The 144,179-nt window shown below is 40.6% G+C and overlaps 2 protein-coding genes and 1 pseudogene across 2 annotated transcripts; 1 reads left to right on the forward strand and 2 right to left on the reverse strand.

The window, feature by feature from the left end:
- Positions 1-3,170: 3,170 nt before the first annotated feature.
- Positions 3,171-20,452, forward strand: Csrp2 (cysteine and glycine rich protein 2). The gene is made up of 6 exons (XM_051206405.1): positions 3,171-3,245; positions 14,082-14,194; positions 16,823-16,991; positions 19,081-19,210; positions 19,773-19,866; positions 20,147-20,452. Exons 2-6 carry the CDS (start codon positions 14,083-14,085, stop codon positions 20,221-20,223), a joined length of 582 nt encoding a protein of 193 aa, XP_051062362.1. The 5' UTR covers positions 3,171-3,245; position 14,082; the 3' UTR covers positions 20,224-20,452.
- A 4,147-nt stretch (positions 20,453-24,599) lies between these two features.
- Positions 24,600-76,496, reverse strand: Zdhhc17 (zinc finger DHHC-type palmitoyltransferase 17). The gene is made up of 17 exons (XM_051206433.1): positions 76,357-76,496; positions 59,771-59,874; positions 57,099-57,221; positions 53,769-53,846; positions 53,128-53,272; positions 49,820-49,884; positions 49,046-49,208; positions 42,520-42,645; positions 38,521-38,663; positions 37,212-37,314; positions 32,900-33,022; positions 32,110-32,172; positions 29,501-29,594; positions 28,572-28,655; positions 27,299-27,456; positions 26,636-26,730; positions 24,600-25,751 (listed from the first exon to the last, which is right to left on the reverse strand). Exons 1-17 carry the CDS (start codon positions 76,447-76,449, stop codon positions 25,613-25,615), a joined length of 1,899 nt encoding a protein of 632 aa, XP_051062390.1. The 5' UTR covers positions 76,450-76,496; the 3' UTR covers positions 24,600-25,612.
- A 19,610-nt stretch (positions 76,497-96,106) lies between these two features.
- Positions 96,107-96,820, reverse strand: LOC127237953 (proteasome activator complex subunit 1-like; annotated as a pseudogene).
- Positions 96,821-144,179: the final 47,359 nt, after the last annotated feature.

The raw sequence follows: 144,179 nt of genomic DNA on the forward strand, positions 1-144,179 counted from the left end.
AGAAGGCACAAATAGCATGGTAACAAAAGATAATAGTACGAAAGGAAATTAGTACCCACTGATGAGAGGGGGGCTAGCAAAAGAACCATGTGAGGGAACAGGATAGTCTGTGGGGGATTTAAAAACACACACAACTATGACAAGTACCTAGAATGAGCTGCTCCGATCTCAGAATTTAAATGTACAAAACTTGTTCCCTTCATCAGAAAATGCCTTAGAGAAGAGCATCACTAGCAAACATGAACATAGTAAAACCCCCACCATTGCTAAGGAAGAGAGCAGCTGGTTTTGTTTTGTTTTATTTCTGAGTTGTCCATTAGCAAAACAAAACTTCCCCTCTTTGATGAGAATGCACTAAAAAAATTTCTCTCCACCAAGCCTACCTGGCCTCTAGGAAAGAACAATTGGCCTTAAAATAAAGAGGCCTTGGGTCTCTGTTCACAGCCATCTGACTGACAGTTTTGAGGAAAAGGTGGCAAGCAAGGAAAACAACAGAACTAACTGTGGCAGTAAATGGGGTTCATTCTTGTCCACAGAGGCAAAATTTTTTCATCTATTCCTTCTGAAGGCACACAGATTTCTTTCTACTAAAGTCTCTTACTTGTTTTAGAGAACACTTAATACATTTCTACCGCAAAACCTTCAAGAAGGCAACACGACCAGTTAGCAAAGGCCTTTTCTGTTTCTCAAAAAATGTAGTAGACAATTTTATGGTATCTGTTCCTAATATAAGAATCATTTGGTGAGTTTTTAGCATGGGCCAGGTGATTTGTTCTCCTACAAGATGTACAGTATTATTTTACAGATATGGTGGTTTGAATAAGAATAGTCTCCATGGGCTCATAGATTTGAATGCTTAGGCACCAGCTAGAGGCACTGTTTGAGAAGGCTCAGGAGGTACGGCCGTATTGGAGGAACTGTGTCACTGGGGGCAGGCTTTAAGTTTCAAAGGCCCAAGCCAGGTTGTGTCCCTCTCTGTGTGCTTACAGATCAGGGTGTAGTTCTCAGCTTTTTCACCAGCACCAGCCATGATGATAATGGACTAAACCCCCAATGACATACTTCCATTAACAAGGCCACACCTCCAATAACGCCGCTCCCTATGAACTTGTGTGGCGGGCCATTTTCATTAAAACACCATGACTTTCCTAAATAGCTTTGCTTCATATGTCAGGTTTTGATCTCAGGCTATAGGGAGAGATGTTAAGTTTCAAACCTGTGGCAAATGTCTGAGGTGCCTATTTAAAATGTCTAAGCAGACCTGGCCACCAGGTTCTCCCAGTATCCCTCAGTCCCGTATGTCTAATATATCCCACCCTCTGTCCTGAACTGTCCAGCCCAGGGGCTGGGCTGTCCTAACTAGAGGCTCTTCCCCATATAATCCAGATGTTTTGGTTACCTACCCCTTGTGTGCCTTTGTCCTCCTCCTTTCTGCTGTGCATTGTCCTCCCCATCTCCTCATGTGGCCCAGCTCCATCTGGTCCTGTCTACCCAGGACTCTTCCAGATGTCTCTGCCTCTGACTATGCTCTCCATCCTATCTATAACAAACTTTCTCGTTCACCATACCTAGGAGCAGTCACATCCTTCCCTGTGTGTGTGTGTGTGTGTGTGTGTGTGTGTGTGTGTGTGTGTCTTTCATCAAACAGTTTTGCAGACAGGCAACAGGTCAGGTCCTGAGGTCCCTTCCAAAGAGAGACTCTAGATGATTTCTGGTGTAGTGGGAAAAGGACAATCGTTCGCTGAAAAACAAATGTTCACGTAACTCAAGGAACCCAGCTTCGTTCAGTGAAAACAAAACCTCAAGTTACTCACTGAAGAACAGTAAAGCTACGGAGGTAAAGCAAACATGAACGTTAAGAATTGCTGTATTCAGAAAAGCTCACAGCAGGCACCCACACTTTGATACTCCTGCTGCAATCTCGGGAGATGTCAATCACCGCGTGTAGTGTTTTTGTACAGTACTTGGTGGACACAGAGAGAATCTGGCTGCAGTTATGAATTTATTCTGGATTGGGCCCAGCATGCAGTATAAACCAGTATCATAAACTAGACCTGCACTTTGTCACACAGACCTACACCCCAGAGGGATGTTCCTCAACCTTGCCCTCTCCCAAACAGGGCCTTAGGCAATGTAAGTGCGGGACATTTTTTTTTTTTTTTTTTTTTTTTGGGTAGCAACATGAGGTAAAGGGATCCTCCCATGCCCCCTTAGCCACAACCAAAGAATTAACTAGCCTGTTAATGGCATGATGTGGTGCCTGGATGGAAGGGGTGATTGATTTGTGACAGGAGGGAGTAGTTTTGGTCACTGCCTATTGGAGGTCAACAAACTTCAAATACTAATTCTTGGGCCAAGCCACTATTAATGGTAGAGAAAAAAAAAAAAAAATCACCATGAGTCCTAGAATGCAAACCAGATAGTGATGGCATTGTTTTCCTTTCTGTCTAACCCAATACATCATCCTTAAGACCAGGTTTTGGGTTCTTTCTGCTATCGTCGCTGGTAGCGGCCTCCTGAGGCTTTTCTGACAAGGGCAAAACGAACTCCCCCTCCATCCCCCGAAGCCCTGTGGCGCCAGGGTTTCTGCGTGGGTTGTGGGTTTCTTCCCCCTCCGCCACGAGTGGTGGGGAAAGCAAAACACTTGGGGGATGAGGTGTTTCCATAACGTCATTTGTTTAGTCTACATGAGGGATGCTGCTCTTTCACGGCAGGAAAGCGGTGGATTCCAGAAGCTGGAACTCTGACTTGAGACGGTCCTGCACCGGGGAGTCCTGCACCCCGGGAGTCCATCACGTGGCGATTGCTTCCTGGAGGGTGGCGGGAACCCAGTGGGGCGACACCCGATCTCCGCGGCCCCGGGCCGGTTCTGAGTGCTCAGGAAGCCCGGGACGCGGAGGGTAGGGACGGCTGGGGATGGGGAGGTGATGGGGGGAGACGCCGGTGCGCGGGAAGCCACAGGAAGAGGAGGGATTCCGGTCTTTTGTCTCTCGGCCAGAGCTCGCAACCCGCAGCCGGAGCCTTAGCTCTGCACGCCTGGGCGGGGCCAGCAGAGTCCCTCCGTGAGGCGTGGCCTGAGCGATGGGTGTGGCGAACTAGACCACACCCCTTCGCGAGTCTTTAAAAGCAGGCGCGCGCTCCCGCCGGTTTTCCGATCCGCCCGCCCGCCCGCCCGCCCGCCCGCGGCTTTGCTTTGCCCGGGCCTCGCTAGCTCCGCCTGTCGCGTGCTCCTGCCTCCCACTCGGGTGAGTCCCAGGCAGCCCGCTGCCCAGCGAGCGGTCCTTGTCACCTCCACCCCTGCTTCTGATGGTGCTCCCAGCATCCTCCCACTTCTGCCCCATTGCGGGGCCGTCTAGCACACCTGCTGTCGCCCCTGTGGCCACCCGTTGCCCAGGGACCTCGTGTCCTGGGGGCAGGTAAATCATCCCCCGTGACCTTTAATTTCAGAGCCTGTTTTCTGGGGAAGAGGCGAGTGGGGAGTTTCTCGTGGTTGCCCAACGCTCTTTTTGTAGCCTCTTCCCGGGTCGTTTTTTGTTTGTTTGCTTGTTTAAATCTCACCTTCGGATAGGAGGGGGTTAGAAGCTCGGGTGCTCCCTGTATCCCGAGTATGTGCATAACCAGCCTGGCCGACCTTCTCGGGAACTGGGTGGGTGCTCTGGTGTGATAGGCGCCTCCCCAGATCCGGATCCCCAATTCTTTCCCTGCGGTGGAACGGAGCTCTTGGCCATCGCCTTTGTTAGGAGGTGTCTGCCCACCAGGCACGGAATCGTACATGTAGGAGAAACCATACTGACATTCCAGTTGATCATTCCTCGTACTTTCCCTCGTACTTTCTACCTTCCAGACACAGCATTGCTTGGTTTAGAAATTCTGCAACAGGTCCTAGAGGTCACAACCTAGGTTCAGAGCTGGATTCTTGTGTAGGCATTCCTAGGGTGGAGGAGAATGATCTCAAAGCTTCTGTCCCTTTGGAAGCCAGGACGTTGAACTTTATTTGTTTACATAATTACTCAAAAGTTTGACCTGTTTTGTTTGGACTGCAAGCCGCATACATTTTTTTTTAAACTTTATAAATGGTTTTTAATACAGAAAACAAAACATACTGCATGTGGTTATTTTTTAACTTGGGCAGCGAAAATAGTTTAGTGACTGGCTTTCCTAACCTGTGTTAAATCTTTGCTTACATAAAAAAACCAAGAATCCAAAAAGGACAACCATAAGGTGCACTATACTTGCATACAGATTCTTCAAGAAAATTAAAAAGGTTGATGTCAAAAGAGCCCTACAATCTCAAAACTGCATACAAATGATTTTTGCGTTCCTATTCTCTACTGTTCTCTTGTAGTTGTTACTGATAGCTAATTGCATCACTAATTCTCAAGACTTTTTGTTCCCTGTATTTTCATAGCCAGGTAGCCATGCCAGTATATATCCCATGAGTCTTTGGAACACTGTTTATTTAGTTATCTTTAAATATGGTTGGAGCACACCTCAGCATTAGTTAACGAATAAAGAAGGGACAAACGAGGTGCAGTTGTGGGTAGCAATAGACATTGGTTAACAGATTTTGTCCAGAGTTCTTACCATAAATTGTTGGTAGCTTCCTCCCGGTGTTTTCAAGATTTTGGCTGATGTGGTGTATGCCAAAGACCACACTCAAAGCTGAGTGTGAGGACTAGGACTGTCCCGATGAAACACACAGTTTATCAAAAGATAGCATGGATGTTGATGCAGAGTAGGGAGGCCACAGAGAATGAGATACTAGGTCCAGGCATAACCTTATCAATAAATAGTGATGGAGAGCTCATCTCTTTAATTTTAGTTCTGTTACCAATTAGATGAATCAAATGAGACGGAGAGAAGGAACCCTCCAAGGGACAGGAGACATAGCCTGGGGAGGGTAGAGATAAAGTCAGTATTGTGATTCCCAGGTCAATACCCATTGGTTTGCTGCCCTTAACAAGTTAAATGTCTGGTTGCAGTTACTTCCTCATACTTTCCTAAGGGTGGGGTGTAGGAGTGTGTGTGTGTGTGTGTGTGTGTGTGTGTGTGTGTGTGTGTGTTGTAAATCCAAGGTGCAGTCCCAGGGGGGTGTGCATGAGTGTTTTGGATTCCCCCTGCTTTTAGACAAGATCCTGCACTTTCCTGAAACTTGAAGTGAAAGGGTTCTTGGTGGAAGTCTTCCGAGAGAGTGCTGGCTTCCACTTGTATAGCATCTCCCAGAACGTCCCTCCATCTGCAGACCTTCAGAGAGTTCCTTAAGGATCTGTCACTGCCTGGCCTGGCATTGGCTTGTCACCTCTTAGGTTCTGTTGGCTGGGTGTCACCAGGCAACCTTTCTATGCCTTCCCTTCCCTTCGTAGGAATCCTCTTTGTGTGTCACAGGCCTTTTTACAATCCTGTGAAGTATCTGGACCTCTCCTCCAAATGCCTGCTTTTTTTGTTTTGTGTAGTTTGTAGTATTGGGATTTGAACTCAGGGTCTTGTGAATACTAAGCAAGGACTCTGAATGGAGCTACCGTCAGCCCTTTTATTTTTCATTTTGAGTCAAGATTTTGCAAAGTTTCCAAGGCTGGCCTTGAACTTTAGATTGTCCTGCCATAGTCTTCCAACTAGCTGGGATTACAGATACATGCTACAGTGCCGTGTCCAAGCGTTTTTAAATATATAAGATACCGTGTGTGGGACTGAGTTAACCAGTCCCCAAATTTAGAGAATTGTATTTCTTACATTAAAAATCAGGATTCAGAGGAGTGTTTCTCATTTGAACGCCAGGGAAGCAAGGCACAACTTCTGATTGTTAAATTTTTTTGTTGTAAGTCATAGAGGAAGAACTAACCATAGTGTATTGTGTGTGAATTATTTGCAAAGACTGGTAGGCTTCTTGTGTTTTTATGGTCTTGTGCCAACAGTACTAATTGCTTTTGATTAATAATAGGAGATCAGACAGTTTATGATACATGAAGGTGAAGGGACTTGACAGTTATCCGTAGAAAAAAAATGAAGGGAAAATTGAATCCAGTGTAGCAAATACTAAGAATCTTTGTCAAGGCCATAGATGATGATGCTACCATTTTTTTGTGGCTGGTAGTGAGCTTTGTTGGTATCCTAAGTCAAATTGGTAATTTTGTTTTCATATTTAATTCCTGTCAAGTTTTCCACTCATAAGATGGGAACATGGTAGTGCCTACTTCAGTTGTTAAATTAATAAACCACTTAACAAATGAATATGGTAAATATGGTAATTACTACTGCTATGTAACAGACACTGTGGTAAGGGTTTTACATACATTGTTTAACTTCAGAAAGCTTTATGGTATAAATCAGCATTATTAATATAAGAGAACTAGCAGATAAGATACAATCTTTCTCATTTGCCAAATAAGCAGGAATCTTGGCATCTAAATCTAGGTCTCACTCCATGAAGATGTTGAATTGTGTGAATAGTGAAGTATCTGGTCATATTCACAGACTGCCAATTGCTATGGCATATGTTGGTTCAGAGAGTACCAATCTTTGAGTGTAGCTGCATTTAATCATAGTATGTGCCTGGGCAGGTACTGTTCACATCCATGTAAGAACTGTACCATACTCCTGTTGAAGGCATTGCGGTAACAACATGGACATTACTGAAAATGGAGAGGTCAGGTTTACTCCTTTGAAGGGAGGGTTCTTTGGTGGTGAAATTAAACTTGGGTTAACAGAGAGGAGAAGGAGTTTTTGTGTCCATACTGGGGATCTGAACTCAGGGTGTCCCTTGTGAGGTTGTGCCACACTTTACTGTGCTGTGTCATCAGCTCTGTTTCCATATTTTTAAAAATCATTTTATGTGTATGAATGTTCAGCTTGCATGTATGTGTGTGTACCACAGATGTGCCTGGTACCTGCGGAGTCCGGAAGAAGGTGTGGGACCGCTAGTGGTAGAGTTACAAAAGCTTGTGAGCTGTTGTTTGGGTGTTAGGAACTGAACCCAGGTCCTCTGGAAGAGCAGCACGTGCTCTTAGCCACTGAGTTACCTCTCCAACCTGTTCTCCATCAGCAAAGAACAAGTCCCTAAGAAGCAGACACTCTCCCACGTAATTCTTTTATGTGTGGGAGTGTGTTTGCCCATGGTTGACAGTGCCTTTATTGCTGTCCACTGTCTATTTTTTTTGAGACAAGATCTCGCCAGGCATGGAACTAACTATTTCTTTAGCTGAACATGGCTGGCTAGAAAAGCCCCTGAAATCCTATATCCTTCCACCACCCCTAACTTGGGAATTACAGCGAACACCATTACCTTTTCATGTGGATGCTGGAGATCTGAACTCAGGCCCTTCTTTAAGCTTATGCAGCAGACTCTTATTGAGCACCCTGTTGTTGTTTTGCTTCAGCTTCGGGCGATGAAACACGTGGAGTTTATTGGGGAAAGGGAACAAGGGTGGAGTAGGTGTTGACCAACGGGGAACAGAGATGGAAGGGGGAGAAGGGGCCAACAGGTGGGAGGTGCTTACTTAAAAGGGAAAGCTTGCACACTAGTACAGAGTCCTTATGCAGACACATCACCCATAATACATGATGTAGTCACGAAACACCGAGCTCTCTGAGCTGCCTAAGTATCTGTCTGCATGCCGGTGTGTGCACCCTGCCAGTTGTCGGGGCAGGGTCAGCATAATGCCAGGATACCAACAGTCTCTCTAGCCCCTGACTCTTTTATCTTCAGCCCCTAAACCAATATGTAGTATGTGACTTATAATACCTTTGCTTGGTTTGGTGCACTGCCAGTAGTTGAAGTCCCATGCATGTGACATGGGTGCTCAGTGAAGTACACCTTCAGCCCCCAGGAGGTAGTCGTTGAGTTTTATTTAGAATGAGTATGAGCAGATAATTACACACTTAGAAGCCGCCTCTCCCGCAGAGGAATCTATTTACAGAAATGAATGAATTCAGAAGTTACCTGGATGGATGGATGGATGGATGGATGGATGGATGGATGTCAAGTGCCTTCATAGGCAAGGGTTAGGAGGATAAAGAGAATGGATAGATGAGTATTTATAATGAAGTTTATATATGCCTCTGGGCCTGGTGGCATCATCTGGTAACCCCAGCTACTTGAGATGCTGTGTCAGGAGGATCCCAGTTCATGACCCACCCGAGCTAAGAGCAGGTTCACAGCTAGCTGAAACAACTTTCTGAGATGACTTACTGTCTCAACCTTTTTTTTTTTTTTTAAAGTGAATATTAGACTGGGGGATATACGTCAATGGTAGAGCACTAGCGTTTGCAGGGCCCGGGGTTAAGTTCCTAGTAACACAAAACTTGAAGATGTGAAGTGAGTGTCTGCCATGCAAACATTGTCTTACCAAATTCTCAGAATTCTGTAAAGAAAGTTCTGCTGTCCCCATTTGTCAGGAGGGCAACGAAAGACCCGGCTACAGGGCTCCGGTTCTCACTTCACCGTTACTCAGTCAGGTTTCTGTGTTGGAGGGCCAGGGTGAAGATCTGGCTTTCTTGGAAGGAGCCAGAGAGAGAGAGGGAGGGAGGGAGGGAAGGAGGGAGGGAGGGTGAGTAAGTAGCACGCTACCAAGACACTAAGGGACTGTTTGGGGCGCTATTGTGTTTAGTAGCTGAGAGAATTAGACTGAGCAGCAGCAGAAAAAAAAAAAAAAATTCTTTGTACCAGGATGAGGCGAAGCCTAATTTCTGTGACAGCTTTCAAAATGCAAGGTTTGCTGAAGCCATTGTATTAGGTCAGCACCACTAATTTATATCCTTTAACAAGCCTTTCTTCCCCAAATGGGGCTCAGGAACATTTTACGCTGGTCTGTAAAATGTTCCCCCTCTGAGGGAAGAGACAATAGCCAGGTTTCTAGGGTAACAGTGGAGTGTTTTATGTGGAAACGTTGAAGCTGGAAGCATGTTAAAAATCTGGGTTTATGCACAGAGCCACGCCCAATCGTTAATGTTAGATCCGGTGACTTAAAAACTCTTAAATGGGGGACGTGTACACGTAAACACACAGGTTCAGTCCTTGGGTTCTGAATACAGAGTCAGCAGTGTAAGAATGACTTAACCCTTGGGGCTGGAGAGGGGGGCTCATTGGTTAAGAGCACTTGGGATTTGGTTCCCAGGACCCACAAGATGGCTCCAAACCAGCTGTAATTCCAGTTTCACGAATCTGTTGCCCCCTACTGGCTTTTACAGGCATTGCATCCATGTGCTACATGGCACAACACTCAAATACATGAAGAAAAATTGATCTAAAAATGAAACATTAAGAATGATTTGACCCATGCCGTCACTTTGCAGGTCTCATTGGTTACTTAGAGAAGAGCAGCTTCACACCAGGTGAGTCCGATTTAGCCTGTAGTCACGGCTTGGAAGGGTAAGTCCCTTGGATTTGGATTGGTGCTTTAGACCTAGGAGAAGCAGGAAAGGAAGGTTTCACGTATGTGTTGGCATGTAGACCAAGCATTTTAGTCTAGTGCAGTGGGTAAATTCTAGTTCTGGAAGCTACAGTGAAAACCCAAGAACAAGACTAAAAGCAGAAAAAGCCAGTGTTTGACCTGTGCTGCAAGACGTATGGAAAAGGGGATTTTATTTGTGCTCTTAACATTCTGTAAATGAGCCCATAGGACTGGGGGAAGTCACGCAGCCCAGATTGCTCAGTGCAGACCCAGTCTGCTGTGATTAATAGCAGCTGTTGGAGAGGAGCGCAGCCAAAGGCTTGGAGGAAAAACGAAGCCTTGCATTTCCTAAAATATGTGCAGTGATGCCAAGAGTGACAGAAATGGAAGGTTATCATATGTTCTCCTGCCAAATTCAGGTCCCATCCATAGGGGTTCAGACCAAATGTGTGAAGCTGAACTTCATTTCTTGAGACAGCCAGTGCTGTAAGTGGGACTGTTGTTACACTTACTCATTTTAATGTCCAGGAAGGAGTGACGGTCTCCTTGACTTTGTGGTGGTGCAGCTATGATGTTTGGAGGCTGCTCGGTGGGTTTTCTCACCGATGTAGGATGGTATCTTTACAGTGTGGTGGGAACTACCCTTCCCAGTTTATAAGACAAGCCCAACATTGTAGAAACATCCAAACCAGCAGTCTAAATCCGCTCTTTCCATCATGGAATGGGTGTGCATGCAAGATGGGGTCGCAGGAAGAACAACAGGCTATAGCTACCGTCCGCTGTCCTAAAACAGAGAACAAAACCCCACTGAGGGTCCTGGGGATGTTTTTGCCTCTATAGTAAAGAAAAGTTTCTTCAAAACTACTACTGAGCCGGGCATTGGTGGTGCCTTAATCCCAGCACTTGGGAGGCAGAGGCAGGCGGATCTCTGTGAGTTCGAGGCCAGCCTGGTCTACAGAGTGAGCTCCAGGACAGGCTCCAAAGCCTGTGAACTGGTGGCAAGTGGGAGAAGTGAGAAGTTAGGAGCATATAAGCAGAGTGTTGTAGACGGCCTGGGTGTCTCCTGAAATTAGACATAGTCACACTTGGCTGCAGTGGATGCACAGGGGAGTAAGGGCAGACTTATTGGTGAGTTTAAAGTACCTGCTGCCACATATAGAAAGGACATACTAACTCCTTAAACAAGTAAACAAAAAACCCCAAAAAATTAAATCCAGACTACTTTTCATTGGAGAGAAAGAACGACATAAATGTTCAGTTGGCTTTCTTTTTCTTTTTAATAAATCTGAATGTTATTCAAGGACAACTTAATCTAACCTTGGTCTTGATGGAGTTCTGTTTCCTTATTGAAATTGCTCCAGAGATAGATAACAGAATCAAAGAAAGCTGGCTAGCAGGCTGAGACTAAGTGGTTCCAGTTTAATATGAGGGACACACCTTGGTAATAGGCGTGCCTCAACAGCCAAGATTACCTGTAAACCTGGACAGAACTCTGGTCTCCTTAGGACTCACCAGCAGGGTGCCTCTTGTATCCACGAGCATTGCAGAATAGCAAGTGGGTGACCTTGGGGGCAAGGGCAGTCAGCATTGCTGGTGGTACTTCAAACTCAAGCCGGTGCAGGCTGCTGGAGCTAGCTCATATTTTGTGCCTTGGGTTTATAGTCAAGCTTAAGTTTCAGCGAAACAGTGAAGGGCCTATTGTCACAGAGGGGAATAAAAGGTTGACACAACATCCAAAGAAAGCCAGAGTGGATGGCCTCACAACAAGCAGTTGTAGACCCTTGGAATGCTTTTATTCCTGTCTGGACAGATGTGGAGTTCTTGTTGTTGTTGTTTTGCAAATAGAGATACCTAGGACTTACTGGTAACTAGTGATATCAGCCATGTTTTTGTGTAGAGGAGTGTTGATATTGTTTATTTCAAGGAACAGGCTCTGATGTCACATGGCTTGAAAATCAAATTTAATGGCTCATAAAACTGAGGCATTCAGGAGAAGCTGAAGCACAGCCAAATCAGGGGCTCAAAGGCTAAGCGTGTCTCCCTTCCTCTGTGTTGGCTCCTTAGGCTCTTCGTAGCTCGCACCTCTGCTCCTTATTCGCCCCATTTTAAAGCACGGTTCTGGGTTTACCTTTCACTGAACTGGATTGGCAAGAGGTTTTGTGTTCATACCTGCTTGAAGGTTGCTATGGTGTGAGTGCTTGGTTTGGTCCAGAATGCATGTTGTAACCTAGTCCCCATGCAACATCATTGAGAGGCAGGGAACCAGCAGAAAAATTGAGGACTAACTAAATGGATTAATGCCACTATAACAAGGTTGTGGGAGAGGGTTTCCTTTCTTTCTTGTCTGCCAACTGAGGATAGTCTCTGTATTGTCACAGTCTTGGAAACAGAGAACAGGGTCCCAGAGCAGACACCATGCCTGCCAGTGCCTTGGTCTCGAACCTTCCTGCCTTTGTAACGCTGAGAAATACATTTCTGTGTTTTATAAATCATCCAGACTGACTCTGTTACAGCAGCACAGAACAGGCTGAGAGCAGCAGAGCCAATGCCACGGAAATGAGTGCACTGGAGCTGTGTGTGGGATGCTCTACACCGGAATCCTGCTGACACGGCCTGTTTGACTCAGCAAATGACTCTGGCACGATCCCAAACTCCTATAGGAGACACTAGACCAAACAAAGACACTAAGATGCCCAGATTGTTTCTTAGCAGACACTGAACCTGTCAGTGGTTTTGAGAAAGTCCAGATGCATTCTGGTTGGCCAGAGCCCATGTGTGTCTAAACTCATAATGGAAGCCCCTTCTTTCTGCCTGGGGGTGTGGGTCTCGTCCTTTCTTGCTATTGCAGAAGACATACTTCCGTCAGTAAGTTGTCATTGTACAATGTTGGATCTCTCTGTCTTGCCTCAGTTTCTGGGGCCCCCTTGGTGGCTTGCTATCATATACCAGGAGTAGGTTTTTCTAAAACATTTTCCAGATGAGTGCCCTGAGTGTGCACACTGCTGGTCTTCATGGCGTAGCATTCGTCTTTGCCTCGGTCTGTTTTCTTTTGCTGTAACACACTTGAAGCTGGGTTACATCATAAAGGAATTTACTTTGGCTAACAGTTCTGGTGGCTGTGAAGTCTAGGATTGGTTACCACAGAGCTACATGCTGTCCCATGTGTGGGAGGAAAGTGGAGGGTAAAAGGTGTTTTCGTACAGAGAGGAGCTTTCTAACAACCTCGCATTGTGAGAACATATCCATTCCCTCTGTATGTATGACAGGAGCCCCACAGCTACCACTTGGAACCAACCCCTCAAGCTGCCACACGGAGAACTAAATGCCAGAATGAGTGTGGTGGACACTAATGACACTCAAACCACACAATCAAGTTTCTACATGCATGCCTGAATTTTGCCTTGAACTGGTTATTTCTAACTTATGTCAGCGAAGAGAGATGTTTCTCCCATGCTACTCGGGATGAAAGCCTAGGGCAGTACTACAAGAAGAGGGATGGGGTACCCACTGCAATGATTAGTTGTGTAAATATTTAATAAAGGTCTCATTGGGAAATGGTACAGAGATCTGGACCCACCTCAATGCTTGTCCGGGAATCCATAAGTGTTAAAATTGAAGCCATCCCCTGCCCGCTCATCGGGACTCCCGTGTGTTCTAATTAGGTATATGTTTGTAAGGAAATACCAGCTTTTATAACCAGCCATTTCCTAGAGGCAAGCGGCACACCCAGAAACTTAGCAGGCCTAGGGCTCCAAATACTTCTCACTGAAGGGAAAGGGGATTATTTCACTGCACTGGTAGATGCCAGTCAGGGGACGACAGATACAAGGTCCCTTCCTAGCAGGCTGGCTGAGAATGCTGGCATTCTGGCCATTAGAGCTGTCCCAGGAGGCCACTTTGTTAAGGGGGATTAGAGAATGCTGTCCCTAAATCATACACAGTCTGGGGTTAACCTTGTATTTGCCATTATATCAGACCATGTTTGGAGATTGTCTCCACATTCCATCACAGTCCCTGCTGAGGAGGGGACTTGGTAGCATTTTCTGAACCTGCCAGAGTGGGAAAACCAACTGTTGGACGGACTAGAGGACTTGGGGGTTAGTGAAGCGCACAGGAACTTACTTGGCAGCCATCCCAATGGTTTGTTGTGGTGACAGCCAGGCTGGGTGCTTGCAGTTGTACTAGCCACAGACCCCGCGGATGCGAGCTGTAATGGAATGAACTCTACCTAACAGGCGCATATAAACACACTTATAGCTTATGTACATTAAATGTTAGGAATGTAATGTCTTTACACTGAATTAAACGCATATGTAGCAAATGACTCTACTGAAGTATAAGATTTCCAGCCGAGTTTTTAAAGGGTTCATTAAGAAGGGAGTGTAGGAGGGGCAGTGACCCCCCTCCCCCTCTCCCACCGCGGCTTAATTCCTGTGAATTCTAGTGGCTTATTCTGCGCATTCTACTTTGGTGACCAGATTCTCCCACGGAATGTAAGCCCTTTGTCTCCTACAAAAGAGAGGCTGCCTGAGCCAGCTTCCTAATGAGAGCTATAATTTGGGAGAGATGGGGCTATACTGAAGGGATGCGGACCTTTGAAAATACGTGGCTCCTGAAGCAGCAGGGTCTGCCTGTAGGGAACTTGCAATTCAAGCGAGCGCGGGCGTCCTAACTAACGCATCCTCTGTTCTGCAGAATGCCTGTCTGGGGCGGTGGAAATAAGTGCGGGGTCTGTGCGAGGACCGTGTACCACGCCGAGGAGGTGCAGTGTGATGGGCGGAGCCTTCACCGCTGTTGCTTCCTGTGTAGTGAGTAGTGTCCCCCTCTACCTTTACCCAAACCGTGTGTGAAGAGCCCGGATTGAATGTTTGAAGAAAAATAACGCTAGCTAAGAGTGATACTTTAGTGGTTTCTTTGTATCTTTGGTCTTAAAGAGTGCTTGGCCCTCCGTTCTGGCTATTTGGCCTTTGCAAGTGGTTTACCCGGTGCCCCTGCTTCAGTGAGGGCTTGGTGGCAGCTGGGCAGTGTATTTGGCTTGGTTTTGATAAGAAAGTTGATCTTTGCCGGTTTTGTTTTCTGGTTCAGTTCCTTTCTGACATATTCTTAGCACACACCACAGGTTGAGGTTCATAGTCTACCAGCTTCGTTTCTACAGAAGCTCAAATTTGTTCTTGTTACTCGTGGTTATCGATATTTTTTTCTTCTTTTTTATTTATTTTTTTATGTTTAGTTTTTGGAGATAGGGGTTCTCTGTTTAGCTTTGGAGCCTGTCCTGGAACTTGTTCTGTAGACCAGGCTGGCCTCGAACTCAAAGATCTGCCTGCCCCTGCCTCCCTGGTGCTGGGACTAAAGGCATGTGCTAGTACCATCTGCCAGTTATTGGTATTCCTATTTTGGGAGAAGAATATAGGACACCAAGAGTCCCTATAGACATTATGGGAATTATTATTGTTTACTAGATGTGTGATAGGAGGTATGACATAAAACAACATACTTCTGTATGTTCTGAAGAGTAAACACCCCATAATAAGAAAAAACAAGAAGAGAGGAACCCTTTACAAGACATGGAAGTCTGAAGCTTCAAAGCTGTAGTAGCCTCATGATTTGAGAAAAAGCCTCCTCATCAGGCACCATGAGTCAAATGATGGAATTTTCCTTAATGAACAATCCAAGCATGTGGAGATTTGCTTGACTCAAAGCGCTGTACAGTGACAAGTGCTGTGTTTTCATATAGCTTAAACATAAATAGGCCATGTTTTAAGCACAAATGTACTGGGTCAGTTGTGGTAGGTGGCACAGACCATTAAACCCAGCACCCAGGCAGATCTCCGATATGAGGCCAACAAGTTCCAAGGCAAGGCAGCCAGGTGACATTGTGGAGGCAAACATTGAGACCCTATCTCCAAAAACTGCTTACATGAATTGAGGATTAAACCTGAAGAGAAAGACTTTCAAATGTGGCCTGTCTCCTTTCCGTAGACACCAGCATTCAAATTATCTGTACTTCAGGCTGTATATACAGTATGCCTGCTTCCCAGGAAAAACTAGAAAGCTATGCTTACAAAAAGTAAAATTACTACACAGGCTTTTTTTTTTTTTTTTTAAATGACTTCATAATGCTGATCCTCAGGTTTGGTCCTGCTGTTTCTTTTCCAGGGCCAGGGCTTTTTTCTTTGTGATTTTTTTTAAAAAAGGAAATCCATATTTCACCAGGCATGTAACTAAGCTAAATGTTGGAAATCTGAAATGTAGATATTTTAGAAACTTCTCATTTTCTTCCCGGTTAAGCTCCTACGGTTATACCATAACAAAATCAGTGTTTCTTTGCTGTCTGTCAGGTTTTCACTGGCCAGCCTTTCTCTTTCCTAATCCTTGTCTCAGCTGACTGAATTTTACAAGGTAATTCGGGATTGTCACAGAACTGTGAGAATTCACTGCAGAGGTGAGGGCCGAGGAGGGAAGAGGGTGACAACACAGCAAATTCTGTTTTTCTTGGGGTGGGGGGGAGGTGTGTTTTGTTTTTTGAGACATGTTTTTTTGTGTAGTCCTGGAATTCACTCTGTAGACCAGGCTGGACTCGAACTCAGAGATCCACCCGTCTCTGCCTCTGTCAGCGAATAATATCCCCAGCCCTAATGTACATGTTTTTGAAAATAGGGTTTGTACGGATTTACACTGTATTAAGGCTACTCAGCCTTAAGGGCTGGAGGTTCATATCTTTTAAGCAATTGCCTTTTAACATGGAGCCTGAAGTTGAAGTCCACAGTAGCTGCCATTTATTCTTCTAGAGAACACTTTGGTCTATGTAATCCATCCATCCATCCATTCTTTGTCCACCTCACCTCCCTCTTTTGTAAGGGAGTAAAATTCCTCTCTATCCCACCAAGCGTTGGTTTCCAGCTGCCAGACTGTGCTACTTGTGAGTTCTCTCACAAGGTTTTAAGGTTTTTGTTTTGTTTTTTTCTTTCCCCTTTTTCTCCTCAAGCTGATTTGAAGTTTTAGAAAGTGAACTAATGTCTGCAGAAAGCGTGATGACATTTGGCAGTTTTGTGCAGTGGTGTACGTAGAAATGTCTTGTGGTAAGAAAGCCATCAAGAAAGAATGTGCTCTCCTCTGAGACAGGGAAAACAAATGCTAGCTTCAAACCACTTGATAGACCCACTCATCTCTGCCGGGGAAGCTGGAAGAGTTCTGCTTTTTTCATTCTAGGCTAGAGATGAAAATGAAATTTGGGTTAAAATGTTTTATCTGGAATGTTCTTTTAGGAGGGGGGAAGGGGCTGCAGAGGCCACTCCAAGGCAGTCACTACTCTTTTGTTCTTTATCAGGTTGTAGGGTAAATATTTGGTGTGAGAAGACAGAAAGAATGGGTGTTAGAGGTGGAGAAGAAGGGTTGAACAATGTTTAAAGTCTAATCTCCCCCCCCCCCCCGCCCAGTGGTTTGCAGGAAAAATTTAGATAGCACAACAGTGGCAATTCATGATGAAGAGATCTACTGCAAATCCTGCTATGGAAAGAAGTATGGACCAAAAGGCTATGGTTATGGCCAGGGCGCTGGCACACTCAACATGGACCGTGGCGAGCGGCTGGGCATCAAGCCAGAGAGGTAAGAGAATGCTCCTTACTATCTTAAAATTGGGCAGAACAATTGCTGTTGCTCAGGTGCCAGGAACCTGGGAATTTCTATATGTTTAGCTTAAACAAAGCAAGCAGGATGTAATATAACCTCTACTAAACGCTAGTGACATCCTTTAATATCAAATTATCGACAATTTTGTACTTAAAATCTTAGAAATTATTGCTGGGACTGTTAGCCCTGATTTTATCAGGAAAACTTAAGGTCTCAAGGAAAGTGATTTACATTAACATTCCATAGCTCTTTGGAGATCAAATATCATGAAATAAGTATCTGAATCATGAGATGGTTCTTGAATGCAATTGAGCAGTCTGTGGAAAGTCCTTAGTCATCCTTTCCTCAGGAAATTATTGTCCTTTCACTTAAAAACTGAAACAATTTCCTGTTTCTGATTATTTGAGGGACAAATGTGACCAAAGGACCAGAGTGGTAATCTGTTCAAGTTACTTAGTGCTTCATTTCCTGCTAAATAATTCCATTTGGAACTTCCTCTCCCTGTTTCCTTCCTTCTTTCCTTTCCAGGTTTTGAAAGAGGGTCTTCCTATATGGTACTGGAACTGCCCATTCAGACACTGTTAAAATGTACTGTACTTTTTACACTCGCCTTTTAAGTGTATTTCTGATTCCAAACCCTTAATTTCCAAATTAATTTTTCCAAAGTACAAGTGAGAATTGAACTCACCCGTGACCCCCAAGTCAGTGTTTGTAGCCATAACTGGAAAAGCATGATAACAAGGGAACATCCAGCTGTACCCTCCCTGATTGTTCCTTCTTGGCAGGCCAAATTCTGCCCTTCCTCTGGTCCAGGTTTAAGGACTTCTTTTTCCTTTCTTAGTGACTCAACACTCATGCATGCCTTTTAATACACAGATTGAAGAACTTCACAGGGGTCTCCTCGAGAGGCAGAATTGAGGTAGAGAACTATCGTTAAGGCAGCCAGTGTTTTCACTTAGGGTTTCCATCAGTAAGTTATTTAGCATACAAGCCCCCAGTTTTTTATCTGCATTATTAAGTATTCACACCCTGTGAAGTCAGTAAAAGGCCAGAGGGAGGTGATCTGTGTGAAGGTCTTAATGACATATTTGGAATTTTTTTCTTGGAACTCTGTCAATGTTAGATGCCATTTTTAGCAAGTTTTTAACGATCACTTAAATTGTATCAGTAGGATGTGGAAGTGTGTTGAATATACCGTAGGTACAACTGAACATACTGTGAATTCATACTTTGAATCAGACACCCCCCCACACACAGACATTCAATGACTGTTATATCTAAAACACAGAATGAAGGGAAAAGAAGGGGCGAAGTTTTTGAAAAATAATTTAACGAAAAAGGTCAGCATTTCTATAAAGATTTTATTAGACTTATGTGTGTGCTTTTATAGTGAATTGCACAGTGCAGAGCTGTCCTGCAGTACACCTGTCACCTTCAGGTTCTAACCCTGTAGCCAAGAGGGTGTCTTGCATATTCTAGTGTGCCTGCTTATGAATGGGGGAAAATAACCCCTGCTAAATACGATTTACCCTCATCACCTGCAAATAGTGGCAAAATACCATCCCGCCACAAGAAAATGTAAACAAAGAATGTATGCAAACCAGAAATGTAAAAAGCAAAACAGGGCAGAGAAACAGGAAAATTTCCAGAAGTATTTCCCATGAAGAAAGTAGTTCATTGGCCAAAGATATATTGAGCATATATATAATCTATAAAATGACTTCCTTTTCTAGTTATGAACAACTTAAGCCAGCCAATGTGCTTGCAGGTATTTTTAATTTCAGAATTGTTTAGTGTTGACTTTGCCATCTCCTGAGAAACACAAAGCTAGCCATGATCAAGAAGCATTGGGCAACGCTAGGGACTTTGTACATTTTGTTCTCACTCAGGAAAAGATACTGAAGTCTGGGGTTGGGCTTGCCTTTTTCTAGTTTTGATGACCAGATACAGGTTCAGTGAGCACCTGGGCTATTCCTTTGTTCTGCCTGAGTGGAACCCCTGCAGACTTCGGACACTGCCAAGGGAACAGTGCAGTTAGGCCTCATTCTTTTTCCCTTTCCTCAAGTGCTCAGCCTCACAGACCTACAACAAATCCAAACACTTCGAAATTTGCCCAGAAATATGGAGGTGCTGAGAAGTGTCCCAGGTGTGGGGACTCTGTCTATGCTGCTGAGAAGATAATTGGAGCTGGAAAGGTAAGCTGCTGTTCCTAATGGGTAACTGTAAGGCCCCCCAACCCTCCCCCAGCCCCATCCCACCCCACCCCAGCATCCACAAACCCAGTTCTATTTCCCACTTAGGCAAAGGGTTCTGCTTTAGATTTAAGCTTTTCCAACTGGATTTCCATGGAATCACTAATTTATGGAAGTCATAGCCATACTTAACCACCATGTTTAAAGGGACCCTTTGCATCAGGCGTGTTCTCTAAAAGGGCCAAACTTCGACTAATGCTTTGTACAGATTCTGCAGAGTAATCGATGGTCGTTAGATACCTGGACTTGGAAAGATTGTCTTAATTCCTCTGAGCTGCTACATTTTCAGCCAGGAAAGTGGTAGCTTCAAATGAACAGACTGTCAAAAACTCTTTATGGGTGCCTAGGATGTGGCCAGGGAGGAGGGCCAGGTCTGGCTTTCTAGTTGAGCCTACCGTAGCATGAAGACCTTGCTTGTGGGTTGATTTTCCCCAGCCACTTGCTACATTAGTTAGAACAAAGGAAACAGGCCCCTTGAATGTCCTAACACATCTGTCTCTTCTAGCCCTGGCACAAAAACTGCTTCCGATGTGCCAAGTGTGGGAAGAGTCTTGAATCTACAACTCTGACTGAGAAAGAAGGTGAAATCTATTGTAAAGGTAAATTTATTTGTTCCACCTCCCCATCAGCATCTAGCATCTGATATCGAAGAGACATAGTGTAGTGTCGCTATTTGAAAATTAGTGACTCCCATTCCCACCGGGCTGGGAATTCCACTGATCAGTAAAGTGCTTATGTAGCACATTCACACGGCTGAACCCAGTCCGCAACACCTCCCCAACAGTTTTTTGACTTCCTGTTTTAAGCAAAGCTTATGAGCATAGGGAGGTAACATTTGTGGGAGGCAGTGGGAGCTAATGAACTCTCTCCTCTTTGTAGGGTGCTACGCAAAGAACTTTGGGCCCAAAGGATTTGGCTATGGTCAAGGAGCAGGGGCCCTTGTTCATGCTCAGTGATGGTGTAAACCCAGAACGAAGCACAGCACACAGAACCGTCACTACCAAAGCACAGATGACCTTAGGGCACTCACTGCTGTGAAACTCGACCAGCATCCGGCACTGTGCCTCACTCCTCTACATAGCTGCGCATGCGGGCTGGACAAGACAGAACTCCGCTTGCTCGCTTTTCACTAGCATTTAAGAGCGTTTCTTTTACATTGGGAATAAAGTTATGGCTTGCTTTGGATACTGTGCGCAATTAACTTTTGGAGGAGCTATTGTGATTTTAGGTAGTGGGAAATCATTTGCCTTCTTCCAGCGAAAAACACCGTCCAGATTAAAAAAACGTGTTAAAATGACAATCAACTCCTTTACACACTAGGCTACATTTGCACTGTGGGAGTTGAGAAAGGTTCTAAGAAAATCATTTCATTTCTGAGTTTCATACATCTATTCAGCAAAATGGGATCATAGCACTCCTAATGCAGCACTCTCTGAATGTCATGGCTTTTGTTTTGAGGTTCCCTCAATTAGCACCCCTTGAGGAGCTATTGGCCGGAAGTAGCTGCTTGGGGTGGGCGTGGGCTATCCTCTTTTGAAGGTGTGGCCATTCCCATGCACCCACCCCATACATTCAGGCAGGTCTTGTTAACTGTCACGATGTCTCAACTCATGTTTGCCAGGCATCACCATCGCAGCTTCTCAGAGCGGGCAGTCAGCCCTGCCGCTCCCCTTCCCTTCTAGAAGCCCCGTTAGAGTCTGCGGGCGGTTATTCTTCTTACGGGTCAGTTCCCCAAATTGGAGGTGGACATCCTCTACATCAGTATCACCTGCGTGTTCGCCGAGGACGGGGGAGATGGTTCAGTAAATGTGAAAGCGTAAGTATGTCTGGGTCCCCAGCACCCAGATAGAAGCTATTGCAGTGTACATCTTTATCCCTGGGGCTTGGAGGTCCCTGGAGCTCACTGACCAGCCAGCACAGATGAATTAATGAGCTCTAGGTTCAGAGATCCTGTCTCGAAAACAAAGTGATCAAGCAGTATATCTGACATCAACCTCTGGCCTCAACACACAGGGAGAAAAAATCCCACTGCCCTAGGGCAATGCTACTCAGGGTAGCGAGGGCTCTGTTCCCTGCAGGCGGGTAAAGCTTTGCTGGGGGCTTCTTCAACTGGTGCACTTTACAGAGAAAGGCGGCTATTAAAACTGAGCACTGCTGGACAAAATTGCTAACACATTTTTAAAATCAAGGCACACACACAAAAAAAGATGAACTCCTCCAAGCAACTTAATTGAATTCCATAGCAAAGCTCAAAATGTTTATAATACAAAACTCCAGCAGTAATAAACTACTAGGCATGAAAATAAGAGAGAAAGCCACTAAAAACATGCTATCTGTGGGTGAGGACAGAAAGAACTAGAAGTCACTAAAAACAGCAAAGATGTGAGGAGGCTATGGAAACACCTAGATATTTTCAGAGAGTAGAGAAAAGAACAACTAAGCTTGTAAATCAGATATTACAGTAAGAGAACTACAAAGTACAAGGTGAAAATATTGGTTAACAGTAATGGGAGATGAGGGCCTTGCAGGAAAAGTTATCAGATGGCAATAAACTGCGAAGAGAAAAGGGTATTTCAACAGTGGAAGTCAGGGACCTATAAACAGGACTTGCTACCCCAGGTGAGTGGCGGGCACTGCCTAACTGAAATTTCTTGGGAAGGAAAAACAGAAAAATACTTGAAAAAATGACTGAAAAATTTCCAAATTTTATAAAACTGTAAACTGACAAAAGCAAGCACCTGTGGGTTTGATAAAACCGTAAACCTATAAATCTAAGCCACAATGAAAGGGCTAAAGTGTTGTCACATTAAAACTTCATCAAGCAAGGTGTGGTGATGCCTATTTAAAATTCCTGTTACTTGGGAAGCCAGAGGCAGGTGGATTCCAAGTTCATGGCCAGCCTGGGCAAAAAAGCAAAAGCTCTTCAATTCTAGTAATGTGAAAGGACAAATATAAAGCACTGTGTAAAGTCTACTCAGTGAAACACATGCCCTTGAGTTGGTGACGGAGACCCACAGTAGGGGTTCTACTTGCAACTATAGATTTTCTATTTTAAAAGTCACAGATATATTTAACAAACATGTATGCACTTTGTGAAGCTAAGGGCAATTTTGTGACAAGCCCTGTCCTGGGATGTACCTTTCTCAGGTAACTATAAACTACACACGATACCCACATCACGGAAAAGGCCTACCAATATGGCAAGGGCTGGTAAGGACACAGTGAGTAACGAGGGGTGTGCATGGCATTAAAGTGGGGTGCAAATCACGACTCTTGAAATCTAGTTATCGCCGGAACACTTCTGTTTCATATTATAAAGTAACAGCCCAGCCTGAAATCACTCATCTACAACCAGCCTCTGAGATGAGTCTCATCATAATTTTGCCTTTTAAATTTGCAAAGATGATTTCTTTGCCATGTCTAGTATCTGAAGTGACAGCGTCAAAGTTTTACAGGTATCATTGTACAATATTTTATTGTAAGCCTTTAGACATCAAGATCCAGATTCATATACTTCCTGAAATCCTCAGCTAACTCCACAGAATCCAAGATACAAATGTATCTTCTTCTTGAAAAAGAATCTCTCTCTCTCTGACAGACAGAAATCTTAGAATACCACCAGTGTTACATAAATTCCTATGAAATCCTGTAGCATTTGACTCCAGATGATGAAGGTGGAAATGTCATCTTTTCACATCAGAGTTTTATCGATTTCTTTTAAGTGATTGAGCAAACACCATATTTAAGTCAATATTTATTTTGATTAATATTTTACAAAATTCTGACAGGTTTAATTTATGTAAGGAGGACTAATTTATTAAACACTTTACAAGTTTTTCTTTCCACAGAATAACACAGTAAGTAGCAAAATAATACTTGGCACAGTTATAAATAATGGGAATATAAAATAAAAATGTTCATAGCTTAAGCAGGATGTGTTTTTAAGCCTAGTATTTAAAATAAACTCCTACAAACAACAAAAGTATGGGTGAGGAAACTCCAAAGAATCCTGTTCAGAGCCGAGAATCGGGCTGAGCAGTCAGAAGTGCCCTCAGAGGGCTCCCTCACACAGCCTGAGAGCTGGGTTAAACTGCTCATCCACACAAGACCACAAAGAAACGATGCCTCCAGACCATCTGACAGCTCTGTTACAGATGTCGGAGACTATGAAATGTTAGAACTAAAAGCATCTCCTTGCAAATACTTGCCATGTAACTACACATCTACAGGGGTTGTCTGCTTTACTGAGCAGCACCTTTCACACTGAAAGAATATTGTATCTCGAAGAAAGGACGAGGTAACAACATTCTTATTCAAACAGAGAACCACCATAGTCTTTAACTGTTGGTAAAAATGTATCTGATAAAAATTGCAACTGAGTCTTCCTGTGAAGTGACTCGAAATACAAAATTAAAACAAATCCTAGTGTTTTATAAATAACTTTCAAATTTAAAAATTATCTAAAATTTCCCCCCATTATTAGCCAAAACTAACAGAGACATTTGTACAGTTGACCATTTTTTTTTACATTCTATGACAAAATGTTACATTGCTATTACCACCCCACACCCATCTCTTCCCTTTTCAAAAATAAAGTACATATGCCAATTCTAATATTTAAAACCCTCAAATACAATAAGGGTCATTTGAAGAGGGTGATTTATGGTCAAAGAAATTACTATAAAATGGTAGTACCTGGAAATACTGAACATTAACTATATACACCTTCACTGCTCCTCTTCCTAAGGCAAGGGGCGGGTATACCACTAGATTGCTTTAATACCTGTAACCAGCATTTTACAGGGAATACTAATTTTACCTAGCACTGGACATGCAGTGAACTTGCAGGGTATAGTGCCTATTAACAGCAATATTGAACACCACTAGAAGCTCATTAATCTCTCCCTTTTCTTTTTGGTTGGGCAAAATGAAATGAGCAGCTTTAAAAACACTAACACATAGACACAAAGAGAAAACTATTTGATAAATTATTTATATACACATACACATTCTTTACACTGGTCTAGGGTCTGTCTCAGTCTGCCCCCTCCCCCGACCCCTCCCACAGGGTGCTGGAACCACAGTTTACTACAGCATTGAAGAGAACTAAAGCGAGTCTCACTGTAAACAGAATCGTGGAAGCAGTGACGTCACTCATGAGGGTACGGGAATGCCGCAACAGAACTGGATCAGCACATCACATTGAACAGCAGAGTCTGAGACTTTCACAAAGTGTTACGAACGTCAAAACACATTCAACATTGGAAAACTTAAAGTAACCCTGGGGTTTAGATCCTACTTTCTGAGAGGTCATTAAAAAAAGAAAAGAAAAAAAGAAAAAAAAAGAATAGTCCATTAGCTTTTCATGTATTCACATGTGCTATGTACAGAGATCATGCTCCATCTTTAGCTTAAATTCCATTATTTTGCCTACAATTTATTTTTCAGTTCAGAATTTAAAAAGAATTCACTTATTTCTATTAATAAGAATTTTGCATTACTTATTTGTTTTGCTTCTTGTTGAAAATCCACCTCAACTCTTAAAAAAAAATTGGGCTGTTTTGCACATGAAATTATTCCTAATTTATGCTTCACTGGACAGTATCTGCTAGTATACATTATATGCAGTATGACATGCACTTAGTAGGGCTTTAAATTTCAACAAAATATTATGACTTAGTATACTCATGCAAGTGCTTTATTATCAGACCAGGAGACCTCAGAGCAAGGCTACTAGAAATTATCTCACTGAGCTAGAAGTAACCCAGCATTGCAACAGCTGGTGGCAACACAACAGCGAGCACATTTCCGTGAACATTATTTCCCTGTGCCTTTGAGAACACAGTGCAGTAGATCTCTAATAAAACCACATGATTTTCATCACAGTATTTACATGTACATCTAAAATGTACATAATACTAGACACCGATTTAAGACAATTCTCCTGGAATTAGATGCAATACTCTTAAGTATTGCATAATACAATTTAGCCATATAACACAAATTCAGTTTTAGTTATAACAACATTTATCCTTGGTATACCATCTCTAGTAACAAGTTCATGTTTTCATGACATATGTTATGAGAACAAAACGGAAGAGTATATTATGAATTCCTACATTAAGAAGCATGAAAATTATTTTTATGATCTTTATTCTCCCTGGAAGTGGCAGTGTCCCTTTTATTAATAAAAGTATTGAAAAAAAGGACTGTAAAATTCACTGTTAGCCCTACATATAGCATGCTATTTGTTCCAAGAATGTGGATTCGAGTGAGAGAGAGACACGAACAGACACAATCTTCAGGCACCACTCAGCAATATTGTTTCATAGGATAAAGACGCTGCTACACAAGCTGGTACCCAGATCCTGATATTTGGTCATATTCTATAGTATACTGCCTGGTCCAGTCCACGATAACAGGGCGAAAGAGGCCACAGCATCGAAATTCAAAGAAGTCTATAATATTCCTTACACATCCATGGCTAAAATCAGACCCCAAAAGAAAGGAGAATTCAGTTAGTATGAATGACTTAATATAACTTTTCACGTTAACATTTTTTTAAGCTTAAAAATCAGACTGCCTTCAAGAAAAAAGTGATTGATCACTGCAAAACAGACACATTTTCATGATTCTCCATAGCTCTGTGAGCATTCATTTGCTAATTAAAACACTACACAATTAAACATACCAACTACTTCATTCCAATGTCATACACTCTATTTGCTTCTAACACGCACCAGCAAAAATAATAAAAAACACACTTTCTTGATTACTGCCAATAAACCAAATTATGTCAAAAATAGAGAAAAGTAAAAGTAAAAATAATTATACACATATGAATTTGACAATGGACTAACAATGTATAATGAATGCCAGGGCGAACTCAGGGACTTTAAGTCATCATTAACACTTGGAAAAGCAGTCCATTTCACCTCAAATATAATAACTGTACCTCTAGTAAGAGTCTTCATTTTCATGTAAGAATTGCTTTCTCTTCCAGAAGAATACAATAACTAATCATAGTCCCGAAGTTTGAGGGTCAGTAATAGCTTATACAAAATTCAGCATCAGGGCAGAGGTTAAGTTTACAGTGTTTATTAGGAGTATAAATATATACTTACTGTGACAGATTTTACATCTTGGTGTCATGACTAACACCACTTCATCAAAACCCTGCAATTCAGTAACAGTTAAATCTAGCCTAAGCATGGCTAAAAGAAAAACATTCCTACTCCAGCTTTTCTACAGAAAACACTACACCTACAGAAAACATTTCCCTGTGATGTAGTCACTGAACATTATGGAGTTTGTTTTCTATGAAACATGCAACAAAGGAACACAGCGTGTTTATAAATATATACATACTTGAATGGGCTTTCAATAGATGTTGTTGTGACTTTAAAGTGCTTGTATCTCCTGGCATTCATTCTCTCATTTGTAGTAATTCCTAAACATGTTATCTGAGAAAAAGAAAAAAGCAGCTCATTGTCCTTTCTGAATATTTAATATAAACAAAATCCTCAAGACGATTAGCATAGAATAAAGAAAGATGTGACCTGTGTTTGGTATTCTGTAGGAGAGCATCAAGCTAGTTCACATAGCATCACTCAAGGTGACTGACAACAAATTCTTATAAAATGAATGGTATATGCCTGTAATCCTAGCATTCAAACAGCTGAGGCAGGAAGATGCCAAATTCAGAGTCCAAATTCAGAGTCAACCTAGTCTACAAAGTGATACTGTGCCCAAAAACCCAAAGAAAAAGAGGGGATTTTTGAATAAATACTAGTATTTGTACATAATAAAACAGTATCATTCAAGTGAAAAGAAAATTAATAGTATCACAATGTAAGCTCACACATATCCAACTGTAAGCATCTTAACCAGGAATAAAAATTTCTGCTAAAAGCAGAGTAAGAAGGGATAAAGGAGGCAGAAAGGAAAAGCAAATAAGAAAATCAAACTGATCCTTAAGAAGTTTTATAAATTTTATAGTTAACATACCAAGGAAAAACCACTTGTACATACCTGGTACATCTGACACATGAGTAACACGGCCACCCACATGAAATGAAACACACTGTTCAGAAACATCCAAAACATCCACGGGGAGCATGTGGCAATCTGAGTAATGTATGTCCAAAATCCATCCTTGGTGTAAGTGGTCTCACAGTGAAGTCCCCAGTCTAAACTCGGAAGACAGGTGACACAATTATTCTTCCGCTCACCTTAGGTATTATGGTGACACCACTAAGGAATGGGATCTAACCACCTAGATTTAATTCATGACACACAGTAGCAAACATTTTTATAATCTTAATAATTTCATAACACATCAATAAAAAAATCTACCAGAGCAAACACTAGGAAAACAGCTGCCAAACTTAAAAAGAAGTTCCTGTCTGCTAAGAATAAATAGAGAACTAGATGGCCATGGAGTGTTCTCAGCCCTGGAGAGAGTACTATCTTTTTAAACAAGATACATGAGCGGGTTTTGGTGGGTGGGAGAGCACATGAGTCACAGCAGACACCTCAGTAAGGTGGGGTTTCCTTAACACAGACTCTGCCATAAAGAATTACTAATAGAAATAATGAAAGTATCTTTGTTGGGTATGTTGATCTGGAAATTAGGTGAAATTGGACCAAATCTTTTTCTTCATCTCTATTTGGGGATTTTATTTATTACTATCCTTTCCTTTATCTCTTTCTCTGTAGGTAGCAGGACTAACAGTCTTTCTCAGATTGAGTTTCAAACCAGGACCCAAAGTATCTTTCTACTAAACTGTCCATGCACTGAAGCTCAGAAATTAGCATCTCCACCTAACTCTCAAGGCACTAAGCCCATCAATAAAACGAGTGACAATTCATCTTTCAAAAGTAACTCCTGAGATCTAACACTGCCCGGTAGGCAATAACTTACACCAAACTTTGCCAAGTATTTCAAGTTTATGCAAATTTGACCATTATGTTTACTTTCTCAGTTGTTTGGAGAAAAAGAAAGCGAGCAGTCAGTGGATCATCCTGGCCAGTAGAGCAAGCACATGCATGTGGAATGCTGGTGTGTTTCACCCAGAAGCTTTCAAAGCCTGCTAAACCAACAAGGCATGACAGGCGGCCCACTGACCACTGCTTGCTTTAACTAGACATGGAACATATTTTCCTTTATGTTTCACTCAATGCCCCAAACAATGAAGTTTTTGATAAAAGACTTTTGTTACTACATTAATTTGTTAATAAAGCAAATGTAATCTAAGTATATAAACATTTGTATTTTAAGAAGGCAGAAACTAATTATACTCACAAGAAACACAGCCATAGATCATCCAGCAGATCATGAAAAGCAAGAAGAACAGGTATCCCATAAAGTACCTATGATTGCCTGCACCTAAACACAGAAGCAATTATGTCAGCTGAGAGAAAACGACTAGGAATACACCTTCATCAGGTGTGCTGTGACAGGTAGGACACAACTTGGACAATAATCATGTACATACATTACTTATTCTGTGAAATGCTTTGAGAAAAATGTTTTCATAAATGTTTTAGAATAAGAATGCTCACAGTTACACCCATGATGTGACAAGAGCACTGGCAATCACTCTGAAGGGAGTCCCCAGAACTAACACAAAATGTAACTATGGCTTTCAATCTGTTCTTCTGGTGTGAGGGCCCTGTCAAATCCATTCCATCTTCCTTTTATAACCCTTACAATCAAGATTTCCTCTCCCATGGTCATGCAGTCTTTGCAACCATTTCCTTTCTACCCATCACCCTTTTATCTCCAAGCCACTTTCAGATCATTGACCTAACCCTCTCAGGTTGCACCAGTGATGTGACCTGTGCAATTCCTATCTGTCATTCTTCTCTGCCTCTGCACATAACTTTTCAATTATTATTGCCTTGCTTTCTTCAGTGTAATGCTTAAAATGAGTTTCATTGTTATTCAGTGTGGAAAGAAGACAGAGTAGACACCAGAGAGAATGGACAATTAAACAATTAAAGTCTTCCTGACTCACTCACTCTCTCTCTCTCTCTCTCTCTCTCTCACACACACACACACACACACACACACACACACATACACGTACATGCATCTCAATGAGTTGCTATACAAACAACCAGGAAGCATGTGGTGTGTAAGAATGAGTATCTATTTAAATCCTGCATTTCATTAGTTACCTAAAGTAATTTAAATGAACAACATACTCAGAGATTGATAATACAACTTACCTACACAATTACCCACCCATGGGCAATGATGATCAAATTTTGCTATGCAGCGGTTGCACACACCACAGTGTTTGGACCTCACTGGCTTCCGAATCTGTTAACAGACATATTAAAGTATTATGAAAATCACTGCATAAAAAGAAAAGGCTGCCCAGGAGTGGTAGTGCACTCCTTTAATCCTAGCACTCACGAGGCAGAGGCAGAGACAGGCAGATCTCTGTGAGTTCAAGGCCAGACTGGTTTACAGAGTGGGTTCTAGAACGGCCAGGACTGTTACACAGAGAAACCCTGTCTCACAAACAAAACAAGAAAAGAAAAGCTAAACATTTACACTTTCAAAATACAACTGTGAAAAAATATCAGTGTATTTCTGAGAATTATATCAACATTTCCAAACCAATAAGACCACAATTACGGTTAATTTGTTCAAAACAAAAATAATAGAAGAAGGTAAAAAGTCTCCACAATATGAAATCTTAAAACAATTTCTAAAAGAGAAGTAAAGAATGGAGAACTGACTGACAAGAGATAACAAATAAGCATTGAGCGCTGTTTCTTCTGAGACTGAACACTGTGTACCAGTGCTCTATGGCTGTGCTAACTCTCCAAAAATAAGAATAAAGGTCAATTTGTTACAATAAACGATCATACAAGTTTCTAAATAATACAAACATCAGCCCTTCTAAACCCTTAACATGAAATTTTATTTGATTAATGAACATGATGTTGGTTACTCTTTAATAAATAAGTTTCTTTTGGCATAAAGGAAGATCACGTTACAACTGAGTAAAACAGCTTTTCATATCAGAAATCTTTAATGAAGGTACCTTCCCAAAATTAACAAATCTAGCAAAAACAGTTGTGTTGTCTTTAACTGCCTCCTGTAATCTCCAATTAGGTTCAACATTTCCCCGGCTAGAACTGATAGCCATATCTAAGAAGGAAGATACTAAGGGTTTAGTAGTCATTATTTCTTAACAAAAAGCCACTATTCTGATCTTTACAAGCACTATAATGCTATTTATAGTACTTCTCCCTCTACTGTGTATGCTAAATCAGCCAAGGGGGGATCCAATGTGAAGATTGCCCAAGTCTCCTTCAATAAATGATATTTGAGGGGGAGGGGAAAAATTTTACAAGAGCACCAAATTTCAAACAAAAAGGAAATATTAAAAAAAGAAAATCTAATCAAGAATAAAAAGGTAAAGGGTGAGCTGGTCTCAAGGTTCTTGAACGTAACAACCCTTGGTCTATAACCAATACTAATTCATTTCTAAAATCCCAATCCACAAGTCGTCTTAGGAAGTCATCTATTTATCGATGTAATAAATGAAAAGCACATACCATACAGTGAAAATTATGTCTTTATAATAGGATATGCATATATAATGAGGTAGTATTTACCAAAAAGGACATGGTTTACAATAATATATAATAAAAAGTTTATGCCACAATGATAAACAGGCCACCAGCTATTTAACAAGAAAACATGTCTATAATGACTATAAAATATGCATGTCACATGCAAGCTCATATGGTATATGCATGACTTTGTGGGACATGATTGTCTTCACAGAACATCAGTGTATCTTAAGAAAACAGTAACAGTCATCTACAGTATCTGTGGTAAAGCACAGAAACCAAACTTGTAAAATGCCTGAATGTGCAAAAGAATGCAGATAGTGGCCAAAAATCACTGCCAAAGCACAGCAGTGTGCACTTTGAACACCTGTTCACAAATGGACTGTCTAAAACCTTCCCATAATCCTAAGCTATGACAACTACTTTATTAACGTATTTACTATTATATACTAACAACAAGACACTGGTTTACTTTAGGTATATAACTTAAATGCACTTATGTATGCATACTTTCATGTATGATTTAAGGAACTGTAATCATGTGGCATTGTTTAGAGTATTTTCACAGTTACTATAAAATAACTGAAACAAAAATGTAAATTTAAAACATCTACAATAAAATAATCATAACTGTAACTGATTTCATAAACAATACTTTCAAGTTTTAATGTATGACTTGATTCAAAACAACCACTTTTAAATTTAATGACAATGTAGTACTCTAAGTTGCATAGATACTTCCAGATAAATACTCAAATTCTAATTGTTACAAGGCTATGTTGTCTGAAAAATAATCCATGGGATTTAGACTGTGATTTTTTTTTTTTTTAAGATAGGGTTTCTCTGTGTAGTTTTGGAGCTTGTCTTGTAACTTGCTCTGTAAGACCACACTAGCCTTGAACTCACAGAGATCTGCCTGCCTCTCTCTGCTGGGGTTAAAGTCATGAACCACCAACGCCTGGCTTAGAGTGTGACTTTCAAACTCAAGAACTTTTTAAAACTTGATTTAAAATGATAGTAGGTTTTACATTTTGAAGGGTAAAAGAGTAAGAGCAGATATGACCAGGGCTCTGAGGTGCAGTATGGGTTTGCTACCAGGAACAGGCACACTCTAGACAGACATTCCTTCATCCCTGCCCTCTTCTCCCACAGACTACATGATGATGGGGAGTTGGGGGAGGATACCCTCTGTGCTGAGATACTGTCAGGAGGAAGAGGAGACAAAGAAGAGAAAATATAAATATTACCAAGCAGGTACTGCAGAATATACTGAGGTCCAGACTTCCAGTCTCTGCAAGTTCAACTATTGTCTGTGAATTTAAAAAACAAAAACACTTTTACTCAAAATGCTCACCTACTCTTTTGTCATTATTATGGATCAGTAAACATGCCATCTTTACCAGTCTTTTTAAGCTCAAATAAGGTACCCTGACTGACTCATTCTCAACATCCCACTGCTGTAGGAAATCCACAGGACATCAGCAAGTCCATACAGTTTTGCCAAAAAGGTAGCTAAAGTAGTTAGTTAATTACCGGTAGGAATGAGTCATTAAATTTGTTTCCGTTTTGAACAAGCTGTCTAGTTTTGTTTCCTTGTCTTGATAAAGGCTCTCCTGCAGTTGAGACAGGTGCTGAGATTACAGGTGTACTTCTCCCCACACCAGCTAAAATGCTCTTAAAATAATCTAAAATGTCCCGTCCAACTCTCTACTGACAGAAGACTTGACAAAATCAACTTCAAGACCCGGGCCTGTGGAAAAGGACACCCTACATCAGTCATGCACAGAGAAACTCTGGCTCCTGAAATGGGACATTAGTGCTGGCTTTCTAGTTTAACAGGTAAGGTACCCAGACTACCCTAGGTAAAGGAAATGAAGTTTAGTTAAACCACAACACGTAAACCAGGCTTAACAAGGGCACCAGGGTGAACACAGAAAATATGGACGGGCACAATTAACTCTGCCTAATGAAGGTGTCACTGATTCTAATCTACATCTCTTCTACGAACACTGAAAAACTGGCTGTCAATATCACCACCTTTTTCTTTTGTTCTTCTGTAGCTTTAATAATCCCTGGATCTGATTTCCAAGACTTTCCAAAATTGTAGAAAAGTGCAACACTGTTAGCAAGGAAGGGAAGGTGAATAAATAAAAAGTTGAGATGTATCCAAAGTTAAGGAACCTAAAACAGAAATTTCTATATAGAGATTTATAATCCATATGGTGTTACCACACAACACCACATATCACCCCAAAATGGTGAGTCTTTCTAAATCAAAATTATTTCCCATAATGTTTATAACTAAGTACAAAAAAGTGAAACACGACTCCCCCCACCCCCCCACCCCCCCAGAAACATCTGTTTAGCTTTGGAGCCTGCCCTGGAACTCAATCTGAAGCCCAGGCTGGCCTCAAACTCACAGAGATCCCCCTGCCTCTGCCTCCATTAAAGATACGCACCACTACTGCCCAGTTAAGTCACAAAGTCTTATATGATTGATACTTTAAAAGTCAGTAAATATTAAAAAATTCAGTAGATCAATACTGCTCTTGACAAAAATGAAGGTATTTTCACAAAATTAGACATGTACTTTTCTTCTTGCACCAAAATTTTTATATATTATATAAAGATATATAGATACCAAACTCTTCAGATAGCTATGTTGATTAGCTTCAATTGTATATTTGACAGAACCTGGAGTCACCTGGGTTATGTCCCAGTTAGGGATTATCCACATTCGGTTGGCCTGGGTACATTTCTGTGGTAGATTTTCTTTTAAAAAAAAAAAAAAATTTCCTTTTCACTGACCTACATTTATTTGTATCTCAGGGGAGGGGAAGAGTTAGGTGTGTGTGTGTGTGTGTGTGTGAGAGAGAGAGAGAGAGAGAGAGAGAGAGAGAGAGAGAGAGAGTGAGAGTGTGTAAAGTGCCCACAGGACAGATAAAGGCACTGGATTCCATGGATCTGGAGTGATAGGCAGTCGTGAGCCACCTGACCGGGTCAAACTCTGGCCTTCTGGAAGTACAGCAAGATTAACTGCTAAGTCACCTCTCTAGCTGCTCCAAGTTGCTTTTTACTAAGGGACCACAGAAACAAAACTGATATCCGCATAGTTATATATTTAAAGGGTACATTTAACTACAAGAAAGACAATAAAGATAAATTTTCTCCTTTGCCTTCTTTTGAACATACTCAAGTTGATGTTAATTTTAGAAAACATATTTTTAAACCTTCCTAAAATAGAAAGGTTTTACCTAATAAAAATACAACAAATATACCAGGCATTTATAAATATAAAAGGGGCTAGAGAGAGATATCAGAAGAGCTGGCTGCTCTTCCAGAGCTCCTGAGTTCAATTCCCAGCAACTACATGGTGGCTCACAATCATCTATAATATAAATATAAAAAAATGAAAAACTATATAAAAATATTGCTAAAACAGTAAGGGTCCTGAAACCTAGAATATCTGGTTCACTCAATAGCAAGATGTGATGCAGAAAGAATTAACATACAAGAAGGCTGAAAGATTTCACTTCGCCATGCACATAGACTGCTTATTTTTTTCATGAAGGAAAGTTATAAAAAGAACTTGAATGAAATAATCCTACATGTTTGAACACCAAATAAATACATCAAATACAAGAGAAGCACAGAGGAAAAGATTCACTATTAGCACTACTAAGTGATACCAATTTTTAGCACATTAGTGGCACGTTGCCTGACTTTTTAGCAGCATTAAGAAAAACTGTTGCCATTTTTTCAGGCAAAAAGCATTATTTTCCTCTTTTGACTATGAGCATTTATGTTCTAACACTCCACAGTGAGAGACTGAACTCACTGCCATTAACATTTTCATTTCTGTTCTACAGGGGTGGCTGTGGCAGGTGATCCCAGCTCAGCCCTGTCAGGAAAAAGGGAACCTCAGGCAGAACCTCAACAGGCTCCGGTGCAAGAGTTCACAACTAAGCCTTTTCTCTTGGCAAAGAAAAGGTGAATGCAAACAGCCAGCTCAGATGGTGAAGTGGTGTCACCTTGACAGCAAAGGGGACAGGGAAAAAAAAAAAAAAAAAAACCAAAAAACAAAAAAAAATTTCCACATAGCCTATGACAGAAAACATGAAAGTCTGGGTAAATTCACTTCAGTTAGTCATAAGAAAGATGAAAGACGAGAAATGGCCTAACAATTATGTTAGCAAATGTTCAAGAAAAATCAAAGGAGAAAAAAGGTATATAGCAGCCATAAGCCAAAGAATCCGTCTCAAAGAAAGCACACCCTAAGGACAAAAGCAACTGAGCTGACAATGTTTCAATAATTAAGTTTATCTACAAGGGCCAGTGAGATGACTCAGCAGGTTGAAAGTACTTGCTGTGCAAACATGAACACCTGAGCTCAATACAGATAGCAAACGGTGGAAGAAGACAGCCAGCCCAACAGTGGTCCCTCAGACTCCACCAGAAACCATGGCAGGAACACAGCCCCCCATGCTCATACACAATAATAGGAAAAGGCAAGTTTTAAGTTTAAATGTGAACCCTAGCAAACAATTTAAGGACAAGGCAATAAGACAGATAAAAAGGGGTGCTTCTTTCTAGAAGAAAACAAATTGAGACCAAACAAAAACAATTATATAATCATACACTAGGAAAACTAAGCACACACACACACACACACACAGAAAGGCTAATACACTTAGGCTGTCCTCACTCACTCCCACCTCAGCCTCTGATGATAGGTGTGTGCAACCACACCCAGAACATTCTCAATTGTAATGCCTTCTCTTTGGATAAAGGTGAGTTTCTGTCCGTTTGTTTATCTTTTGCATGCACCCCCAGGTTCAGTAGAAATAGAGAGATACACTAGGCACTAAAGTACAAGTCTAGAGATGAACTGGTCCCAAAAGCTAGTTAGTGTCTATACCGTGGTTACATACGCATGTTTACAAGACTCATTTTTAATGTCAACCCTACACAGGCTAGAAGAAAATGCTCTTTAAAAGTAAATAAATAATGCTGAATTAAAAGATATATATGTATATATAGTTAGTGCTTTTGACCTTTAGGTATTATATATCCATGCTAACAAAGTTCGATGTATAAGAAAGAAACCCAAACCCATATACACATAGCAATGCCTACAAAATGATGAGGAAAAACTGACTTCACACAAAGAGAAATTGATAAACACATCAATATGCTGGAAACGTAACAATTCTCTCCAGTGGTAAATGTAGATGGTGACAGAATGCCTGGCATTTGTGCTGAAAAAGTATATGGGGTATTACTTCCTAACTTGCTGAGTTAAAGGACAAACTGAGAACTTAGAAAGAGCACAGTGGCCCAGGCCAATAGTCCAAGGTGCATGGGGGCAGAGACAGGGCTCCCCTGAGAACAGGAGGTCCAGGCCAGGCTGGGCAACATCACAAAACCTTCCCAAAACCAAACAAGCCACATGATGTGGTAGACTGGTTCATGTATACTCATGACTCCAGATTATACTGGTTTTAAAAGTATTTTATGCTGGGTACGGTGGTGCACACCTATAATTCCCAACACTTGGAAGGCAGAGACAGGCAGATTTCTATGAGTTCAAGGCTGGCTTGGTCTACATAGTGAGTTCCAGGACAGCCAAAATTATTTAGAGAGAGACCCTGTTTCAAAAATAAAAAAATTATGATTTTATGTTGACAATTGATGATGTTAGCACATGGTATATGTTTATACAAAACAGTACTTTTTTTTTTTTAAATGAAGCAAAAGAGATTCAGTATGTGTAAAAAAGAATTAACTGCTACCTGCTAAGTTTAAAAAAAAAAAAAAGTGAGATTAAGAAAATCCTTAGATGCCAGTATGGTAGCTTATGTGTATAATCCTAATACTTGATTGGGAAGCTGAAGTAGGAGGATTGCCATGAGTTCAAGGTAAGTTTGTGCTACATAACAAAATCCCATTGCAAACAGGGGGTGGAGTCTTTAGAAAAAAATAGCTGGGTGATAAAACATGAAAATCACTGTTTGATAAAAAGTAAAATAGCTTTCAATTCCAGCTTTACCAAAGAGAGCTATGTGGCCTTGGGTTCCTAAGACCTAAAATTTCCCACCAATCAAATGAGTTAATACTACAAGATGTACATAAATGTTTGTTTAAAGCTGAGTTAATATTGGCTGATACTGTTTGTGGTTGTTAATAACCAGATTTTAAAATCAACCTACTACATATAAATATTTACAACATTATTCTATTAGTTCACATTTTTCTAGGAATACTGCTTCACTGTAACAGATCATGAGCTCAGTCGACCATTTGCTTGGAGAGAACTATGCTTTAAACACATCCTTTTAGGGCAAAGGATATCATTCCAAAACCAGAAGAACCACGTCACGTACATCCAGAATTTGGTTGCCAAATATATCCCAAGAGGCAATGCACTGTGCATCGAATGATCAAAAAAGGACCTGTAAGACACACGTTTTATAAAATATAAGTGCCATATTTTATTATAAAAACGAATTGAGAATAAAATTATGAAAGCAGCAGACACTTAAATACTGAGATTGTTTTCACAGTAACAATGATTCTTTAAACCTACCAAGAACCAGACAATATCCCACCTACTTTGCAACTTGAGAATTTCAGCGTATTCCAACTTGTACTTCAGCAGTCAGCACCGTCACTATCCAGCACATTACTCGTGGATGCTACAATTCTGGCAAATGATGACAACAATGCTCGTATGTCCTGACCTACCCAGTGCAGTTAAAGTCGGGCACAATGCTCATCTCTCCTGACCTACCCAGTGCAGTTAAGGTTGGGCACATCATGAACTGGCTGATTCAGTGTGCCTCAAGGCTAAAACTTAGGAAGAAGTACTGATAAATCTCAGTACAAACAGGGCCCTTTATCCATGTCGAGTAGATCAAGTAATCTTGATGTTTTCCTATTTAATGATCTGTCAGAGCTCCTAGAATATTACAGAGATGAATTAACCTGCAGTCATCTCCTTCTGAGAACTAACATTAGGGATGACTAGTCATTCTTACTTCTGTTTGAACTATTTCCAAAGTCTTCTCTAAAACTCTAGTGAAAATAAGAAGCTAAAAGAAGGCAAATGAAATAAGGAGATGGAGGTCAAACACACCTTCCTTGGTTTACTCAACAGGGAAACTTTTAGGGCAAGAAGAATTAATACGAAAGGTGGTCAGTGCTTAAAGCCTGAATCTGTCAACATAGTCCACTCTGCTAGGAAAGTTCAAGCTCATTGGGTTTTTTTTTTTAATACTTTATTAATTTATTTTTTACATTCCACCAAGCTCATTGTTTTTAACACTGATAAACAAAGGCAATAAATACTACAGCAAACTAAGTATAATAATTATCTAAAAGTCAATAATACACATTTTTTTTTACAGTTCAAAAAACTCAAATTCACGTTTAATATTTTAACTATCTCTAGGAATGTATTTAGCTTCAAAAGTCATATACTATACTTTGTCATTAATGTCATTAAAGAACTTTTGAATAATTTTAATGATGCTAAAAAACCTAAAGACTCACAAATTATCAAAAAAGACAATATTCTAAACATAGAAAACATTAGTTTGACATAGCAGGGTACAAATTATGTTCTTTCATAAATTTAAAGTAAAAAATAACATACTTACTTGGAAAGAAATTGTACTGTAGCCCAAACACCACCATACATTAGCCCTTTAATGAGCCAAGAATCAATATTTAGGTCTGCTATAAACCCAACCAGCCAAATAACTAGGAATGGAGTTCCTAGCATTACTTTCTGTCGAAATTCCTGTTAAAAAAAACAAAACAAAACAAACAAACAAACAAAAAAAAACCAAAAATCCAAATGTTACAAAGTTTTTGTATGTTTCAAATGATTTCAATGTTAACCACAGTTATCTTTATGAAAGTATGCAACCAAAAGTAAAATTCATTCATTCAAATTTACCTATAGTGTTCAGGTAGTGTACAAAACCTAACACTTTAAAAGGAGTTTTTTAAGACTGTGAAAAATGAGAATAAAAGTTGAAATTATGGGAGTAAGTTCTACACAGACAGACAAAAAAGACAACAAACAGTAGGAGAGGTTAAAAAGGTCTAGTTATAAAACTAGTCCATAACTTGACAACCCATTTTAATAGAGCTTTGCTAACTACAATCAAAATGATCATGTATGGTTTTGTAATTTTTATCACATAAGTAGACAACTGCAGATGCTCAACTTGGAGAAGGCATTCAAAATAATAAAAAGTAACACTATATTAAAGCTGTAAAATAAAATAAAGAATAAAGTCAAGGCCAATATCATGGTTCTATGAATAAAGGTGCTAGAAAAACAAATCTAACCACTCGAGTCTGATCCCTAAAACCCATGATGAAGGTGTGTGTGTGTGTGTGGGGGAATTGACTACCAAAAACTTGCCCTCTGACCTCTACACATGTACCATAAGTTTGGAATAGAATGTATACATACATGCATGTACATTCACACACATACCACAAACAAAAATCACTAAACAATCAGCAGCATTTCTCAGCCCACAAAATGTAAGAATAAATAGGTTGTTGTGGAGTATTACTTTAACTAGTCAAAGATGTATTATATTTGTTTATGCTATATTTATTTAACGCTGAAAAGATGTATTGCTTTGCCTATTTAAGGCACCTAACTGGTCTAATAAAAAGCTGAACTGAACGGCAAATACCTAGGCAGTAGAGGAATAGAAGGGGCCAACAAGCAGAGAGAATCTGCCTGCCAGTAGTAGGAGGAATCTAGGCGCCAGAGAAAAAGGGAGGAGAGAATGAGGGAAAGAGGAGATGCCTGGGGCCAGCCAGGAAGACAGACATACAGAATAAAAGAATGGTAAAAAGCCCCAAGGCAAAACATGTATGAATAGAAACAGGCTAAATTAAGTTATAAGAACTAGCTAGAAATGAGCATAAGATAAGGCTGAGCATTCAGAGCTAATAAGTCTCCATGTCATGATTTGGGAGCTGGTTCAAAAGAATGCTGGTTAAATTTGGCATCCAACAAGGGGCCTATATGTCCACACAGGGCCTGAAAAAGCTGAAAACAAGCCTCCCTCACCCCACTCCCCCCAAACCAAAACAAAACAAAAAAAGCAGATACAGCTCCTTTAAGAGCCTTTGCAGTACAGCAAGAACCTGAGTAGCCAGAAGCTAAGTAAAAATACCTGCCACAGTGCAGGCACCAGTTTCCTAGAGCTGGAGCGGTTGGAATGCAGCTGAATCCAGCTTATGGTTAGACACAGCACCCAGGTGAATAAAAGTCTTGGCCAAGCTCATGGGACATAAAATTCAGCTTTAATGAGCGGGGCAGAGCCAGCCACCAGTGCAAAGCCATTTAACAGTTTGTTTGGTTCGCATAGTCAGAAAAAGCTAAAGACACACTATAAGCACAGGTCCATATGGAAGAAAAAGACTCTGAACAGGTTACAGAATGTTTAAACATGTATTTAGGCTTAAGAAAGAAGAGGAAGTGGGTATAGGCAGTCATTTTCTGTAGAACTGTACTATTTTACAATCTCACAAAGCAACATTTGAGCAATCCAGTCTTTCTGCATCATCAGAAATGTCTTTAGGCTTTTTTTCTTATCTCTATGTATGTGCATACTTAAAATAGCATTTTGCCATGTAGCCCATAATGGTCTGGAACTCTTGATCCCCCTGCCTCAGCCTCCCAAGTGCTAGCTTACATATACCTTTAATCCCAGAACTTGGTAGATCTCTGCGAGTTCAAAGAAAGCCTGATCCTCTATAACAAGTTCCAGGCTACCCACAGATACACAGTAAGACCATGTCTCAAAACCAAAAAGACAAAACCTAACATGTTTAAGGCTACTGAAGGAAAAACAAGAAACCAAACCTCTAAGCTGAAGTCACTGTTAAAACTGCATGGCATAATGAGGCTTGTGTGTGTGTGTGTGTGTGTGTACACGGTGCAGGTGCATGTGTGAGTGTGCACACGTGGAACCCCGAGGCTGACATCAGATGTCTTCCCCTATGGCTTTGTACCTGATGTACTGAATGAGTCAGGGCCTGTTTGCCCTTCTTCTGTTCTGACTAGCCAGCTTACTCCATGGACCCCCTTCTTCTGGTGCATTGGGATCACAGGGTTGTGGGATGTGACCCACCCGCCCAACCTGAATGTGGATTCTAGGGATCTATCCTCCAGTCCTCATGCTTGGGAGACAAGAACTCTACTTGCTGTGCCTCTCTCCAGTCCCTGAAGCTCCATCTCTCAATTTTAGGATTCGTTTTTTATTTTTGATTGTTTTTAAGTGTTGGGTAGGAAGCAGTTCCTCTAGAGATCAGAGGGGCTGGAATTACAGGGTGCTGTGAACTGCACTGTGGGGCTGCTTAGAACTGAACTCAGGTACTCTGTAAGAACACTGTGTGTTCTGAACCACGGAGATCTCTCTCCAGCCCCCAAAGCTTTCTTTTTACAGAGAAACAATATCCAAATACATAACACTATTAGTAAGGAAGTTTATATATTAATATATCATCATCTTTATATTAAAAATAATTTTCACTTAACCCTATAGAAAAAAATAAAAGTTTGGAATATTTACATTCAGCAAAATCAAGAATTATGGAGTTTTTTAGAGTAAGCTAAGATATACTACTAAACTTCCATTGTGTGGCAGACAGAATGAAAGCAAAATAAATAAGTTTCTCTATCACAGCTACTAAATCACTGAAAGCATTGACACTGTATACAAGAATAATTCATTATCTTTATCTGTGAAGTTTGGGAACACCAGTGTAAGTTAACGAACTACAAACACAGCTATTCTGGTATCAAAGTGATGGCCCAGGGACCCTCCACTCACTAGGGACTTATAAGTTAAAGACAGAAATGGGCTGCTGCTTTCAAAGTGTATCGCACTTTATTAAAACTACTATTTCTGTCACACTGGCAGATGGAATAATGGCAACACCTGTGTATTTAGTAAAGCCTAAGTACTCAGTATTGCTAAAAAAAAAATAATAATAACAAAGAACAACTTAGTATCATTCACACAATTACTGTCAAGAGAAAAGATATACGGCTATTGTTTAATTATTTAAGCATATTTTTAAATGCCAGTTAAGTAATATTTTCCTTTTTAGTAGAAATGATGTCTTCTAAGGAACATAGCTAGACTCTTGTTTGGGAAAATGATTTAAGTTTCAAAATCCTATTACAGGCAGACAGGCCAACAGGCATAAATTTTAAAACTGAAGGTTCGTGGAAGAAAATTGACTTTCAATAAAATAGGTCCATGGAAACTTCCTCTCTAAAAGTTACAATACATCACAAAAAGCTAAAAGCTCAATTAATTAGAGCTATAGTACTCAGTTTAGAACTCACATTAAGACTAAGACGCTTCACAATTCATTATCATATTAACAAATGCACATGGAATGCTTTCATCTACAGGACCACTCAAATTTAAACCTGCTTATGAGCACCCCCACCCTCCTTAAGCACAGACAAGAAACTGCTAAATACCCCATTTTATTTCGGCTGAAATAATATTTTAAAAATGACAGTGTGGAATGTGAAAATTAAGGTATGTGAATATTTACACCAAATAAGGTATAGATTGAAGACAGAAAGCTTTTTAGCCACACGTTACCTTATCAGCCTTCAGCTTTCTAAGGAAAGATGGGTTGTCATACCCTTTCGCTTGCCTTGCCTCTTGCAAATGGTTGATCATCCACACGTTTTTCCTTTGCTTTGCCAAATCAAGTGCTGACTCACCCTGTGATGTAAATAGAAGATATTCACATTAAAAATAAAACTAACATTGTCATCAATAACTTTTAAAGAAATTCCATAGGAATAAATTGACTACAATCATACATTCATTGACAATGATTCCTGATATCAGATAAATCAATTTAAAAGTCTAAATCATTACATACCTGTTATCATTCCCCATTCAAAATACAACAAAAATATATTTTTTCATCTTATGCTATAAGATTCTATTTTTTTTTTTTCTTGACAAATTAGAAAGCAAATCAAAAAGTAGGTATTTAGTACCTGCTGGATCACAGGCTATCACTGAGCTTATCAGTTAGGCACATCCTTACAGACCTCACTAACAATACCAAGTACTGTAAAACATCCTAATGCTGTACCAAGTTGTCACAAGTCTGTTTTCCTTCAGTAATGGTGGGAGCCTTAACAAGAGATCAGAGGAGGAAGAAAAGGTCAGCTTCTATATCAACTGCTGTACTGGCATTCAACCTACCAGAAACTTACCCACCCACAGAGAGATTCCCAAAGAGCACAGGAGAGCAACTGAATGGAAATCATTTCATTCCACTTAGAAGCTAGAAGCTACAAGGTCCCTTAAATTCTAAGACGAGAATGCAGGGGCACAGCAACAAGTCAAGAAACAAGAAGTACACAACTTAACCCTAGGAGTTCTTTTTCGTTTTTGTTAATTCAAATCTTCTATTTCTTCCATAAATTAGATACCTACATTTTCAGTCTATTTAATATCCTCTATTTATCTGATTCTTTAATAAAAAGGATAAATTAAAACTGTTTGGCAAGATTTGAAGAAAGATACTCAGATTTTTCTTTTTTTTTAAATAACAATTAAAATTTTACTGCAAAATGCTGGAATAAAAAACAAAACAAACAAACAAAAAAATAAGCAGGGAGTCCTAAGGTACTTTATTTGGGAGAGATAGTAACTTATCAAGTATGGAACATAGTCTTTAAAAAAAAATTAAGCATAACACTACTATATAGCAACAAATAATTATAAACAAACAATAAAAATTTCAAAAGCCCAAGCAGATTTTTAATAATAATAATAAAAAAAACAATGGTATTTAATAAGGAATGGGCTAATCTAGGTGAGCCTTCCACAAAGAGGGATATTTATTTTGGATATTCCTTCCTTACTCCAGAATTCCATCACCTTGGTTTTCAGAAGCAGCTAATTAATCCAAACTATAAATATTACCTGAATAATAGCAATGCCTTGGGTAACAACTCCCAGAATATCCTGCAGTTGCCTCGGTCCAGCTGAGTTCCCCTTCCACTAGAGGGCCATGTGACACCTAAGGATTGCCTAGACAGAAAGATTGAGGGAGCTTTAAAACCTTTCAACTCCGCTAGTCATCTGACCGTGTTCGTATAGTTCTTTTATTCAGCTGGTAAAATAAACAAACAGTTCATGAGGTGTACTGAAACCAGGGTTCAGAATCAAGTCTATATCTGATTACTCCATGTTGCAGCCAAAATAGTAAGTAAATAATAACAAAAGTTAGCATCAGCAAGAATCCACATGGAGTATTTATAGACTATGTCACTGGTAGTAAACAGAAACTCTTCAGAGGTTTTGGTCAAATAACCATGGCTAAGGTGGACGATCACTTGGAAATTATGCCTTAGTGGGACCGAATCTCACTGCCAAAACTGATAAACACTAGTTAGAGACCACTGAGGTCCGGGCATTCAAGAGCTAATGAACAACTGCCCCCTCCGACGAGTCTCACCTCCTTTCCTTCCAAGAAACTACAAGAGACCCTTCTGTCTATTTGCATCCTTTGATAGTTTTAGAAACAAAAGATTGGAAATCCTTGGGGAGCACTCAGGTCTATTTTCCTTCCCAAATTAAAATTTATAACTATAGCTACAGGATAAAAATCTTTAAAAATTAACAAAACCACCATAGTAAAAAAGGATTATGAAATAAGCCATAATTTGTTTCTTTATTCTTAGTACACAAATGACTTTCTAACTCTATGGTTAATATTTACCCATAACATAGGGCTGTGGTTATAAAATTCTTTTGACACTTATCTTATGAAAGCCAATGATCTTCCCCAACTCAAAATGCTGTTACAGCAATATTGTACACAAGTCTAAGGGGTTTATGGGTCTATGTCATCCCAGAACCACTGTGCATCTACTCTAGCGTATTTTGCTTTTAAATATTAACTTTAAAATACTTTATCTATTATTAAAATAGTCCTCAAAATAAGCCATCTTATTTTGGTGGAAGAAATGTTTTATATATTAAAGTAATCTAATTTTTTAAATCAAACAATTTACAGAAGCAAATTCTAATTAACCTAGACACATTTAAAAGAAACTTAACCTTACTTTTAATGCAATTATTTTAGTAAAGGACCAAATAGTTAAACGATTATAGCCCAGAAAATGTTTGTTTTATCTTGCCTGGAAAATATAACTTTTTATAGTTCTTAAAATCAAATCTAGATTTGTAGCTACATCCTACCCTTACAATTCATTTTTATTTTACATTTTAAAGGCATATTTATTATTTATTTATTTATTCTATGTATATTAGTGTTTTGCCTGCCTATGTGTATATGCGCTACATGAATGCCAGGTGCTTGCCAGCACAAATTGGAGTTGTAGGTGGTTGTGAACCACCATGTGGGTGATAGGAAATGAACCCGGGTCCTTTGCAAGAGCAACCAGTGCTCCTAACTGCTGAGCCATCTCTCCAGTCCCTACAATTCATTTTTAGTAAGATGATCTTTCCTAATATTAAAAATGAAAACTGAAGTAAATAAATGAACTCATAATTATGGACAAAGAATTATGTTGGGGGTTTTTAAAACGAATTTTTCCTTTTCAAAGTTTGCGATAACCTAAATAATTAGGTTTATGTGGCACACAGTGAAAAGGCATCATTTCATGCTAAATATTATCAAAGCAGCAAGGAATCCTATCATCTTCAACTGAAAATGGTACTTTGCCTCAGCATTCACAACCTCAACCACATCAAAAGACAACTGAAACAAAAGCTGCCATCACCAATGGTATCTTCTTTCATTCTCAAATATAAGCCACTATGCTGCCCTTACTCTAAGATATTATAGATAGTATTTCATCCTTCCAGTTATCACCATCACTACTCCTTGGCTAAGCTCACATTTGATCCTTATAAATAGAACAACAAAAATACAAGCCTAACTGATCTTCCAATCTTTCTACTGTCTTGATGATTCAATGGCTTCTTCAACCAAAACAGTATCTAAAACAAACAGTACATCCCATGGCAGTCTATACAAACCCTCCTGTATCCCAGGACTTATAGCTTCCATGCAGTCTGGCACCTGCCTCTTAAGGTTCTTCTTGCTCACTGTACTTCTAAGCCAGCCTCAGTTAACACACCTAAAACTCAGCATCTTACCCTTGTTGGCCTTGTAGTACTCATGGAAAATCTGTTTGCGACTTATCTCTGCAACAACCTTCCAATCATAACATTCAAAGAAAATAGTGTCTCAGGAGTCCCCATATCACTATCACCTTCTCACCCTGACACTTAATTGCATCTATTTCTTCAACAGAATGTATGTTCCGAGACAACACAGACCTTAATCTGTCTTGAACAATGAGACAACCTACAATATGTACTGAATGAATGCAAGAATGGTTTCTATTAGAAGTGGTAACTGTCCTTCAAGTATACAGAGAATGCTAGATCCCAACAGCAAGAGCATTTCATTCTTATTTTCTCCTTTCAACCATATGAAAAGAACATTTAGAAACAAAAATCTCTTTTTTTCTCCTCAAAACTATAAATGTTGCATGAACAAATGAATTATTTCCTTAGACTTAATTTCCTTTAGCAAAAGGCATTACAAGAGCATTATACTTGAAATCACATTTTTAGGCTAGAGGATAGTACTCAAGGGTAGAATGCTTGCCTAGCAAGCATGAAGTGCTGGGTATAAGGACTTTTTTCATTTTAAACATTAGTCAACCGTGAATCTGTGCAGGCTAAATTATTAAAAAGGCATGAGTTTAAATAAAATGTCTACAGGCACATTAGTACGCTCAATCACTTGGCATTGTAGATACCAGGTGTTCTGACCTTGATACCATGTAAATGAAAAAAGGTAAAAATCATACAAATACTATCAAATACAACTTATCATTATCCTTCTGTTCAAATTCATTATGGACTTTTCTATCTTACCAACATTAAATGTTTATGCAATGGTTAGAGCAGATCACAAATTTTCATTAATTATTTTAAAAGATGTTAAAATTTTCAAACATGTTACAAATACTTTAAGATCATGACTGAATTGTCCTAAGGTTTTATTCAAATTACAGGCCATCTTGCTTACAGAATTATTTGGCATACTGTAATTCAAATATATTAATATAGCAATTAGGAAAAAGCAAACTAAAATTACTTGCTGTACAACAATTGTTTCTTTTTTTCTTTACAGTGATATAAGCAATATCTTGAAATATATTTCTAGTACATGAACCTCAAGACTGGACATCTAGAAGTCAAAGAGAGTGAGATGGAAAGGAACATAGATGGTAAATTGAGAGAATCTCAGTTAACTTCCCTAAGGGAACACTGGTCCAACAAATTTAGTTGGGAATCTTCCTTATTCTTTTGGCCGGGGCTCAGCATAGTTCACTAAAACCAGTGTTAAAAATTTTTAGTGCATCCCCTTAAAAGTTAATTCTTGCAAAGGCAAATATTTGTGTTATCATTTCTGAAGTGGCAGAACAGTACACTGGCTGTCACAAATGTCAGCTTAGGAAAAACTGAAGACTAAGCAAATCTTTGTTCTTTTAGCCAATAGCTTTGCTAAGGGCCCATCACATGCCAGTCATTCCAGTGTGCCACCTTTCCCTTTTTCTTGTGCTTAGTGGACCATTCTGATCATCCTGGGTAGGAATAAGACTTAGAACTTTAAAAAGTAGAAAGAAAACGCATGCTTTTTATCAAATTTGTAGTTTATAATATTTAAGCTCAAAAATTCTAATTAGACTAGTTTCTAAAAATTCTCTAAACTATGAAATAAAAGTAAATCCAAACCATTTTTAATAGTCTAACCTTCTCTTCTTAAAGTAACCCTGTAAAGGAAGAATTTTCACTAGAACATAAAGAGATGCCTTGATCCAGCAAGAGGTACCTACTTTTTCATTGGCTATTTCAGGTTAGTATTAACTTAAACTCCCCTTATATTTAATTAGCATATCTTCTTTAGCCGTTTATAAAACATGGCCCAGAAAATACAAAAAAAAATTACAGCTAATCCTTAAAAACATTTGTCAAAAGACAGTGATTCCTGACAATAATAATTGTAGTTACTCTGATTACTGCTAAGGACACAGTGGATCATAAGTCTTTAAGAATGCAAATGATTAACCAAAACCTGAGAATACTAACAGAACCAACTTTGACACTTATTTATGTTGTGTTTTCGATTGGACAAACATATGCCACAGCTCATCTGTGGAGGTCAGATAACTTGGAAGTTGTCTCCTTCCACCATGTCCTGAAGGGGGAACTCAGGTCATCAGGCTTGGCAGCCAGTGCCCTTGCCCACCGAATCATCTTGCCAGGCCCTTAGCAGTCTCGTGTTTGTGGACAATTTATGATGTCTACAAATTCTAAAAACTCAAAGTGTACATGTTAAATTGTACATGTACATTAGATTAATTCTGTATATTTATCCCAGGTTAATTCACTACTCTTTAAACATTATAAAGGGTTTTGTCAAACTTAAAAGTCTTGTTCTTTAAAGAAATAAGTTCCTAAAATGACCAAATCAAAGAATGACTAGAATTTTTATGTCTTTGTTACTGCTGTGATTATCATATGTGTGGAAGTATGATGCACACAGGGATGCTTGTGCCATGGCTTGAAGGTAGGTCAGAGCATTCCTTTATGGACGTGGGTGCTCTCCCTCCACATCTTTGTATGCATGGGCTCTGGGAGTCATTCAACTTAGGTTGTCAGCCTTTTACAAACAAGTGATTTTTACCAGCTGTGCCATTTGGCTGATGGGATAACGTGTTTTGTAACTATAAACTCACATGTAATGATATTCTTAAGAAACCAGAAAGCTACTATCCTTCATTTATAGAAGTTAGAAGTATGTAATTTCTAAAATCCAGTGCAATTCTCTAATTAAAAAAAAAAGCCATCCTCAAATAAAAACTATTAAAATATAACATGAAAGTAAACAACCTAAGTTTTGAAAACAAACTATTTTGCAAAAGCAAAGGCTAATAAGTTTCTTCTAATGTTCAGTCTTTAAAAACAAAAAGCAGCAAACAACAAAATAATATGCTTTATGTAGAGACTCATATATTAGTGTCTTCCTTTGCCTTCAACAGCAGTAAATATTTACCTTGACATTCTGGGCATCCACATTCCCTCCAGCTTCCAGAAGAAGACTAATGACTGTGGTGTTCCCTGCTAGAACTGCCCAGTGCAGAGCAGTGTTTTTGTGATACTTGTCACCAAGGTTAACTGAAACATTGAATGTTAAAAGCAATCTAGTTGGATCCACACTGAAAAGGAAAAAAAACAAACAAACAACAACAACAACCCTAATTTCAATTATCGAAATCATTACACAGACTAGACTACACTGACTGTGGCTGCACTCTCATTCCATCTTAGAACACATCTATTCTAGCCTCAACAATATTACAATCAGTAGCAATTAATGTTTTAATAAGAACCATCATCTATATGCAACCTTACATAGAGTAACATGGTGCCAAGAAACGGCATACTTGGTCCTAACTTTCCTACTTTTAATCTAAGAATTCACATTATTAATGCCTACACATTTAAAGAATAAAATATTTCATTTCAATTTGGACTGATACGAAAATGATTTTAGACAACTTAAAAATGAATACATAAAACTTTATAATACAATCGCATGAAAAGGTAATTACTTTAAAAAGGTAAACTGTTCTTCCATTCTCACAATTAAGAGAATAGTGAGCCAAAGTACAGACACCAAAACAGGTCGAGAGTGACTTCTGTTCTAAATTAGTTACTTCTAGAAGCTTTAAACAGTTGCAAGTGTAGCCATGTGCCTGTCTTCCTAATCACTTGTTTCATGCTGTACTATGCTGATGTGATCTGAGTAGTCACAATGATTACATACCTGTGTGTTCTGTACGCTGCCCACATTAAAGGCGTCATTCCATTCTGATCCATCATATCCACATCCTGATAATAAAGTCACAAAGCAGAATTTTAAGATCCTTGCCAAAATCAATTGGAAACATCTATGTAATTTGTATGTTATACAACCTACAACATTACTACTCAATCAAGAATGCTTTATGAAAGTTTCTCTCTTAACTTTAAAATAAGTGCTGCCACTAATTAACCTAACTGGTTTACAAATTATGCTTTCAGGCTTCCCTTTTAATGTTTTACATTTAAAGACCTTAAGCTATTTTAGAGTCCTCAAACACTACTATTACACAATCTTAATTTAGAATAAAAGACAATTCACAAAATGAAAGTTTCCATGTGACACTCTTTTATAGTCTTCATTTTTCAGAAGGTAAAGATATACCACAATTTTATATCCTATTCCCTTGACAATTTTTAGGCATTTGTAGATACTATACCTATTAAGTCACACAATATTATGTCTAAATGTTTTAAATATGTACTGCTGTTTTATGAAAAAAATTACTCAGGAAAAACAACTTTAAAAACTTAGATCATCATATTTTATCTTTTATATTAAACATGCTAGTAGAAGTTCTGTTCGTTGATCCTGTAGATATTTCTTCCTATTAAGGTGCTTTGTCTCATCCCATGGTCCAGGCTGGCCTGGCATTAACCATGCAGCCCCAGCTGGGCTCAAACTTGTAGTGGTGCTCCTGCCTCTCAGGCTCCTAGGCAGTGGGACTGATTACACCCAGGCCCATTTGATTTTGTGTGAATCTGTGTGTGTTTCTCTCTGTGCTGGATGGATGTGTGTGTATAGGCACACTTGGCCACATATGCTGGTGGAGAGGCTAGAAGCAGATATTGGATATCTTTCTCTACAGCTACCCACTTGATTTTCTAAGACAGGGTCAGCTAGACTGATTGGCTAGAGTCAGTCTCAAGATTTTCCACTTAACGGCAGCGGGGGATTTCTTCACCACAGCCCAGCTGTTACCTGAGTGCTAGAGGTGCTGCGTACAGCTGCCTAGCTGGAACTCCAACACTGAGCCACCTCTCCAGCTTCATTCCCTCGATATTGTTATAACCTATCTACATCTCCAGATTTTAAAAAATAATGAAATGAGCCAAGCTTCCCAATCACTTGAATTAACAAAAAGGCAATGAACACTCAAAAATTTATATCATCTGTTTTTTCCCAGCTAATAGGGGAAAGAAAAAGAAAATAAGTAAATATAAATTCTCCAACCCCTGGTATAAGAAGGAAACTAGGATAAGGATAACCTCCTAAGATAATTTCCAAAGATGGTCCCTATAGTACCCACTTCCTTGTGCTGTGCTGACATCTGCCACAGTCAACACAAGCTGGGATGCCCAAGCTTTAGCTGACAGAAAGAAACACTATTTTGTAGGTGAGGTCAGTGGAAGCGCTCCTGTCTGTATGCTTCAGAAGAAATCTACTTCCCTGTTGAACAGTGGTAGTGTAGAGTCTGGACAATGCAAAAAGAGCTGTCCCACCATCCCAGCTAAGAACAGGCTTGGCACTATAGGGCGGTACTGGAGTACCTGCAGAGAGGCCAAGAGACTAATGACTAAGTACAGCCCAGCTGCATCAGAGACTATAGCATTTTAGAGACGGATGGCTGTACAAAGTGGAGAGTGAATCCCAGATGTTCAACACTGACAGAGTTTGATTTTGTTTTGTTCAGGCTGTGACTACACCCTGCTTCTTTCTTCTTGCAGTCAGAAAGTATTTAACTTAGTTATGTTTTTTTTAACAGGCACCCACAAGTTATGAGACCTTGACTATTTTAGAAAGATTTTGAATATTTTAAAGAGACATAACTTTTCAAGTGTGATTTTTTTTTTTTAAAGGAGACTATGGGACTTTGGAAGTTTAGAATGTGTTTTTATATTGTGATAATATTAACATGCTATCTGTTCCCATCAGCCTGCTCTGTAGGCAAACCTGTGGAGTATTTTCTTGACTAATAATTGACGTGGGAGGGCCCAGCTCACTGGGGGCAGCAGCGCCACCCCTGGTCATCTCACAGTACTGGGTGCTATAAGGAAGCAGGCTGAATACTATGAGAAGTAAACATCGTACAGTGAGCCCTCCATGGGCTCTGCACCTGATGCCCTTTGACAATGGATTGTGATGGGGAGTGTAGGTAAAATAAAGATGCTTTTAGTCTTGGTGTTTTACCACAGTAATAGAAATCCTGACAATATTTAAGGGAAACAGTTAAAGTTAAAACACAGATTATAAATGTTCCCTTGAACTTGTCAGATCTACATGACCCCAACTGGATGGCATTCCCCTACATATGGTATTGTGGTGGGGGGTTGGGAGGGGAGGGTGTTTAGAGTGCATGGGAGAGGGTAGAGAGGGCTGGAAGGGAGGGAGGGAGAGGGAACTGGGATCGACATGTAAAATAATAAATTAAAAAAAAAAAAAAAAACACTTTGACTCCAAAATTTAAGTTGAAGAACAAGTTACTGGGGAAAAGTATTTCTATTTTTGTTTCCACAGAAAATGAGAAGATGTGGATTCCTTCCAGACTAATGTGGTTTGATCACACCAGACCGCCTGAAACAGAGTACAAGCTGATCCTACATTCCAAACAGCTGGACAAAACAGCCCTACAGACTACAGCTAGGATATCTGAATCTTCTTCGAATCCCCCAAGACAGCGCCCCTTACCAGCAGGAAGTAGTTTGGAAAGAACGACGCCCAAATTCCCAAATATTGTGTATAAATGTTTGTTTTCATTTAATTGGACTTTGTTATATAAAATTAAATAAAAAAAATAAATGTTCCCTTGATTTTCACTACTTATTTCTATCATACTTAAAAGTTAAAAACCAACTTAATGGAGAATTATCTAATTTGTGACTATATTTGCTTTTTTTGTGTTCTTTTGTTTTTGTTTTTTTAAAGTTTTTTAATTTATTATGCATACAGTGTTCTGCCTGCATGTATGGCTGCACACCAGAAGAGGGCATCAGATCTCATTATAGATGACTGTGAGCCACCACATGGTTGCTAGGAATTGAACTCAGAATCTCTGGAAGAGAGGTCAGTGCTTTTAACCTGTGAGTCATCTCTCCAGCCCCAACTATATTTACTTTTAAGTACACTAAAAACTCAGTATCAAAATAACTACACTTATTTACTCTCTTCACTTAGCAGAAAATAGTACCTAAGCATTTCCAGGGAAAGTCAGGCATTTAAGTCATGGAGAACATCTGATTAACATCAACACACTATTAAGACATTTTCTTTACCTGTCCTTTTGCTATAAGATAAGCAACAATTGAGGTATGTCCAAACTGAGCAGCCAAATGGATACAGCTGCATCCTTCCCCATCAATTAATGAGGGGTCTGCACCGTATTTCATTAGTTGTACAACCATGGATAAATGGCCTTGTCTAAAAAGCAGAAAGACAAACATTTAGACATAAAGTCATTTCAAAGACTGTTTTCTGGAAAAGAGTATACTTGAGGACTGTGATGGTGGGAAGTTAAATCATGTATTTTATGGAATTTCTTTAAAACAAGGCACAGAAGTTTACGGTTCTTGACAGTCTTAAATCTAAACAACAGCCTTGATAACTTAATGAAAACAATCTTAACTTCCTTAAATATCATAATTACTATGCTAGTTCCATTCCAATATGTCCCTAAGGGTCCCATGAACTAATCAGTTTACTTGTAAACACACACACTTCCACAAAGTATTACATTTATTAATCCAAAATGTGATCAAACCTTACAAATGGACTTGCATACTTCCTGAGGACAACTTTGTAACTCTGATTCCAATGATGACAACATTGGGCAGCAATAAATAAAGTCTAGGCATATCATTAAAAACAAAAGATAAAGAAGCCAAAGGAGTGGGGTGAAACAGAAGTCGATGCAAACCTTGTGGCCCAGTGCAATGGAGTTGAGTTCAGGTCTCCTCCAAGTTGATCCACAATAGCACCTTTCGAAATATAGTATCTATAAAATAAAATTTGTAATAATTTAGATAGTTTTCATCTTCAACTTTAGAAAATTATGTGGAAAATAAAATGTTTTCCACTTGAGCTATCAACCTATTTTGTACCTTTGAGAATAAACAGTCTTTTGAAAGCTTAAAAAACATGTTTAGAAAGGTTTCGTATTAAACACATCACTATTTTTGTTCTAGAAGAAAAAGAAATGATTTTTAAAGCTATAAAAATGACGAATAATCATATAAAAAAGGTGATCGGACAATCACAAGGATCTGAGCAGCACATACAACTTTGGAACTGAGAAGCTGTGCATCCAAGAGCCACGAATGGTGTATATAACAGGTAAGGGAAGCTTGCGCCAGCAGTTCTCACTGCTGATGACCCACAGTGAATGAGTTCTGAATACACACACAATAGGTCAAACTGAACTTTTGGGGAGAACCCCCTACTCAACACCTTATGCCTGGTAACTAGATATAAACAGCTAAAATCAAATGCATCAGCGGAAGGGACACAGGCTGGAAGCAAAAGCTTATGGAATCTGAGCATGATAATTATAACTGCATACTGTATGTTCCTTGACAACCAAACTCTTCCTTCTTCTGAACTCCACAAAAGGAAGCCCTAAACAATAACTGGGGCCTATGGAGGTCTGAAGGAAAATGGCCCCCAAAGGGAGAGGCACTATTAGGAGGCATAGCTTTGTTGGAGTAGAGATGGCCTTGTTTGGAGGAAGTGTGTCACTTTGGAGGTAGTTTCTGAGAGCTCATTTATGCTTAAGTCACGCCCAGTGTCTCAGACAAGCAACAGCGAAGGGAATAGCCAGGTGCAAGGAAAAACAGAGAGGACATTTAATTAGGATGAAGAAGAAGTTAGGTAAATACAGAAGGACGGAGAAAAGTTAAATAACAATAAGGACGTCTGAAAAAGTTTTAAGGAATCATATTATATATTCACCAAAAATTACACAATACAAAGTCCTTGTATTCATACATACTTGAAATGAAATTCTCCCATCTGAGTTGCCAATGTGTACCCTAAAGAGCCATAGACCACTTAAGGAATACCCCAACACTAGGCACAAGAAGCTGCCTATGTTGGTTGTCTCACAGAGGTTGAAGGTGACTATCGTTTAAGACACTGTGCATTTGGATGTAGAATCCAGAAGACCTGAAATGGATCTGACCAGAAAGCCTCCTCCCTTGAAGACACAATACTAAAAGGTGCCATATAAGCTTCCAAGAGGGGAAACAAACCATAGTCCTTATCGGGCTATGATACCTTTGAACTACAATAAGCAGCATGGCACAATGTCCCCAAGGGTACGATATTAGCATGCATACCTTGGTGGTAACTATCAGCTCTCTAATTTGACGTAAGACCTACAACAGGATGGGAATCATACACAGAACTAGACTCCTACCCAACTAACCAGGGCTAGCAAAGTTGTCCTTCTTGGACAGACTCAACAACCCTTTACTAAATCAGCATAAGTCCCAACTACATTCTATATGTTTATTCTTCTAAAGAGAGAGTATAGACCTCACCTCTCTTTAAAGAAACATCTTGGAACAGATAGAGGCTATGATAGAAAACCACAACCAATCAAAAAGCAGAAAACAAGTAATCCTGTGGTACCCAGCCCCAGCTGATCTAATTCCTGCACCTAAGGCTCATGGATCATAGCAGAAGGAGTGGGAATGTTGCACAAGCTAAAGGAACAGGAAGTTTGCTTTGAGAATGTGTCTCTTACAAAGTATCAGAGAAGCTGTACCTATGAAGTCTCATCAACATGACTGCTTAAACATGAGCCAAACGAAGACAACACCAGTAGGTACCCTAACTAACATGGAAGAGGGAAAGCTCATGAGGCCTCAACTCTACACCTAAAGAAAACAAAGAGGAGGAGAAACAGTATTCTCCAGAAGAGCCCAAGGGTGCCTGGTTTCCACTACAAAGTGGTCAGCCCTGAAATCACAGACATAACACTACTAACACTATATGAACTGAGCAAGTTTTATTTATTTATTTAGAAATGTATAGAGATCCATACATGATAACAACAGTTAAAAATAGGCTATGAGTTTGAGAAAGAGCAAGGAGGTACATGGGAGGGGCTAGAGGAAGGAAGGGAAGGCAAAAAAAAAAAAAAAAAAAAAAGTATAATTTTAGTTAAAAAAAAAAAAAAAAAAGCAATAGCTAAAAAGCTTTTCCCCCAAAACTGATAAAATATGAAATCAAAATCATCTGAATTTCCATTAAGGTAAATAAAAAAGAAATTCATACTTTGTGAACACATCATGTCAAACTGCAGAAATGAGAAATAGAAAAGCTTAAGAGAAACCACACAACAAAAACTTGACATGCTTAAATGGCTTTTTCTGACAAAAGCCAGGAAACAGTGACCTTTGGGATGGGCAAAACAAGACACAGAAAATCTATCAACCTAGGTTTCTATTCCACGTGAAAGTTTCCTTCCTAGATAGGAGAGAGTGTGCGCTGAAGACTGAGCAATGTCAGGAAACTGGAGGAGGGAAGAAGGGGTAAACAGAGCATGCTGTTCAGGAAGTGGCCCCTTAGGGACTTTGGCACTTTGATGGCTACCACTGTCATCTTTGGCTTTAATACCTGCCTGCTCTTCACTCTCTGCTACATTTACCTTTCCATTTCCAAGCACTTTGTTTTGGATTCATGTCCTCACCTAAAAACAGTATCAAAGATCACCAGTGGACTCCTACCACTCAGCTCTTGCTTACCTCTTTCTTGTCAATGGTAAACAAACAGATTTAGCTAAAAGATGGAAAGTATTTATCACACAGGCCTGGTGTGATTTAGGTAAGAGTATATCACCTATTAGCATATTAATACACCTTTCCTTTGCGGCTTTTCCTATCTAGAATCTATACTCAGAAGGTAGGAGCCAAGTGAAATCACCCAAAGTTAAGTCTAATAATTCTAACCTTTATTAGCTGGGATGATACTGGGTAGCATATTTAAGATTTCTACTTCAGTGTTCTCACTCATAATTGCTACATCTCAAGTGGAGTTATTTCAACAGTTATGGCCAAAGAGAATATACATGGAAAAGTATTCTACATGACTTGACTCATGTAAGCTTTCACTGTACTGGTTTTTAAGCTATGCAGAAAATACACCATGAAAGCTATGGATTTTAGAAATTGTTAACCATCCTCAGTAATTCTACAGTAATGGAGAACACAGGCGCTTATTAATGACAGGTACAGACAGCACATACTTGACTAAATCTGTTCTGTTGTTGATGGCAGCCCAGTGAAGAAGAGTAACATTTTCTTTGTCCGGTTGTCGCACATCATACCCTGCTTCCACCAATTCTCGGCAGCGTTCATATATCCCATACCTAGGAAAGAGCACAAGTAATGCTATCACCACTTAATGCTAAAAGCCTTTTTGGAGACAGGATAGCCCAGGTTGCCTTAAACAAACAGCAACCTCTTACTTCAGGCCCCAAGTTGCTGGAATTACATGTGTGACATCACACTTGGTTGGCTTAAAGCTTCATTTTCATACTTAGAAATTAAAACTATTTTCCAACATACATTTGAAAATATCAGTATGTCAACAGCTTTTACTAACCCTTTTGTTGCAAGTTTAAAATATTTCATTTGTAATAATGCAAAATTTCATGAGGTACAAAACAAAAAGATATCAGAAAAAAATACAAGTCAGCCAATTTCTTTATATCAAAACAGTCCATAAAACTATGTAGATTTTAAAACTAAACAGAAGTTAAAAAATATTAAATATAAGAAAATAAGTAACAGGGGATACATAAAATATTAGAGGACTATCATGAACAAAAACTGTTTTATATGAACGCTAGGATTCTCAATTTGTGAATTTAGCTAATATTCCTGACAGCAAATAAAACTGTGTGTTGGAGTAGGAAGTAAATCCTGTGTGATTTAGTCAATCTACTAAAACCTGAGGGAATGTCAGTTCCAAGATGCTCCCATCTGATAAAGGAGGCAAACACAGAAGCTGGTCCTCACCACTGTGCATCAAAACTTACCTTTTTAAAGATTCATTTTATCAGTGTTTGCCTGCATGTGTGTATGTGTACCATGTGTACACCATGACCCTGGAAGGCAGGGGAGGGCTTTGGATCCCCTGGAAACTGGGGCTACACTTACAAGAACTAAACCCAGTTCCTCTAAGGGTTCCCTCTGCATCCAGAAAGTTTTTATTTGGAAGTATTTTCCAAGTATAAAGTCGATTTAATTAACTGTTAGAAGTTTTGTGAATGAAACCAAAATCATAATAAAATATTAAGTTAAGCTTATAATCCATATGAAAATGGTGCTTTGATCAATTAGGAAGAGGTAGAAATACTGGTTTTAATTGCATAAAGAAAATATTTCAATTTCAGTAACATTGGTTTAGTTGGTTGCTTGCTGCAAAGGTTGACACTGACCAAAATCCACTTCAAAAAAGAAGAATGCACTTCAGCATACAGGCTACAGGGTATATTTCAGCATATATGTTATATACTGTCCATCACTGAAGGAGGTCAGGATGTATTTCAGCGTATAGTTTACATACTGTCCATTACTGAAGGTTAAGGCAGGAACAAAAGGCATGAGCCTGGAGGCAGGAACTGAACACAGACCATGGATACAAGCTCACCAGCTTGCTGAAGAGCATGAGCTTTTAACCCATGAGCCATTTCTCCAGCCAAGTAAACAACTGTAATTAAGTTTTTACTTCTTCTATTTATTGTGTGCAGATGTGTATGTGTGCCATGGTGCAGGCAGGGGAATCAGAGAACAACTCAGGAATAGATTCTCTGCTTCCACAGCTTGAGTCCAAGGACAGAACTTGGGAAGTCAGGCTTGGTGGCAAAGGTGTTAACCCAATGAGTCATCTAGCAGCCCCTTAATGTCTTAGTTTATTATAGACTGTTTACTAATTTTAGTTATGTGTGTGGTGCTGCTCTAGAAGCTTGATACAGTACAAGATGACGTTTGAGACAGGGCATGGTGGTACACATCTTTATTTCCAGTACTGGGGAGGCAAAGGCAGGCAGCCTGGTCTACACAGTAACTTCCAGGCCAGCCAAGGATACACACATTGTGAGACCCTGTCTCAAAAACAAAATAAAAGAAAACAAACCCACTTCTTCCCTCTCTCATTCACAATATCTAGACTTTTAAAAAAGTCTACCAGAAGGGAAACATATTACTAAGAAGATCAGGAGGAAAAGGAAGGGCAGTAAGACAGCCAATACAAGGTACAGGGATGCATGGAAATATCACAATGAATTCATTACCATATATAATTAATATATGCTAATGGAACTTCTTGAAGTAAATATACAAATGAAAAAAAAGATCAAGAAAAACATGACCAAAACTGTGACTATTAACTGTCAGACAATTCTAAAATCTGAAGGACTCAACTCACATTTCTCCTTTGCAGATAAAAAACACCTGCTGTATTTCAACTTGCACATGATTTGAATGACATTATTCTTAGATTCATCATTTTCTTACCCAACCTCAAAGATCAATATAATCTGATATTTGGAAGATTATATTTTGAAGATTTTTATGATATCTCTCTTAGTATAATAAATATATATGCAATACAACATCAACTATGTTGTATTTGTGTACCTGGTTGAGTGGTAGGGAATATAGGGTATACCCTTACCTTTTTAACTCAAAGATACTTTTAAAGTTGGAAATGTTCTCTAGTGTTCATATTGAATACTCTCAGGTACAATAATAAACTTCATAAAATTGCAAGATTCAAATGCAAAAACAGCTGATGGGAATTACAACAATGTAACTGAGATACTGACTTTTTCCCCAAGACAATAGAATACATAATTCATATTCATACTTCACTTAAAACAAATGTCAAGGAAGAAAATAACAAAAACCTTACTGTGTAGCTTTGACTATGTCCCATGTGCTATAGTCATCAATATGAGTTTTTCGCCCAAGAGGTTCACCATATCCATGGTTATAATGGCTTTGTGGTTTGATTTCCTGTTAAAGAGAAAAAACACATAAACTACAGATAATATTTTAATATTTTTGTTTTTGTGCTATTTGACAAATATTCATTGAAATAATTATGTTTAGCTTACTTAAAATCCATATTCTAGAGAAAATCCATGGATGGATAAATAAACCTTCCTCTTGTACACATCCCCAAATTAAAAAGCTCTGAGATTAGAAGTTAATGATAAATTAGCAATTGATGTTTGTACCAGAGTTCTTCATATTTTTTCCTGAGATTCTCATTCTCTTGTTTAACTTTCCTGTTACTCTAAAATCACCTCAACACCAACATTATGTCCCAGATAAAGTGTAATACATTAACAACGGGAAAGTTCTCTTAGAGGACTATAACATGTAAGAACATTCCTCTTCTAATCATGATGGCACACGCCTTTAATCCCAGCACTGTGAGGCAGACTATTTGAGGCCAATCTGATCTACAAATTCAGTGGCAGGACAGCATAAACTACACAGAGAGACTGCCTCAAAACAAAGAAAGAAGAGGGGAGAGGAGACAGAGAAGGAAGGAAGAGGAAGGAAGAGGAAGGAAGAAGAAAAAAAATAAGTATTGGCGTACTTTGGAGTATGAGGACCGTCCGTATTCTACTGGGGTCCTGAGATTCATTTAGCATGTCTGGATTAGTCTTGTATATGCAAGATTAGATATTACCTTTTTTTTTTTTTTTTTTTTTTACTTAAAGATGTCTGTCCCATTTCTAGAATTATTGATTTGCGGCTTCAATGTATTTCTGACATACTAAGATTAATAATCTTTTCCTTGGGCTTCTCTGGTCTTGGTTTTTATATTTGAACGCAACTGCAATCATTAATGCTATTTATCAATAGTCCCACCTGTCTTCTCAGGCACATAGTAAGATTGTACAACTCTGGCCATTTGAAAGAAGTGTGTGCCAGTGATAGGCTTTTATTTTTAAGTGACTATGAACAAAGAATATATGCCTCACTCTCACTTTCTGTGTCATGGATACCAGCAATCCTTTTAAAGAGTAAAAATATTCATTCTAGATTCAAAAGTAGCCACTGTTTACCCCATAATGTATGTGTTGCATGAACCAGTAACATTGAAGCCATTAACACTTTAGGGTTGAAACTGCAGCAAAAACCTAGTTTATCCTAACTAATAGAATCATGAGAGCTCTTTACTTTGTAAAGTACTATACAGATAGATCTGTGTAAGCCTGACTTATATTTTAGAGATAGTTGTAACCATAATGTGTTTTTGCTAATTTATGTTCACAGATTTCTTATATATGATCATATAAATTATTTATTTTAGAATATCTCCTTGAATAGTCTAACGTACAATCTAATTTCCCAAAAATAGGTGGTATTGTTTTCTCATTGTCATGCCCATAGCAATAGCAAAAATGATTAAGTCACCTACATTAAAACATTTTACAAGACCAGCTGATTCTTATCAGTGATGTGTGGAGTTGGAATGCAACAGGTCCAAAGACAAACTGTCTTAGATGAGCTTAGCTCCCTAACTCTCTACATGAACTAACGCCTTTCAACTATTAGGTAAAGTCTTCTGGATTGTACAAATAGAGCCCTAGTTTCTTCCCATCAATCTGCAAACTATAAAAACCTAAGTATTATGAATAATTTCTTAAAAGAATGTCGAACTCACATCTTTGAGAATAAACAAAGGCATTATGTATCCAGTTCATTATGCAGCCGAATTCAATCAGCAAGATTTATGCAAGGAATAACAGGATTCACACAACTAATCCTCTCAAGTAATCCACAAGCATTTCCTGATGATGAGGGCTAGCTTGCGGGAGGGCTAGTCTGTCCTATGGGGAAGGGGACTAGTTATGTTGGGCAAATACTCTTATGAGCTTCATTCCTCGGCTTTCATGTTTGCCAAAAGGTGTTTGTTTCTACCTACTAAACACCCTAGATAGAACATTCATTCAACCTTGACTCTTGATTTCAAAGCTCAAGAATGTTTTTTTCTAAACCAATCCTCACTAGCCCCTTTCTCAGTACCCCTTACAACACCTTCTCTCTCTGTCTATACTACTGTCCCCACATCTCTCTCCAGATTTTTATGATCAGGTTTATCAAGTGAGAACAATTTAGCAATCATACAAACTCCTCCACCAACCTGCCCCAGTCTACTTTTTTAAACTTATATCTACCATTCTCTTTCTCCTATACATTTGCAAGCTACACACTTTCAAACCTTGCTATCTTATATCTTAGCTCATGGTCTTCATCCTACTTAGTAGTACTGGGTGTAGACAAATTTTTAAACCCTTCAATTCACAATTCAAATATCACTTTCCCTTTTCCCTTGTTTCCCTCAGGCTCCTAGATAGCCTATTACCTGAGCTTCCATTACTATGCCTCCCCCCCCCCCAAAAAAAAATCATTAAGCACTGTGTCAAGGAATTATGTTAGTTTGCTATCTCTACTGTAACAAACCTAGTGGCTGAAAGCAACACAAATGTATTATTTTAGGCTTCTGGATCAGAAATCCCAAATCACTGTTCTTGTTTGCTAAAGGCAAAACAACTCCCATCATAGATCCTTTTTCATCTCTGCAATGACTTTCCTTCAGAGGTAGTAGTTATTGAGGAGTTAGGTCCCACTATCTTGGGGGTTGGAGACACCTAACTACCAGAGGATAAACAAGATTAGAAAAGAGACAACGTCCAAATTGCAGAGCTGACACTGTGTAGTTCTCTCAATTACTGACTACCTATGGAGATATTCAAGTACAGGCTTTCTCAACAGGGTCATCTTGAGTTCTGAGGTCTACTCTTTAAGACTGACAGAATACTGAGGCAACATCACACTATTGCAGCCCAGCCTGTCTTCAAACTCTTCAAACATGTGGACCTTCAGATTTGTGTCCCCACATGCTGGTGGGACTACTGGTGTGAGCCCATGTTCAGTTGACCTCGACTCTTATCCTTGTTTGGTCACACAGCCAAATTTTAGCAGGAATGCCATTCGGTCAATCGAGAGAGAATCTCTTTAAATTCGTCAAAGAATCTCTTTTCACACTACATTCTCTCCACACTGGACAGGCTGATGGTATAAAAAGTTGTGGGGTAAATTACAGCTACTTTCAGCAAGTTCAATCTTTCCCTTTCAAATGCAGAAGTCTTTATCAGATCCTGTTCTCAGAGCTGTCCTCCAAAAAGCAAGCTAAGAGGAAAGAAAAGCTGTCCCAAATACTCAATATTCTCCACATGGGTTGCAAGAGCACTTATCTCTCACACCCAGAAGCAAACCCTGGTTTTCTGAGATTTATCAGCCCTGATACAAACAGCTCTCCTTCACTCAGTGGTAAATGACATTTCATTACATCAGTAAACCACACAAAAACACTGCCCTACTGGCCATAGCTGCTTATTCTTTTTGATGCTCTGCTGCTTAGAACGGTTTGTTTGTTATGTTTTGTTTTTAGTCAAATTACAAAAACATGTGCAGATAAACTGATTCAGTTTCTTGAACTTCATCATTAAATTGTAATCCAAGGTAGCAGTTCCAATTTATACTCCAGTAACAATGCAAATGGTTTCTTTTCATTATACTTAAATTTACCAGACTTCTTCATTTGGGGAGACCTAAGAAACACCAAAAATTACCATTTTGGTTTCTATTTCCTTGCAGCAAAGACTGCTTATAAACCAAACTCAGCAACACTAAAGTCAAATAATTTTGACAAAAGGACATGTGTGCCTGACTGGAGATGGTTTAAGATGGATGGATGGAAAGAAATTATAGACAAAAAATATCTACAACTCTTTTAGGGAAGTTTTGCCATGAATAAGAACAGAAGTCAGACCAGAAATGAGATCTAAGGAATAGTGTTTGGTTTCAGACCAGGAATTTTTTCACTGGTAGAAACAATGTGGTGAAGCCAAAAACTGAAGATGAGGGACACAAGTCAGTGAACCAGACACACGCAGTATTCTATGTTAAATACTAGTGAACAGAATCAAAATCTGCATACACAGACATACAAACCATATCTATCAACTAGAATAACCATCATAAATATGTCCATAAATATTCTCCCTAAGTTTATAATTTCTATCAAGATTCCACCAAAAGTCTTTGTGCCTACAGAAAGTTTATTTATATGGGGAGATGACTTCTTTCCTAAAATTTTAAGAACAATCACACATATATAAACACACACACACACACACACACACACACACACACGATCACACAACAAAAATTAACACTGTAGAGTGTTGGCTTAGTTTTAGACCCAGAGTCCAGAGAGACAGAAAAACAACAAAAACCAAAACAAAAAACAGGAAATGAAAACCCACATACATGTGCAACTACTTTTTAACAATATAAAAACAATTCAATAGAGGAAAGAATTTGCTGGAATAAATGGAACATCTATAGGCAAAAATTAAGATAAAAAAAAAATCAAACCAACTTTTATAGCTCATATTATATAAAACTAAATCAAAGCTTACTACAAAACTAAACATTAAAAATTATAGACTAAAAAAGGCAGTGAGACCACAGACATCTGAAAGTTAAGGGTGCCAGGGGAAAGCATGCCTGTCAACAGTTTAATCTAGCTCTTTGTTTTCTAGCCTCCAAAACTGGGGAGGAAGGGCTCTGTGTTTAAGCCTTTTAGTCTGTTATCTTACTGCAGCAGCCCCAGTGAACTAGGACAGACAAGAGACAGTTCACTAAGGATACAGGACATTTAGTATCATTAATTTAATATCACCATTTAATAAATCATCATTTAATATGATAAGCCATTATCTATTAGCCACTTCCCACACTCAGGAAATGGCTAACGACAAGGGCTTTATCATCATAAATATTAGGATGGGCTAAATGTCCAAGAGTGTGGTTGCCCATACCAGTCCCATACCCAGCACTCAGGATGCTGAGGGAGGAGCCATAACATGTGCCTAGTCACCATGGGCTAGCTACAAAGAAGGATGAAGTCTGTGGTGGTCTGAAAGGAAATGGGAGTGGCACTATTAGGAGGCGTGGCTTTGCTGCAGTAAGTTTGGTAATGTTGGAGGAAGTGTGTCACTGTAAGAGTGGGCTTTAAGGTGTCTGTCCTATGCTGCAGATCAAGACATAGAACTCTCAACTCCTTTTCTAGCACCATGTCTGCCTGCACTCCCTCATACCCTGCCATGATGATAACGGACTAAACCTCTGAACCCAAAATTAAACGTTTTCCTTTATATGAGTTGCCATGGTCATGGTGTCTCTTCACAGCAATAGAAATCCTAACTAAGACACTGTCTAAGAAAGAGACCAGGCCAAGAAATGGCTCAGTAGATGAAGTGATTGCTTACTTAAAGCCAAATGGATGTGGTAACCTGCCTTTAATCCCTAGCCCTTGGGAAAGAAGGGGCAGTTTCTCCAGCAAGCTAGCTTGCTAAACTACAGCTAGGTGAATGTTGAGCTCTAGGTTCAGCAAGAGACTACCTTAAAGTGTAAGATGGAGAGCAATCAAGAAAGACAATCAGTAAAACACACACACACACACACACACACACACACATACACACACCCACCCCTGCTGCACATGCACACCCACCAAAAAACCTCATACATGGGGGGTTATAAATTAATAGAATTGCTGCCTCAACATCTATTTTTAGGCTTGACATAGGTCTGAAACCAAGTTGTACCTTGTCATCTTTGGCCTAGTTAAAACTTTCCCTACTTGAGTGACTGCAATAAAGCAAGTTTGTTCCCTATTCCCCAAAATCAAAACAAACTCACAGCTGTTACTATAATAAAATCTAATGGTCAGTTATCGGTACCTGTGTAAATAAGCTCCTCATCCATGTGTGTTTGCTTTAAAATACTCATGAATGGAGGCCAACAGATGGCTTGGCAGATAAAGGTGTTTGCTGGGTAAGCCTGGGAACTGTAATTCAATCCCTGGAACTTACACAAGGGTGGGGAGACTCAATTCTATTAAACTGTCCTGTGAGCACACATGCTGTGACACACACACTGAGCACACACACATATATACATCATGCACACACATTCAGTCATTTTAGAATTTTTAACTAGCAAATCCACAACCTTGCCCTTCTCCAGCAAGAGGTCAACACTATCATATTCATGACCCTTAATAAAGACATCAAAAGCATCTCTTCTTTCCCTACTTCCAATTCACCCCTTTAACCTTTCATACTTAATTACAAATGTTTTCTGTTTCATGCACTCAAGCCTCACTATCACATACCTGACCCTAACTCCACACCTCTGTATCCCTGTCAGAGCTCTCCTACAGAGAGGCAACCTAATCACAAAAATAATCTTAAAATCAGATTGGAAAGAAGCTATAACAGTGAAATAATAAAGCATCATCATTAACTACCAGTGAGGATGCAGAGATCATATCATTCATACACTGCTAATGGGTGTAAATTGCACAGCCACTATGGAAAACAGCTTGATTTCTTAAAAACATTAATGTACAACTGCCATATGCTACAGTAACTGCATTCATGGGCATTTGCCTAGAGAATTAAAAATTGATGTTTACACAAATATCTGTACACAAATATTTAAAGCCACCTTCTTTATAGTCACTAAAAACTAAAAACAACTTGAGTATTTTACGTGTGTATAAAGCAGTACATTCGTACTATAGAATAGCAATCAGTAACAAAATTGCCACAAATACCTGACAAATCTCCAAGAATTATGTTGAGTGAGAAAAAATATCAAATCAATCCTCTATGGCTACTAAATTATTCCATTCATGTAATACATTTGTGATATGAGTTTGGAGGCTAAAGGTTAACAACATGGGTTGTCTGTCTCTACTGCTCTCCAGCTTTTCTTCCTTCCTTCCTTTCTTTTTTGATTTATTATTTTTATGTATGGCATCCTCAGAAACCAAAAGAGTGCACACCAAACTCCCTGAAACTGGAGTTACATGGAGTTGTAAGCTACCCAATGCAGGTGCTGGGAACTAAATTCTGGTCTTCTGGAAGAACAGGGAATGCTCCTAACCACTAAGCATGCTCCAGTCCCTCTCTCCACATTACTTTCTGAAACAGCCTCTCTCTGAACCTGGAGCTCACCATCTGGCTAGACTGGCTGGCCAACAAGCTCTGAGTTACACTTGCATGCATCTGAGCCCAACTTGTACATGGGTGCTAGGGAGTAAATTCAGGTACTCATTCTTGTACACACAGCAAATTTTACCAACTTAGCAATCACTCCAGCCCCCAAGATGTTTCTGAAAGATGCACAGAAGTGACATTATTTTGCTCTGAAATAGAACTATACCCAAATAGGGTTCAGAAAAACAATACAAACTTCAAAACATATTAATTACTTACATGTTAACAAGAAAATTATGTAAGAGTGTGCCTGAAATATTGATATCTGCCCAAAAAACTTCTCAACATCCTCCAGTTATCTCAGCATTTACAGCAAAAGGATCAAAAGGTCAAGGCCATCCTCAATTACATCACAAACTCAAAGCCAGACTGAATTAAACGAGACTTTATCTCACAAACACACAAAAAAGTTCAATAACGGGAATTTTTGAAATCAAGTTAGTTAACTTTCTATATAAACAAGATCCAAATGTTCCAAAAAATTCAGTTTACAATTTATTCATAATTAGACCTACAAAACACCGAAGAGTGATGAACATTTACAACTTCAGGAAAGGTGCACACAGACAAACAAGAATCTCAAAGTAAAAAAACAAAACTGAAAAGCAAGATTCCCATCCATATTCACTCATCTTGAAGTGCATAGGAAAACCAATGTCACAGGCTAGAGGTGACATGTGGCTCAGCAGCTGAGGAGCACAGCTCTTACAGAGAACCACTGCTCCTCGTGTCTCCTCAGGGAAACTCACAAGTCAAGTAGCTCCTGCTCAGGGTTCTGACACACCTGCATTCATGCACAACCCCCATGGCAACACACACACAATTCTAAAAAACAAAACCTTTAACGGATTAAAAAGTAACAGCCAATTTCTTCCTAAGTACTGTTCTAAACTTTATTTGGAAACTTTAAAATGAGGACATGACTGCTCCAAGGTATGGTCTAGGCAAAGTTTTTGTTGTAATATGAGTGAAAGGGCAGCCAGAGGCATCTGGAAGAGTTCAGAACAGAAAGAGAAAGTAGTATACTGAACATGGCCAGCCACTGGCCTTGGCCATCGGGAAGAGGGGGAGACTGGACAAAGAGGGGACCAAGAGAGAAGACCAGAAGCCAGGTTATAAGGAGAAGTGAGTAGCCTGGGGGTGGGGGGAGGAGGTGAGAAGAGCTGCCTATGTGTAATATGGAGGAACCCTGGAGGCCAGTGTGTGCTTTGGATGCTAACAGGCACTACAAATAGCCATTTGTCCCTTTGTTGCCTCCTTTGTTAGAGGAGAACCAGTTCTAAGACTTCCTGAGGAACACTGGGTTTTTCTGCCCTCCAGAATCTGGATAGTGGAGTTTCCTTTCAAACAGATACCGAAAGTTTCACCGAATGAAAGAGGTTACTACTATGAAGAACACCATTACTATATGGTGTCACAAAGAGAAATCACTTCCAATGGGACCAGTTACAACATGCTTTTAACTTTAGAATTCCTACACATGAATTGGAGATTTATCACAATTAGATCTTTTATAGCATTAAAGCCAGAGTTAAGTGGTCAGAATTGGTCTCCTCTCTATCACTGTTCTACCTACAGCTGTCAAGCCACCAAAAAACTACGGAATAAATACATCATGTTCCAAAGACCTATTACTGGGCTCTCCTTCCAAGCTACATTCCACGTGTTCCAATGCTGCAATTTTCTTGATCTTATTAGAACCTAGCTATAGTTTGACCATAGCCAAGAATCATCTATTTTCAAATATTCTTTCAATGGATTGCTGGATGAAATGAGTGTACAATTACACTGTCAGGAACAATCAAAGATAGCCCACATACTGGGGTGACAACTACAAAGTCAAAGCATAAGGCACCATTCACTGCAAAACACAAATCACATCTTCAGTTTGAAAATGCTGAACGTATAGCATTTAGATTATATAATATTGAGTTCACACAATCTCAGAGAAAATGTATATTCTCTCCTATATGCAGATCTAGACAACAATATATGTATACACGTAAACAAATGTGCATGTGAGTACAGTGTAACATGCAGAAATGAAGGCAAGAAAGGCTAAATATTAGGGCATGAGGAAAGATCAAGTGCAGGTATGAGTTATGAAAGAGTACAGAAAAGCCTCTGTCTATCCTTGAAACAACCATTGTTACTTTAGCTCTTCAGTCTCTCTTATCTCTAACTTAACATATGCATATTTTGGGGAATATTATTTTCAGGTCTGTGACTTTCATTTATGCTGCATTTGTTTAACTCTGTGAAGCTGTGATTCTTTGCCTGTGGTCCTAATAAAGAGCTGATGACCAATGAGAAGGAGAAAGGATGGGTGGGAATGGCAGGCAGAGAGGATAAATACAAGGAGAAATAAGGAATAGTAGGAGGTCAGGGACCAACCACCCAGCCAGCGATGGATTAAGAAGGAAATTAAGATATACAGAAGAAAGATAAAAGCCCAGAGGCAAAATGTAGATGGGATCATTTAAGTTTTTAAGAAAAGCTGGTAAGAAACAAGTAAAGCAAAGGCCAGGTATTGGTAAGCAAGAATAAGGCTCCATGGGAGCTGGGTGGTGGGCCCCTCAAAAAGACAAAAGAGTAAAATATCACACAACATATAGATATAGATATATAACATAACACACACATAAAACATATATTAGGTGTATGTACATAATAATATATGTACCATTATTGCTCAATTTCAGATATTTGAGGTGTTATCTATTATTACTGTGATCATTCGGCCCCCATAACCTCATAGGAAGTGATGTTATTAGGAGGTATGGTTTTGTTGGAATAGGTATGGCCTTGTTGGAGGAAGTATGTCACTGTGGGGGTGGACTATGAGGATTCCTAGACTCAGGATACTGCCCAGTGTCTCATTTGACTTCCTGTTGCCTACAAGATGTAAGCTACTCCTCCAGTCTACATGCCATGCTCCCCCACCATGATGATAACGGTCTGAACCTCTGAAACTGTAAGCAAACTCCAATTAAATGTTTACTTTATAAGAATTGCTGTGGTCATTGTGTCTCTTCACTGCAATAGAAAACCATAACTACGACAACTGTAAGATCTACTGTGTTTGTCAATGGCTAGACATAGAACTTTGCTTATGCAAAGTTTTATCAGCTCATTTACTCATTACAATAATCTCATACTATTATAACTTGGTGTTAGCTTAGGCAGCTTGCACACAAGAGTTCAAAACTTGTCCAGGTCAGATATATCTAGTAAGTAACAGAACTGAGATTTGAATACAAGTTTTGTTATTGCTCAAATTGGGATTTGAATACAAGTTCTTCATTCATTGCTCACACTTACATTTTTCTATCTACCCACTCAATACTTTTAAGATAAATCTTACAAATTATCTAATGAAATAATTTAAGATGAGAATTTGGGTGTTCTAGTTTTATTTCTGTTGCTTTGATAAAATGCCTTGACCCCCCCCCCAAAAAAAAAAAATCAACCAACCAACCAAACACACAAACAAAACCTTGGGAGAGAAAATGGTTTACTGTAGTTCATGATTCAGTCCTATCAGGAAGTCAAGGAATCAGGAATTTAAGTCACATCTATCTCATCAAAAGCACAGAGAGAATGCATGCAAGGAGAGGACAATAAACACCCTGGGAGCAGGGTGTGAGGAAACACACCTTGAGGCTAGTTCTTCCTACATCAATTGATGTAGTCAACCAGACAATGCTCCTAAATCAACCTAATCTAGACTATTCCCAATGAGATGCTCTTTCCAGAAGAAGACTGATTCCACATTGTGTCAAGTCGACAATTCAAACAAACTATCACCTGGGTCCACACCTGTAACCCAGGTACTTCAGGAGGTGGGGGCAAAAGAATCTGGGACTCAAGGTCACCCTGAACCACACAGTGAATTAGAGGCCAGCCTGAACTACATACATTAGACCTTACCATAAAAAAAGAATGAAATTAAGATGGGGGGGGGATACAGAACAGAAAATGGCATTTTACTTTTCTTGAACCAAGTAAGAATTTTGGTTCTAATACTTTTCAACTTGGGATTTACTATACTCTGTATAACCATACTCTGTATGGTTAATCTTGTTTTCATTTTATATAGAGACTCAGTAGTAATGCTTTTAAATCTATGTTACAATGATATGATTTAGGGCATTGTTGCTTTAATTAAAAAAGGGAAGGAGGTTGGAAAGATAGTTCAGTTGAGAGCACTTGCTGGCCTTGCAGAAGTCCACACTCAGTTCCCAGCACACACATGGGGTAGCTCACAAGTGCCCAGCTCAAGGGAGCTCTGCTGCCTTCATCAAACCTCCATGAGCATGCACACACTCACACAAACACATGCACAGGAAAAAAAACAATAAAAATAAATCTCCTTTGTTTGTTTTTTTTGAGACAGGGTTTCTCTGCATAACCCAGATGTCCTAGAACTCACTTTGTAGTCCAGGCTAGTCTCAAACTCAAGAAGAGATCCACCTGCCTCTCCCTCCCAGTGCTGAGATTAAAGGTGTGCACCTGCACCACCACACCCAATTTAAAAAAAAAAAAATGCTAAAAAGAAAAAAGACATCCTATCTAAATGCTGCAAACATATTTGATGACAGAGTTGCCAATAACCTAACAGAAGAAAACAACTTGAAAGAAATTTCCTGTCTGTTTTTTTTAAAGCAAGACATTAACTTCTACACATAAACAAATGTATCGCTTAATACATAATGAAAAGTACAAATGGAGAAAAAGCAAAGTCATCCTACTAGAGCCTGAAAAGGGAGATTTATGAAGAAGCCCTGTGAAGACAGCAAGTACAGTAATGCTTTACTTCAATACCCAACCAAGTTATAGCATGAGAAAAGAAAATGGATAAAAACAAATGTAAAATAAAGGGTCACCATTGAAAACACACCTGTTCTGGGGGTTGGGGGCAGATGCAGTATCAGGTTTTGACAATGAAGGGAGAAAGGAAGAAAGCAATGAGTGAAAGCCCAGATAATCTAGGCAACCCAGGCCAGTCAGATCTCCGAAGCAGAGCTCCTTGGATACCCTGCAGAAGGGGGTTTTGTGATGGTCTATTCAAGTGCTGAGCTGACCTGCTGAGGCTCTGCTACTATGAAACAAGAGCCTGCTGACCTGCTGACCAGCATATGCTCTTTGTCCCTCTTCTAAAGCCTTCTAACCGGTTATTCTGAGTGACGGGAACCTGACACTGATGGCAGGCTCTACACTCCATTCAACACTGACTTGGACTCCATAGGGTAGCTCATAGATAGACTTATGCTCCCAGTTAGAGTATCACTTTCTGGAACACATACCACCCATTTCACTTTAACACACACGATCTAAAATAGTGCTGTATGTATAACAGTTAGATGTTCAAGTTGATTACCCTGAAAAAAAAAAATCACAACTCCAATCAGAACATCAAGAATTCAAAGAGATTTGGGGATCATCTAGTCTAGTCTCTTTATCTGAAAAGCAAAGAAACTAAGAGCAGTTAAGCATCTAGTAACTCAGTTACAGAGCCATGACCAGCCCTAATGGTCAGTTTATCTAGTTCCAAATAGCCTAATTCTTCCTCTATGATAAAATGAATTATCACCTATTGCAACAGAGCAACAGTAATATCAACTTCCCTTTCAATATTCACTTTGTGATATGCCACGGCCTTCAGGTTTGCCTGTCAGTCCAAATGTGTGGTGGCTGCTTTTCAAACAGTAGCTCATCTAATTCTATGCTCATAACTTGACAAGGTAAGTGACAGCACCCCAACTTCACAAATGAGGAAAATATAATCTCAACATGACCACAGTGAACAGCAAACCCACTTTAATCAGTATCCTATAGTGCCTTTTTGACCTTAAATACACACACACACACAAAATTCTAAATACAGTGCCACACCTGGTCCAAATCTGATAAGCAAGTGTTTACATGACTCACTAAACAAATGGCACTTCATTTAAAAAGTAAGGTTTCCTTACAAAAATACCTCTAGAAATATTTCACTGTCCAGACTTGTGTAAAAAAAAAAGTCTTAACAGCGAGCAATTTCCACACAAATTTCCAGCAATAGCTGATTCTATTAATCCACAATCTGCCTACCTAAAGTGGGTGGGGCTGTCCTGCTGTGTAGCTCTGGCTGGCAGAAGCTCACAGCCCTCTTGTGTTAGTTCCTCAAGCATTTGTATTCTAGGGTGTGTTCTACCATGTTTGGCAACAGCTAAACTCTCTATCCTACAAATAATTTGTCTATTTAACAAATACCTAAAAACTATTTTTGTGACAGCATTAACGCTAAAGAAAAAAGTAAAATGAAACGTCATTTTGTAAATGCAAAGACAACAAATAAAAACCCACTCAAAAAGAGGCAATTCTTCTGGTAGTAAGAGTCGAAAGATGACCTTAACTGAGCACCTACAGTGTGTTCACTCATATTCTGACGTGTATTCTCTTACAGCTAAACAAATCCTGGCAACACCAATGTTTTCTGATGAACAAACAGAAGTCTGTCTTCGTATCATTTCTTTGCTGAGGATTCCAAATTGGAATCCTGGACTGGGGACGAGGCTCCATTGGCAGAGCACTTGCCTAGTATACACAAAGCGCTGGATTAACCCCCAGCACTTCCTTGAAGGTGTGAACATCATCATCCTTTGTTAATAGGGTGGACAATAGGCTACAAGACGCCCAGCCTGGAAGAGGGAAAGAGAAATAGGAGGGGAAAAGAAGGAAGAGAAGAAAGAGGAAATAAAACAGAAGCAGTAGAATTGTAATCCCAATCATTCTGGCTCCAAAGCCTATGTTCTTCATTACCTTGTGTAACCCCCATAAGGGGCCATTTGTTAAGTGTTATCATCATCATCATCCCAACTTCACACACTCAAGAGAAATAACATGCCCTGTTCTGCTCCTAACACATTGTTAAGGAACATAGTAATACCAGGTCTACAGTAAGTGCAAGAAACTAACCACAGAAGATAATGACGATTTCAGTCAGTCTCCAGAATTCCAGAATTTATACCACACCAATTTCAACTCTGAACAAGAGGGAAATTGATTTTCTAGTAATATACCATCTATTAAATAACAGAAGGGTGACACCTAAACTTCAAGCTCTCTATCATACCTAGCAATCTCTAGACTTATTAGCAAGTTAAAAAAAATTTCCAGGCTGTGGTGGTGCTTGTCTGTAACCCAAGTACTTGAAGAGACAGAGGCAAGCAGATCACTCTGAGTTCAAGGCCAGCCTGGTCTACAAGGCAAGGACAGCCAAGACTTACTTACACAAAGAAATCCTGCCTTGGGAGGAAAAAAAAAATTTCAGATATGGACTCACTATGTAGTCCTAAATAGCCTGGAACTTGCCATACCAGTCTTACTTCAAACTCAAAGACATTCCTGACTCTGCTTCACAAGTGCTGGGCGTGCACTACCACACCCTGCAAAATTATGTCTAGAGTAAGGAACAACACACATGTTTACAAAGCAAAGCTTTTTGTTTTGTTTGTTTATAGTTTGGTCTGTATTTTGGAGATAGGGTATCATTTAGCTCCAGCTGGCCTCCAACTCATTATACTGTTTGGGCTAGTTCTGAATTCCTAATGCCCCTCCCTCCACCTCCACCAACTGTCCTAAAACATATAGGACGCTTTAAGTGCTTGAAATATAGACTCAGGAACACATGTATAGAAATATGCCTTAGCCACAATTGCAAGACATCCGAAAACTTTCTGGACATATTTTTAGGGTTTAAAGTGTAAGCCAAGGGAAATTTCTCTAATGCCATCTCTTAAGATTCTTACCACTTCCATTTTTTAATGATTTATTTTTACTTCATGTGCACTGGTGTTTTGCCAGCATGTAGTCTGTGTGAGGATGTAGTCTGTGTGAGGATGTGTGAGGTGTGAGTGGGAACTGAACACATATATTCTGGAAGAGCAGCCAGTACTCCCATCCACTGAGCCATCTCTCTAGGGCCTACCACTCCAATTTTTTAAAGTTTATTCTTACTGCATAGTTCTGTCAGAAAGCGAAAGTAACTTTTTCTAATGAGACTTTTTCCAGGCATGTATTTCTAAGAAACCGTCTAGTTTTTTTGTGTGTGTTATGTGTGTGTGATGAAGTTACAGATGAGGCGATGATGGCGGGTAAACACATGAAAAATCGGTCCTTGTTATTCACAACTTTGGCAAGATACAAAACCCCCAGAGAGAAAGTCAATTTCATGCAAAGTAACCACCTTTGTTCGCCCTGTAGTGAACAGCACGGATCAGTGCACAATATTCAACCTCAAGGCACGACCTGAGTTCTGCAGTGAGCGCCGCTCCTTTTTCCTCCCTTCCTGGCAGCTCACCGTGCACCGTTAAAAACCAGAGTGCACACAGAATGAATGGCTTCCAGGTCTTAAGCTAAACACAAACTCGGCCACAAACGGGGAGGTAAACCACCACAGGACGTGACCGATCTGGGACAGAGATGCTCACTTTCATGAGAAGATACAAAACAACGATGGGAAATGTGTTGCACTGTATACCTTCCCCGACACAAACCCCCGTTCCTACAACAGCTGGACTCTGACAAGCTAACGCGCGTGTCTCTGTGTGTGTGTGTGTGTGTGTGTGTGTGTGTGTGTGTGTGTGCGCGCGCGCGCGCGCGTGTGTTTATCCTAAAAATCCGGACCGCTCTTTGGTTTTTGTTTGGTTTTGGTTAATTTTAGTGGCTTAAGGGCAAATACTCCAACACCGAAATCCGACGTCCTGAGCGGCGACTTGGTTGCTATGGCAAACCCTGGAAGGACATCACTTTGCCCCAGAAACTACAATCCCCTCCCCTCCCCTCCGCAGCCCAACACACACACACACACACACACACACACGCACGCACGCACGCACCAGGAGTGAACTAACGGAGAGGGCAGTGTCACCCACCGCGCTGGGGGAGTGGAGAGGGGAGAGGGGAGCGAGGGGCAGAGCAGATCCGCTCCCTGCTCGCCCTGGGGAGGCTTGGAGCGAGCCCAGGGGCTTCCGCGCAGGTTCCAAGTGTCAGCAGGCCCCCGTCGCCTCCGCACCCACCGGCAGCGCGGCGACCTAGCGGGCCCGTCCTCGTCCCCACCTCTGTCCTCCAGGCACCGGCAGGGACGGCGTCCCAGAGCCCGCCCCGGCCGGGCCCGCCCCGCTATCTCCTCCCCCGTTATCCGCTCGCCCGCCACCGCGCTCGGGCCTGGACCCGCTTCCCCGGCCTCCCTCCCCGGGGTCCGCACGGCCTCCGCCCTCGGCGAGCACGAGGGAGCGGGGACGGCGGGGCCCGGGGTGCGCGGTCCGGGGCCCGGGCGCCCGTCGCGGCCCCTCACCTCGGGGTGGAGAAGGGGCACGCAGCCCGTTTCGGTGTCGTACTCATCCGGGCCGTCCGCCATCTTGGTGTTAAATCCCTCCTCCCGCTGCATGCCGGGAGAAAGCGTTTCGGCCTCGCGGGGCTCGGCGAAGGCGGAGGGCGAAGGCGAGGGCGAGCGCGAGCCCCGGCGAGGGCGACGCGGCCGCCGCCTCCTCCCCTCCTCCTCTTCCTCCTCGCCCAAAGCCCCCGGGACGCCCCCTCGGCCCCTCCCTCCGCGGAGGGCGCGGGTCCCGATGCGCGTGCGCGGCCCGGGGGCGGGAACGAGCGAGCGCCGCTGCCGCCGCTGCTGCACTGCGCCGGCCGGGACAACGGACCGCGCTGGGCGTGGGCGCCGCCGGCCGGGGGCGGGTCCCGCTCGCAGGCCGACGCTCGGCCCCGGGCACCAGGGAAAGGCGGCCGGAGAAGGGACGGAGTCCCAGAGGCGTGCAATGCAGGGCCGGGACCCCTCCCGAGGAAGCTGGGGGTGGGGTGGTCTCTCGGGCGTCACCTCCGAGAGGAAGGATGCTTTCGGCCCCTCGCCTCCCTACCTGTGCCTCGGGAACACCCGAAGGAACAAGGAAAAAGCACGGCTTCTTGGAAGAGCTTTTTGCTATGCGATCCCCTCTTGCCCTCGTTGGTATTGAGCTTGTGCATTTCTAAATAATTGTTTTAACAAGGTCAAAGCCCCGCACATCCGCATCTGCTACACTTTAATGTGACCCCGGGAATTCAGAACTCAAAGCACCGGAGTGTGACCTAGATATAAAAACGACTAAAGCCATCTTTAAGAGGATATTAGGGCTGGTGGAACAATTGGAGATTGGATTTGTTTCTGGTTTGGGCTACGAGGGATTGTCTCTACTGTGCTGGGACACAGCAGAGAGCGATCGATCGCGAAACCTGACGGATCCTGATGGGAACCAGTTAAAGCCAAATCAGCACAAGATCACCAAAAAGAATCCTGCAATCGAATAAACCCACATTTGTTTGTAAATCGGGAGGAGGGCACGGTAGAGGAATAAAGAACAGAGAGATGGGGTAGGATCCCCTACCCCTTTGTAAGGTTTTAGGTTCCCGCCAAAAGAATCTGAGGAGGGTCTAGAGAGAGCTGGGATCGGTTCTGGATTGGACCTTGATTCTGAGGAGGCAAGGAAAAACCGGGACTAGCACGACACTGCCTGCGATCCTGAGCCTAGGACAGCTTAATAACCCGGCGCTCCCAGGAACAAATGCATGTGACAAAGTAGACCTAGCATTCGTTGGTGAAAGAGCAGTGATCTCTCAGAAAAGGGTGGCTATGTCCCGTTTCATAGCTGCTTCTGGTGAGGGGAAAGAGGCGGTATCCCTGAGTGTCCTCTCAGCAAGGCTTTCCTTCCGGCAGGGACCTATTTTCATTCTTCTAGCCCTGGCAGAAACCAGGAATCATGCAAACCTAAACAGAATTTCGAGTTTTCTGTTTACAGCGCCAATTTTTTTTTTCTCTCTCTCTCCAGTCAACATGGGCAGAATTCTTTTGATTGGAATATTCCGGGCCGCATCTCCTTACCCTGACGCTTTTTTTTTTTGCATTTACTTTAATCTAGAGAAAAGTCGAGTGAAAGAAACAGCTGAGAGGCTATGGCATTAAAATCAAACACAAATCCCACACTGAATGCAGTGAATGAGGAAAATAGGCATGGAAACCAAGAAAAAACAGTCCACGAGTGCCCATGGGTTAGACGTGTTAGTGCGGGGCCCTGGTGGGGTGTGCAGTGTGGGAACTCGAGGCTTCCCAGGATGCTTTGATCAAAGGATCAGAGTCAAATTGAGTCAGCAAAAATCTGCCATTTAACCCACATAGCAGTTTGGTAGTTTAAAACTATAGTTTAACTAGATACCAAAATTAAGTAAACCTAGAGATTTCAATTTTTAAAAACGTAGATTTTTTTGGGGGGGGGGCTCCTTCTACTTTCTGTCCACCATTTGTTCAACAGCCTCCTCCGCGTTGCTCCCACCACCATTACGCTCTACTTCCATCAGACCCAGAATCAATTAGTGAAGACAAAGACTACTGACTCAAATCTCCCAAACCGTGAACTGAAATAAACCTTCTTCCTCTGAAAAAGTCTAAGTTTCCAACATGGGGGGAGAGGGGTACTCCAGCCTTTTTGCTCAACCACTGCCAAACATAGACCCACTTTATTCATTCCAATTGTCTGGTTGGCTATTGGAAACATTTGTGTTTGTAATTTCTGAGAAACCTACAACTTATAGAGGCCACTAAAAGTGGCCAAAAACAAAGTAAAACAGAAAATGTACAATCGGTGTCTTCCTCACACCGAAATAAAAAATTACTAGATAAACAACAGGCAAACCAGGAGCCAAAGCAGCCATTCTCATCTTCACCAGTGGCACAGTCCAGAGGAAAAGCTGGTCAGGGTTTCATTGCATGACTCTGTCTCAAAGTATTAACAAGAAAAAAAAAAAAAAAAAAAAAAAAAAAAAAAAGGCAGCCAGCCTTGGGAAAGCTTGTCAAGTTGAACTGGGTTTAGTATGGACCAAAATGAAGCCGTTGGCTTTGAGCGCACTCCACCTTGGTAATTGCAGGGTTCTTATCTACACAGCCTGAATCTGAGATAATATTTTCAAGGCACTGTAAGTGCAGCAAGTAAGCATACTGATTGCATAGATGATGAAAGAACGGCATTCATAGATAAGAAAGAACGAAGTTGAAAGAGAAGTGTTGATCCGTTGAGGAAAGAATGGTGAAGTGGGGATAGGAACAGGAAGACTGGAAGCGATGGGCTCCAGCTTCACAGGTAACCTGAGAGACAACTTTAGCCCTCATCTAACTCTAATCCAAGTTTGCCATTTCACAAATGGGCAAATGATGGTTAGTCTAGAAACGTGCTTAAAGCCACAGAAGCAGGCTGTGACATAATTACACCTGGAAGCCTCCCTAAGTTCCCCGTCTGCTACTGAACTGCCATTCCGTATTTCTCCTGTATAGTTATTTGCAATAAATTATTTAGTTTATTGGGCTATTTTTAAAAAATTATGTGTAGGTATTATGTCTGCATGCATCTACATGTGAGTGTATGCATGCATATGTCTGCATGTGTGTTTGCATGAGTGTGTCTGCATGTAAGTGTCTGCATGTGAGTGTCTGCATGTGTGTGTCATGTGTATGTTTGCATGTGAGTGCATCTGTGTGTCAGCATATGTGTGTCTGCATGTATATGTCTGCATGTGTGTCTGCATGTGAGTGTCCACATGTGAATGTCTGCATGTGTGTCTACATGTGTATGTCTGCATGTGAGTATATGCATGTGTGTCTGCATGGGAGTATCTGCATGTGAGTATATTCCTGTGTGCATTTGTATGTTTGCATGTGAGTGTATGTATGTGTGCATGTGAGTGTATGCATGTGTGTCTGCATGTGAGTGTATACATGTAAGTATCTGCATGTGAGTGTATGTATGTGAGTGTATGCACGTGAATGTATGCATGTGGGTGTATGTGAGTGTATGTATGTGAGTGTCTGCATGTCTGCATGTGAATGTATGCATGTGAGTGTCTGCATGTGTGTCTACATGTGAGTGTTTGCATGTGCCTGCATGTGTGTGTCTACATGTGAGTCTGCATGTGTGTGTTTGCATGTGTATGTCTGCATGAGTGTGTCTGCATGTGAGTATATGCATGTGTGCATTGTGTGTTTGCATGTAGGTGTATGCATGAGTGTATGCATGTGTGAGTCTGCATATGAGTGTATGCATGTGTGAGTCTGCATATGAGTGTATGCAGTGTGTATGCATGAATGTATGCATGTATGTGTCTCCATGCATGTGTCTGCATGTTGAGTATATGCATGTGTGCATGTGTGAGTCTTCATGTGAGTGTATGCAGAGTGTCTGCATGTGTGTCTGCATGCATATGTCTGCATGTGTGTGTCTGCATGTGAGTGTAGTTGCCCATGAGGATCAGAGGTGTTGGAGCACCTGGAGTTAAAATAACAGAAGGCTGTGAGGAGCTGGATGTGGCTTCTAGGAACCCTCTGGAGTCCTCTGGAAGAGCAGTAAGCATTCTTAACCACAGAGACATCTCTCCAGCCCCTATTCAATGGTGTTTTAAAATTATGGTAAAAGCATTTAATGTGAGGTCTGAACTGTTAACTGCATGGTACAACACGGTTAACTATAGGCACAATGTTGTACAACAGATCCCTAGATGCCATCTGGAGGTGACATACTTCATACCCACTGCACAGCACCTCTGTCTTTACCCTACTTTATCTTCTGCCAACCATCACGCTGCTTCTTTTCTATCTGTTTGACTATCTTCATATTCTGTATATAAGTATTTCTTCCTATGACTGGCTTAGTTTGCTTAGTGTAATCCCAAGGTTTATCTGTGTTGTTGTATATGATAGCAATTTCTTCTTTTTAAGAACACAACAAATGCTGGGTGTTGGTGGCACACGCCTTTAGTCCCAGCACTCCGGAGGCAGAGGCAGGAGAATCTCTGTGAGTTCAAGGCCAGCCTAGTCTACAGATAGAATTCCAGGACAGATTCCAAAGCAATACATAGAAATCCTGTGTAAAAAAAAAATCCAATAATAATAATAATAATAATAATAATAATAATAATAATAATAAAAGAATTGAGCAATATTCCACTGTACTTTCATATTATCCACTTGCATTAGCCAACATTTGCATTATCCATTCACACCCTAGGAGAGTGTTTCCAAGTTGTTCATCTCTTGGCTATCATGAACAATGTTGGTTGAAATGCAAAATAGTGCGGTCACTATGGAAAACAGATTATGGGATTTATCAGAATGGCTATGATTGGGCTAGTCCAACAATGGCTGTCTACCGACCGAAGGTCCAAGAATCCAGTAGTTGTTCATCCCATTAGGCTGGATGTCTCAGCTGATCTTCAGTACCTGTCTGAATTCTGAAGAAGTAGGTTGTAATGCCAGTGAAGGAATGGTCTTGCCAGCAAGGGCGAGGGCAAGCAGGCAACAAAAGAGAGCAAGCTTCCTTCTTCCAGGTCATTTAGGTGACCTGAAGAAGGTATGGCCCAGATTAAAGGCGGACCTTTCCACCTCGAAAGATCCAGATTTAAACATCAAATGATGTAATTAAAAAAAAATCACAGGTGTACCCAGACACTTGGATTTTCATTAATTCCAGTTATACTCAAGTTGACAACCATGGACAGCCATCGTAAGGTTTCCTTCCCATTCCTTCACATCCTTGCAAACACCGGTTACCTTTTTGGGTCTCTGTATCTGGCAGGTTAGTCGGTTTTTGCATTTAGAGTTGTCCTTATATATTAAGTTACAGAGTTTTCTTCTGGTATTTTCATACTTAGTTCCCCTCCCATCTCTTCCCCTCCCCAGTCTCCTTGTCACTGCTTCCGTGATGGACCCTTCAGCTCTTGCAGTCCTCCTTCCGTTTTCTTATCTCATGTCTTCTATGCTTCCTCTATGCCCTTTCTTAAAGCCTCCTTCTTTCCATCCTTAGTCATTTTCTAGTTTCTGTCATCTACCCACACTTACTCCCACCTACATATTCCTATTTAACAATGAGAAGCTGTGTGGGACCCACGTATGGGAGAAACCATACGTTATCTGTCTTCCCATCTTAGATTTTCTTTAAAATATTTTCCAGTTCCACCCATTTTCCTGCAAGTTTTGTAATTTTGATTTTCTTAATGGCTACATTTAAATTCCATTGTGTATAAATACCATGTTTCCATTATCCATTCATCTGTTTTGTATCTTTAAGCTGTCTCCATCCCTCTGCTGTTATGAATAGAGCAGCAATAAATATGGATGTGCAAATGTCTATGGTATGATAGCCAGCCCGCTGAGTATAGGCTCAGGATGTTAGAACTGGGTCACACGGTAGTTTTATTTTTAGTTTTTTAAGGAGCTTCCACACTGATTACTTACATCACCCACTTACAGTTGGGTGTTTGTTGCTATTGGTTGGTTGGTTTTGGTTTTGGTTTTTGAGGCAGAGTCCCTTGTAGCCAAGGTTGGCCTTAAATTCACTATTTAACTAAGAAGGACCTTTGACCCGTGATCCCCTTTTGTCCACCTTCCAAGTGCTGGGATTACAGGCGAGTGCTACTATACCCAGCTGCTTTATTTATTTTTTTTATATGTTCATCTTAACAATTGTGTAATTGTTCATTATAGTTTTCATAAGAAAATCCCTAGTAATTAGCAGTTTGGGGTATCTTTTTTAAAACTATTGGCTGATGGGAGATGCCGTTCTGTAAATATGTTTCTCTTATTGGTTAATGAATAAAGTACTGTTGGCCAATAAGAAAGCAAGATAGGCAGGACGAGGAGACTAGGGGGAGAGAGCAAGTCATAGGGAGGGGATTCAACATGGAGGATGGAGAGAGAAGAATGCCAGTTCCTCTCTCCGGTAAGATAAGACCACATGGAAGTACTTAGATTAATAGAAATGGGTTAATAATTAAGACAGAGCTAGCCAATAAGAAACTAGTAACTGGCCAACAGAATTATATCTAATACAATGTCTCTGTGTGTTATTTGAGGCTGGCAAGGCAGTGGGACAAGGCCGGCGGGGGGGAAAAACACTACTCATAACAATTGGCCACTTGCATATCTTTAGAGGAATGCTTCATCCTTGGCCCATTTTTACTGGGTTTCTTCATTGAGTTGTAGGAATTCAGTGCCTAGTTTGGATATTGGCCCCATATGTATAACTTGTAAATGTTTTTCTCCCATTCTGCAGGTTGTTTTTTCACTTTATTGATTGACTACTTTGCTGAACAGATGGCTTTTTTTCTAGTTTTGCCTTTGTTGCTTATGCTTTTGTGTTATGTCTGAGGAATGGTTGCCAAGCCTCGTGTTGTGAGGTTTCACATGCTTTCTTCTAGGAGTTTGTGTAGTTCGTAGTTTGAGGTCCTCATATGAATTGATTTTTGTGTAAAATATTAATCCAGGCCAGGCGGTGGTGGTGCATGACTAATCCCAGCACTTGGGAGGCAGAGGCAAGTGGATCTCTGTGAGTTTGAGACCAGCCGGGTCTACAGAGTGAGTTCCAGGACAGGCTCCAAAGCTACACAGAGAAATCCTGTCTCTAAAACAACAACAACAAAATATTAATCTAATTTCATTCTTTTTGAGTGTGGAATACACTGTTCCCAGAGTCATCTTTGCACACCCCCCACTCTTCTCTAAAATGTTTTTGACTATGTAGAGATTTTGTGATCCATATGAATTTTAGGATTTTTAAAAAGGATCTATTTAGTTTTTTTTAAAAAAGCCATTGGGTTTTTGAGGAATGCATTGAAGATTCATTCATTTTCCATAGTATGAATATTTGAGCAGTGTTAATTTTTTTTCTAAAATAAACCCATGAATATCCATTTAATTGTGTCTTTCTTAATTTCTTTCATCAATTACTTGTAATTTTTGGTATACCAGAATTTTATTTCCTTAGTTAAGGTTCCCATTTTGTTCTTTTTGATGACTTTCATAAATGGTATTATTTTCTTAATTTCTCTCTCAGATAGTTTATTGTTAGTGTATTGGAACATGCTAATGTATGTACATATGTTTGTCTATTTGTTTGTTTTGAGACAGGGTCTTATTCTGTATCCCAGGCTGGCCTGGAACTCAGAGCAATCCTCCTGCCTCAGTTTCCTGAGTTGCTGGGGTTACAGTTGTGAGCCACCATACCCACATTGACAAATTGTTTGTATTAGCTGATTTTGTATCCTGTAACTTTATTTTTTATTTTAAGATATGGCAATGAAACATCTTTTTCTGTACAAATGTTGGAAATAGTAACCATAGCACAGAGATACTCATAATCTTAAAATTCATATATCTTAGTCCTCCTTAGATGACTAAATTCTGTTATGTAATCACAGTGTGTAGACTGAATTTCCATTCCACCTGGTCTCACAGCTGTTTAACCACAAATAAACACACAGAGACTTATATTAATTATTAAACTGGTTGATGACTCAGGCTTATTACTTGCTAGCTCTCTCTTAATTATTAACCCATACCAGAGAATGTCTGGCACATCCTATCTTCCAGGTCTCTACATGGCATTCCTTCCTGGTGGCCTCTCTCCCTTCTCTCCCCAGCCTTTTCCTGGTGTCTGATCCCTGACTATACTTCCTGCCCAGCTACTGACCAATCAGTGTTTTACTCATCAACAAATAAGAGGAACATATATACAGAAGAACATTCTCCCATCAACAATGCTTTGAATTTTATCAAGTATATTGATAAGATCTCTGTGTAAGCCATTGTGCATGTTTCTGTGTATCATTGGAACCACCAGCATTAGAACTCAAAAAAAAAAAAAAAAAAAAAAAAAAAAAGTGCTTCTTAGAACTCAGCTGAGGCAAGAGCCCACACAAAACAAACAACACTCTACACTCCTGTCTTAGATGAAGTGTGGACAGTTTTCCCCCTCATATTCGGTGTTAGTCATTGATGTAGACTGAATCAAACTGGAAAATTGAAAGGAATATGTGGAATGGGTGTGGCTGATGATAAACTTCTAAGAAGCCCATTTAAGAGGAAACAAAATACACACTATAACTAAACTTTTAAGAAAGAGCAATTGAAAGCAACAGTGTGTTCTCAAGTACTTCCCAACACCCTACCTCTACCTCTCCTCAGGCCCTGCTTGCTTCTTGTTTGTTGTTGTGTAGTTAGTCACTTATGACACTCAGGATGATGGCTGGACTACAGAACTGCAGATGCCCATACATCTTCACTGACCCAGAAAGCCGTCACTCTGGCTGTTGTAGAGGAAGTGACCCTAGCTACCTGACATCCACTGTCTTCACTTCCTTCCTAGTCACTTGCTCTATTGCTATGAAGAGACGCCACGGCCAGGACAACTCTTAGAAAAGGAAGCAGTTAATTGGGGCTGGCTTACGGTTTTGGTGGCTCAGTCCATTATCATCGTGGCAGGGACACATGGTGGCATGCAGGCAGACGCTGGAGACATGGGTGAGAGTTATACACCGATCCATAGGCAGAGGAAGAGACTCTGGGCTTGGCATAAGCTTTTTAACCCCCAAAGTCTGCCCCCAGTGACTCACTTTCTCCAACAAGGCCACACCTTCTGATCCCTTTAAACATTTAAAATAATGCCACTCTCTGGTGACTAAGTAGGGGCAGCGGCATTCCTATTCAAACCACCCTACCATCCCTGATTCTAGGGCAGGATGGGCCTGTGGTTCAAATATAGTGAATTTAGGAATGGACAGAGCTATAACTATGGTGCTAAGGGTGACTAGATTTGTCTTGCTGAACCCCTGGTGGCATTCATGTTCAGGGCTTCATCAAGACAGTAAGTGTTGCAGGTCATTTCTAGAAAGTTCTCCAGTACTGGCATTTCTACTTGTCTCTGCTACTAAAGGAGCATATTATGTCAGTAAACTGGAATTTGAAAGCAGGAATCTTTTGTTTTAGGATGCATCTCACGGTGTAGTCCTGACTCTTTAGAACTTGCTCTGTAGACAAGGCAGTCCTTGGACTCACAGAGATCTGCCTCCAAAATGAAAAATACAAAGAGGCGTTAGGTTTGATATCCCCCCCCCAAAAAAAACTTAAGGATATTCATGTGGGTTCCGGGGATCAAAATCAGTCCCCTTTACCTGCTGAGCCCTTTTAACCCTTCCCCGTGATCTATTACGGTTTCAGTTCTTGACTAATGCCCTCAACCTGGAAAGAACTTTGGGGAGTCACCCATTCTGTTGTCTTCAGACAAATAATCCTTACCAACTGTGATGTAGAAAAAAGACTATTACAAGAAATTGGCTCTGGCTTGGCAGCTAACTAACAGTATCATTTCTGCCATTTCACTTGATTTCTCGCCCTGTTTTGTCATCTGTAAAATAAGGAGGCGTGAGGGGAGCTCTCTCAGGGGTGTCTTCCATGTGGGTCTAATGAGCAGAAGAACCATCTTAGATCGTTTTCTTTCAAACTTCCAAAATGGAAAGTCATCTTCCATATTTAAAAAGGCAGAGATTGCAACAATCAACTTTTGTTTTTCTGTGAATTTTACTCTCAGAAAAGTTTCCTCTTTCTTTTTTCTTTTCTTTTCTTTTTCTTTTTAAAGATTTATTTATTTTATGTGTTTTGCATGTGTGTATATCTGTGTGAGGGTGTCAGATCCCCTGGAACTGGAGTTACAGACAGTTGTTAGCTGCCATATGGATACTGAGGTTCCTTGGAAGAACTAGTGCTTTTAATCGCTGAGCCATCTCTTCAGGCCTCCTATTTCTATCTAAAATTCATCAGTCTGTGAGTCTTTTGTCTCCCTCCATCCTCTTAATATTCTCCTTAAGGTTTTTTTTTTTTTTTTAAACCTTTAAAATTTACTACATTGCCCAGGTTAGCCTCAAACTCATTTTGTAGCCCAGACTAGCCTTGAGCCTGCAACCTGTAATCTCCTGACCTCAGCCTGCCAGGTGTCTGAGATTATAGGCCTTCACCATCAAGCCTAGTGTTATCTTTTTTTAACCTAAATCATTCCAAAAATAAGCTTAGCCTTAATAAAAACTGCCAGGTTGCCATCAGTAAAAACTCTTTTTACCCCATTTCTAAATATTTGCTCACATGAGAAGTGCCAATACCAATCAATACCCAATGGCTTTCCATTAGATATTCTGCCTCTCAGGGAGGTTAGAGAAGCTTTAGTATTGTGGCTGTATCATCTGGTATCCCTTTTCCTGTGCTGGATTACACCATCCCAAGTTACACTCACAGAGCAAATAGAATGGCTAATGTAATATATTAAGGGAATAAAATAAAACCAGGCATGGTGGTACATGCCTGTAATCCCAGACCTTAGGAAAGGAGGCAGGAAGAAGAAGAATTCAAGGCTGGCATCTGCCAAGATCATGTCTGTAAGTTAATTGATCAAATAATTAACCCCTAGATTCCCACAGGATCCGATTCAAAATACCTGTCCATATCAACAATTCTTCCTGTTTTTTTTTTTTTTTGTAAACTTGTTCTTTTTCTAACAAATTATCTTAAAATGTTTTATTTTCTTACTGTCTGAGCAAGCGAGTATATACCACATGTATACCGGTAACCAAAGTGGCCAGGAGAGAGAGTGTAAACTGAAGTGACAGGCAGTTGTGAGTGACCTAACGTGGGTGCTCAGAACTGAACCGTGTCCTCTGAAAGAGTAGTTAAGTGCTCCTAACCATAAGTCATCTCTCAGCTCCAGGAAACCAACATTTTTTTTTTTTTTCTTTTGGTTTGGTTTTTGGGTATTGGCTTTTCGAGACAATTTCTCTGTATAACAGCTCTGGCTGCTCTGGGACTCACTCTGTAGACCAGGCTGGCCAATTTTTAAAGTCTAGAAAGATTGTATACACTTTAACTTTTTAAATAAGAAAGAAAGAAAGAAAGAAAGAAAGAAAGCTTAAAGTCTCTTTGCCTCCTTACTTATCCAGCAACAGTTCCCAGTGTTCATTATGGTTGATCATAGTTTCTCTAAAACCTTGCAACACATAAAGAGGCTTTGGTCAATGAGGGCCCATACATATAACAGTGGTCTCATGAGATCATATGGTAGCCGAAAATTTTCTCTAGTTTAGCGGCATTGTAGCTATTGTATAGGTGTGATGCACTGTGTAACTAGTGTGTGTGGTGATGCTGGTACGGATTGTGCTGCCAATTGTATGGAAACAGTAATATGATTATGTGCTTAATACTAAGCAGTATTCAGAGATTGTCTTGTGACTGAATCACACCATACTATTATTTTATAGTGTGAATCTATTTTATAGATTCATTTTTGTTTTTAAAAGTGTGTGTGTGTGTGTGTGTGTGTGTGTGTGTGTGTGTGTGTGTGTATACCAGGCAGTGGGTGCTCTGGAATTACAGGTGGTTGTGACTGACCAACATGGGTGCTAAGAACCCAACTCTGGTCTTCTGGAAGAGTGGTATGGGCTCTTAACCACTGAGCTATTTTTCCAACTTCATAGAATATACTTACAACGCTTGGAAGAGACAGGATTATAATGAAACAACATGCTAAGTGACACCATCAGCCATCTCCTGCAACTCCATATGCTGCGCTTGGTTGCCGAATTCCTTCTGAGTAGTGTAATCTCACATCTTCATTGGGATCCCAGGGGTAATAGGCTATATCATATAGCCTACTTGTGTAAAAAAATCTGCACCATCTAGGTTTGTGTAACTACTCTTTGATGTTAACGCAATGATGATATGTATCCTGAAAATATGGTATTTTTACTGTGTGAAATATGCTGTACTTTTATTCATTCTAAGATATTTTTCAGTCAGTGTTTATGATTTACATAGTATTGCCTTAGCTATTTTATATCCTTAATCAATACAAAAGTATTGGCTCTGTGCAACAGAAAACTTTATTAAGGTGGTTTATGATTTATCTATCTTTATTTCATGTGCACTAGTGTTTTGCCTACATATATGTCTGTGTGAGTGTGTGAGAGTCACTGAGGCTGGAGCTACAGACAGGTGTGAGCTGCTGTGTGGGTGCTGGGAATTGAACCAGGTCCTCTGGAAGAACAGCCCGTGCTTTTAACCCTTGAGTCATCTCTCCAGCCCCTAAGATGGCTTATCTAGTAAGCACCTTTATTATACATGAAATCTAGAGTCAGTGAAGTTCAACAATCTGATAACAGGTTAGTTCAATAGCTCAGGACTGTCATGAAGAATCTGTCACATACCTTTCTCTGCTTTGCCATTCTCAGATAAAAGTGAGAAATTTAATGTTCTCAACATAGCTACAGCAGCTGTAGGTATTAGTCATCACGCAGCAGCATATATAGGCATTTAAAAGACTGTTCCTCTTCATATAGCTCTTTTTTTTTTTTTTTTTTTTTTTTTTTTTTTTTTTTGGTGCCAAGGAGCAGATTTAAATTCAGGTGTATATGCTAAACCAATCTTTGGCAAAAGAAAGGAAGCCATATTGAAACTGAAGGCACAGGAGACTGGCAGGTGGGCTTCTGGCTACATCTGTCCTGTTGTGTGCCTTTCACAGTCCATGAACTATCGTATTGTATTTTTCTTTTTTAAAGGCTTCTTACATTTTGTTTTTATGTGTGTTTTGCCCATAGGTATATGTATATGTATATGTATATGTACACACACACACACACACACACACACACACACACACACACACACTGAATGCATGCCTGATGCCAGGAGGCCAGAAGAATTCCCTGTAACTGTGGGTTTGGATGGTTGTATGAGGGAGCTGGGGACAGAAACCAGGTGCTCTGGAAGAGCAGCCAGTGCTCATAACTACTGAATTACCTCTCCAGCCTCGGGTATTGCACTTCTAAATGAGGGAGAGAATGGGAAATAGTCAACCTTACATACCTTTTGTTTGGTTTGGGTTTTGTTTGTTGAGACAGCTTCTCTATGTTCTGGCTGTCTGTAACTCCCGCTGTAGACCAGGCTGCCTCTGCCTCCCAAGTGCTGGGGTTAGAGGTGTGTACCACCGCACTGCCCATGTCTTTAGGTCCTACATCTGTGGAGTCAACATATCCAGGATTGGGAATATTTAATAAGGAATAATCACATCTGGACTGAACATATACACACCTGTCTTGCCATTTCTTAAGCAACAATGTATAACTACGTATGGAGAATTTACATTGTATTTGTTGGTCATTACCACTAATTTAGAGATGATAAAGCTTATTGGAGGATGTGTACAGGTTACATGCAGACACTATGCCATTTTACTTGAGCCTCCATAGATTTTTGTATCCATAGGTGTCTTAGAGGTACCACTGCAATGTGCTGTGACACAGGAAAATGATGAAAAATGAAGAGTTTAATGTTCATAGGTAAAGCATAGGTGTTTTCTTAAAGGATGCTTTCGCACTGCAGTAGCAGAGTTTAATGGTGACAGTGGGAAGCTATGGGGCTCACAAATCCAAAATATTTACTAATTTAGCTACTGGCTGGAAAAGGTTACTCTACCCTAGCCCACAGTATCCACTAGGGACACAGAGTGTTCCTGCACAAAGCTATGTGGTCAGTAAGGACAAACAAAATCGAGCTCTTCCCAGAAAGACTGGAAAGGAAAAGTAAATGGGCCAGATAGAAATCAGCAATGCCTGCTTATGCTGCCACACATTTTCTCTAGAACTTTCGATTGGCAGAGAGCAAATTCACCTCATTCTCCTTACAATGTCTCCGATCCTGGAAAGAGAGCTGGTTTGCGTCACTTCAGTCGAAGGACAAGGTGTGGGCAATGGCAAAAATAATTATTGTTAACTGCAAGAGAGAGTCCCTAATGACATCGTATGCATGGTCTTCTGCATCTGATCCTGATAACCTCCTTTAGGGTCCCCTGACGTCTCAACTGCACAGTTTTGTTCATGTGGTTGTGCTTCTACCCTGAACACACTTCCCTCTTGCCTACCTGGCCAACATCTTGAACCTTCAACTCAAGTGTTGTTGCCTTTGAAAAACCATATAGAACATCCAGCTGCCTTTGCTATCTTTTCTAGGGTTCCCTAGAAAGAAAAGCCAGAGGCAAGGGCTTCCTCGCTTTGTGACATGATTCCAGAGAACAAAAAAAAAAATGGGATGGAAAAACAAGAGTAAAACCAGTAAAAAGGAAATGAAGTAAATGTGCAGTACATAACAGAACACATTTATGGTCACAGGCAATGGATTGAGTCACAGGATCCTGAATTCAGAAGGACTTGCTCAAAGAGAAAAGGATAATTTTGTACTCTCTCAGTCTTACACTTTTACGTCTGCAAAGAGAAGAAGCCTTAGGGTAGAAAACAAAAGATACTGACTGCAGTGATCATGTGTCATCTTGGATCAACTGGTTACTATGGATACAAAATGAATATGAGGTGCCTGGTTTGTTCCACAGTGTGTACTATGCAATCTGACTGTAGCCTTCGCTAGTCTGCCACAGGGCCTTCCAAGACAGTTGCTGACAGTGTCAGTAAAGCAGTGGCTCTGGTAGTAATAGACAGACAAGCACAGTATTTGGGGCTGCTTTGGCTCAAGACTTGGCTTTTATCCCCCTTCACCACACCCTGACTAGGCAGCTCTTTATCTAAGGGTGTGGAACAATTTGCCTTACTGAGTAATGGTTGTTGCATCTACCTATTTATAGTTATTATTCAGTGTGGGTGCACTGAGAATCCCAGGGGCACTGTCACAAGTTAATCTATGAAATTTCAAGTTGCTTGAAGTTCCATGCACTATTTAAATTGTGATGGAGAACATTAACCTACTTCTGTGGCAATGGTGTGCATATGAACCACAGCTCTTGTTCCTCGCTATTGGCAGGACTAGGAAGAATCTATTCCCTAGGGTATTAACCACATGCCAGGCAACCAAAGGCTAGACTGTTATTTTATAGTAAAGTAGACCACACCCAGCACAGCAGCAAGAGTTAGAGCTGTTCTTAGATTACATTTCCAGGAGCCAACCATGATTTTCTCTGATGGAGCTTGCCTCTTTGCAGTGGCCAAACAGGTACCAACAAACCTCCATGCTGTAAGTCTGTCACAGAGCTTTGAATGTCTGTTTCCTCTTGAGTTGTTGTCATTCTTAGTTACTGTTTTACCCAACAATGGTGTGCACTTTCCATTATTTTGGAGGTTTTTCCCCCATCACAATGATTCTTTGCTACACAATAGGGGAACAATACAAGAATTCTGCCAGTTGCTACATACACATTTCAACTTGCATTTAGGAGTATAAATTCAGGATAAATCTCCTCTGGACCACTGTGAGGTAAGCCCGGGGCCATCTGGCCTCCATGAATTCTCTCTCTCCTTGGAGGCTATGACGGCGGCTTCTGTTTTCCCAGTATGATGTTAGCTCAGACCCTGTACCAAACAACCCTTGAAATGTCTGTATGTTTCCCTTTTTTTCAATGAGCTGCCTCTATAAATAGATTTGTGTCCTTTGGGGAACTGTTGGAAGAATACACAGGATGTGTTTGTCCTAGAACTGCAAGATCTGTACTTTGCTTCCTTGCTACATGAGTTCCTGCCTAGAGCTTACTTAACTGTGTGGTGGGTAAGGGGATGCAATGGAGACAGCTAGAGCCGGGCATTCTGCCCACCAGCTGTCCACCTTTTAAGTTACACATGTAGGTCAGATAGCACTCCAGTGGACGGATGCTCATTTAGCTTTCCCCAAGGCACACTGGTCTGTTAGTCATTATCTCAGAAGCCTGTGGGCGAGGCACTTGGGTTACTACTCTGGCCTTGCAGCTCATTATTGTAATTATGTTCACTTTCTGTCTGTCAGAGGGCTGCCATCTGGCCTCTGCTATTTTGGATGCTTATTGATTCACTGTATTAAGAAGTCCAGTTCCTTAGCAGGACCTCTTACTGTCAAGTACTGTAGACAGCCATCATTGAATATCCCAAAGAAGCCAATGGCACCTTCATCAGGAAATTTCTACCTTAGGGATTCTTATGTCTTCTGGGATCTTAGGAAAAATACAGTTAGGCTGTGGGTCTTAGACTTTATATTCTATGTTTTCCATAATTCTAACTCCTTTGCCTTTAGACAACTTTCTTAACTGGAGGTACTGCCATGTTCCCTTCAGCCCATCTGTGCTCTGAGTAGCCTTCCCTGCTGTTATTAAAGTGGACTCAGGTGTCCTTCCTTTGTTAAAAACCCATGTTGTCAATGATAATGATGTCTACATTAATGCCCTGCCCTCCTTGATTTATTACTATCAAGATCCCATCTCTATACCTTTGTCCTTTGTTCAAACAAGTGACAGTATTCTTTACTTCATTGGAGGTGAGTGTAGGGCCTCCAGAAAGGACAGTCTAGTCTCTCTAGGACAGCAGTTATCAACTGGTGGGTTGAGACCCCTTGTGGGTCAAATGACCCTTTTACAGGGATCCTGTAAGACCAACTGCATATCAAGTATTTACATTAAAATTTATTACAGTAGCAAAATTAGAGTTATGAAGTAGTGGCGAAAATAATTTTATGGTTGGGGGGTCACCACAACATGAAGGACTGTATTAAAGGGACATAGCATTAGGAAGGTTGAGAACCACTGCTCTAGGCAAAGCAGAGGGAACTGTTTATGTCAAAAGAGTGGAAATTTCATAGGCTAAATGCTTTCATGACAGGTTTCAACAACCCACTCTTTCTTTATCAAGGGCTTTCCTACAGATGACATCTCTGGGCTATCCATCCCTTTGTAGTTCTGTTACCATTCTGTTTAATCTTGGTCTGGTTGCCAGGCATTCCATGCTCTGTCAAAGAAGACTTGGTGTAAAATGCAAGAGGTACTCCATCCACTTGAGGCAGAGCAATGTCAGGGCACAGTTGTGGCACCAAAGACATAGCACAAGGGGGGGGGGGGACCAAGGAAGTGTGAGGAAGAAACCAAAGCAGTGACACACACACACACACACACACACACACACACACACACACACACACAGCTGTATTCACAGACAGCATCCTAGTTTTTACCCTGTGCCTGCCACGTGTCTCAGGTGCTAAAGGTAGGAACATGGGATCAATTGGCATCATAAGCACTGAGAAAATTACAGCGCTTCTGTGGTGTACCCACCAAAAGCCAGATCCCAAATCTACTCATGAAGAAATGTCTGACAAACAAATTACGGGGCAGTCTACAAAATGTATACCCTGTACCCCTGTTCTCTGCCCCCTCCCCCTCCTGCCAACACACTCCCAACGTGACTGTTATGAAAGACAAAGTCTGGGAAATTAGCTAAACAAAAATCAAATGTGATATTTGAGCCAAGATTTGGTTTTGCTAAAACAAACATCATTGGGACATTTGGCAAAGTTTGGGTCTGACCTGTAGGTTAAACATTATTTTTTTGTATTGATGTTTATTTCCTGGTTTCTTCTATTGCAGTTAGTTTAAAGAAGTCCTTGTTTTTATGAAAATACACAATGGCATGTTAAGGGTAGGAGAACATCATCTCTGATGGAAAGTGATAATGAACTTTTAGAATTTGAGAAAACTAAAAAAAAAAAAAAAGGCTATGAGGATATGAAGGGTATTTGACAGCCCTTTGTATAGATACTGTGACAAAAATCTGAAATCTTTTCTAAATGAAACTTAAATGTTTAACATGTATATTCATAGATATGTACACAGATATGAATCTATGTGTGCATTGATCTGTCTTAAGTTCTTAGCATAATTCTCCTGTTACATAGAAGATGTTATATGCACATTTAAGAAGGGATGAGAGGGGAGTTGAAACAAACCAAGGGCAGGTTTTAGTTGACTCTGCATTTTCTTTTCCTATGATAATTTAGCATATTCCACATAGAAGAGTTCTTTTGCCTTGAGGCATGTATTTTCGAAAAGAAAACGAAAGAAGTTTCTGTTCTGCCTGGACCAACTGCCATTTAGTCCCAAGTAAACACACAGAGCTTATATTAATTATAAACTGTTTGGCTAATGGCTCAAGCTTCTAAGTTAGCTCTCTCTTAATTATTAACACATTTCTATTAACCTAAGTATTTCCAAGTGGTCTTGGCTTACTGAGAAATGCCCAGTGTTCTATCTTCCCGGCAGCTACATGTCGTCTCCCTGGTGGCTCCTCTCTGCCTTCCTCTTCTCAGAGTTCTCCTAGTCTGGTAGCCCCACCTTTACTTCCCGCCTGTCTACATCCTGTTTGTCCATTGGCTGAAACAGCTTTACACATCAACCAATAAGAGAAACATATATTCACAGCATACAGAAAGAACAGCCCCCATCAGAAAATTATGCTTTGATCACAAATATTGGTTCAGTTAGTAGACACAGGTAGCCACTAGTTTTTGTGGGTTTTTGTTGTTGTTTGTTTAATGTTTAAAATTCTATGTACCCTAAAATTTACAGTACTCACATTTGGAAAGAGGCTGATCAAGAAAGTCCCTTAAGTGTAAGTTTCTTGAGATGTGTGGGTCTCATCCCCACATGGGATCATGTAACTGAATGTGATGTCTGTGAATAGTTTGACAAGAGTCAAAAGCTACTGAAAACACAATGACCACAGGTAATTCAAAATCAAGTGATATGCCTCAACACACAAACTCCAGTTTCAATGAGTGCTGCCCTAGGCAGCCTAGCCCAGATTCAGGACAACTGTGTTACCAGTTGCCATGCATGAAAAATGTTCCATGCTTATAGATATGTAATGGTCTAACTATGGAAGCAAAGACTTGATATTTTCCTACCACCTTTGCCAGCACCTGTCAAGTTACTATGTATTTGGATTGTGTTCTGTTAGACATCTTCATCTCTCTAGGGCGGAAACTTTCTTCCATCCTTACTAAATGGTAACATTGTATATATACCAAAGAATGGGGTTTGGGTTTTGTTGTGATTTGTTTGGCTTTCTCTTTTATGAGTCAAGTTCTCACATGTAGCCCTGACTGTTCTGGAACTCACTCAATAGACCAGACTGGCCTCTAATTCAGAGAGATCCACCTGCCTCTGCCTCCTGAGTCCTGGGATTAAAGGTGTATGCCACCACAACTGGCAAGGATTTTTTTTTTTTTCCAGGCAACATATATTTATTGTGTTTGGGAGGTAGAGTAAGGGGAAAACCCCAGCAGAAAGAAGACTGGGTACAATCTATAGCTACTGGTAAAGAGCAGGAAGGTCTCTGTTGTACCCATCACAGAACGAGAGAGGGGGCTCTTTGTTTCTCTACGGGGCTTCTTGAGCTTCTCGGAATTCTTTAGGATGACATCTTCAGGATGATGTCATATAGCACAGCGTAAGTGTTACGATCTCCATGACCATCAGATAAATGTCTGGGTACTCTGCCTCCTCCCGCTCTTGCACCAGCTGCTGATAATCACCCACGTGGGGCTGCTTGGCTTCTTTGGTCACCGAATCACCCCTCTCTGAGAAGTACATAGAGATTTGAGTGTGGAAGCCCTCCAGCTTGGTATGAAGGCTGGTCATTAGCTCAAACACCTTTTCCTGGACAGCCACTCCAAAATTATTCCCATCCTCTATCTGAGGTATCCGTAGTTGCAACCAAGTAGTGACCAGATTGAATTGCTCAATGACATCCTTGATCTCAGGCTTCAGGTGCTGCAGGAGGGCCACAATCTTTTCATTGCAGTTCACTGGGCTACAGGGAGGGCCTTTGTCTTCATCTTCCCCCTTTTCTTCTCACCCTTCTCTTCTTTCTCCTGTTGTTTCTTCTGCTCTTCTTTCTCTTTCTCCTTGACTGGATCAGGTACTGGGATGTCCAATGGAGCCTTCAGATTGCCCAGGTTGGCTTCATTGAGAGCTGGCTCCTTTAGGAATGCATCCAGCTCTGAGATCTTCTTGGGAAAATAGCTCCCAAGCAGGTTCTCTGTCTTACTACACAGGTCTTCCTGAAACACACCCACCTTGGCTTGGGCTTCAGGATGGACCCTCAGTGTGGCCATGGTTGGAACGGGCAGCAGAAAGCCTGGCAAGGAATTTTTAAAAATAAATTTCTTCATGATTTTTTATCAGCAGACGTTTATTTTGTGTACACAGTTTCTATAACCATATACCAAAATTACCTTAAAAATTTCCAGGTGTAATGAGGGGATGACAAATAGCAAAAGCGAAAGAAACCCTAGCATGTGTAAAGTAACAGTTCAAATTCTCTGGAAATAAACTCAATAACAAATTTTTATTAAATAAAAGAAAGAATACAGTTCTAGACACCGAGGTGTAAGGAGTAACATTTTTCCTCCTGCCTCTGGTCTTGTACTGCCACTGCGCCAGCCCCAAATAACACACAGAGACTCTGTATTTGATATAGTGCTGTTGGCCCATTACTTGTTTCTTATCGGCTAACTCTGTCTTAAGTATTAACCCATTTCTATGTATTTCCAAGTCTTACCAGGTCTTACCAGGGAGAGGCGGCTGGTGGTTCTGCTTTCTCCAGAATCTCCATCTTGACTCCTCCTTCCTACTTCCTCTTTCCTTCTTGTCTCCTAGTCCCTCCTCTCTTGCTTTCCTATTGGCCAACAGTGCTTTATTCATTAACCAGTATGAGAAACATATTTACAGAATGACATCTCCCATCACCGAGGCTTGGCCATGGTCATCCCCTCACTTCCTTTTACATAATCCAAGGAATCTTTTTTTGTTTTTTAGTCATAGCTAGCTTGAGTCAGGCTCCTAAGATCGCTATAAAACCTGTCACCACCAACACACACACAAGCTGAGATCAGTGGTTTGTCACACTCAGGAACATCACCCCTTTGGAGATGTAGTTATCTCGGGTTTTTAACAAACCTACATAGGACCTTCTCTTGGTCTTCACGTGGCATGCCAGTGTTCAGGCTATCCCCACTACTGGTGGTTTTTCTGGCAGCTGCCTTTGTTTCTTTCAAAGTTGCACTAAAGATCTGGACCAATCCCAACTTTTCAGTTTGACACATGTGGCATCATTTTGTGTCTTCTTGCATAATCTCTCATAAGCTGCTGTATTGTTGATATCCAGGCAACCTACTCTCTGTAATTCTCATTATTTTGAGCCTCAAGGCTACAATAAACCATGTTGTTTATATAGTAGTTTTGGAGTGTAGTGAATTTTAAAAGAATGTGAATTTCTGAGACTGCAGTTCTTGGATATTAAGAACAACAATGAAGAGGAAAGTAGACTGCAGCTTTGCATTGTGGGAAAGAGAAAACTCCCTGGGGACCAATGTGAACTGAGTATATTTTCTCATATGAAAAATCCATTATATATGACCTTGTCAATCTAATTCTAAATTCAATTGCATGCTTAAAAAACTTATGAAGTCTATATAAAATTCAAAAGCATATATATTATTCGTTGGAAGTGATCTGCAATATATTTAAAAATCCAGCCATAAGAAATATAGCTCAGTGAAAAAGAAATATAAAAGTTTATACATAAATGATAAGGTACCAAATCTCAACCAGGATTATACTGAAATATATATTAAAGCAACAGTACTATACTATATCTTACTAACAGACTGGCAAAGATTAAGAACAGACCCCCAAAGACATATATTGCTGTTAAAAATTTAAGTTAGCATAAGCTCATTGGATGACATTTTTGTAGTATTTATCTAAATTTCAAACACATGTATTCTTTGACCTGGAAATTCCATTTCTAGAAATTTACTCTACAGATTCCTCACACAAGCATGCAAGAGATCATATTATAAAATTGTTTATTATGGCAGCCTGTCACAGTAAAACTCTAAAATCACTCGAATGGTATGTCAGTCAGTAGTGAAACAGTTTAATATAGGAAATCTGGGTTGTGAAAGAGCTGTATAGCAGGTATGGAATGTTAGATGGCTAAAGCTAGTTTTAGGACCATGTTGGGGTAGGGAGGCAAATTTTGTGTATACTTAAACACCAAAATGACAAATAAATGCTGGTGAATTCTGAAAAGTGAACTTTTTGTTTATGTTTGTTTGCCTGTTCATTTATTTGCTTGATATGGGGGTCTCTCTATAAACCCCAGACTGGCCTGGAATTTACTAAATAGCCTAGGCTGGCCAAACTCATGGCAACCTTCCTGCCTCAGCCCTTTGAGTGCTAGAATTACAAGTATGAGCCACTATGTGTGCAGAGTAGAATTTAAATGAGAAGAAAGAAAAGGCTAATTTGTCTTAGTTACTTTTCCATTGCTGTGATAAAATACCATGACCTAGGCAACTTTAAAATAGAAGTTTAATTTGGCCTTCGGTTCCAAGAGGGTTAGAGTTTATGATGGTGGAGTGAGGGAATGGAGACGGGTGGCTGGAGCGACAGCTGAGAGCTCACATCTTGATCCACAAGCAGGAGGCAAGGAGCACAATGAGAATGGGACAGTAGTAGGCATTCATTAAATGTAGATATGAATAAATGAATGCACTTTAGAGGAAGAGTCCCTAAAGATCTGAAGGAAAAGGTATTGGTATTCAGGTCTCTAAAGCATGCCAGGGGTGGTGCAACAGGCATGATAGCACACGTCTTTAATCTCAGAACTTGGGGGCAAAGGCAAGTGGATCTCTGTGAGTTCAAGGCCAGTCAGATCTAGATAGTGAGTCCCAGGATAGCCAGGGCTGTGTAGAGAGATCTTGTCCCAAAAAAAAAAAAAAAAAGGAAGGAAGGAAGGAAAAGAAATGAAGGAAGAAAAGAAAAGCAAGGATGGGACTCATTAGCTGTCTCTGTAGCATGGTTCATTTGGCAAGTCCTGTTTCCTTGAGTAACCTAAGGAAAGTCCCACAGGCACACAATGCCCAGGCCGGGCATTGGTGGTGCATGCCTTTAACGAGGCAGGCAGATCTCTGAGTTTGAGGCCAGCCTGGTCTACAGAGCTAGTTCCAGGACAGGCTCCAAAGCAATATAGAGAAACCCTGTCTTGAAAAAACAAAGCAAAAAACAAACAAACAAACAAAAAGAGCAAGCACAGCTTCTAACATCTACTTTCCTGAATAACTGAGCTCAACTTCAACCTCAGAGCTGTAAATAGACAAAGAAACTTCCCTTTACACACCTGGGGCACATCTAGACACAGAGGTAACAGCTGATGAAACTATTACAAATTCTGGTACCATTCTTGTCACCACCATGACCAAGACAGTTAACTAAAAGTGATACTACCCACTAGTAAATTGGGTTGACATGCCTTTCTTTCATTCTTTGGGTGGGAGAGGATGAGCAGAAGGGACATAGATATTTCCACCCGGTTATCTGCATATCTATAGTCCACATTTGCATACTATTATAAATATATTGGAAGATAGAATTGAGGGAAGACTTCTAGGGACCAGAAAGGTTGCAGATCTTAGAAATTCTATCTGGGACTCAGCATCTGCAGAGATGTGTCCCTCATTTCAACTCTTATACTTGCCTACTTTTGCTTGGCCTCATTGCCTCTGGAACAAATGGGGTTTTTTTTCCCCATCTGTGAGCAAATTTGATCTTATAGCATTCCAAAAGGTTCTAGTAGCTTCTAGAAGATGTCACATGTCTAGCTTCATTCTGAAAAATTTCCAGTGAATTTTCTAAGTCAGTTACTATCACTTAAGCCTAGACCAGCTAAGAGGGTGGATTGCACTACCTCAATCTTTCGGCTAAGGAACTGGGTTACTGTGGTTGGCAGCTCCATACAAAACCATAGAGGTTCAAGGTAGAGATGATGCCCTTCTGAAGGAAATGTCTGATGTTACCAAAAGAAAAAAAAAGTGGCCAGCATCGACTGAAGAATGACTGAAGACAGACAGACAAACAGACTGGTCCCAGACAGACAACAGACACACAGACAGGATATTGACCAATTAGATGATAAAGAAGTACATCTGCACTTCTATTTGTTTTAATATTTCTTCTCGTTATCTTTTCAAAAGATGTCTTTCTTGCTATTCTTTCCTGTTAATATTTTTTAAGTTATAAAATTTTAGTCTTATACCAAAAAAATAAAACCTGCTGACATCTTAACTTGAAGTTATGATACCCAAGACAGATTTGAAAAGAACTGACATTTTTTTTTTTTTACAGTATTAGACTTCTAAGTACTGAATACAGTTTTCTCCACTTAAACTTTGTATCAAGTTTTTAGTTTTGGTAGATCTTTTATAAAATTTGGGTGAGAATTTTTTTTTTTAAGTAACAGCTTGAAATACTAGAGGAGCAGTCTCTGATTAGGAAACCATCTTAATGAAATAGAAACAGTCACCACACACTGCTGTTCGGTTTGGGCATTGTACGGCTCTGGGACCATTCCTTATACAGACTACAAAGTAAGAGGAAACTTAGGCTGAAGCCACCCTGCGAAGGTGAGAATGCCCACTGGCGGCAAAGCAATGGGTGAAGGGAGGCTAAATTGCTGCCAGAAACCATTAGGAAAGGTTGATGTATCCGTCACGTGACAAAAGATGAGATATCCGAAGCATAGCAGGGCAGGGGAAACCTTGTGTGGTGGGTGAATGGCATGTGTGTGAATCGGCCAAGGAGTAGATCTTGTTGGGAATGGACAGGCAACATCCGAGGACAGAAAAGTTCTCCAAACAAGTCTAAGCTCTCGGCAAAGGAAGATAAAGAAAGGGTCCTGTTGCCAGTAAAGCTAGACAAGACTTTCTGTGTAAGTTCAGTTGGAACAGTGGGGGAAACAAAGCTTGGGCTTGGATCTGGATTGTATTCATGTCAGAGATAAAGGACAGACACTCATTCAGAGAATGCAGAAGTCGAGGAGTAGAAATGTGGGGTGGAGCCCCTCACATCTGAAACTCTGAAGTCCAGACTGGAGGGGACCATGCTGAATATCCCAGCTGAATTTACAATGACCCCATACACGCCTGGAACATTCTGTAAATGGGACCTTATTTTATATAGTATTTTTTATCAACAGTTTCACTGGCCAGAACACACTCTCTTTCCTTATATACCTGGATATATACACATCTCCCATGTATATTGTATATATGCATACATACATATATATATATATAATATACATGTGATATAAATGTAGGCATGAACTGAGTGTTTAAAAAAAACATGTCTGGGATCTCTTGATTCTTTTCATTCCTTCTTTTTATCTAAGATCACTTCCTTTTACAATGAAGAATCCCTTGGGCCATGTCTTGTACTTTAGCTGCCAACAAATGGTCTTGCTGATCACCTCTCTGAAATGACTTTATTTTTGTATCTTGCAAAGAATCCTTCTGGAATACTCTACAGTAATTACCTTTATTCCCACCACTCTGTGTAAAGATTCTGCAGTTTGGCTGTACTAGACACATGTGTGATGTCTCTTACCTATTTATTTTTCCTATGGTTGGACAAACTTCGTGGCTTTGTGAGCTTAGGTCTTTCAAATTTTTGGTTATGATGACTAATAGCTCTCATTCTCCTTCTCACTCCTTTTTGGGTTCTGCTTCTGTGTTTTAGAATGTTGCTGGCTTTTCCAGTCTGGTCCCATCGCCCTGCCTTAGCCCCAAATAAGCACATAGATGCTATATTAATTATTAAATTGTTGGCCTATGGCTAGGGCTTCTTATTGGCTAGTTCTGTCTTAATTATTAACCCATAACTACTAATCTATGTATTTCTACATGGCCTTATCTTACCAGAGAACGCCTGGCACATACTATCTTCCTGGTCTCTACATGGCGCTTCTCTGCCTCTCTCCCCAGCATCCGCCTCATCTCCTAGCCCCGCCTATCTTTCTGCCTCTACTGGCCAAACAATGTTTTATTCATCAACTAGTAAAAGAAACACAAATACAGAATAATATCCTCCATCATTAGAGTATTTGGATGATCACAAGGTCATGGCTGGCACAGTCTTTTATTTTAACCTCTTTCTTCTTTGCATTTTAGTTTGGTGATGTCTTCAAATAATGACCCTTCCTTGGCCCTTCTCAGTGACCCTTGGCACTCTTGGGGCAAGGCTACATTTCGACGCTTATAATCAATACTTTTTCTTTGTTACTTAATTAGTTATTTTATTAGTTTCCCTATCTCCGCTTAAATTCTCCTGTTTTCTTGTTGCTATGACAAAAACAATTTAAGAAAGGCTAGATTTATTTCGACTCACAGTCCAAAGGTCTAGTCCATCATGTCAGAAAGGCATGGAAGGATAAGCGTGAGGCAGATAGTCACATTGCATCTACAGTTTGGAAGCAGAAAACAATGAATGGTGGTATTCAACTCATCTCCTTTTTATTCAGTCAAAGACCCCAAGCTATGGGATGATGCAGTTCTCTCTGGGGGTGGCTTTCCCCTTATTAGTTAACTGAATCTAGAAACTCCCTTATAGACAAGCCTAGATGCCTATCTCCTACATGATTCTAGATCCTGCCAAGTTGACAATATTATGCGTGTTGTTCATTTCCTCCATTTTAAAGATAACTATATAAATACATACACTGACATATTCTGTAGCCATTTGCATCTGGTATACAGATCTCTGGTTGTGTAGATTTGGGGCAAACTGGGGTTGAAATCCTGCCTCTGCCACTTAGGATCTCTGCAATCCTGGAGTAAATTTTATTTTCCTTTGAATTTCAGATTCTTATCTGTAAAATGTGCATAATCCATAAAAATATAATCTCCTGGCAGGGTTCCTGTGAGGCTAAAATGAGATGTTTCAAGGTGAACAGAGTGTGCATTGGTTTATTTCTGTGTGTAGCAAGGCTTTCCTTGTCCGAAAGCTAGTTTGACTCAATGAAAGCAAACACTATTCTTTTTCAAGACAGATTTCGTGGGCTTCTAAGCAACACTGGAGGGACTGCAGAGTACACATGCTCACTGGGAAAGGGAGGAGTTAGTCATCTTACGAAATGCTTAAAAATCACTTTATTTTTAGAATGTTCTCTTTGGTGGTTGACATCTTAATGCACTGTAATTTGAAGTGTTTGCATGTTGAGTGAGTATAAGCACTTTGCGGCAGTGAGGGTAATTCTCCTCAAATGTGTTATGAATCAAAATGTGGCGAAGAACCCACAAGAAGCACAGAGCACTCCTGTGCCTTAGCAACAGGGAGAACGCTAAAAAAGAAAATGAAACAGAAGGGTGCTAAACAAAGTGTTCACTTTAAATAAATTCTGCACTTCTTTCTTCACTGATGTGATATTGCAAACTGAAGTTCCTGAAAATTAATAATGTATGTGTGGAAGCTTCAAATTCACATCTCAGGGGAGATAGGATTTCATACATGTAAGTGTCTTGGTTTGCTTCTCTGCTATTGTGATAAAACACTGAACAAAACCAGCTTTGGAAAGAAAGGTTCATTTGCCTTAGAGTCCATGATCAGGGGGGACAGGAACTGATACAGAAGCCACAGAACGCTGTTTACTGGTTTGCTCCCTGTGACTTACCTAGCTTTCATCCTTTCACAAGCCAAGGTCGCCTGCTCCATTATGACAATGCCCACACTGGGCTGTGCCCCAAGCACCAATCATTAATCAAGACAATGCTTCACAGACATGCCCTCAGGCCTATCTGACAGAGGCAATTCCTTATTTGAGGTGTCCTTTTTTCAGAGGACTCTAGTTTGCATCAAGTTGACAAAAACTAACCAGCACACTAGCTAGATGGCAGAGTTTGACCTTCTAGACACTGTAATAACATTGGACAGTACCTTATTCTTCCTCTACTTATGTGTGTGTGTGTGTGTGTGTGTAGATATACACATATTTAAATATACATGTGTGCACACACACATATAAAGTGTGTACATATGCATATGAGGATTCATGAGTATGCATATATATGCAGCATGTATGTATGTATATACATATGTGCATGAACCTGTATGCACATCTATATATGTGCATGTGGAGACAGATGTTATTAGTCAGGCAGTGTCTCACTTTCTTTTTTGAAGCAGGATCTCTCACCAGCATCGGTCTCAGTGGTAGGCTGCCTGTCCAGTGAGCCCCAGGAATCTGCCTCTCTGCATCTCTAGAACAATGGGATTATATACCATCATGCCTGGCTTATATAGAATCCTATCTAATTGGTTCTGTTTCTCTGCAGAAACAAGATCAGTATTCCCGTGACTATATCATTTGAAGGGACAAAATGGGGTTTGCAGTCATGATCAAGTTAGGGATATTGAAATGGGAGAATTGCTTGGGATTACACAGTAGTCATAATGTAATTGTAAGGATCTTTCCTTGTATGAGAATCAGGGAAGACATGAGGAATAGGTCCAGATGATGTGACTGCTAGCTGGAAACTAGCCAGGAAATACCCTGAAGAAAACTCAGAATGGCTACCATGCTGACTTAAGACTAGAAAGATTATGATGATTAATCTCAATTGTCAGACGGGTGAAATCTAGAGTCACCTGGGAGATAAGCACATGCCTGCCTATGACAGATTATCTTGATTAGTTTGGCAGAGGTGGGAAGATCCACCCCAAAAGTGGGTGGCACCATTCTCTAGGCTTGGTCCTGTATTGCTTATAAAGGAGAACCTGATCTTGGCAACAGCATTCATCACTCTCCTCTATTGACTGTAGACCCATTTTGACCACCTGCTTCCTACTCCTGCTCTCTTGACTTCCTCACCAAGACAGACTGTGTCATGAACTGCAAGCCCAAATAAACTCAGCCTTCCTTGGGTTGCTTCTGCCAGGGTATTTTGTCATAGCAACAGGAGAAGTAATACTCATTCTCAACTTTTGACTTTCAACATTGTAAGATGATACATTTACTTTATCTTAAGGTAGTAAGTTTGTGATAATTTGTTGGATCAACAACAGGGAACTAATACTATGTTCAGGAAATATTTATGGACCAACAAAATGATTTAAGTACTTAATACATTAAGCTATTACAAGCAAAACCCTTGATAAGGATTTTAAAGATTTGTTACTATTTCTTATTACTATTATTATTATTATTTAGTTATGTGTGTGTCATTGTATGAAAATGTGCATGTGAGTAGAGGTACCTTTGGAGTCAAGAAGAGATCATAAACTTCCCTAGAGTTTGAATTACAGGCAGTTGTGAGCCTCCTGATATGAGTTCTGAAACCAAATTCAGGTCCTTTGCAGGCACAGAAAGTGCTCTTAGCTACTGAGCCATCTCGTCAACCTCTGATCAAGATTTTGTTAAGCTTATTGACAGATGAGCAAACTGAAATTCAGAAAGATTGGGTAATTCAGGAAATCACCAAGACAACCATGGTAGTGGAAGCCAAAGTTATTCCACTGTTTCCTCAAAGTCCTAAGACATACATCAGAGCAGAAAAAGATGGTTTGAGAGCCTTTCTTAGTCAAAGTTCTATTGCTGTAAACAGACACCACGACCATGAGCATGATCATGACCATAGCAACTCTTATAAAGGAAAACATCAAAAAACAAATCTCATTACTTATCCTTGGGATGCCCTGGGTGAAAATTGACATTAAACATATTTCAAATGATGGATTAAGCATGTTAAACCATTAATGAGGACAGAGAGATTATATATTTAGTATCTTTATATTTCCACTAAATGAAAGTTACTTATTAAATAATTTACATACTAATCCATACTGCTATCCATCTAAATCAATAACTTTTGCCAGAAAAATTCTCCATGAGTCATTTCACAGTTACTTCTTGAGAAAGCTGTGTGCCAAGTTCCTTTCAAGGCTGGGAACACAAGGCCTGGTTTATAGTAGATGAGATCTCTGTTTTGATAGAGTTTGTGTTTGCTGGGTGGAGAGAGATAGGGAACAAGGGAACAAAGTCTAGAATAATAAAGCTCCAAACTTTCTAACTCTGATAAAAGGAGTGAAAATAGCAATAGGCTGTAACAGTGGAGGAGGGGGACTGAGTTTAGCTGAAGCAGAGGTTCTCAGCCTATGGGTCATGACCTCTTTGGGGTCAAATGACCCTTCCGCAGGGGCCACCTATATAAATATAAATGTCAGAGATTTGGATTATGACTCATAACAATAGTGGAATTCAGATATGAAGTAGCAATGAAAATAATTTTATGGCTGGGGCTCATCACAATATGAGGAACTGTATTACAGGGTCACAGGATTTGGAAGGCTGAGAACCAATAAGTTAGAGTGATACGAGAAAAGGAACTCATGAGATTTCACCAATGGAAAAGACCCACAGGGAGATCTAGAGGGACAACAACCTAGACAAGGAAGATGTGTACAAGAGCCCTGGCATGGGAATAAATGTGCACCTTCTAGAAAAAGTGACAATACTGGTGTGGAATGTAATGGTGTGACAATTTGTTCTCAGGGTAAGAGCTAATGCTAATGGTGGCTTGAGAGAGGATTTTAACAGAATCTTAATAGTGCTTGAATTTGCTCCTGCTAACTATACTCATTATAGCATGTAGGGGTGCAAAGCAAGAGGGAGATTTATCTAACTTAGTAGATAATTTACCACTTACTGAAATGGGGAATCTAAAGGAACTTCTCTCTGGGGTCCATCATGTGTTTTATTTGGAATTTGAGAAATATATAGTATATATCCAAGAGAAGATGGCAGGTAGGTAGCAGAATATTTGAACATAGCACTCTAGGCGAGTCAGGAATGGTACATTTCTCTTCTGTTAGCATCTTTGTGAGAGTGAACCCTGGCCACCTGCACTGATGTGCTGGGCCCATAAGGTATGCAAACAGAGACAGCCTGTGTCAAATGACTTAATCATTTGTTCCAGGAAATTTTGCCCAGGGAAGGTAAGACCATAAACCAACAAATAACCTCCTTGCTTGTCTCGGGGACTCCCTGCAAATGAGATTATCAGAGACACAGTCTGCTCTATGTGAAACTAGCACAGCAAACCACAGCTTATTTATCACAACTTTCCCTTCAGAATGCCAATCAACCCCAAACTAAAAATGTCCAAACTTCACCCAACCAACCTTTTCCCTGGGTTAGACACTTAAAACTCAACCCTTTCACTAAGGCCCAGGTCCTCCAGTCCTACACAATTGTCTCCCTCTTCCTTCTTGACCCTCATCAAGGAACTACTGACTATGATGTGACTTCTAATAAATTGGATAGTTTCTTTTTGGTTTGTTTTTGCTTTTTCTTTGGGGGGCGGGAGACAGGGTTTCTCTGTGGTTTTGGAGCCTGTCCTGGAATCAGCTCTTGTAGACCAGGCTGGTCTCCAACTCACAGAAATCCACCTGCCTCTGCCGCCTGAGTGCTGGGATTAAAGGTGTGTGCCACCAACACCCAGCAAATTGGGTGTTGTTTTAAATCTAGTTGAATTTGGGAGAGTTAAATAGTATTATTATTATTATTATCATTATTGGTTGTCCGTACTAGTAACAGGTATTCATCTATAAATTCATCTCTGAAACTCACACTTAACTTAATAAGATTACCGGAACTGGCAATGCCCTGAGGTTATCTATCTGTTCTAATCAGTTTAATTTACAAATGGAAAAACTTACTCTAAGGATTTGTAAATCTCTCTAGTGTTTCAGCTAGCTAGTAGTGACTATTATCATAAGGCTCACCACTCCGTGCTCAGACCCCTCATGGATGAGTACACAAGTCTGTACTAAGATGAAGTAAATTGTCTTTATTTTATTTTTGTATTTATTTATTCATTTTTATTTTTTTTTCAAGATAGAGTTTCTCTGTGTAGTTCTTACTGTCCTGGAACCAACTCACTCTGTTGACCAGGCTGGACTCGAACTCACAGAGATCTGCCTGCCTCTGCCTGGGATTAAAGTGCCATCACACCCAATTTATTTTATTATCTGTACACTTACCAGCAGGAAAGAGAATGTTCTGGCTGCTTTTTCTTTTGTTATGCTTTTGTTTCCCCTTGCCAGGCTGGCTTAGACAGGATGTGTACATTTTAATTTATATTTATTGAAATTCAGCTATGGGATGTTCATTATTAATCAACAGATGGACACACAAACATCAGCCACTGGGCCATATAATTCCAGATGGGGGTGTGGTTTTCTCCTAACATAAAGGAAGAAACACAGCAGCTATGGACTGCCATCAGCTCATGCATTGTAAATCCTCCAGAAAGCAGAGTCTCATTCAGAGCTCTTTGAAGAAGCCAAGAGACCCTGCTTATCAACACATCTTCAAACTTTAACTCATACCCTTTAAGTATTTAAGAAAAATCTCACACACTTCCTGGGAGAACACCTGTAACAAGGGTTCCAATATCTTTCCTGGTTCCTGTTTTATCATTCATCTCCACTGTCTGCCCTACTATGACAGTGGGGCCTGTTTTACTGATGCTCTGTGGCTCTATGTCCTAACCATAGTTGATGGCCCCAGAGGAAGGCACATGGCCCATATGATGCCAAGGGGTCAGGGGGCTGAGAACAAGAGACTTAAGTTAGCCTCTCAGTGCCTGGATTATAAATGTGTACTAAGAACTTCCTGTTTTCTGTATTCTGTATTTTTCAGCAAGGAACAAAGGAGGCCATAATTTTGCTTGGTGTTCCACAGTGACCTTGAGCCACACAATTAATGGCTGTCAAGTTGGATCCTCCCCAAGCTTCCATGATTACAAGAGCAATGTCGGAGACCTAAAGAGGCTACAAAGAAAAGGCAGAGGAAGGAATACCAGAGACCAGCCATATTCCCCTTCCCCAGAACGGCTGTCATTTGTTAGGACAAGCAACAGGCACAATGTAGAACATCACTTCTTCTTCCATCCCCTCCAAACTTCTGACAGTCACAGGGGTTGGAATTCCATTGATGACGTCACCAGAAAAGAAAGACGTCCATATCCCAGCTATAAGCATCCCACTTCTCCTGGTGGTTGCCATTTCACCCTTAGAACTGTCCTCCTTGGGTCATTCTTATCATCAAAAGAGCAGTCTGTCTGGTCCTTATCACTTGGCATTCCCTGCTCTACCACCAACCAGAGTAATAATATGTTGAAGCCAGGCAGCAGGAGCAGCAGCAGCAGCAGCAGCAGCAAATGCCTAACCAAACACAGTATCATGAGGACAAATAGCCAACACTCTGCCATGTGCTGCTTTGTTGAACTAGCATTTTTTCCAGGGTTGCATGTATTAAATTCATTCTTGGCTGACGATATTTTCAGTTTGCTTCGATTTGTTAAATTATAATTCGACCCATAGTCAAGGAGCATCCATGTATACTAAATAGCATATTAGCGTATCGGCAAGAATGTCAGACTGGGATAAACGGAAATTTAGGCCTCCTGAAAGACTAGATGAGTCTGCAAGAATGAGGAGGAATGAGTCAGGAAGAAAATAGAAGGACATTATAGGTGGGGCTTGCAATTGAGCTGCCAGGCAGTGCACAGCATCGTAGGCAGCTGAGAGGGAAAAGCTTACAATGGAGAATGAATGATGGGAAGATGCAGGAAAGGAATGGGTTCACCTCAGAAGAATCACAAAAATCAGACCCAATGGCATAAGCCTGTGAGCCTAGCTACTTGGGAAGCTGAGGCAGGAGGATTAAAAGTTCAAAACTTAGTTCAAGGGAACTAAGGAGATGGCTTAGTAGGTAAGGTGCTTGCCGTGCAAGCGTGAGGACCTGAGATCAGATCTCCAGGACCCATATGAGGTTGGACATAGCAGAACATACATCTGTATTCCCAGTGTGCCTATGGGATGGTAGTGGTGGGCAAGAGACCATGTTTTAAGTAAAGCAGAAGGCAAGGGCTGGCACTTAAGCCTGTCCACTGACCTCTACACACACACACCACACATACATACATACACACACACATATACATACATACACACGTATACACACACACACACATACATACACACACACACACACATACATACACATATGCACACACCTTCAGCCAGGAAACATACAAGGCAGGGGTTCTAATTCGGTTCTGCCAGAATGCTTGCATATTTCTCTGCACCCAGAATAAATACTGATACCATCAGTTATCAATTATTTTATGGATGGCACTAAGCTTTTGATAATCAAACTAAGATAGATCTCAGAGTGATTCTGTGTTTTCACTAATCCTGCTTGCTATGGGAGAAAACAGTGATGCCTACCTACATGAATGCAAACGGACTATCCTGAGATATATGGTTACATTTAAATTCAGGGGAAAAGCTCTATTAATAAAAGTTTGGCTTTTAAAAAACTCAATTACAGCATAAAACAATGTATTAATTTAAATGGTATTTAAAGAAAAATACTTCACAAGAGAGACTTAAACAAAATTCTTTAATTGTAAGCGTGTGTCTTCACTGTGGGAGACATGAAACATAATGAAGAAAACCAGAGCTAGGTAAAGGGACAAGAATGGCAGAGGAAATGTTCACCGTTCTTTTCAGTGTGTGCCTCCGCTATGACTAAGACAGGCCTTTAATCCCAGCAGAGGCAAACACATCTCTGTGAGTTCGACACCAGCCTGGTCTACAAGAGCTAGTTCCAGGACAGTCTCCAAAGAGACACAAAGAAACCCTGTTTGGAAAAACAACAGCAAAAATAAAACAAACAAACCAAAAGACTGGCGCTTAGACTCTATGAATGGCTTGGAAGAGCTAGGAGAGATGACCCTCTCCCACAGACCACCAGGACAGCACAGATTCACCTGACCTCCGTTTGTGGCACTATCCCCAAGGAGTTCCAAGAGACAGTTCTTGAGACTCTACCATGTAGTTCAAAAAGAGGAATTAAAAAAAAAAAAAAAAAAAAAAAAAAAAAACAGGACCCCTGAGGGAAGACTTAAGTGGGAAGGTATTTCTCTTTTTCACATGATCTTGGTAACAGCTCACTTAATTACTAAATTACTAAACATTCAGCAGGGGCCTTGTTCTGAAGAACCTCATGTGTCATCACCTCTTTTATTCTTGACACTGAATTCCAAATTAGAGTTATGATCCTCATTTAACAGGCTTTGAAAACTATGACAAAGAAATGAAATAACATGCCCAAGGCATGCACTCACTAATTGCAGAGCTGATACTCCACCTCAAGTTAACAGACCAGAGATTACTAAGTATTAAGGTATTCAATGTGATTCTACCCTATTACATCCCTGGCCAAGATCTATATTGCTATTGTGTGTGTGTGTGTGTGGGGGGGTGTTAAGGTTGTGAGCTGTATGGTAGATTTGGATGGAGGCAGGCCATACATTGATTTTTGTGGAGGAGCCTGAAGTTAACCTAGTTGGAACTGTGTCATCATCACTCAGAAATGACAAGCAAACCATTCTTAATTAGCTAAAGCAATGTTAGCTGCCATAACAAACCCCAAGGTTGACAGCTCAAACACAGTAAGAATTCAGGGCTGAAGAGACAGCTCAAGAGTTCAGAGTGGGTACTGTTCTTCCAGAGGGACTTGCCTTCCTTTCATAGTACCTGTATCTGGTGGCTAATAACTACCTATTACTCTAGCTTCTGGGAACCTGATGCCTTCTTCTGGCCTCTGAGGCACAAAATACAGGTGGTAGATACTCTCTTGCATGCACACACACACACGTGTGTGTGTGTGTGTATATATATATATATATATATAGAGAGAGAGAGAGAGAGAGAGAGAGAGAGAGAGTATTTTCTGTCCTGTCAACCAGCTCCCAAATAATGACAGGGAGACAGACTTCTTATTAAATATGAAAGCTCAGCCCATAGCTTAGGCTTCTTCTTAACTAGCTCTTTTTTTATTATTATTATTTTATTTAATTTTATATAACAAAGTCCAATTAAATGAAAACAAACATTTATACACAATATTTGGGAATTTGGGCTTCGTTCTTTCCAAACTACTTCCTGCTGGTAAGGGGTGCTGTCATGGGGGATTCGAAGAAGATTCAGAAATCCTGGCTGTAGTCTGTAGGGCTGTTTTGTCCAGTTGTTTTGAATGTAGGATCAGCTTGTACTCTGTTTCAGGTGGTCTGGCGTAATCAAACCACATTAGTCTGGAAGGAATCCACATCTTTTCATTTTCTGTGGAAACACAAATAGAAATCCTTTTCCCCAGTAACTTGTACTTCAACTTAAATTTTGGAGTCAAAGCATTTTTTTTTAATTTATTATTTTACATGTCGATCCCAGTTCCCTCTCCCTCCCTCCCTCCCCCCACTCCTCCCTCTCTCCTTCCCACCCTTTTACCTTCTATGCCCTCTCACATGAACTCTAAACACCCTCCCCTCCCATCCCCCCACCCCAATTCCATATGGGGAATGCCATCCAGTTGGGGTCATGTAGATCTGACAGGTCCTGTGAAGTAGGGACTAGGGCTTCTCTCCTGTCTCTAGATTAAGGCAGTTATCCCTCCATGGGTGATATGTTCGCAAAGTCCTTTTGTGCACCAGGGATACATCCTGGCTCCACTGTCTGAGGTCTCTTAGACTGCTCAGTCCTTCTGGCTGAGACCCGTATTCAGGGGGCCTGAGTCAGTCCCATGCTGGCTTCCCAGCTATCAGTCTAGTGGCCCTTAGCTCCTCCTTGTTCAGGTAAGCTGTCTCTATGTGTTTCTGCCGAATGGTTTTGTCCTCTCCATCTGCTTCTGGGTTCTAGTTTGACTCAGTGTTTATGTATGGGTGTTTGATCCTGTTTTCAACAGGCATTAGTTGAGGGCTCCATGGATAAGTTAGTTGTTGATCTTACTCTCCGGGAAGGGCATTTATGGTAGCCTTTCCATGGAATCTCAAATTGTTAGTTGGCAGCAGTCTTGTAGTTCTCTAGACCTTTCATTGTGTTCAATTTTATCTTCAAACCAATATTGGCTCCCTCTTTTATGTTCTCTCTCTCTCTCTGTCTCTGTCTCTCTCTTTCCTATCTTCTATTCCTAACCAGGCTCAGTCTTCCTGGTCCCACATGTTTTCATTTCCTCCCCCCTCATTTTCTCCTACTTCTCTCTCCATTCGCTGCCCCCCCACTTCACCTGAGCTCTGGGGGACTTGTCCCTTCCCAGTTCTGTGAGGGACTTTATATGAATCTCTTAGAATACACATTGTATCCTAGTTCGTCTGGTGATGTGAATTATAGGCTGGTGATCATTTGATCTAGGTCTAAAATCCATATATGAGTGAGTACATACTGTGTTCTTCTTTTTGTGACTGGGTTACCTCATTCAGGAGGGTTTCTTCAAGTGCCATCCACTTGCCTGCAAATTTCAAGATACCATTATTTTTTTCTGCAGAGTAGTATTCCATTGTGTAGATGTGCCACATCTTCATTAACCATTCTTCAATTGAGGGGCATCTAGGTTGCTTCCAGGTTCTTGCTATTACAAATAGTGCTGCTATGAACATAGTTGAACAGATGTCTTTGTTGCATGGATGTGAATCCTTTGGGTATATGCCTAAGAGGGGGATTGCTGGGTCCTGTGGTAAACTAATTCCCATTTTCCTGAGGAACCGCCATACTGGTCTCCAAAATGGCTGTATGAGTTTGCACTCCCACCAGCAGTGGAGGAGTGTTCCACTTTCTCCACATCGTCTCCAACATAAGTCATCACTGGTGTTTCTAATTTTAGCCATTCTGGCAGGAGTAAGATGGTATCTCAAAGTTGTTTTGATTTGCATTTCCCTGATAGCTAAGGATGTGGAGCATTTTCTTAAGTGTCTTTCAGCTTTTTTGATTTCCTCTATTGAGAATTCTTTCTTCAGTTCTGTACCCCATTTTTAAATAGGGTTATTTGGTGTTTTGTTGACTAGTTTCTGGAGTCCTTTGTATATTTTGGAGATCAGCTCTTTGTCAGATATAGGATTGGTGAAAATCTTTTCCCAGTATGTGGGCTGCCGTTTGGTCTTGTCCACTGTGTCCTTTGCCTTACAGAAGCTTCTAAGTTTGAAGAGGTCCCATTTATTAATTGTTTCTCTTAGTGTCTGTGCTCCTGGAGTTATGTTCAGGAAGTGGTGTCCTATACCAATTTGTTCAAGGGTATCTCCTACTTTCTCTTCTAAGAGGTTCAATGTGGCTGGATTGATGTTGAGGTCTTTGATCCATTTGGACTTGAGTTTTGTGCATGGCAACAGACATGGGTCTATCTGCAGTCTTCTACACACCCTCATCCAATTGTGCCAGCACCATTTGTTGAAGATGCTGTCCTTGCCCCATTGTATAATTTTAGCTGTTTTGTTGAAAATCAGGTGTTCATAGGTGCGTGGGTTAATATCAGGATTTTCAATTTGATTCCATTGGTCTACCTGTCTATTTTTATGCCAATACCAGGCTGTTTTCAGAACTATAGCTCTGTAGTAGAACTTAAAGTCAGGAATGGTGATGCCTCCTGACGTTCTTTTATTGTATAGGGTTGTTTTGGCTATCCTGGGTCTTTTGTTTTGCCATATAAAGTTGATTATTATCCTTTCAAGGTCGGTGAAGAATTGTGGTGGGATTTTAATGGGGATTACATTGAATCTGTAGATTGTTTTTGGTAAGATTGCCATTTTTACTATGTTAATCCTACCTATCCAAGAGCATGGGAGATCTTTCCATTTTCTGGTGTCTTCTTTAATTTCTTTCTTTAGAGTCACAAAGTTCTTATTATATAGGTCTTTTACTTGTTTGGTAAGCATTACACCAAGATACTTTGTGTTGCTTGTGGCTATTGTAAAGGGTGATGTTTCTCTGATTTCTTTCTCTGTCTCTTTGTCATCTGAAAAAAGTAGGGCTACTGATTTTTTTGAGTTTATCTCGTATCCTGCTAGTTTGTTTGCTGAAGGTGTTTATCAGCTATAGGAGTTCCCTGGTAGAGTTTATTGGGTCGCTTATGTAAACTATCATATCATCTGCAAATAGAGACAGTTTGACTTCTTCCTTTCCAATTTGGATCCCCTTGATCTCCTTTTGTTGTCTTATAGCATTAGCTAGAACTTCTAGTACGATATTGAAGAGATATGGAGAGAGAGGACAGCCTTGTCTTGTTCCTGACTTTAGAGGAATTGGCTTAAGTTTCTCTCCATTCAGTTTGATGTTGGCAGTTGGTTTGCTGTATATTGCTCTTATTATGTTTAGGTATGTTACTGTTATCCCTGACCTCTCCAAGACCTTTATCATGAAAGGGTATTGAATTTTGTCAAAGGCTTTTTCCGCATCTAGGGAGATAATCATATGGTTTTTCTTTTTCTGTTTGTTTATATGGTGGATCACGTTGATAGATTTAAACCATCCCTGCATTCCAGGTATGAAGCCTACTTGGTCATGGTGGATGATTTCTCTGATGTATTCTTGAATTCGGTTTGCCAGTATTTTATTGAGTATTTTTGCATTGATGTTCATCAGGGATATTGGTCTGTAGTTTTCTTTCTTAGTTGTGTCTTTGTGAGGTTTGGGTACCAAAGTTATTGTGTCTTCATAAAAAGAGTTTGGCAATGAACCTTCTGTTTCTATCTTGTGGAACAGTTTGAGGAGTAGTGGTATTAGTTCTTCCTTGAATGTCTGGTAGAATTCTGCGCTGAATCCATCTGTCCCTGGACTTTTTTGGTTGGAAGGCTTTCGATGACTGCTTCTATTTCATTGCTGGTTATAGGTCTATTTAAGTTGTTTGTCTGTTCTTGATTTAATTTTGGTAAGTGATAGTTATCCAGAAACTTGTCCATTTCCTTTGAATTTTCAATTTTTGTGGAATACAGATTTTCAAAGTATGACCTGAAAATTGACTGGATTTCCTCTGTGTCTGTTGTTATGTTCCCCATTTCGTTTCTGATTTTGTTAATTTGCATGTTCTGTCTCTGCTTTTTCGTTAATTTGGATAAAGGTTTGTCTATCTTGTTGATTTTCTCAAAAAAAACAACTCTTTGTTGCATTGATTTTTTGTATTGTTTTCCTGGTTTCTATTTTGTTGATTTCAGCCCTCAAGTTGATTATTTCCTGGCGTCTACTCCTGCGGGGTGAATTCGCTTCTCTCTGTTCTAAGGTTTTCAGTTGGGCTGTTGATTCTCTTATGTGACCATCCTCTGTTTTCTTCATATGGGCACTTAGTGCAATGAACTTCCCTCATAGCACTGCTTTCAAGGTGTCCCATAAGTTCGGGTATGTTGTATCCTCATTCTCGTTGAATATTAGAAAGTCTTTAATTTCTTTCTTTATTTCTTCTTTGACCCAGGAGTGGTGTAATTGCACATTGTTCAGTTTCCATGAGTTTGCAGGTTTTCTTCTATTTGTGTTGTTGTTGAATTCCATTTTTAAAGCATGGTGGTCCAATAAGATACAGGGGACTATTCCTATTCTCTTGTATCTGTTGAGGTTTGCTATGTCACCTAGTATGTGGTCGATTTTAGAGAAGGTTCCATGTGGAGCAGAGAAGAAGGTATATTCTTTTGTCTTTGAATGGAATGTTCTATAGATGTCTGGTAACCCCAGTTGAGATATAACTTCTGTTAATTCTTTTGTTTCTTTGTTGAGTTTCTGATTTGTGGTCCTGTCTAGTGTTGAGAGTGGTGTATTGAAGTCTCCCACTATAAGGGTGTGAGGTTTTATATGAGCTTTGAGTTTTAGTAGTGTTTCTTTTACGAATGTGGGTGACTTTGTATTAGGGGTATAGATGTTCAGAACTGAGACTTTGTGTTGATGGATTTCTCCTGCGATGAATATGAAATGACCGTGTTCATCTCTTTTGACTAATTTTGGTTTGAAGTCTAACTTGTTAGATATTAGGATAGCTACGCCTGCTTGCTTGTTATTTCCACTTGATTGGAAAATCTTTTCCCAACCCTTTATCCTGAGGTAATGTCTATCTTTGAAGCTAAGATGTGTTTCTTGTATGCAGCATAAGGATGGATTCTGTCTTCGTATCCATTCTGTTAGCCTGTGTTTTTTTATAGGTGAGTTAAGACCATTAATGTTGAGGGTGAGTAAGGACCATTGATTGTTGATGCTTGTTTGATTTAGGTTTGTTGTTGGCAGTGGTATTGTGAATATATTTGTTCTGCTTCACCCTTGGTTTCTGGTGTAGTTGGATTATCTGTTGCCTACATTTTTGTGGGTGTAGTTACCTTCCTTGGGTTGGAGTTTTCCTTCCAATACTTTCTGTAGGGCTGGATTTGTAGATACATATTGGGAAAATCTGGTTTTGTCATTAAATACCTTGTTCTTTCCATCTATATTGATTGAGAGTTTTGCTGGATATAGTAGCCTAGGCTGGCATCCGTGTTCTCTTAATACTTTTAGAACATCTGTCCAGGATCTTCTGGCCTTGAGGGTTTCCATGGAGAAGTCAGGTATAATTTTGATAAGTCTGCCTTTATATGTTACCTGTCCTTTTTCCTTCACTGCTCTTAATATTCTTTCTTTATTCTGTATGCTAGGTGTTTTGATTATTATATGTTGAGGGGTCTTTTTTTCTTTGGTCCAGCCTATTTGGGGTTCGGTATGCTTCTTGTACTTTCATGGGCATGTCCTTCTTCAGATTTAGAAAGTTTTCCTCGATGATTTTGTTGAATATGTTTGCGGCACTTTTGAGCTGGGCTTCCTCACCTTCATCTATGCCTATTATTCTTAGGTTTGGCCTTTTCATGGTGTCCCACATTTCCTGGATGTTTTGTGTTAAGGATTTGTTGGATTTATGATTTTCTTCGGTCGATGAATCTATTTCTTCTAGTTTATCTTCTGCGCCTGAGATTCTCTCTTCCATCTCTTGAATTCTATTCGTTATGCTTGTGTCCGTAGTTGCCGATTTTTTGCCCAGCTTTTCAATTTCCAGCATTCCTTCAGTTTGTGTTGCCTTTATTTTTTCAATTTCAGTTTTCACGTCTTGAACCATTTCCTTCACCTGCTTAATTGTTTTTTCTTGGCTTTCTGTACTTTCCTTAAGGAATTTGTTCATTTCTTCCACTTTTTTGTTTGTTTTTCCTCCATTTCTTTAAGGGATTTTTTTTTTCACATCTTCTTTGAGGGCCTCTATCATTTTTATGATGGTAATTTTTAAGTCGTACCCTTCTGCTTCCTCTGCTTTGTGTTCCATTCTAGTTGGTGTAGATTCCCTAGATTCTGGTGGTGTCATGTTTATCTTCCTGTTGTTATGTGTTCTCTTGTATTGCCTTCTTCTCATAGCTTCTTCCAGTAGGTGTTGGTGGTGTCTCCCCCCTCTCTCTATGGTACTTCCCCGATGGGCTTATGTGGGTCTGAGATTCAATATCTGTAGCTCTGTGTGGTCCAAGCTCTCTAGGAGGTTTCTCTGCAGACAGGGATCCAGGGATGGGGTCAAGGATGAGAATCCAGAAGAAGATGCCAGCAGGTACTCACAGTGGTCCTCTGGCCAATAGCTCTGGCCAATAGCTCTGGCCAATAGCTGGCAGAATAGGACAAGGGCTGGGCTGGAACTTGAGAAGGTTTTGCAGGATAGTGGGATCTCACTGGAAACTGGCGCTCTCCAGCTGAGACCTTGTTCTTTGGCAGAGGCCAGGATTTGGGGGTCAAGGATCTTGCCTGCAGGAACTCTGAGTGGACCCGCAGAGATAGGCGGATCTCTGGGAGGGGCCTGGGACTCCAGCAAAGGACTGGAGGTGGGGACAGAGACCAAGTCGGTGGAAATTACGGGTGGTCCTGCGTGGATAGTCAGGTCTCCTTTGTTCAAAGTTGCTCAGAGAAGTCTCCAAAGTAGGGTGGACTGTTGGCTCCACCCTCTCCCAGTGCTCAACCAGAGGGGCAGGACCGTGGGTGGGGTAGGGCACAGGGTGGGGGGGTAGGCTGGCAGTGGGGATGGGTGGGGGTGTATCAGAGCTCCAAGGGTGCTCTCGATGGGGACTGGAGACAGGAGCAGCAGGATCAGGGGCCAACTCAGGGAGTTCGGGCGGGCGAGGGAGGAAAAGAGGTTGTAGGGGACATGCAGCCCTGATTGGGCCCAGACTCACCTCTGGCCAATAGCCGGTGGAAGAGGAGGAGGGCTGAGCTGGAACTTGAGAAGGTTTTGCAGGATAGTGGGATCTCACTGGAAACTGGTACTCTCCAGCTGAGACCTCGTTCTTTGGCAGAGGCCAGGATTTGGGGGTCAAGGCTAACTAGCTCTTATTACTTAAATCAACCCATTTATATTATCTACATTCTATCATGTGGAGTTACTCTCTTCCATCTTGCACATCCTGTCTCCTCTTGGTGTGTCCTGGCATCTCCAGTGCACTTAGAGTCTCCTCCTCTTCCTTTCTCTCCCTGGAAATCCCACCTATACCTCCTGCCTAGCTATTGGCTGTTCAGCTTTTTATTACAACAATCACGGCAATACATCTTCACACTGTGTCCAAATATCCCATAACACAGTAAAAAAGTCCACCTGATGGGAGGTAACTCTCCTCTAAGATAAGACAAACCCACTCAATTCTGTGACTCTTTCATCTGGAACACACAACTCCTCAGGATTCTGTATCTTTTTTTTTTTTTTTAATCAATCAAGAGAAAGAGAAAGAGAAAGAACATAGTAGGAAGAGTAATGGAGCAGTCCTGAAGATGTCATATCTCACACAGCTTGGACTAGAACTCAGTCACCAGCTATGTATAGAGAGCCACCGGTGCCATTCCCGAAGATGGCACCGGTTTCCTGTCCATAAGCCAGCAAGGTGCGGATGTGCGATCCACGTCATGGGGTGACCGTTACGACCGTTGCAGGCTGCAACTGTCAGTAACGGATACAGCTCCTCTGCAACTGTCAGTAACGGACACAGCTCCTCTATATAAGCAGAGCCCTTTTTCCTCCTCGGGGTCTTCCCTCAACTTGCTGTAATGAGCTGTGCAATAAACATTGCTGCAGAAGAATCCTGTTGTTGAGCGTCGTTCTTGCAGGAAAGGCGATAGCGCTCGACAGCTATGTCTAATTGCAAGGGAAGTAGGAAAATTTCTAAATACCCCCACAAGCTTGTCTCTGCCACAACTGACCTCACTTATGACATTTCTTCAATTTTATTCCCGAAAGGAAACATGAGCTTTAGATGGGAGATAGCATAGCTTTCTTTGCCATGTAAAATCTATATTTCCTTTGCTTGGAAGGATATTTTATGTTCATCTCTTAAGACTTCAAATCATTGCCTCTTCTCTGGTCATGCCATGCTTAACTTTTCATATTACTTTTTCACTACTCTAACAGAACATATACCTTGCAGAAAGTTGCAAACCTTTCATGTTTACAAAGCCTCATTGAACTGATAAAACATTTACAACCTTGTTATATCTTTATAATTCATTGGTGCATGTATTTTTATGTGTGTGTTCTAAAGATGGTTAGGGACAAACAAGCTACTAATGGTGTATCTTTCTAGAAAATTTAATAGGTTAATTTTTAAATATTCTTTGAATGTTTTATTTATTTTCTTATTTGTTATTTTTATGTGTAGGGGTGTTTTGCTAGCATGTATGCCTATGCATCGTGTGTATGCACTGACCACTGAGGTGTGAACAGGGTGCCGGAATCCCTGAGACTGTAGTTACACATGATCGAGAGCTACAGTGTAGGCTCTGGAAATCCAACCGCTGTCCTCAGCAAGAACAGCCAGGTGTCCTTAACCCCTGAGCCACCTCTCTTGACCTCAGTTTGCTTTTTTGACTTCAATTTCCTGCTGTTTCTCTTTATCCTCTCTAAGCTCCAAATAATCCCCACACATTTTAATTTTGTGTTTTACCTGACAAATTAATTATAATAAAATAATGAAAACGGACATACTTGTCAAACACTAGTATTTTTTTCTTTGATATCCCAACTCCCAGCGCAGAGCAGGAAGTGGCCTCTACTCATTTGCCTGCCCAGTGTTTTACCTGTGCCTTCTCTTGACCTGCCAAATGCAGTCTCCCTTCCCTTCCTTGCAGTTAGTTATTTGTATACCATATTACCTTTAGGCAAAGTCTCGTTTGCTCTCAGCTGTGCTTAATAAAAGTGGCTAATTTATTTATATTTCCTCTTTGTTTTAGTCTCAAATGTTTCTGAAAACATCCAACTACCCAGAAACATTTTCTTTTAGCATTGCCAAAAATAATCTGCTGACTCAAAACAATTCAAATAACAATAAAAACTAATGCTCTAGTGGTGCAGTAATACTAAACAAACCCGAAGTTGTTTTGATGCTGTAAGAGTGTGTTGTGAATTACATAGGGAAGAAGAGCTAAGGAGTGGCTGTTTTTGTTTTGTAATAAGGTTTAATTTGTAACTAATGTTGGCCTCAAATTCAAACACCACAATGCACACACACACACACACACCATGCACACACACACACAATACTCTTTTAAATCGTTAAACATTAAAGAGACAAATGTAGACAGACAATGTTGGCACACACTTTTAATCCCAGCATTTGGGAGGCAGAAGCAGGCAGATCTCTGTGAGTTCAAGGCCAGCCTGATCTAAAGAGTGGATTCTAGGACAGCCAAAGCTACACAGAGAAACACTGTCTCAAAGAACCAAAGGGAGGGAAAGGAAGACAAATATTTTCATATTTCTTTTCTTAACAAAAATTTGCCAAGTGGTGGTGTCATATGCCTTTAATCCCAGCACTCAGAAGGTAAATGCAGGCAGATCTCTGTGAATTCTAAGCTAGCCTGGTCTACAGAGCGAGTTCCAGGACAGCTAGGGCTATTACACAGAGAAACCCTGTCTTGAAAAAACAAAAAGTGCTATAAAATCCAAAACATTGCGTTCCTCCAAAACATAAATGCAGCTAAACAGGGCAATGAGGAATAATGAGGTCTCCTGAAACATCACCACGCATATGTTAAATATGAAAGGACCCAGGAAAGCCACATCTTTGAGTCAAAGAAGTTCCATGGCAAGCTGGTAGTTTTCCATTTCATGTTTCTCAAAGAGTTGGCAGTAAGCATTTCCTCATGGGCTTCCTCCTCTCCTTGCGTATGAAGGGCTATTTCAAGTGACTATGAACATGTCCATGTATATTTTTCTTATTAGAAATGCTGTCCTGCTCTTTACCGCTTCAGGCAGAACTTAGAAGAGGAAATTGTTCCCCTCCCCTGTCCCCTCTGTCTCCTTAACAGAGAAGTCTCTCCTCTCGACAGGTGCTCTCCAACTTTCTTCTTCCTCCTCTAGTGAAAGTTTGAGGAGGAATATGTAGTTACAGCTACTTAAGAATGAATTCTACTTCATGGTGGAAATAAAAGGCTTGGGTCTCTGATGATGACTCTTTTTGCTTTGTTTTTGTTTTATTTTAGAGACAGGTATATTTATTTATTTGTTTGCTTTTTGTTTGTTCAGACAGTATCTTACTATGTATCCCTGGCTGGCCTGGAACTCGCTATGTAGACAAAGCCGACCTGAAATTCACACAGATCCATTTGCCTCTACCTCTTGAGTGTTGGGATTAAAGGCACACTTACCATGACCAGCATTGAGATAGGTCCTTAGGTCTTCAGATATGTCCTTACTGTGTGTCTCCTAGTAAGAACTTATATTCTTATCTCAGCCTCCCAAGTCATGGATTACATGTATATGTTGTCATGTCCATCTCTTGATGGCATTGTCTGATAACTTTCCAAGTGCCAGATGGGCTATGTATGTGGTTGGTCTTTTAAAACATTCCTCTGGTCTTTTGGCAGCCAGTGGAAGGCTGTAGGCCTTCCTAATACAATCTCAAGTGGCACATACAACCTAGCCTTCTACTCCAGTGTTTACCACCATGTTGACACTGAATTGTCCCAACTTCTGGAGTTTTATGTGTGTTGATTAGACCATCTTTCCTGTTCCAAGAGAATAATCCTACACAGAAATCACTGAGATCTTACATCCTGAGAACCAAAATTCATCAAGCCAAACTGTTAACATTTTCCTCCAGCTCTGTCCAGAGGTATAAACTTCCTTCTCAGTACAGTCCTCCCTAGGAGGGGGCTGGCGTTCCCTGTCAAAATCTGGTCCACAAACATGAAGCTCGGAGATCAGTTGGAAATGGTACATGTGGTGGTTTGAATAGGAATGGCCCATAGGCATGTATACTTGAATACTTGGTCACAGGAAGTGGTGCTGCTTTAGGAGGTGTGGCCTTGTTGGAGGAAGTGCGTCACTGTGGGTGGGTTTTGGGGCTTCAGATGCCCAAGCCAGGCCCAGTGTCTCTTGCTTCCAGCTGCTTTTGGATCCAGATGTAGAACTCTCAGCTACCATGTCTGTCTGTAGGACCACATGCTCCCCTCCATGAGGACAATGGACTGAAACTCTAAAACTGTAAACCAGCCACAATTAAATGCTGTCTTTTAGAGTTGCCATGGTCATGGTGTCTCTTCACAGCAGTAGAATATTTGCTAAGACAGTGTGAGTCTGTAAACTCTCAAAGCCCATCTTCAGAGACATACTTCCTCCAAAAAGACCACACTTCCTAGACCTCCTCAATTGTACTCTAATAGTGCCACCAAGTGGGGACCAACTGTTCAAATCTATAATCTACAGGGGACATTCCCATTCAAGCCACCACAGTGGGCTATGAGTGTCTCAGGACATTTAAGTTTCCTTGAATGACTAATTGTAAATTCTCTTTAAATTGAAAACAGCCACTAACATGTTTCTTATCAACTGGCAAACTTGTGTTCACTGTTATATTTATAGATGCCAGTATTTTACATTGTATTAGTGAGAGTTCAATGAGGACAGAAAAATCACATGATAATTTAATAGGAAAAGCATAATAAAAAGAAATAATGATGAGTGCAGAAATAGGAGACAATAGGGACATCTATGACTCTCAAGGTTGAAATAAGGCACCTGAAATCTCATCACATACAACCAGGACTGAGATGGATAATTTTGGAGGATATAGGATCATGGAGTTCACCATAGAAACACACATCTGCACATCTGAGTGTGTCCAGCTGAAAAAGGGTTTCTCTGTAGCTTTCGAGCCTGTCCTGGAACTCAGACCAGGTTGGCCTCAAACTCACGGGGATCCAGCTGTCTCCACTCCACCACACCCAGCTCTCAGAGGCCATGTGTTAACTCAAGCATTTTCAGAATGTGCATAACCCCCTCTGTGTGCCAGGCACGAGTTTCCCCTGGGGATGTGAAGATGAACAAACCTCAGAAGAATTTACAGATCAGGGAGCCAGGTCAGAGCAGAGAGGTCCTTCTGCCTGACAGGAGAAAGGCCTTTTTGAAATCTGCCCAAACTAGCAGTTTATACTTTTTTTTTTTTTTTTTTTTTTTTTTTTTTTTTTGGTCAACTGTTACTAAATATGTTTTGAAAAGTTCAGCCATGTGGGTGAAGTTTTGAAATTTCAGTTAACATTGTGTTTCCCAACCTTGTCCTTGTATCCAACCCAGAACTGTCCTCCGTAGCATTTCGGGTAACGCCTGATCTCACTGTAGCCTGTGGTAACAACTATCTCGACCCTGTGGCTTCTCCAGACTCACCACACTTCTGTCTCTTAGCTGCTGCCAGACACACAGATCCACAGATCCATTAGGGAAAGTGCATGACACAGGTTCCCCTGCCATATTCTCTACATAAAAGTTCCTGCTTCTGTGGCTGGCTTCCTTCTTGCAGGTCTTTGCTCATGGGCCTTCTTGGGGCAATTGCTGCCACTGTCCTGTCTCCAACACTTGACAGCACCACATGAAATAGTATTATGTGGTGAAATATTATTTATAATTTATTAAAGCTTGCCTGAGGATTCAGAAAGCAAAGTCAGCCTCAAGACATGGAAGCCAGGCACACGCCTTTAATCCTAGCAGCCAGAAGCTAGGAGGTGATGGGACACACCTTTAATCCTAGAACTCGGGATTAAGAGGTAGACAGATCTCTGTGAGTCCAAGGCCGCCCAGATCTACACAAGACTGATCTAGTCCTAAAAAGAAACAGCTCACACAAATATGATCTCAGCACTAGAGGGGTATAAAAGACAGTAACAGGGTCTTCAGTAGTCAGTATCAGGCATTTATTCTGCAGCCACATCGAGGAGAGGGAGACTCTGAAGTCTCAGGATTCCCCAGCCATGCTGAGGAGTGTGGGATTACAGTCTGAGGTTTGATGGAGCCAGGATCACCTTTCAGTCTGAGGTAGAGGCAAGAGCTAGTGGCCAGCTGCTTTGCTTCTCTGAGCTTCAGCTCGAAGCTTGAACCCCAAGGTCAGTCTCTGGGTTTTTATTTATCATGCTATAGAATTAGATGTGCATTTGTTTACTCATTTCATTTTAGTCAGATACAGTGTAAGTTCTGTGATAGAAGAACTTTATTTGTATGACTCACAGGCATGTTCTCAGTGTCCAGAAAGGTACCTGGCTTATTACATACACACAAAGGATGGCTTTTGAATAGATAAGGGCTGGCTGAACTGTGGTAACCTGCTATTTCTACTCCTCATTCCCACCCCAACCCTTCTTTCTTTCTTATTTTTTTTGAAACACTCTTTGTATGTAGCACAGGTGTGCTTAGAACTCAAGACTGCCTCCAGCCTGCAGGCATTGCTTTGGCCTTTTAGGTGCTGGAATTACAGGTCTGTGATGCACCTTTCTGCCAGGCTGTCCTACTGATTTTTCTGCCTTTCAATCTTATTTTCCTAGTCTACCTACCTGCTCCACTGGGGTTCTTCTAAAACTTCAGATTGGTCACAGTGCTTCCTCTGAGTGACTATCCTGTATGATCACTCACATTATGAGGTAATGGCATATAGGCATGGCATATAGGTTTTAGAGATGATTGTTATGCATACCCTGTGATTACATTGTTTATTTGCAGTGTGTACATGTGTGACTCTAATGCTTTCTTATTTCATTTGGAGTCTATAATAACCAGTATCATTTATAAATAATAGAAAGTTATTGTTCATATTTCTGGAGGCTGCGATGCCCCAAATCAAGGAATCTGCAGATTGGGTGTCTTGAAAGTACTTGCAAATTCCTTGTAAGTAATGATGTTTTATGTGCCCTTGCATGATGGAAGGGCCAAAGAGCGAGATTAAAATACTTTTTCTTAGTTTTGTGCTGGGACTCTAAGCCAGGACCTTCTATGTGCTAGGCAAGCACTCTGACACTGAGATAACGTCCTTGTCCTTGGGTCTCTTTTGTAGGAGAACCATTTCCAAACATGAAGCCTCTGCCCTCATGATAGTCATCTCCCAGAAGGCCCAGCCTCTTGCCACTCTGCTATTGATGAGTCAGTTTCAGCAGATGCGTTGGAGTGGGCATCACATTCCAGAGCATGTTCTTTGTCACCTTTCTGTCCTGTTGGTACAGCCCAGCCTACCAAGTACTTCAAGGGAGGAAACTATATTCAAGTTTGTAGCTGGAGAGCCTCATGTAATATCATATACCTATGAGTATATGTGTGAAGTTCATTCATTTTAATAGCCAAGAAATATTTATAACATTTCAGGCTCTAGAATGTGTTAATCACTATATTTTTTCAGTCACTGAAGATACGGGAGCAGACCTAGTCATTGTTCTCAGGAAGTTAATATTCTGCTAAGGGAAAATGACCATAAAACAATAAACAACTGATTATATACTATATGTAAAGTCAAGTAGAGATAAAGGCCTTGCGTAAGATGAAGGAACTCAATTTTCTTTTTTTCCCCTTGCATCTGTATGCATGTGTGTTGTGTTGTACAAGTGCATATTTATGTTCTTGTATGCATGGCTGTACATGTGTGTCTTGGGTATTTTCCCTGATCGCCCTCCATATTGAAGTAAGGGCTCTGGCTGAACCTGGAGCATAATGGTTTTAGCTTGTTCCAGGGGTTCTCTGTCTCTTGCTCTCATCTGCTGGGATTATATTGTGGGATGACATACCCACTCTGCTTTTTACATGGGTGCTGGGAACCCTAACTTATCCAACTGAGTAATCTCCCAGCCCCAGGAACTCAACTATCTGAGGGAATGTTCCTCTAACACCTTGTTGGGTGTTTAGAACTTGAACTATGGTCAGGCGTCATATGCAATATTATGACCTAACTCATCCCAGAGAGGAAAGCCATGGATCCAGGAAACGATGCCAGTTATCAGTATTGAGATGGAACAACTCTGGATGACCAGCAATATAGAAGTAGTGAGATCAGGCTCTCAGGCCAAAGCAAAGGGAGCTTGAATAGTGTCAAACACAAGACTGTCAGCAAAGCTATCCACACATTAAACCTGAGGGCTACATCTACTGAATATCAGAGCATGTGAAAAGTTACAAATAAAACGTGAAGAAAAAATGAAACACATTGTTGCAACTAACAAACTCAATGCACTGGCTAAATTTTTTGAAGATTATGCAGGGCCTGGCTATACGGACACAGAGCCAGGTAGAACTCTTTGAGATTGAGGCCAGCCTGGTCTACATAGTGAGTTCAGAGCCAAAGTTACACATAGAGATCCTATCTCAAAGGAAGAAGAAAGAAAATTAGTAGAAGATTTCTCGGGGTGGGGGAGAAATCTAATGGACTGGGAGACAGAACTGAACACTATAACTCAAGAGATACTGAAAAGAAAAGAAAAAACAAAAACAAACAAACAAACAAAAAAACGAGGAAAGTGAAACACATGTGAAACACATGAACACTGAAAGAATTTTGAATTGAAACTATAGGTTACGTCTCTAGTGCTGTCATAAAACAGCATGTAAAGGAAAGTTTTCTTTTGGCTTACACTTCCAAAAGGATCAGAGTCCATTATGGCAGAGCAGCATGGCAACACATGGCTGTCATGGCAGCACACTTCTGGTGTGGCAGCACATGGCAGGCACATGGCAAGCAGGGCATCATGGCAGGCATGGAAGCATGTGGCAGGGTTCGGAAGCACGTGGAGGTTTCGGAAGCACATGGAGGGCACGGAAGCACGTGGCAGGCATGGAAGCATGTGGAGGGTTCAGAAGCACGAGGCTCGGAAGCACGTGGCAGGAATGGAAGCATGTGGAGGGTTCAGAAGCACGTGGAGGGCTCGGAAGCATGTGGCAGGAATGGAAGCATGTGGAGGGTTCAGAAGCACGTGGAGGGCTCGGAAGCATGTGGCAGGAATGGAAGCATGTGGAGGGCTCGGAAGCACGAGGAGGGCTCGGAAGCACGTGGAGGGCTCGGAAGCACGTGGAGGGCTCGGAAGCACGTGGCAGGCACAGCAGCAGCTGGCGGGCACGGAAGCAGGATCAGAAGTGAAGGCTCACATCTTCAAGTACAAGCACGAGGACAGAGAAAACTGGAAGTAGGGCGAAGCCTTAAGCTCTCAAAGCTGAACCCCAGTGACGTACTTCCTCCAGCAAAACTGTTTCTCCTAAATCTTCCCAAACAATGCCATCAATAGGCACCAAGTGTCCCATGGGGGACAATCTCCTTCAAACTACAACCACAATAAACAAAGAGAATATGACATAAGTTTTGAAAAGATAATGGCTAAATTGTTTTTCAGATAATGGAAGATAGGGTTGTCATTGTTAACATGTTTTCCATCAATGAACACCTTATGGGGGAAAAAAAACCCGATTTATCATAACCCATTGGAGTCTCTAGTTCAAGAGCAGTTGACCTCACTGCTTTGGGGCTGTGATAAAGCAATGTGTGATTACAGGAACCTGTGGTACGAAACCACTCACCTCCTGGCCAGAAAGCAAAAGAGGTGGCAATGTCCAAACTACAGCACACAGTTACAGAAAGCGCAGTGCAATAAAAACAAATCAGTTAAGAGTTGATGTGTAATTAAATAGCAGAACAACAAAGACATAAGATTTAAAAGCACCAGGATAGCAAAAGATAACTTCAAAAGAATGACGAGAGAAGCCGGGTGTTGGTGGCGCATGCCTTTGATCCCAGCACTCAGAGGCAGAGGCAGGCAGATCTCTGTGAGTTCAAGACCAGCCTGGTCTACAAACGCTAGTTCCAGGACTCCAAAGCCACAGAGAAACCCTGTCTCAAAAAATCGTAAAAAATCAAAACAAAACAAACAAAAAAGACAAGTGAATGGTGAGCAAGAAACAGACTTCTTAGTAGGAGAAGCAAAGCCAAGATTCAGTAGAATAGTATACATGCGTACATACATACATACATATATACATACATACTGGTATTTCAAGACAAGGTTTCACTGTGCCTATGTCAGGCTGTCCTGGGACTCACTTTATAGACCAGGCTGGCTTCAAACTAATGGAGATCAGCCTGCCTCTGCTTCTTAGTGCTGGGATGAAAGGCATGAGCCACCACGCCCCGCCCAACAAGGGTTCGTAACTTCTGAACCATCTTTCCAGCTCCTTCTTTGTTTTTTGTGAGCCAATGAATCAGTTACTTGTGCGAGCATGGGTGGAGGGCTATTTGCAGGAACACAGCAGCATACAGATTGTCACTGTACTGAAGAAAATGACTCCCCACCTCTAGCAACCATTTACCTATCATTCATCTGAGAGGGGCGGGTCCTCACGAGCCCCACCCCAGCCAAGATAGAATGTTGACAGGTAGCAACTTTTGCAAGTCTTGTGCACATCATGTTCACAACAGCCTTTCCAGAACCTTCTCCCTAGCCTCTGACTCTTACATTCTGAGCTTCAGGATGCATGATACAGATGTCCTATACAGAGCACTTAATAATCACTTAATTCTCAGCAATTTGACTAGTTAAGAGTGAATGGGGGAAAAAAGACATGGCTGCTCCTAGGTATGGTGGAGGAGAAAGTTTATTGTAGGTAACAGGGAGAGTGTAGGCAGAGGCAGGGACTTCTGGGAGAGTCCAGAGTGGACATGACCAGACTGAGCTGAAAAAATAGCAAAACTGAAAAAATAGCAAACAAATATTGATCTGTGCAAACGATATTGCCTAATTTCTAAGGGTCTTGTTTTTTGTTTGTTTTTGAGACAAAATAATGAACAAAAAACAAATCAAGTGGGAAGTGATGAGAATTTAAATGGTCTGAGAGCCTCAAAATTCTCTAAATAATAACATTTTACATAGTCACAATACAATGACCAAAACTAGGAAATTATTATTGATGTACTGCTATACATTAATTTATGACCCTTATTCAAATTCTACCAAGTGTCCTTTTTCTAGCTCAGGATGACCCATTGCATGTGTGGATATAGTCATTTGCATGGCTACCTTAAGGGGCTTCTATACAATGTGGGGCTTAAACAACAGAAACTTATTTTCTCACAGTAACAGAGCCAGAATTCAACCTACATCATAATAAAAGCACAGGAATTTAATCTTTATTGTCTGTTTCCAAAGACAATATTCTTTATATTGTTCTGTAAGGGCCAAAGTATCAGAGTAATTCCTCACTTTATTGTTCTATTTGGAGCAGAGCAGTATCAGTTTCTGGGTACTGTAGGACCACACTAGTGAAGCACGTCTCTGTCACAGACTTGGAAGAAGCTGGTTCTGGAGCCACACTCTGGAACTAGGACCAAGACCTCACCCGTGTGTGTGTGTGTGTGTGTGTGTGTGTGTGTGTGTGTGCCTTTGAGAGGTAAGAGGACAACTTTGTTGACCCCGTTCTCTCCTTCCATCTTTATACAGATTCTGGCGATCAAAGGCAGGCGGCTAAGCTTGTGTGGCAAACACCTTTTCCCACTGAGCCACCTTGCCAGCCCAGTGTATGCGTTTTATTTCACTACCTCCATTCCCCAAACCCAAAAGGAGACCATCTTCTCCGACCTCCTTTCTCTATTTGAATTCTCTCTGTAAGGAACAAGGAGGAATTTTCCTTCCTGTTTGCATTCAGCCTCACCCCATGCCAGGAGAAGAGTGGCATCATATGTCTGAAAGTCACAATTAAGTGTCCTTGGGCACATTTAGCTCCAGGAGATCAATATTGTCAAGTTCCTTCCATAACTATGGATCTTAGCTAGGTGTGGCACACTGAGGTTTTCCATCTCCTCCTGGGTCTGGAGAGACCAACACATGGGCTTGAGCTACCAGAAATGAGATGTAACAGAAAGGACTATGCAAAGCTGGGCTCCAAATTTTTTGACACAGGGCGAGGGAACATCTCAGTGATGGAATCATTTTCTAGAAACTGCTTGACTAACTTGTTTAAAATTTTTAAATATGTTAAAATGTTGAAGCTACAGAAATAGGAGATTTTTTTTTTCTTGCCATGCTGGGTTTTGCCTTGGTGGATATAATTTAGGCTTCAACAGTTTCTTCTCAAAATCAAGAGGTTTAAAAACAACACATGGTCTCATCTACCTGACACAGCTCAGGCATCCCACACAGCCAGAAGAAAGTTCCAAAGGTCAGGAGGGCACCGAGGAGGAGAAGCGAGCGAGGAGGCAGGAATGGGAAGCAGGGGAAGGCACATCAGCCTACAGCTCTCAGAGAAAGGAGAAGGGGGAGAAAGAGAAGGCAAGGGGCAGAAAAAGAAACAAAAAACAGAAAAGAAAGAGTACGCTCTTCTGGACAACGATCTCTAGAGTGAACCTTAACACACACACACACACACACACACACACACACACACACACACACACACACCCACCCAATAGACAGGAACTGTGGAAAAGAAAATATCCACTTCAGAGCCAGTTCCTACTGAACAACAGAGGCAGGGAGAGGAGTGAAAAGACATGGATCCCAACGCTATCAATCAAGAGCCCTCGGAGAGGGGATGCAGCTTAGTAAAAAAAAGTGCTGGCCTTGCAAGCGGGAGGACCCTCAGTTTTATCCAGTGAACCAAGTGAAATGTCAGCATGGTAGCATGGGCTGGTGAGATGGAGATGATGGCTCCCTGGAACTCACTAGCCAAATAGGCCACCCTGCTCAGCAAGTCCCAGGTCTCAAGAAGTTTGTCTCAAGAAGCAGGAGAAAAAAAAAAAAAAAGGATGAATGCCATGGCACCTGAGGACTGACACCTGGGTACACACACACACACACACACACACAGAGAGAGAGAGAGAGAGAGAGAGAGAGAGAGAGAGAGAGAGAGAGAGGGGGAGGGGGAGGGGGAGGGAGGGAGAGGGAGGGAGGGAGAGGGAGGGAGAGAGAGAACGTGCCACAAGATGCAAGTCATAGGCAGCTACAGTAATACCAGAAGTCTTTTATTAAGTGAACAAGAATTTCAGTGTTTTGTGAATTCAGTTGCAATTTTTCTAAAACATGCCTGTGAAATATTAATCTCATCTTGACTAATCTCCCTGCTCCCCTCAGCAGGACAAGATATACATCACTGAGAAATGTACTCCCACAATTTAGCAAAAGTAAAACCAGAGAGTAAATCATCCTAGCTCTCTAGTAACTAAACCAATATTTAGCAGGCTTTCTTGGACCACAAGACCCCAGACTATGATACAGAGACTTCTAACTGCTTATGAAGGCCTGGCTCATTTCCAGTTAGCTGGGAATTTAAAATTAACCCATTTCTCTTCATCTACATTTTTTTTTTTTTGCCTCAGGGCTTTTTACCTTTCTTCCATTCTGTGTGCCCTACTTTTCTGCTTCCTCTTCCATGTCTGTCTGTCTGTCCCCAAGTGTCTCCCCCTCTTTCTCCCTCATTCTCTCCTCTTTCAAGTCTAGATTCCTCCTCTTATTCTCTCTGCCTAGCTACTGGATGTTGAGCTTTTTATTAGACCAATCAAGTGCCTTAGGCAGGCAATGTAAAACAGCAACACATCTTTACAAAATTAAACAAGAGCAGTATAAACAAATGTAACACACCTTTTACACAGTTAAAGTAATGTCCCATGACACCAATGCTAAGAAAAAGAACAGATGATGAGGTTGTTTGCAGGTGGCCAGTTAAGAGGCGGGCAGAAGGCATCAGATATGAAGTAACCCTAATTTGTGCCTCCTTAACTCATTCTTCAAATTACTTGTTTTCATCAGTATCTGGGATGCTGGGGGAGCTGGCTTTTGAGACGATGGTAAACATACTTTAGAAGAAACAGTGCCCAAGTCTCAAGAAAAATTCAAGAGTCTTACTTCAGGCCTCAGGATGCACCCTCCTAAAAACTCTCTCCAGAGCCCGATGAAAGAGGATTGTCTCAAGAGAAGCTCCTGTCTGGGCTACCTGGTGAAACTCTATCTCTAAAACAGAAGCAACTGTGTCTAAAGGCTGAGCCCTGGTTGGGGCTTCTCCCTGGTTGGGGCTTCTCCCACTTCCAAGTAACTGGCTAAGAGTTGTTCTTTTTTGAAGGTAAGCTCATTTTAAATGAGTTTAGGAGAGGGTAAAGGACAATGTACTCTGAAGACCTCGATGCCATCTAGGGGTGCGAGAGAGGGTTTGTTTTTTCAAAGATTGGAGTTAAAAGGCGGGAAAGTTGCAAAGTCCTTCCAAACCAGAGTTTATTCAGAGGTCAGTTTTATTAGAGTTAAAAACAAAAACAAAATCAGGACAAGCAGGGAAGGAGGGAAATGGAGAAGGGAAGTAGGGAAGGGGCATATGACCCAATTTAGCTGGCACAGAGGCCAGCCAGCCCCTGGGCAGCAGGCAGCCACATGGCGCAGAGGGATCTTTAGAAGAAGGAAGCCCAAAGTGTTAGGGAAAGAAAACATACCTAGAGAAGACACAGATGAAAAGGGTAAGTTTTCTGAGTTATTCAGAGCATTGGGCGGAATTACAAAGCTGCATGGCCATGCTCTAAGAGTCTGCACTACGCTAGGGGCAGGGACTCTGGGGAAGAAAGCATCTCAGTGAACGAACAGTTATCACACCCATTACTTCAGCAGGCCTTAAAGAAGTGGTTCTCAACCTGTGGATCCCCCCCCCCCACCACCACCAATAGAAAACATTGGTATTTACATTACGATTCATAACACTAGCAAAATTACAATCATGAAGCAGCAACAAAAAATTTTGTGGCTGGGGTCACCACAGCATGAGGAACTATATTAAAAGGGTCACAGCATTAGAAGGTTAAGAAACTCTGTCTTTAAGTGAGCCCACGTACCCTGGAATTGGCCTTTCTTAAGGGTTGATCAGTGGGCCAGGAATTGTTTGGCATAACTGGATGAATTGATTTATCTTTGGGAGAGCTTGGAATGTTATGTCTGCACCAAGACTGGGGAAATCCCTGTCATCCTCTTGACCAGGAGGAACTAGTTTTCCCTTCATGGGCCTTTACTGCATCAAACTGATATTCTGAATGGTCCAACTGGCACAAAAAAAAAAAAAAAAGATAGTCCATTTTAGAATCCGTTTGACTGCATCTATTAGTAAAAGGATACAGACCAAACTTAGGCAGGAGAAACTTTCATCTACAAAGAATGCCGTTGGTGCCATCAGATGCAATGTCCAGGTAATAAAATTTCCACCCAGTAAACAGTTTTCTTTATAGGAAGCAGCTCTATGCTATTTAGGGAATATAGATTGCCAAAGAAATTCAGAGATTATTACTTCTTTGCTCTGTTACAGGATTCAGATTCCCCTTATCTGATGAAGCTTTCTAATCCAAGGAGGAGGAAGAAAGCAGGGCTTTCCAAACAGGTGAAACCGCTGTTATGGTCTTTTGTTGCAGTGAGGGGGCATTGCGTATTCAGCTCCTCAGTGCACAACTCATTAATTAATGCAGCGCCTTTCTTCCTCACCAGGAACAAGACAAAAGCTTAAGTCATTCTTCCCCACTCCTTCCAGGGAAGGGTTCCTGCTACCCTGGCCTGCTAAATGAACCATGGATTAGCTCCTTGGAAAGAATGTGTGTCAAAGGACAAGTGGTTTTATGCTTGCTGGCCTCTAAAAGCTCCCAGCTGAGTGTGCAGATGTTGTTTGACATGTACTGCCTCCAACTGGATCTTTTCTGCACAGAACTAATGTACCACCCCTGGTATGTACAGCTGACGCTCCCCCAACAAGTCACTTCTCATGTCATCCAGGCAGATGGATAATTTTTATTTGCCAGGATGAATTAGGCCACTGAGGCAAGTCCTGAATCCACATCATTAAATTCATGTGAGTTTATTCTAGCCTCCTCATCACTCAAACAAGCAATAGAATCAAGGCCAGTTCCAGGCAAGAGCCAGATACCAATAACTTTGGCTAGAATCAAAACAGGTGATCATATCAGGGGACAACTGCCTCTGTCAGCGCACCAGCCACCAAAGTGCCTATTAATATGTAACAAAATAAAAGAGACACAGGCCTTTGAAATCTCCTGCATTCATACTTCCTCCCTTAGCTTTGTTAGTGAAATAAGCTATCATAAACACTGTTTTCTTTCTGCACCTGGCACTCCCATCTGATGGTGTAACCTTTGCTTCCTCTTCTTACCTAACACAGAAATAGCTATTTCCTCTTCTTTCTGACAGAAGCTGTGCTCATGCACACACACACACACACACACACACACACACACACACACACACACACACATTCCCTCTCTGTGTCTCTGTCTCTCTCTGTCTCTCTGTCTCTCTCTCCGCCTCTCTCTGTCTCTCCTGGAGGTAGAATAAGGAAGTTGGGGCAAGGAACACAGTCTGAATATGAGAAGGGGAAATAGCTCACAAATCTCTATTGTACTTGGAAGTTTCTCTTCTGGATCATCAGCCTGTACCAAAATAACAGGGGTGGGCTTCAGAGCTTCCGATGAAACTTACCATCTACAATCTATAGCTGGGGTGGTGGTGGGGGCATCTGAAGCTCAGAGGCAGTGACAGGAAACAGGAAGTGAACATGGTTGTGCTCTCCTTCCTGCTCTTATAATTTATGTTGGAGAGAGTCCCACTCTGAGCATAAGTGGAATTTCAGATGCTCCTGCTGTGGATGGAAGAAAACAAAAACCAGAACAGAAACCCATAGCTCTCAACCTGAAAGGGAATAAGAGGCAGTTTATTCTGGAGCCAGATTTGAGTGACCATGCCCCAGGAAACATGCAGTTTACGTTGCCCCAGACTCCATGTTCCCAGCATAGAAGCAGTTTGATGAAGATTTGCAGTAGCAGAACAAGGAAAGTCTTAAGTCAAGGTAATTTAAAAACAGTTGGTGGATATGTCAGAGTGGTGGTTACAGCAAGATGAGGTATCCCTCCCATGGGCTTCAGACACTATCTGATGGCATTCCTTGCTTTTTTAGCTGGTAGAAACTAGAGGAGGGAGGTGTGTTTCCAGGACATCTACTCGCAGAGCCAAGGAGAGAATTGAGACTGGAAAAGGACACCGATGTCAAACTTAGAGGGACAATTCTGATTACCACATGATATTCTCAGCTCAGGTAGGCATTTGATCAGACCCTGTTGACCCAAATTTTGACTAGGGAAAAGAAATTTAAAGTAAAAGCCAAGAGTTCTTCCTCCTGAAGTTGGTAAGATGACAACTAGTTGATGAGCTTCTGCAGGGAAAAAGATGCTTCATAGATGTCCCTGCATTACCGTGTAATGCAGACCCAGGATCTAGGGTCCCTCATAATCGGAAGCATCGAGGATGAATAGCCAGTAGAACCCAGGAGGCATGCAAGGGCAAGTGGCAACAGGGTATTACAGGCCAGCTCTGTCTAGAGACAGAGGTGGGCACATCTGTTGGCACAGAATAATAGAAACTGAATCTTACAGTGAGCCAACCGAGTAGCCTTGTCTAGAACTCTGTGGGCTTCCAGAAATATCCTACTCATTCTTTTTCCCCAAACTATACTCATGCACCGTAATCCTCCAACAGTGCAATCACACACACACATTTCTCAGAGTTATTTATTACTCAGAAGCTCTGCTGATCTTTGCCCTGAAAAGAGACATTGTTTTTACTGTAATGTTCTGGAAACATTATTTGCCCTTTGTTATTTCTGTCTTCCAAAAGTTCACTGCAGGACACAATTGGATAAGTAGTCCAAGACAACACAGCCTGCTCTGCAAGGCAAATAAAAGCCCAACAGGCCTTTGAAAGAGTCTTTCTATGTAAGAGAGGACACTGTGGCAAGAGCCACAGTGAGCTGGGCTTTGGAGAAGCATAGTCTAACAATTGCTGGGGTGATGTTAAGGGCTTTGCTTTTCCATTATTTGCTCATTCGAGTCCACCAAATGCGTCTCCATAATTACCTTTAGCTTTCTTACTCATGTGTGTGGATTCCTTGGAGAGATATAACTCAAATGTTTTCTGGAACATGCAATGCTACCAAAGAGAGAAAGCAGTTGTGATCCTTCACCTCAGGAAGCAGGATGGTAACCAGTGTTCTTAGCATGATTGGTTTTGTTGTTGGGGTTTTTCTTTTGCTTGTTTTTTTTTTTTTTTGTACATCTGTATTTAACTTCTGAACATCCTCATCAGTATTCACAATGAGAAAAAAAATTTAAACTCACATATTAAATGGGGAAGGGGTGAATCTCTTGATTGCTCTCTGGCATGGTGACTTCTCAAAACTGACCAACTCAGACTAAAGATTGCTTCTGGATAACCCAGGCTCACTGCTAAGAGATTAATTTCATCAAAATACACACGTCATTTCCTTAAATGAACAAGCTGTACAAAATCGAATTATGCCCTCTCAGCGGAAAAAAACTTGGAAAAGCTTCCTATGTAAACACATGACTGTGGAAGTTGGATATGACTCACAACTGTCATGAGAAATCTAGATGCATTTAGAGGCAAGTTCTTGAAAATAATGTTTGGAAGGAGGGGCAGGTGCTGGGAAGATGGCTCAGTGGGTAAAGTGCCTGCTGCATGGCCACTGTCTAGTCAGCCTGGCCTAATTGGTAAGCCCTAGACTCAGTGAGAAATTGAGTCTCCTGAGGCATGACATCCAGTGTAGATATGGATATACTTGAGCGCGTACACACACACAGTCAGAAGAAAAAAATGGAAAAAGGAAAGTAGGGAGGAGGAGGAAGATGAAGGGGGAAGGGAGAGAGAGAGGAAGAGAGGGAAGAAGGGGGGAAGAATAGAGGGAGGGAAGGAGAGAGGGAGGGAGGACAAGATCAGTTAGAATTAAAAGGCATTCCTAGGAAGTCCAAAAGTCACTTAAGCCATAAGTAATTTCAACCAGAACAGTGTAATGGCACTTGGTAAAATTCAAGCAAATATAATAGATAGGCTTTTCATAAACTAAATGGAATTCAGAGATAAACTATACAATGGAAACACAGCAATTAACCCTTTTGAAGGGGACAGAATTCCCTGTGTCGGTGGAGAAGAGGGAAAGATCAGTTAGCATGATTGTAATATCTTTAGTGCCCACAGGAGAAGTAGCATACAGTATAAAATACAATGGTTTATCAAAAAGGACTAACACTCTGATGGGAGATGCCATTCTGTAAATATGTTCCTTGTATTGGTTAATAAATAAAGCACTGTTGGCCAATAGGAAAGTCAGATAGGCAGGATGAGGAGACAAAGAGGAGAAAGGAAGGTGTAGGGAGGAGATCCAAGATGTTGGACTGAGAGAGAAGAATGCCAGCCTCTCTCTCCGGTAAGATAAGAACACATGGAAGTACTTAGATTAATAGAAATGGGTTAATATTTAAGACAGAGCTAGCTGATAAGAAACTAGTAGCTGGCCAACAGCTTTATATCTAATACAGCATCTCAGTGTGTTATTTGGGGCTGGCATGGTGGTGGGACCAGACTGGCTACAGGGAAAAACCTACTCCTAACATAATGGCATCCAATGTTGACTGAAGAACTTCCACTTAAAACTTAACAAAAGCTTAAAAAAGGGTTTTAGAAACAAAAGAACAGAGACAAGCAAGACTTCTTGGTAACAGCATTTTTCTCAGATGGATTCTGTTTTGCTAGAGACAAGCAGAGATTTGCATGGCTCCTTTAAAAGGGAGGTTTCCTGACTCAGCATAAGTGGCAAAAACAAACAAACAAAAAACAAAACAAAACTGGCAAGAGCTCTGCTAACAAATGAATGGTGTACTAGAGCTGGCAATGGCAGTGACCACATATCCAAGCCAGCAACATGCTGCTGGATAGCAGAGTAGTCCAAGTCAGTGAGCACAGCTCTCAGTTCTGGCGGTAATAGTTCCCTGCCGCCATCTTGGATAGACCTCGGCTAATACAGCTGTGGCTTTCATTTTAGCAATGTTGTTGCTTAGCAGATAAAGGCTCATGGCCAGAATAAGATAAAGATTTACAGTAAAGACAAATTTAGATTAAGAAAAACCTCTAAATGTTTACAGTGTGTTTTAAAATGTAGGCTTGGGAGAGAAAAAGAAAAAGGATAAAATGGTTTAAAAAAGGATAAAAAGACCGAGAGTAGCTGAGTGTGGTGGCATACGCCTTTAATTCCAGCACCCGGGAGACAGAGGCAAACAGAGTCCTGTGATTTTAAAATAAACCTGGTATACAGAGTTAATTCCAGAACAGATAAAAGTTACACAGGGAAACCCTGTCTTAAAAAATGGAAAAATAAAAGTAGAAGAAATAGAGTAATAAAAAAGTCATGTAAAGATGAGAAGCACAAAAAGAGTATGGAGACTATATGCTGTTCTGTTATCTTTGTATCATTTGACTGCTGAGGAAATAACAATAACTGTTAAAAGAAATGCTGCTGGAACAATTCAATTTATATATTTTAAAAATGCTTTGACTCCAAAATTTAAGTCTAAGGACAGGCTATTGGGGAAAAGTATTTCTATTTTTGTTTCCACAGAAAATGAAAAGCTGTGGATTCCTTCCAGACTATCATGGTTTGATCACGCCAGACCCCCTGAAACAGCATTTCAGGTGATCCAACATTCAAAACAGTTGGGACAAGGCAGCCTTGCAGACTACAGCCAAGATTTCTGCGTCTTCTTAGGATTCCCAAGAGAGTGCCCCCCCTACCATCAGGAAGCAGTTTGGAAAGAACGATGCCCAAATTCCCAAATATTGTCTATAAATGTTTGTTTTCATTTAAATGGAGTTGTTATAAATGCTTAATGACCACAACCAATCTTTTTAAAGGTAAAATGGGAATTATGCTATAGATATGAATACTTTGTTTTGTAATGGATTTTCATTTATTGATAAAATTTAAGGTCAATTTTGTGATAAGTATATTTCTCTTATTGTTTAGGTATCATGTTTATATAGCTCATTTAGAAATGTATAATTTAGTACAGATTATAGATAGTTAACTATGATAGCCAAAACTTATAGTTAAGTTAGTTAAGATTTCTAGATATACAGACATATATTTGAGATGGATAAGCATTCTTCAAACCTTTCAAAAACCTACAGAATATGGTATTTAAAATGGTTTAGGGTTTTTCTTTACAGTGAGACATAACTGCTCCTGACAACACCACCTGCATCAGAATGGAAGATGAGCATCGAAGAAACATGTTATGGAGTTTGCTTTCAATATGGCAAGAGTAGCCATTTGAGCAAGATAATGCTCTTGTCCAGACTGTTTGACTTCATGCTGTATAAACTGGACATGCAGGACCCCAGGAAAGTGACTGCTGATACTAGATGGACATTGCTACAGGGTTCCTGCTTCATGGAAGAGTCTGCCAGACTTTCTGCAGGACACAGAGAAAAGTGACTGACAAACTGCCAATACAGGAGGACAGTTTAAAGTTTCCTGCTTTGCTGAGAAGTCTGCCAGACACACTATGGCCTATAGGCTGAAGAACATTACAGAAGAACTTCAGGTGACTGACAAGGCAAGTTGTCTCTGCCATTTCTAGAGTTTATATATTAATCTTCTGTGGTCTTTGATGGAACTGAAGACAGATAGTTATGGTTATAGTTTTCCTTAGTTAGGATTAAAGATAAGTTAATATAAGACTTTAGACTCATAAAGATAGGATAGGTGATAGAATATTTTCTTTAAATCTTGCTAAATATTAATGGACTAAATATTGTTAACTGTGATTCTTATTTGATAACTGTTGTGTGATATATTTTGCTATGCTAAGGTTAAAACCCTTCTTTTTATTTTAGACAGAAAAGAGGAGATGATGGGAGATGCCATTCTGTAAATATGTTTCTTGTATTGGTTAATAAATAAAGCTCTGTTGGCCAATAGGAAAGTAAGATAGGATAGAGGGGACTAGGAGACAAGCAGGAGAAAGGGAATAGTAGGGAGGAGATCCAAGATGTTGGACTGAGAGAGAAGAATGCCAGCCTCTCTCTCCGGTAAGATAAGACCACGTGGAAGTACTTAGATTAATAGAAATAGGTTAATATTTAAGACAGAGCTAGCTGATAAGAAACTAGTAGCTGGCCAACAGCTTTATATCTAATACAGAGTCTCAGTGTGTTATTTGGAGCTGGCATGGTGGTGGGAGCAGACCGGCTACAGGGAAAAACCTACTCCTAACAACACTCAGCATTGTGAGTGTGAGTCTCTGTTATTTTACCAGGAAAAGGATGGGGCAGAATGGAAATGTCTTCAAACCCACCAATAGAGTAGCCATTTATTGTAAAGTTGTTTTTAAAGATAGCAGAGTTGTCAGTGGTATTACCAATTCGACTGGAGACTGTACATATTTCTAGGTGACATACCCTTTGGCACAATTGTTATGAGCAACTAACAATGAAGTTATCCCCTATTCCTCCTTTTGGATTTTTATTTTTAAAAAATCTAAGTGCATTGAGGCCCACAGGTATGTAACAGGTGTTCAAACCTGGAGAAGCTTTGTGTTTTAAAATAAGGTGATATCTAATTCAGTATTCTAAGCGATTGCTGGATACATTCATCATCATGGGATTTGACTGTCTAAGATATACAACTAACTCTAATTGAACCACAGTGCCCTGAATCTTTTCAGTCTAGACCAATTATTCTAAACCCACAATTTGACTTTTAACTCTGCCAGATGCCACATGACAATAGATTCCCTAACACTGGAAATCTTGCCAAGTGCACATCGTGTTGTCATATAATTATGGCTTTCGAGTACTCAGTATGGTATTATTAGCTCAAGCTAGAGCTCATTTAGTGTACATAATTACAGAGCCCTCAACAGAGAGCACTGGCCTGGGCTGAGGGGGAGGGGGTAGTTCTGCTGTTATTTTTATCTATGTCAGTTGACAGCATATGTAGTTATTACCAGTTCTGTAAATTTTGAGAAAGTTTGATACATAAACTATTCTTGTGAGTCCCTTTAGCCCATTCAATGCCACACTGTTATTTAGAGCTCTCATTTCATCTGATGAGAAATTACTAATATTATTTGAACAACAGGTTTTTTTTTTGTTGTTGTTGTTGTTTGCTTTTCTTTTCTCTTGAGGGTGCCTGGTAGAAGAATGACAAGGGGCAAACAAGTAGAGAACTGCAAAGTTTTAAAGCACTGTCCTCCTGGGTTGTTATAACTCATTACATCTTTATAATGCCTAAGGCAGAATCATTCTTCGGCAAATGACATGTCTTCATCATCATTATTATGTTTATATATTTCACAGCTTCAAACACACTGAGTTACAGGCATGGGTAAGAAGCTGGCAATCCTGCCTGTGTTCTAAGAACTGAGAATCTCCTGCAGGGGCCCATGGAGTAAGCTGTAAAAGGAAGCAGGGTGGGAATAAAGGCCGAGCAGGCCCTTTCCAGCAGCTGTTCCTTAGTCACTTACACATGTGGGGGCTTAACCCAAAAATATGGTGCTTAGCAGAGACATTTGCTAACAATAATTAAGGAATCTGAATAATTTAAAGAAAAGGTTTTGAAGTGGAGTGGTGGTGGTGCATGCCTTTGATCCCAGCACTTGGGAGGCAAAGGCAGATGGATCTCTGTGAGTTCTAGGCCAGCCTGGTCTACAGAGTAAGTTCCAGGACAGCCAGAGCTGTCACACAGAGAAACTCTGTCCCAAAAAACAAAACAAAACAAACAAAAAACCCCAAAAAACAAAGAAAGAAAATATTTTGACGTCCCCTATTTTACCTTCCCTTATTACAGCCAGCATTAATGCTTTTCTCTATATTATTTCAAACTTGTGAAGTTTGAATGAAAATAAATAGCTCTCTTTAATTCATGAAGTAGATATTCTATTTTATTCCAAAGTACCCAATGGTTTAATTCAATGAAATGATATTTTAAGAAAGAAACTTCAATTTTAAAACTACTCATAATTTACATTAAGATGTATACTTAAACCAACTGAAGGCGAAAGTCATGCCTGCTTTCCATCTCAAAATACATATGAAAAGAATTTTCATTCATGGGGTTGAAAGTTTATATGCTAAAACAGATGAGAGAATTACTTTAATTCAATAAAAAAAAAGGCCTAGGGAATTATGCCAAATAGATGCTTATTGGCATAATCAACTAATAAAGTTATAGAGGGCTTTTATTTCATGTGGGCATTTTTAGAGACTGGTTTGGCCAATGAAACACACACACAAACACACACACACGCACGCACACACATACACACACATACACACACTTTCTGAATGCCTAAGCCATTTGATACCATGGAAGGTGATAACCATTTAGAAACTAAGTGGTGGGCTGCACGAACAAGGTGGTACCTCTCCTGGTAGACATCAAGAAAGTACAGGAATGCTCGAGCTGTGTGAGACCTCAGGGATGACCTATCCAGGAAAGCCATGTACCAGCAAAGACACCAAGTTCAGAGAAACTGATCCAGTGCAATAATACTCAGCCTGACTCTAAAGGCAAACCCTAACAGCATAATAATAGAATTATCCAGAAGATTGCCTTAGATAATCTTTTAATTTGGTTAAGCAAATAACACATAACTTACAAAAATATTTATTCAATGTT

Source organism: Phodopus roborovskii, unplaced genomic scaffold (assembly GCF_943737965.1).
Source record: "Phodopus roborovskii unplaced genomic scaffold, PHOROB, whole genome shotgun sequence".
In the NCBI taxonomy this organism is placed as follows: Eukaryota; Metazoa; Chordata; class Mammalia; order Rodentia; family Cricetidae; genus Phodopus; species Phodopus roborovskii.

What these genes read in the sequence shown, in the direction of transcription:
- Csrp2 (XM_051206405.1), top strand. Translation starts at nt 14,083, where the DNA reads ATGCCTGTCTGGGGCGGTGGAAATAAGTGCGGGGTCTGTGCGAGGACC. An exon ending in CCGCTGTTGCTTCCTGTGTA is followed by an intron (nt 14,195 to 16,822) that starts GTGAGTAGTGTC and finishes CCCCCCGCCCAG; the next exon opens with TGGTTTGCAGGAAAAATTTA. An exon ending in AGGTGAAATCTATTGTAAAG is followed by an intron (nt 19,867 to 20,146) that starts GTAAATTTATTT and finishes TCCTCTTTGTAG; the next exon opens with GGTGCTACGCAAAGAACTTT.
- Zdhhc17 (XM_051206433.1), bottom strand. Translation starts at nt 76,449, where the DNA reads ATGCAGCGGGAGGAGGGATTTAACACCAAGATGGCGGACGGCCCGGAT. An exon ending in GCAGCGTACAGAACACACAG is followed by an intron (nt 49,209 to 49,819) that starts GTATGTAATCAT and finishes TTTCCTTTTCAG; the next exon opens with TGTGGATCCAACTAGATTGC. An exon ending in TATTCTGCAGTACCTGCTTG is followed by an intron (nt 29,595 to 32,109) that starts GTAATATTTATA and finishes GTCTGTTAACAG; the next exon opens with ATTCGGAAGCCAGTGAGGTC.